General features: G+C 42.3%; 1 protein-coding gene across 8 annotated transcripts; it reads right to left on the reverse strand.

Annotated features, from left to right (window-relative positions):
• Positions 1 to 18,397: 18,397 nt before the first annotated feature.
• On the reverse strand, positions 18,398 to 56,116 carry LOC132205976 (neuropeptides B/W receptor type 1-like). Of its 8 annotated transcripts, none has more exons than XR_009445768.1 (3): positions 55,286 to 55,901; positions 47,464 to 47,566; positions 18,404 to 19,165 (listed from the first exon to the last, which is right to left on the reverse strand). XR_009445768.1 is itself a non-coding variant. In XM_048529649.2 (3 exons), the coding sequence occupies exon 3, from the start codon at positions 54,590 to 54,592 to the stop codon at positions 53,591 to 53,593; it is 1,002 nt and encodes a 333-aa protein (XP_048385606.1). In that variant the 5' UTR covers positions 54,593 to 55,092; positions 55,286 to 55,419; positions 56,006 to 56,116; the 3' UTR covers positions 53,104 to 53,590. The 8 variants fall into 8 exon arrangements, 3 of the variants coding, with proteins under 3 accessions (XP_048385606.1, XP_059502037.1, XP_059502036.1); XR_009445767.1 differs by having other exon boundaries at positions 18,405 to 19,169; positions 55,290 to 55,901; XR_009445765.1 differs by having other exon boundaries at positions 18,405 to 19,169.
• Between the last annotated feature and the right edge of the window lie 71,701 nt (positions 56,117 to 127,817).

A 127,817-nucleotide genomic window follows, 5' to 3' on the forward strand; every position in this document is an offset into this window, starting at 1 on the left:
CTTAGCATCGAAGCTATATATTTTAGAACTTCCCAGCTCAGTCAGTAGTGCGGCTGCAGAGCCACTTTCGATGGTGGTCATTGAAGTCCCCCAACCAGAGTACATTCTGTACTCTTGCCAAACTCAGTGTTTCTTCCAACTGTTATTCAACATGGAAGAGTATGGGCTTATCAGCCGATTCAAGTCTGGTAAAATGGCGGTGAAGTAGGGTTTCTGAGCCTGGGATTCGTCTGCTCCATCTGCTTTTCTTGTTTTTTCCTTCCTACCTTTTCTGTTTTTTTAAATTTTTTCCTATTTTGTTTCACTTACCTCTTGTTGAAGAGCTCTGTTGTGGCGATGGCATTGGCGACAGAGAGTAAGCCCAGTGCAGACTCGATTGAATCCAATATGGACTCAAATGAACCCAGCAAAGACTTGAGTGGGTCCAGCATAAACTCATCACAGTAGTGCCAGCGGTAAGTTTGGGTTCCTGGTGATCCTGGTGGACCACCTGCACTCCAAGGTCTCTGTTTGGCAACACATTCCAGGACCTTACCATTAAGTAAATGTACATCCTGCCCTGATTTGTATAACCAAATGCAGCACCTTACACTTACCTAAATTAGACTCTATCTGTCACTCTTCAGTTCATTGGCCCATCTGATCAAGAGCCCGCTGTACTCTGAGGTAACCTTCTTGGCTGTCCACTGCACTACCAATTTTGGTGTCAATCTCTCACTGAAATTATACTAGGCAACTGGGAGAACCCATGTGAAAATATGACAACTACACATCCATGATGAGAAACAGAAGAAGCATTCTAAAGCCAAGAGTCTTATGCAGCAAAAGCAGAACAGGCTATTCCTGTCACCCAGGTAGTACTGTCCAGGTCTACAACACACAGAGACAAATTGCCCATTAAATTAAACGCAGATTGTCAGGAAAAAATTACAACTGAACTTGCAGCCTAGTGCAAACTATGATACTGAAACAAATTAGTACGTGCAAATATTCTTTAAGCAATAATGACGTGTTCTAAACAAAAACATTCCTGTAAATATTGTAAGAAATTTCATAGAAAATCATAATTTCTTTTCCATAAAGGTCACTGAAGGCACAACACATCAATAATCTTGTTATAAATGTCTTTTCTCTACATAAATTACAAAAACAAAACTGGTAAAAATAGCCTAAAGTAATAGCCCATGAACTTAAAAACCTGAGTGAGCTCCTGAATAAAATCATTGTTATTACTTCCTCCATCACCTGTACATCTAATATCATGGCTATATTGCATTATACCACACAATGCAAACAGAAGGCAACTCCCCTCCTTTACCTGCTGTGGTCTAAATATCAGAACTGTCAGAAGTATTTTTTTTTATTTTATTAGGAGTTGGAAACAGAGGAGAATAGATTAATGTAAAGGAAAACTGTGATGTATGTTTTATGGTAGCCTTGTACTTGGAGGATGATCTAGAACATCATATCAGCTATGTGGCTAAAAAATAGTTAAGCAGAGGCTAAGTATCCAGCATGTATTTCATCTTCTGATTCCTTGAACCAAGTGTTTAGTGGAAAATTTACAAGTTATCTTGATCAATACAACTGCTATGACCCATTTGCCTGTATGGTTCAGCCCTCTTGATTGGCAGCCTATTACTGGGCAATAAACCTCCTCAAGCCACCAACACCCTTTGGCTACAGCATGTATCTACTGGGGCTTTACAGTAATTCACCTAATCTAACTCAACAGCACATTAGCAGAAGCTCCAATTTCTACAGTCTGTACTATTAAGGTGTGAAAGCAACTGAACTTCATAATTCCTCTTCACGTAAGCCACCACCAACTAGAAGATTAATGTGAGGATTTAATTTAGTATTGTTCATGCCATGAGCTACAACTCACTCTAGAATCACTAACCGACCACTAAAATAAAATGGGAAAAAGGGCTGACTTTTCCTGTACCTTTGCTAAGAGTCAGTATCAGAGAGATTCATGGAGGGTTTCCTTCTGTGACCCCTTCCAACTTTTGTTTCTCAATTTTTCACTGCTCATCTTATTAGTTATGTTTCCTGTCTCCAAGGTGCCACTTGTAGGCAATTTTATGCTCACCCCATTTCCCTAAACTGCAAACCTTTTTTCACGACCTTTCTTGACAGTAAATGGTCAAACTCCCTAACTACCCCAGCCCCCTTTGGCTTGACAACAGACCAATCCCCTTAGATTTTCAACCATACCCATTTGGTTGAAGCACATGCAGTGTGTTTGCTACATTAGATGCTGCCATATTGGTAAAGTATGATCCATACACCAACATGTGTTCCTCCTTGACTGTTCACTACTGGCAAGCATGAAAAACTGCCAGTTGTCTGTCTACTTTAAAAGGCAAGGCCAGACAGAGATGCTGTGAAAATCCCAGTAAGTGCAAAGTGAGTGAATGCAAAGAAAGCAAGTTAAAAGCCCTGAGATACACACTGTTCTATTTATGGAATGGATGACAGAGTGATCTGACCGGAACCTTGCAATGAAACGTGTCAGTAAGCTTCAAAGTGTAGCGATAAGGTGTTGAACAATTCTGTGAGTTAATCTAAGATGTGCAATCATGATGTGATGAAACAGATGCAATTTACATGGATGGAGGGAGCAGCTGGTGACTACCCATAGGCCATACTCTGAAGTTTTGGGGAATGCTGGCCCAGAAAATATATTGCTGAGTGGCAGCCGTTAAGTAATCACTCTGACTTTCAAGTTGTGAAATGGCGCCATCTAGATTCTCAAAATCACCGGTGATATGGCATACAATTGAGCCAGAAACAGATGTTCATGAACTATTAGTTCATAAAATAAGGCCTTTGCCTCTTTCTGGTGTGATTCTCATCTAGCCATTCAGCCTGAAGGGGAAAATTGGACTCTATTTTCTCAATGTTGAGAATTTCTTTTTGCTATGTTTTCCCAATCTTGTTCCCATTACTTCAGATGTTGGGAAGATCCCAGGCAAATTTTTTGCAGTTTCAATTTATTTTACAACTGTAATAGTAAAGAATGACAAAATATTCCAGAACATGTAATTGTGGTATCAGCAAAATTACAAAAGATCACCTGCCACTGTATTTCCTTCCATGCTTGTGCATCCCCCTGTTGCATTTCCACTTTATTGACATTTTGCATCCTTACTGAAGATACGTTGTCAGTCTTATGGTTGAATTTAAGTTAATTGGGGAATCCTATTAAATTATGTGAATTTACTGTTCCTTTAACATATTGACCTAAATTTTACTTTGTCAATGAAGGAATGTCTTTTGCCAATCATTTTAAGTGCAGTTAACCATAGATGTTTTGTCAAATTATTCAGCCCAGATATTGCCTAACCCATCAGCTGTTTCATGGTGGCACCCTCTGTATTTATTTGAGTCATGTGGTAGTCTCAGTAGATTACGGAGCAGCATGATTCTTCAACCATTCTGATTAAAGTATCTACATTAAGATACAAAGACTACACACCAGGATGTAATAAAGGTCAAAATGAAACTTGCTGTTTAACTAATTGCACAGGAATAAAATAAATGTTGGGCTAAGCATTTGGGATGAATGGATAGAAATAAAAGAGATTGCAATACGAAAATATAATCTTCAAGATTAATTTTGTCTGAATGGAAAGACTCCAAATTATTAAAATTCATTTTTGAAGGATATAGAGATTATTCATCAGCAATTATAATTTACTACACTGTTAAAAACCCATTGTCCACAAAATGAAGGATAAATCCAATTCAGCCAATTGCTAGTTTATCAGCCTGTTCTCAATTATGAGCAAAATGATGCGAAATGTTATTGATGTATTTCTAAGTGAGACATACATTACATCAGCCTGTTCACTGATACCTATTTTGAGCTCTGCCAGGACCCCTTGCTTCTCACCTCATTACAATATTAGTCTAAGGCATAGCAACATGAACAAAACATTTGAATTCCACAGATGAGATGAGAGTGATTGCCGTTGATATCAAGGCAGCGATCGACACAGTGTGGCACTAAAGATCTGTAGAATTTGTTGAATTAACTAAAGTCAAAGGAAACATTTTCTACTAGTTGGAGCTATACCTCAAAGAAAGAAAGATAGTTGTGGTTGTTGAAAGTCAATCATTTCAGCCCTATCAAGACATCATTGGAGGATCTTTCCAATTTTATTAGCCCATTCTGTTTTCAGTATCCTCACCACTGCATGTACACCAAAATGTGACCAATTTCTGATGATGTATTATCCCTATGACTGGAAACTAATGTTCTGAGTAAGAAGTGAGGTGGTGCCATCAAGTTTAAATATTTCCAACTGCATAAAGATGCACTCTTTTTCCTTATCCCTATTTTCATGCACAACTTTCAGCTATATATGCCATGTATGTTTTTCCAACTTTTTTCTCACACTTTAACATATCCTCAAGTTTGGTTGTATTTAACAAATGTACTACTTCCTTCATTCATACTAAGTATTTATATAGGTATAAAATGAGCATCTTTAGTAAAGACCTTTGTGGAAAGTTACTTAAAACATCATCTCCTTTGGAGTTGTGTGACTAATGCACTGATAGACATGCCCATGCAGGTTTCCCACTTATGAAGAACTTACTCCTAACAATATCTCAGACACATTTCCTAGAAAAACAGTCTTTTCTTTGAAAAATTCACCATTTTTTAAATTTCCCACTTGTGATTTGCAGCAATGAAAAGAACTTTAATCATTTGTATTCACACTTAAGCATCTATTACATTTCTTGAAAGTTTACTGCAACATAATGATCAGTATTATTGGATAGATGGTGTCAGGATATTATTTAATGATTTTCTACCATTTAAAAAAGAAAGCTTCAAAAAAGAGAAACATTCAGTGTGATACATATTCACTTGTTTGTGAGGAAGTAATCAATAGGATAAACAAACTGTATGTGATTGCAATTTATACACATAGTCAATCATGCTTTCTCTTTGTCCCTTGATGAATTATTTTAGGGCATAAAATATTGCAGCTGAAATTAAGATTATTATGAATATTCATATCTGGATTTGATAAGCAGTTAAATAGTAACAATATAATGTTCTTTTTGTAACCGGATACAGATATTTCTTTTAGATATACATTTATGGGCGACTTCATCGTGAATCTTAAGATTTTTTAGTTAGATTTCCACTGTTTTAACCCTTGAGCTCATAAGGCTCTGTTACAGTTCCTCTCAATTCAACAAGAGAATGAGGTGAAGGTAACAAATACTGTGCCAAAAGGTTCCCAGTGAGTAGGATTAAAATTTAGTTGTTCCTTGTTTCAACCAATGAAATATACACTGTAATTAATCCTTTGTAAATTTCCTTTGTAACTATCCACATTGATTGCTTACACTGTTACTTTCATCCTTAATGAACTTGAAAGCCATTAGTGATGTGCTAAACTAAGTGTATGTGTTAGAATTGGAAACAATCCTGGAGTAACAATCGAACATTCGATTCAGATAAACTAGATGATAGGTAAAATATAAAATAATGAGTCGAAACGTTTGTGGTAGTCTTTTTTTAAAAAGCTGCAGAAACCTACATACCATCATGGCTTTTTTATTCCTGAAAATGCCAGGATTTTTATGAATTAGTTTATGCTGTAATGCAGCAGTGAAATACATGTATTGATTTTTACCTCCAGCCTGAAATTAAAAGCTTTTGATAAATTATGTGTTAAATTGTATCTCAACTTCTGCAGCTGCCTAAAACTGTGGTTGTACATGTTTCTAAGGTGACATTGATTAAAAAATAAAACAGTCTCGGTTAGGGTTACGTAATGTCTCACAAAATAGAACAGATAAAAATCAAGGTTTCTACCAAAGAAAAACAAAAGAAAATCAAGTCTTAACCATTTGTGGCAAATATTATCAGAATGGAGATGATGGCCCCATGATTTTTAATTGCAAAGGTGAGCCTATCATTTGCCACATTCAATTCTAACAAACCATTACAAAATGATGGGAAATAAAACAGATTAAAAGAATCAATTATAGGAAGAAAATTATTACAAACTGAACAGATTTTTCAGAGAGTAGAATGGTTATAATGTACCACAATCATGGCAGGTTCTAAGATTCTATGTTGAAGAGTAATCTTAATTGCTATTTTTCCAATTAGGAATAAAAAATATAAACTAACTAAGAAAAGTCTAACAATTGATAATTAAATCACCCAAGGTATTGTATGTCTGATCCATATGGTAATATATAAGATTAATCAATTGTCAGATTGATGGAGGATTATTTTTATACTGCGTAATAAAAGTTTTTGTGATTTAGATTTAGCTTTAGAATTTGAATTTCAAACTAATGACACATGGGGGTCATTTTTTTGTGAAGGGATTTAAAAATTAACTAGGTCAGTTCTTTCAGAATTATTATTTTAAACCAGTACGTGACTCTTGAAATGTTAATGGAAGCTTGTATAACTTGTGAGTTTTATTACATGAAAGAGAAAGCATTGTAAGATATTAGTTTGCTTTTTAGATGATCAAAGATTAATTTTAGCTTAGAAGAAAATGAGAAATTGGAAAGATTTCATGTAGTTTGAAGGATAACTATCTGGGGTGAGTTGAAGGAATAGATTCTTCCAGAAATGATATTATTCAGAACATTTAAGGGAAAAAATATCCGAGGGAGGGGGTTTAGGTTGTGAAACTTTCAGATCAGGAGTGTTTGGTTAGAAGTTCACTGAATGTTGAATAACTGAAGGAGTCTAAGCTCAGTTGTTTGAGTGGTCAAAGGAAAATGGCCTCACAGCTCATGGGATTGGAAATGAAAGTAAGTAGTTGGGTCAAACCTACCAAGTTGAAAGGTAAAAGATACATCTCTGGTTTTTGTGCAGATGAAAGATGATGGGGAGTAAAAGAAATTTTGTTTTGCCATGTTCTTTAAAATTCTACAAACTGTGTTATATCTTGATACGTTAGTTTGAATTATTTTAGTTAATTATTCCTCCTTTTTTGTAATAACTGTTTATTAACATCAAACATGAAATGCCATCTTTGAGAATGGTATTGTGATGACTGAGTCCCACGCAATCAGCATTCTGGGATTTTCCATCAGCCAAAAATTGAATTAGACTCGCAATATGAATATCGAGACTACAAGAGCAAGTCAGAGACCAAGAAACCTACTGCAAGTAGCTCACCCCCGACTCTTGAAATCCTACCCACAACCTACAAAGCATAATTCAAACATGTGATAGAATGCTCTGCACTCATCTTGATGAGTGGAGCTCAAACAATACAAAAGATGCTCAACATAGAGTCATACAGCATGGAAACAGACCCTTTGGCCCAATTTATCCATGCCAACCAACTTTCCTAAACTGAACTAGTCCCACTTGCCTATGTTTGGCGTATATCCCTCCAAATCTATCCAATTCATGTGTCTATCCAAATGTCTTTTAAATGTTGTAACTGTACCTGCATCTATCACTTTCTCTGGCAGTTCATTCACATACATATCACCCTCTGTGTGAAAAAGATACCCTCAGGTCCCTTTTAAATCTTTCTCCCCTCACCGTCTTCTCAGCTAAAACAGGATTTGTTAGATCTGTATTAGGTCAATCACTAAAATGTTCTTTTTAACAGAAAAACATTCCAATTCTATTCACCATCAATACAAAAGCCTTCTATTAGGGATTAACATCTTTACAACCTCTACAATGTCTCCATATCTTCCTTTTAATATGCTGACTTGCTTTACACACTAACTAGTGGAAGTGAAGTCCATCTTAAGATTCAAATCAACTTTGACATTTTTATCTGAAGATTTAAACATTTCTGCTTCTTTTGTTTCAGTTATGGTCAGGTTGACCAGCATCATCATTGCTGTTTTTGTACTTACAGAGAGCTCTTTGCTCTTCTACCCCCTTTTAGAGTGGGAGGAGCAGAATAAAAATGACACTAGTGGCAGGGACAAAGTGCAAGTGAAAGCATTATAAAGTGAGACCCATGTGATGTCAGCCTATTCTTACTCCTTTTAACACTTTACCATTCAATAAGATCATGGCTCACCTGTTGTAGATTCAACTCCACTTTCTTCTTTACCCTGCAAACCCTGGATTCATTGCCGAAAAATGTCTGAATTTATTTAAGCCTAGGTTGGAAAACAACCCAGTCTTCAATACTTTCCAGGGGAGGGAATTCCCTAAGATTATAATCAGATAAATACAGGTGGCAAAGCAACTGGTGAGAATGATATAAAGAAACTACGGAAAGAGTACACATTAAGGGAGTGGCCATAAAATTGAGAAGAATCAAAAATTTCAATCAGAGTCCCTGCAATTTCCAGCCCTGCCTCCCACATCATCCTGGGATGCAATTCTATTAAAGGCGACTTTAATCTTCATATTGGTTAAGTTAATCAAATTGAAAAGGCTAACTATGACAACAAATTCATATAGTGCACTGGGATATTTTCCTAGAGCAATATCTAATGAAGCCAGCCTGGACCATGTTATTTTGGATCTGTAAATGGGTAATAAGGCAGGTATAATAAATGTCCTCAGAGAAAAAAAGATCCCTGAAGAATTACTGATCATGATTTATTAGTTAGTTTAAGTGTAAGAAGCCTGACCCAGAAACAACTGACACCGAACAGCAGTCAGATTCATTACTCAAGGCTGTCATTTTGATCACTTGTAAGAAATTTATATAGAAGATAGGAGCAGGAGGAGGCCATTCAGCCCTTTGAATCCTGCTCCACCATTATTCACGATTATGGCTGATCATCCAATTCGATAGCCTCATCCTCCCCAGAAGCTCTGATCCCATTCACCCCACGTGTTAAATCTAGTCACCTCTTGAATACTTTCAATGTTTTTACATCAACTATTTCCTGTGGTAATGAATTCCACAGACTCATCACTCTTTGATGAAAAAATGTCTCCTCATCTTCATCCTAAATAACCTCCCCTGAATCCTCATTCTGTGACTGCTGGCTCTGGACACACTCACCATCAGGCACATTCTCCCTGCATGTACCCTATCCAATCTTGTTAGAATTTTAAAAGTCTTATTAAAAGAATTATTTACTTCTTCACTGCTTAATTATTGCTATCTACATGTAGCTTCTCTTTCTCTGCAGTGATGGTGGAAACCCTGCCACAATTCCCTGCTTGTGACATTTTTAGTTAACAAGTTGGCCTGACTCCTGATGATGAACATATGCATCTTTCAAAGAGTAGTTCAAAGCCATATGTAAAATTCTCCAAAGCAAATTTTATGATAAAAGAACCTGTGCAAAACTTTAAAAGAAACAGCAGGCAGAATAAAAAGAGGTGCTGGTAAATTAATAGTGGATAGTCATGAATATGATTAAATTAAACTTATTCTAAAAGTATAATTTAAATTGAAGAAACGTAAAGGTATATTCACTCAATCTTGCCACAGGAATAGAGGGTGGCACCATGGAAATCAGATGCAGTCTGTGTGGCACCAACTGGTATTGGTGCAGGTGGACATTCTGGGATGGTATTGTGGGAAGTTTGAAGTCAGTTTTTTTCTCAGACCATTTCCATCCATCATCCAGGACAAAGCAGCCCATTTGATTAGCACCACAACCACAAAGATATACTTCCTCCACCACCAATGCTCAGTACCAGCAGTGTGTCCCATTTACAAGATTGACTACAAAAAAATCCAAGGCTGTTCAAACAGCACTTTCTAAATTGATGATCACTATCCTCAAAAAGGCCAGAAGCCACATGTTGATCTTCTCTCAGTGTTGCCACATCAAAATCACAGAACTACCTCATAACAGGGCAATGGACGTACCTACGCAAAATGATTGCAGTGGTTCAAGATGTCACCTTCTAAAGGGCACCTTGAGAGGACCAATAAACACTGACCTAGCCAATTACGCCAACATCCCATAAACTAATAATCCCAAATTATGTTCAATTTCATGGAAGATTAGCACATTAAATTGAAAGTAGGAAAATATGATCTAACAAGGCAGGCTTCATTCTGTGATCAGACTTGTCCAGAAGTAACAGCTGGGACCATAACAAGCAGAAGCTCTTGCCACAATCTTATTTTGTTGAATTTAAGAGAGGTATCAGTTCACTGAATTTAAGATGGGTCAGTGTCTCCTTTGGGGGAGTGGATATATGGAGGTGCTAGACATGAAATTGTTGTTTTCTGGTGAAGTTTATTGCACAGATTTTGAAAATGGCTTTGAACGTTGCTAAGAATTTTCTGGGAGGAGAAGATCTAACTTTTTTAAAATCTGTGGCTACAGCTAAACTGATAAATTTATCAGATAAATTGGAAGTAGAACTATAATTAAGATCTTGTAAGGAGGAGTTGTTTAGTGAGATCATCTAGTATTTAGAATTAGAAGAACAACAATAAATAATTGTAATGCCACAGCTGGAACTAAGTAGGATACGTTTAAAAATGAAAAGATTTGTTAAAAGAAAAAGGGAGGATAATGAGAAGCAGAGAAAAATGGAGAGTAAGGAGAGAGAAAACAGGTGATAATGGAAAAAGAGAAGGGATTTGAAAGCCTGAATTTCAAATGGTTTGGGAAATTATACATCATGACATAGAGTCAGAGAGATAAAAGGTACAGAAACAGACCCTTTGGTCCCCTTGGCCACACTGATCAGATATCTTATGTAAATCTAGTCCCATTTGCCACTATTTCGCCCATATCCATCTAAACCCGTCCTATTCATTTACCCAACTAGATGGCTTTTAAATGATGAAATTGTACCAGCCTCCACCACTTCCTCTGGCAGCTCATTCCATACATACACCGCCCTCCAAATGAAAAGTAGGTCCCTTTTAAATCTTTCCCCACTCACTTTAAACTTATGCACTCTAGTTTTGGACTCCATGACCCCAAGGAAATGACCTTGCCTATTTGCCCTTTCCATGCCCCTCATGATTTAAAAACCTCTATAACGTCACCCCTCAGCCTCAGATACTTCAGGTAAGGTAGCCTCAGTCTAATCAGCCTTTTCCCTATAGCTCAAAACTTCTGACCCTGGCATTATCCTTGTAAATCTTTTCTGAACCCTTTCAAGTTTCACAACATCCTTCCCTTAGCAGGAAGAGCGGAATTGCACACAGTATTCCAATAGTGGCCTCACCAATGTCCTGTACAATCATGACTTGACCTCCCAACTCCTATGTTCAATGCACTGAGCTACAAAGGCAAGCATACCAAGCATCTTCTTAACTATCCTATCTCTCAGTGACTCCACTTTCAAGGAACTATGATCCTGCATTTCAAGGTCTCTTTGTTCATCAGCACTGTCCAGGACCTTACTATTAAGTGTATAAGTCCTGCTCTGATTTGCCTTTCCAGAGCACAAGACTTTACATCTGTTTAAATTAAACTCCATCTGCCACTCCTTGGCCCATTGGCCCATCTGATCGAGATCTCATTGTACTCTGAGGTAACGTTCTTTGCTGTCTTCTGCACCTCCAATTTTGGTGTCATCTGTAGACTTACTAACCATACCTCCTATGTGTGCATCCAAATCATTTATATAAATGCTGAAAACCTATGGGCCCAGCACAGTTCCTGTGACATACCACTGGTCACAGGCCTCCAATCTGAAAAGCAACCCCCCACAACTATCCTCTGTCTTCTACCTTTGAGCCAGTTCTGTATCCAAATAACTAGTTCTCCCTCTCTCCCTTGTGATCTTGCCTTGCTAACCAGTTTACCGTAAGGAACCTTGTCGAAAGCCTTACTGAAATCTGTATAGATTATGTCTATTGCTTTGCCCTCATCAATCCTCTTCGGTACTTCTTCAAAAAACTCAATCAAATTAGTGAGACACGACTTCCCACGCACAAAGCCATATTGACTACTTCTAATCAGTCCTTGCCTTTCCAAAAGCTTGTAAATCCTATCCCTCAGGATTCCCTCCAGCAATTTGCCCGTCACTGATGTCAAGCTCACTGATCTGTAGTCCCCTGGCTTTTCCTTACCACCTTTCTTAAATAGTGGCACCAGTATTAGCCAATCTCCAGTGTTCTGGCACCTCACCTGTGGCTAACAATGAAAAAAGTATCTCAGCAAGGAATCTAGCAATCATTTCCCTAGCTTCTCATGTTAGCGTACTCCTGATCAGGTCCCAGGGATTTATCCACATTTATGTGTTTTAAGACGTCCAGCACCACCACCTCTGTGATATGGACATTTTTCAAGATACTATTATTTATTTCCCAACGTTCTATTGCATACAGTTCTGGTCATCCTGCTTTTGGAAGGATATTATTACCTTGGAAAGAGTGCAGAAAAGGTTTATAAGTATATGACCAGGACTGGAGAGTTTGAGTTATGAGATGCTGGGATTCTTTTCTTGGAGCATAGGAGGTTGAGGTTTATAGAGGTTTATAAAATCGTGAGGGGCATTGATAACATAAGTGGCAAAGGTGTTTTTCATGGGGTAAGGGAGTTCAGAACTAGACAGCATAATTTAAAGGTGAGGAGGGAAAGATTTAAAAGGAACATGATGAACAACTTTTTCACACAGAGGGTGGTGTGTATATGGAATGAACTGCCGGAGGAAGTTGAATCATAGAATCATTACAGTGTGGAAGCAGGCCATTCAGCCCACTGAGACCACAGATTATCCTACCCTCTGTCCCCATAATCCTGCATTTTTCCAATGACTAACCCATAATGGAATAGTGTAGGTTAGATGCGCTTCAGATTGGTTTCACAGGTCAGCACAACATCGAGGGCCAAAGGGCCTGTACTGCACTGTAATGTTCTATGTTCTATGTTCTCCATTTTCCAAATCCTTCTCTGACGTAAACACTATTGCAAAGTATTAATTTAGTATCTTCCCCATCTCCTGAGCTTCCACACATAGGTAGCCTTGCTGATCCTTATTGGCTGAATAAAAGGCTTAGAATGAAGAAGGAAAAAAGAGATAATAGCTTAGAGGATAATGTTGATACCGATGAGGGGTCTGCTGTAACTAAGAACCTCTACTTAGTTTCTAAATTTGCTATGGATAAAGTCAAAGTATATTTTACCTAATTTGAGAAGTCAACTAGACAGATTCAGTGGCCCAAAGATGTTTGGATTTTGATGTTACAAAGTGTTTTCAGAGGCATAGGTGTGACTGGGTATGTCAGTTTATCGGAAGAACAATCTGCAGTTTATGGAATGGTTACAAAAGAAACATTCTATGCTCAGGAAATTATCCCAGAAGCTGGTCAATTAAAATTTAGGACCACAAGCGATACACCTTATGAGGCATTTCGTAGAATTTCCAAGAGGAAAAAAAATGTTGCGTTAACTAGTTTCAGTTTCAATCACTAGAATTATGGAAAAGAATTGGGAATGTAGGAGAAATTATGACTATGAATGAATTCAGAAATAACATTCCTGCAAACTTGAAAACGTCATTAGATAAGAGTCAAAGATCAAAGAAGTAAAATGTGAGGCTGGATGAACACAGCAGGCCAAGCAGCATCTCAGGAGCACAAAAGCTGACGTTTCGGGCCTAGACCCTTCATCAGAGCTTTTGTGCTCCTGAGATGCTGCTTGGCCTGCTGTGTTCATCCAGCCTCACATTTTATTATCTCTGATGAAGGGTCTAGGCCCGGAACATCAGCTTTTGTACTCCTGAGATGCTGCTTGGCCTGCTGTGTTCATCCAGCCTCACATTTTATTATCTTGGAATTCTCCAGCATCTGCAGTTCCCATTATCTCCAAGATCAAAGAAGTAGTAGTTTTGTCAGGTATCTATGACATCTCCCAATGACAGATGGAGCAATGGACATATGGGAAAGAAATTGGGAAATAGGACATCCAAAGTTACTGGCTTTAGGGGGCAAGGGGAAAGAGGTCAATATAATAAATGATAAAGGCTGGAGACAAAAAGTAATTTTATCTACATCATATGCTTCAATTGTAATAAGACTAGAGACACTAAATCCAACTGCTGTAACTTAAATGGGAGACCAATTGTGGGAGCAGAATTCTGGAAGGAATCCTCAGAAAACAGGGCTTTGGAAAAAGGAAATATGCATTGAAACTGTAACGGTAGTACATAGAAACATTGCTATTGAATGGCAAACTGGATTCTTTGAGCAAAATGGCCTTCTTCATAGAATCCTTACAGTGAGCAAACAGACCTTGCGCCGAATAAGTCCACACCAACTCTCAGAGCATCCCACCCAGACCCAGCCCTATAACCCACACAACCCTGAGCACTATGAGCAATTTAGCATGGCCAATCCACCTAGTTTGCATGTCTTTGTACTGTGGGAGGAAACCAGAACACTCAGAGGAAACCCACACAGACACAGGGACAATGTGCAAACTCCACACAGGTAGTTTGCCCAACGGTAGTATTGAAACCGGGTCCCTGGTGCTGTGAGGCAGCAGTGCTAACAACTGAGCCACCGTGCTGCCCAAAATATATATACCTCTGCTGGTATATCTTATGTTCTTATGTTTCTTCAGAATAGTAAGAAGGGAGTCACATCTTAACATAATCATGAAAATTGTTTTTCACATACTAACAAAAAAAATCAGGTTATTGGGCCCTCTCAGCAGCAGAGGTGGAATGCTGGTAATGCCGCTGGATAAATAATATAAAAGCCCAGCCTAATGTGCTGAGGATATGCATTTGAATCCTACCATGGCTGAGGCAAAATTTTCATTCAATAAATCTAGAATAAAAAGCTAATAGAAAGAATGGTGACCATGCAACCATTGTGAATTGTCATAAAATCTGTTTGGCTCACTCATGTCCTTTTGGGAAATCTGCCACCTTACCTGGTCTGGCCAACATAGGACTCCAGACCAATCTGGTTGACTCTTAACTGCCTTCCTGGAAATTAGGGATGAACATTAAATGCTGCCCTAGCCCAAAAAAATTGATCTGATAAGGAGAGGTACTGCTTTATGCTACAAATCAAACAAGTAAAGCAATAGAGCTTTTGGGAGATTAAAAACAAAGAACAGAAATTGCTACAGCAATTCAGCAGGTCTGGCAGCATTGTGGAGAGATAACAAAGTTAAAGTTTTAAGCCCAGTGGCCCTTCTTCAGAACTGCCAGTTCTCTAATTATTTACTTTTATTTCAAATTTCTAGCATCTGCAGTTCTTTGTCTTTTGTTCTTTCTTTCTTTTCTTTGGGTGGCACGGTGGCTCAGTGGTTTGCACTGCAGCCTCACAGCGCCAGGGACCTGGGTTCAATTCCAGCCTCGGGTAACTGTCTGTGTGGAGTTTGCACATTCTCCCTGTGTCTGTGTGGGTTTCCTCCGGGTGCTCTGGTTTCCTCCCACAGTCCAAAGATGTGCAGGCTAGGTGGATCGGCCATGCTAAATTGCCCATAGTGTTCAGGGGTGTGTAGGGTATATGGGGATGGGCCTGGGTGGGATGCTCCAAGAAGCAGTGTGGACTTGTTGGGCTGAGGGGCCTGTTTCCACACTGTAGGAACCTAATCTTGATTTTGTGATATTAGGAGATATTGAAAACTGTCAGTTACTGATGCCCCCTATCACTCAATAGTTTTTAGTCACTTGAGACTTTAACTAAAAGACTGGCACTGGAGAAATATTTTTTTTCCTGAAGCAATTAGACTTCTGAAATTATTTATACCCAGATCAAACAACCTTTTTAGTGTTTTATACTAACACTTCTGGCCTGGGACCAGCACTAATACATTAGCCCAAGGTAACCTAGTTTCATTATATCTTTCTTTTCTCAGGAGCACTGGTCTATACAGTTAGCTTCATCAAAGAACTTCACTGGGACATCCAAAATTCAAAGAAAGACAAATAAACTGTTCTATCTAAGATAAGTGTGTTTCTCCTAAGTTAAAAAAACAAGTTCCAATAATGTCTAACAAACCTTGAGGCCCCATTATTTACCTTGTTAGGTACCAAACAATCTGCAGTAAATTAATATCTATTAGTGGTGCTTAAAAACAATCATTAATTTTAAAGCTAGGCCTCAAAAGCTGTTTTAAAAGTAATCATCCTGGTTACATAAGTACTTGCAAGTTAATTATTAATTTCAGAAACACAGGAAAAAGTTCAGAGAAGGTTTACTACATTAAATCCAGAGATGGAAGGCCTATTTTATGAGTAGGGATTGAGCAATTTAAACATTTCCTCTATAGAGTTTATAAGAATGAGAAGAGATCTTATTTAAGTATATAAAATGCTAAAAGGGATTAACAAGTAGATGTAGAGTGGATATTTCCCTTTGTAAGGCATTGAGAAATCATAGTTTTAGGCTACGGAGTGGCAGATTTAAGACAGAAATCAGGAGAGGTTACTTCTTTAAAAAGATCAAGATTTCATAGAATTCACTACACCAGGGTGCAGTGGACACTGGAACACTGAATAATAAGAAATAAGAGGCAATGGACAGATTTTTTAAATTAGTAATTTGTTAAAGGATTACAGGGAATGGGCAAAAATGTAAATTGAGACCAAGATGAGACCAACCATAATCATATTAAACAGCAAAGCAGGCTTGAGGGCTGGTTTTTCTACTTTTGCTCCTACTTCTTGTTCTAGTGTTCTAAAATCCCCTTGTTACAAACTCAGAAAAGCCAACTTTACAACTGATATTAAAACATATGTATAAATTGCAGTCTGAATCATAGGGTGCATTGGATGACATCACATCTTAAAGAACATGATTAGAGTTTATTGTCAAGAATATCTGAATGATTGGGATAGAGGAATTCCCTTGTTACTGTTTGTCATCAGGGATGCTCCTCGTAAATCCACAGGATTCAGTCCTTTTGAACTTACATGAGGGCTTGAACTTGGAGGACCTCCTAAATTGATCAAAGAAACATCAATAAATCAAAACTCATAGACTATGCTTCCAGTCTATGTTTTGAGTTTCATAGTGAAGCTAGTAAAAGCATTCAAGTTGGCCAAGAGGCTTTTGAAGAGTTTTCAACAATGAAAACCATAACAGTTAAAAGGGCAAAGTTTGAAATTTTATTGCTTGAGGCAAGGTTTCCAGTTTTGTTGTCTGTCTCAGGTGAATCATTAAGCACAAGATTTACTGGAATTTATTTAATCAAAAAGAAACTTAATGATGTAACTAGTGTAGCGAATATTTCTGATAAGAGGAAAATCAGCCAATGTGGCTTAATATATTGAAACATTTTGACAGCAACAATAGTCAGGAGGAAAGTGTATATGCTGTGGTGAAAGAAATAGGGAATGACAAAAAACATCAGAATTCTTGGACAAATGAATGAGAAATTCAAAAGTTGATCCTCCAACAAACAGATTAATAATATGGAGGTACTTAAAAGGTTAGGTAGCATAATATTTTGTCTTTCAGAGAGCTATTAAATTGTCATACAAAGGTGATTACAAGTCCAGACGTTGAATTGAGAGAATAGACCAGGGGAAAAAAAAAGTCCTTAGTCATTCATGTTATTAATGTAGTGGAGGGATGCATTGCCTACAAAATAACATTCTTATTGATTTGATTCAGAAAAATTAGCTTGGGCAAGAGAAGAGATTTTGCTCAAAGTGCCATCATCTCTATATTACTGTTAATTGTCGCTGGAACTCACTCATGATATTGGTGCTGAAACCAGGTGGGTCGTAAGGATTCTATATTTATTCTCACAAAGCCAATGTGCTAATGAAAATGGCCTCATTACATATTCCACAAGTGAGGGACAACATTAAAAGATTTGGACTCATACAACTTGCCACTAACATTGACAAGTTCAAGACCAGAGAAATATTCACTTCTGCATCACCACATGGACTGTATTAATGCAGAGTCAAGCAGTTCAGAATGCAACATTCCAATGAATGCTCAATAAAGTCTTTGAAGAACTAGCAACTGCTTGGTTTACTTAGCTAATTAAATCGTTTTTTTTTACCCAAACTTGGGAAGAACATTTATGGGACTTGAATAAACTATTTGATTGGTGACAAAGAGTCAACACATTGTTATAAATCTAGCTAAAAATCAACATTCCAAAGAAAAGAGTGACTTATTTGGGATGTACAGTGGTTCATGTAGCACCAAGAAAATTGAGGAAAAAAATGTGAAATCTTGTCATATGTTGGCAACATTCAATTTCAATGCAAATTCATGCTGAAGTTGAGCCTGTTATTATTCCCTGAATTTGTTGAAGAAAGGCAGAATGTTTGAACAGGCATAAGACAAGTTGAATGTTGTGCTGAGAATGGCATCAGTTTTAGCAGTGCCTTATTATGAGAAGCCGCTGACATTGATATTGGTATGGAGACAGTAGGAATTGCCGATGTTGGAGAATCTGAGATAACAAGGTGTTGAGCTGGATGAACGCAGCAGGCCAAGCAGCTTCAGAGGAGCAGCTTTCCTTCTCCTCTGATGCTGCTTGGCCTGCTGTGTTCATCCAGCACTACATCTTGTTATCTGACATTGATATTGGTATTGTTTTAATGCAAGATGGCAAGGCAGGGTTCAAACAGCTTATCAGCTACATTTGATTTATCGTAGTGGCATGTACCTAAGTACAATGAAAAGGATTTTTTATGAGCAGTACAGGCAGAGTAATGCAAGCCAGGACATACACATCATAGGGTGCTTAGAGAGAGTGAGTCATACAGGTTACACTGCACAAGACGTACGCAAAACAAGGTCAACATTATTTGAAGATAGAGAAGTCTATTCAACCATCTAATCATGGCAGCTGTTCATGAATCTGTTGGTGCATGTGTTCAAGCTTCTATATCTTCTGCCTGATGGAAGAGGTTGTAGGAGAGTATTACTAAGGTAGGAGGTGTCTTTGATGATATTGGCAGCCTTTAAGCAGCAGCACAAAGTTTAAATGGAGTCCAAGGATGGAAGGTTGGCTTCCATGATGGTCTGGGCAGTGCACACAACCTTCTATAATTTTTTATGTTCCTGGGCAGAGCAGTTGCCATACTAGGTCATTATGTACCAGATAGAATGCTTTCAACGGTGCATCTGTAAAAGCTGATGTGGGTCCTTATGGACATGCTGAATTTCTAAAGCCCCCTCAAGAAGAAGAGACATTGTTGTGCCTTCTTGACTATCGCATCTGTGTGGGAAGACTGGTTGTCGGTTGTCATCACTCACAGGAACTCGATGCACTCAACACTCTCAATCTCCACTCCATTAATGTAAATAGAGGCATAGTCTCCTCCTTTCTTTCTGAAATCAATGATAAGCTTATTAGTTTTGCCGACATTCAGAGAGAGATTGTTATCATTGCAACATAACACCAAGTACTCTGTCTCCTTCGAACTCATCATTGTTTGATATCAGTCCTATCACGCAAATTTGTAGATGGCATTCATTCAGAATTTGGCTACACAGTCATAGGTGTACTGGAAATACAGCAGGGGGCTGAGAATGCATCTTTGTGGACTCCAGTGTTGAGGGCTATTGTGGAGGAGGTGCAGTTGCCTATCTTCACTTTAATTTACAGAAATGTTTAGTGGAGGAAAAGAAGACTTTGAGTTGAATTTTACAGCATTCTGAGTGATGGGGTTTTGGTGAGATGTTTGGCAGAATTGGCGACAGGACCAATGAGGTGCATTTCGAAGAGAACTTAGCTAGCGCATTCAGGGGCCCAGTTACCAGGTTGGACAGATTGCATCTCAGGGCTTCTCTCTATCTCACTCAGCACTTGCTCACTTAGCGCCAGTCTGCATACTTACAACATCAATGCAGTGCCATCTTTGTTAGCCCATTACTGCTTCTGCTTGAGGCAAAGGCAGTCATTATTGCAACATTGAGGTATTCTTTACTACGGACACAAATACAGGCTGCTTACGAATAGGATTCTGGCATAGGGTGCTGGACATCATGATGAGCTGGATAGTAAGACCTTGACCTAACACCTAAAGCATCTGTCAGATGCCTGCATGGCATACAAGCTACATGCTCATTCATTGGACATGTCAAAATTTGGAGGGGGCTTATCTACAGTCCAGTCAAGGGGTCCTGATACAGTCAGTTGTGGCAGACACAATTCACACACATGCAGGCTTCAAAACAATTAGTTATTCGCCATGTTCATAGTTAGGGGAACTGATCCGGTACAGTACAGGAATTGATCAATAGTCAGTCCTATAAGGCCAACACAAGTCATCAGGTGAATTGTGGATCATTAGTCGGTGAGCTACAAAGACAGTGGTCAGTGTTTGACCAGTCATGCCTTGGGCTGTTCATCAAAGTTGGTTGCAGGCCTAAGGCAAGTATAATCTTGGGTGTTTATCTTTCAGGGGCTCTGTAGTGGCAGAAGAGTCTGGGGGAGTCATAGCTGGGAGGAGAAAACAGATGCATTTGTAGAAGTGGAAATATATTCAGTGACAGCTGGAAACTCAAAGTGAATAAGGGGTTATGTGGAAACAGCATAAGAGGTTATGACAAGCCACGGGAGGGAAGTTATTGACATCAACTATGACCACAGCTGCAACGAGAAAGCATAGAGGAGAGAGGAATGGACACCTTTGAGTGTAAGGCCAGGGTTCAGTGAATAGTGAGGACAGTTGGAGGTGAAATTCAACGAGGTGGGTCTCTATATGGTCAGGAATGGGTTGAAATGGGCTATTGGGGTAGTGCAATGTAATAGGAGACACAGAGGCTTGGGGAGTGCTTGATCAACGTATGGTGCCCAATGCTGATGATGTCCAATGCAAGCTGTATTCCTTGCTATTATTTATAATTTTTGAAGAGTGATGAGCTGTTAGAAAATGGAAAAGACAGCACCAATTTTGTCCAGTAGTAACATAGCTGAGGTCAGAACAGCTGTCTTCATCTTTTGCAACAAACACTGTTTCATATTCACACTTTCCTTTGCAGCGGTAGCTAGAACCCACTCCATGATCTTCGTGGTAAAGTCTTTAGTTTAATCAGCCTGTTGAAATGCAATCAGCCTTTTACCTTGCTATCTTGCCAGCGCTCTGCTGGATACAACAGCAGTTTGTAGAAAATCAACTACTGTGGCTCGTTATTTGATATCTTTGAAAGAATTTTTTTCTGTAACCGCTCAGATAATTAGCGTTTCCTTCATTTTTGTTCATCTCTAAACCTAGTTATCTGACAACTACTGTTTATTCTTTTTGATTACTAGTTTAAAATGATATGGTTCATGAATATTATTAATTCCACTCGACTGACTTGCCAGCAGGTAATTTCTATTTGGTGTATCAAATGATAAAGAGAAGAGAAAATGGAAGATAATTGACTAAACAACTAAGACTGGTGATGGAAAGATTTTTTTTCACACAGTGAGCTTGATGATTTGCCTGAAAGGTCAGCGGAAGTGAATTCAATAGTAAATTCTGAATGAGAATTGGGAAAAATACTTGAAAAGGAAAAAGAATATGCAGGTCTATTGGGAGAAAAGAAAGCATTGAGACAAATTTGATAGCTCTGGGCAGTAATTAGTTCTTACAAATCTGCCTTTTGCATTACTATTTCCTTTCAAAAATGTATCTTGCATTTATCATAACTTCTATAACTTACATAGCCAGAAGTATTGTCTTGATTATTCAAAGCTTTATATTTTGGTAGGGTGACATTAACCACTTCATTTCCTTTAACCCATTCTAATGTGTGTCTCTCTGAACTTGCTGAATTTTATTCTCTCAATTTTGCTATCAAATCTGCTAATAAGAGTATTGCTGTTGACTTCTAATGTATTAACCTCCACTTTGCAACAGTTGAGTAACAACACTCAGACACTTCTTTCTATCTTTGCCATTGATAGCACAATGCTGCCATTGGAGATTAAATCATTGTGCTGAGGACTTACTTCTTCCCTTCTTTTTCTTCCTTTGTTGAGTCTCTGCCAAACTACATTTGTGAGTTTTCTGACATGTCATATCAACAATTTCTCATTTCCTGGCACTGACAGCCTCCTCTTTGCTATAAATGTCTAACCCCTGTACACCTTCCTTTTGAACCTGGATGGCCTGTAGCAGTCTGATTTTCCCTTGAGACCTGAATGCTCTCCACCTACCATCATCCTTCTTTTCCTCATAGAGGAGGCTACATCAGGAGCAGCAGATGCAATAGACCACATTGACGGATGTGCAGGTGAACCTCTGTCTGATGTGAAAGCAGATAAAGGGGGCCACAGTGGTGCACTGACCTCTACTTAGCCAAGGCCAAGTGCCAACTCTAACACCTCTTCCTACCATCCCCTCAATCATGACCCTACCCCTGACCATCAAAACATCATCTCTCAAACCACTCATAATCTCATCACCTCAGGTGACCTCTGCCCACAGCCTCCAACCTCATCGTTCCCCAACCCCGCACAGCCCATTTCTATCTCCTTCCCAAAATCCAGAAACCTGACTGCCCTAACCGATCCATTGTCTCTGCCTGCTGCTGCCCCACTGAACTTACTTCCATTTTCCTTGACTCTGTTTTCTCCTCCCTTGTCCAAGAAATCCCCACCTACGTCCGGGACACCACCCACGCCCTCCAACTTCTCCAAGACTTTCAATTCCTTGGCCCCCAACACCTCATCTTAACTATGGAAATCCAAACCCTGTACACTTGCATTATCCATGTGGGTGACCTAAAAACCCGCCGCTTCCTCCTCTCCCACAGGCCCAACCAGTTCCCCTCCACTGACACCCTCATCTGCTTAACTAAACTCGCCCTTATCCTTAACGACTTCTCCTTCAACTCCTCCCACTTCTTACAGACTAAGGGGGTGGCCATGGGCACCCAAATTGTCCCAAGCTATGCCTGCCTCTTCGTAGGATACATGGAACAGTCCTTCTTCTGCAGCTATACTGACGCTATCCCCCACCTCTTCCTCCATGATATTGATTACTGTAACAGCACTGCCTCGTGCTCCTATGATGAGCTTGAATAGTTCATCAACTTTATTAACACCTTTCACCCCAACCTCAAGTTCACCTAGACCATCTCTGATACCTCTCTCTCTTCCTGGACCTCTATGTCTTCATCTCTGGTAACCACCTGGAAACTGATATCTATTTCAAACCCACTGACTCCCACAGCTACTTAGACTACACCACCTCTCACGCATCTTCCTGCAAGAATGTGATCCACTACTTTCAATTCCTCTGCCTCCACCACATCTGCTCCCAAGATGGGGAATTCCACTTCCAAATATCCCAGTTGTCCTGTTATTTCAAGGGCCGCAACATCCCCCCTTCAGTGGGTCAAAAATGCTCTCGACAGCATCTCTTGCATTTCCCGCACCTCTGCCCTCACATCACCTCCCCCCAACAAAAACAAAGACAGAATCCCCCTTGTCATCTCACATCACCCCATTTGCCTCCATATCCAACCTACCATTCTCTGCCACTTTGTCACCTGCAATCCAACCCCACAACCAGGATATATTTCCCTCCCAACCCTTATCTACCTTCCGGAGGGATCACAGTCTCCGTGACTCCCTCATCCGCTCCATACCCCCCCCTAGCATCACCATCCCCAGGACCTTTCCCTGCAACTGCAGGAAGTGCTACACCTTCCCCTACATCTCCCTCCTCATCTCCATTCAAGGCACAAAACAAATCTTTCACATCAGATGAGGTTCATGCACATCTGTCAATGTGGTCTATTGCATCCGCTGCTCCTGATGTGGCCTCCTCTACATCAGTGAGAACAAACGGAGGCTCAGGGACTGCTTTGTAGAGCAGCTGCGCTCTGTTCATGACAAAAAACACCTTCCAGTTGTGAACCATTTAAACACCCCCTCCAGCTCCCTGGACATGTTCATCCTGGGCCTCCTCCAGCATCACAATGACACTACCCGATAACTGGAGGAGCAGCACCTCATATTCCACCTTGGGAGCCTACAGTCCAAAGGCCTAAATGTGGACTGTACCAGTTTCAAAATCTCCCCACCCCTGGCCTCATCCCATGACCAACCCTCCCTCTCATCCCCACCAGCTTGACCTGATGCAACCTGTCCATGTTCTCTCCCACCTATCCACTCCTCCCACCTTACTGACCAATCCCCACCAATGCCTACCTGCACTCACCTATCACCATCCCACCCTCCTTCCCCAGCCCCACCCCTCCTCTCTCTATTTTTTTCTGAGCTCCCTATCCCCTCCCCCATTTCTGAACAAGGATCCCAATCCAAAACGTCAACTTTCCTACTCCTCTGATGCTGCCTGGCCTTTCATCTTCCTCCAGCTCTACATTGCATTATCACTGACTCCAGCATTGACAGTTCTTACTATCTCTATTTCTCATCTCATTGGATTTCCATTTCAATCTTTTTTCTTGTCCACTATCATTAATTTTGCTGTCACTCGCGGTGTTTGACAATTTATTTGTTGAATCACTTCCTCAGTTACTGCCTGTAGCTCAGATTCACTCCACGTGGATTCCAACTCAAGTTTCATCCTTTACATTTTGAATCTACTCAGGATCATATCTATCTCTGTAACATTCAATGTTCTGCAAATAGGTGTTCCTGAAGCATCCTGAAATCCACACTCCCTGCCATGCACCATCATATGCACATTCTCGATTTCTCTCTTCAACAGTACTGCCTCACGCTGGCTCAGAGCCTCACTGCTCCCAATTCCACTTCTTCCTCTGCCTCATTTGATATGCTAACAAGAAAAATTTTCATTTTCTTTCAGGCATCAAGGAGCATAAGATGTAACAACTCAGAGATACCCATGGCTCTCTGGAACATTCCACCCCTCCCCTTCCCTCTGACCCCATCCCCTCTCCCAATCGCAGATCCTATCGTGTCTTTACTTCCCCTCCTGACCTTCCGAGCTCCGATATCAAGTGTTCAGTACTCAGCAAAGGTTTCAGTTTTATCCTTCTGTGACCCATGTTAATGAAATTTGAACATAACATGACATTTAACTCTTCCTCCATTGCCTTTGCCATTGTGTCCATTTCTTTGGACAAGTGTCCTGGCACCATACCACAGACCAGCCCCCACCTCTGTCCAATACCAACACTTTCCCTCCATCTGGACCCCTCTCTCTGGCATTTTACCTGCATTTAAGTCGTTCATTCAGAATTGTCGACATAATATAGATCTCTTCAATTTCTCTGTCCTTTCCCTTTCCCATTCCAGCCGATTTCTCTGTGAACTGATGGCAATACATGCTGTCAGATTCAACCCTGATATTGTAATTAAGCCTGCTGACAAGAGTGGTAGTGTTGTTGTCTGGCAGACTGACCTTTACATTAGAGAGGCTGAGCGCCAGCTATCACATACCTCCCCCTATGTGCCCCGGACCACGACCCCGCCATGGAAATCAGGCAATTGTGTCCACTATGGTCATTAACCTCATTCCATTTGGTGATCTCCCACCCCCCACTGCCTTAAAGGTCAAATTCTCCCAACCCCACTCAGCTCACTTCTACCTCTTTCCCAAATTCGACAAATAGGACTGCCCAGCTATTGTTTCTGCCTGCTCCTGCCCTACAGAACTCATCTCTTCCTACCTTGACTCCCTTTATTTCTCCCCTTGTCCAGTCCCTTCCCACTAACAATCATGGTTCTTTTGATGCTTTATGTTAGTTATAGGATTTTCAGTTTGCAGACTCCAGACAGCTTCGGTTTACCATGGACATGCAAGTCCTTTACACCTCCATCCTCCAACAGTGGTCTCAAAGCTCTACATTTCTTCCTGGAAAAAGGCATGAGCTGTCCACATGCACCACTACCAACCCCATCCACCAGGCTGAGCTTGTTCCCACCCTGAACAACTTCTCTTTTAACTCCCCTCACTTTCTTCAAGTCAGAGGGTAGCGACATAAGACCCTGCATGGTGCCCAGTTTTGGCTGCCTCTTTGTGGAGTATATGGAACATTCCTTTCTCCAGTCCTATTCCGAATTCTTTCTCCGGTATAACAATAATATCATCGGCACTACTCTCTCTCATCCAGAATTGGAAAAGTTTATCAATTTTGCTTCCAACTTTCAACTCACTCTCACCTTCATCCAGTCCATCTCCAGCCCCTCCCTTCCCTTCCTTGACATCCTTGTTTCCATTTCTGGGCATAGATTGGCCACCAATATCTATTACATACCCATAGACTGCCACAATTACCTAGACTATGCATCCTCACACCCTGCTTCCAGTAAAGACTCTACTCCATTCTTCCATCTCCTCTGTCTTAGTCGCATCTGTTCTGATGATGCCAGCTTTAACAAGGGAGGCCTCTGAAATGGCCACCTTCTTCCTCCTCCTGAGGATTTTTCAGCAATGTATTTGGCGGGGCCCTCAGCCAGGTCAGAACCATCTCCCCCACTTCAGCATTCACCCCCTTTCTTTCCTCCCACAACAGTGACAGGGTTCCCTTTGTCTTCATCTGCTATTCCACCAGCATCCACATATAGTGGATCATTAGCTGCCTATTACACATTTGTGTAGAGTAACCATGAATTGGAAGGCAGGAAGTTAGAATTTCTTTGTTAAAAAAATGATAAGGGAGAAGAGTGCATGGCTCCTTTAAGAGGTAAAGTGATTTTCTAAGCTTAAAGATTTATACAAGGAAGTGTCTGTGTATAGCTGAAGATGTGCAGCCAGTTCTGAAATTGAAACGTGTATCAATTGGCAGTGTGATTGGAAACCTTTGGCTTGTTTTGATGTTTTGGAAACCAGCTGGAATCAGTCAATTAATTTAAATCAAGAACTTAGAGACTGAAAGCCAATTGAATTTTAATCTGTTGATGTTGACAGCCTTGGGCCAATGCTATTGTAAGAAAAGTGATGTATCATCAAAGGCATATAAAGACAGGGTTTTGAAAATCTGTGTGAGTGTGAACTGCCATCTGAGAAATAAGTATTTAGCTCTCACAAGAAATTGTTAAGCTCCCTAAGAAAGCATCATCTATCCATAAAAAGTACCATGGCACTTCTGGCTAACTGCCCTCACAGGCAGCATGGTGGCTCAGTGATTAGCTCTGCTGCCTCACAGTGCCAGGGACCCAGGTTTGATTCCACCCTTAGGCAAATGTCTGTGTGGAGTTTGCACATTCTCCCTGTGTCTCTGCGGGTTTGCGCGGGTTTGCTCCAGTTTCCTCCCACAGTCCAAAGATGTGCAGGGTAGATGGATTGGCTATGCCAAATTGCCCATAGTGTTCAGGGATGTGTAGATTAGGTAGGTTGTAGGGGAATGGGTCTGGGTGGGTGCTGCAAAGGTCAGTGTGGACTTGTTGGGCTAAAGGGCCTGCTCCACACTGTAGAAATTCTATGATTCTCAGCCTTCACAGAGAAAACAGCCAGATCAGCAGAAGAAAGATGTTTATGACTTGAGAACAGCAGAAGAAAGGCATGTAAACTTTGAAAGGCTAAGTTTTAATTTATTTTCCCATTACTTGGGTTTATATAAGTGGGAATCGTGTTAATTAGAACAACATACCAGTAGAATTTAGTTCAGTTAGGGAATAGGTAGTAGTTAAAGGGGTATTGCTCTGTCTGTTAGTAATTTGTTTATTGTTAAGGTTATGTCTGTGAGTAACAGCTGAAACTGCCAGTACAGAAAGCCTTAAAAAAAAATGAATGGCTGAACCCATCCTGCCCCGATAATTAAACAATTTGTAACCTGCTTTGTGCACACAGATGCTCCTAGACCTGCTGAAATTTCTCCAGCCATTTCTGTTTTTATTTCTGATTTCCAGAATCCATAGTTCTTTTGTTTTTTTTTGTTGAGTGAATGCTTTGCAGAACAACTTTGCTCAATCCATGATCATGATCTTGACATTCTAATCCAATGCTATTTCATTACTCCATCTTGGTCTCACGATTTCATTTCCAACCTGAGCATGTTGCAATGTTCCAGTGAAGCTCAGCACAAGCTGGAGGAACAGCATTTTATTTTCTGCTTAGGCACTTTACAGTTTTCTGGACTCAACAACTTTAGACCATGAACTCTGTTGCATATTTTGAGATTTTACATTTCACCATTTTCTGTTTCTTGTTTTCATACTTTTGCTTCCAGCCAGAGCTAACCTATATTCTACTATTATCACCTAGTCTGGACCAATGTGTTATTCTTCTCTATTACCTGTTGTAGCCTACTTTGCCTTTGTTCCATGACACCCTTGATCTTTAATCTCCATAGCCCTCTGCCGCTCTTTTTGTCCCACATCATGATATAGAGAAGTCTAAACAATAATATTGCTATTACTGAAATGGAAGAAAGAACCATAGAATCAGAAAAATGTTAAAGCACAGAAGATGGATACTCAGCCCATCATATCTGTGTTGCCTGAATCTCCCTAGTCACCTAAGCCCCTCTTTTCAGCATATGGTCTTGCTGGTTACAGCACTTCAGTTTACTTTTCAATGAGTTGAATGTTTCCACCTAAGTGATTAAACTGAGCAATGAATTCTCTCTGAGGGTCGTGTAGGCATGTGTCTGGATGGTGTCTGTGGGTTGTGTGGTGTCTAGAAAAAGTGTAGTTGGTATTGTGTGTTGTATGTATGGGTCTGTTTAAAAGTTAGTTAGCCATTCTACTTTATACTTAACAGTCTCATATCTCCTAAACAACGATTTTATTACATCTCATCACAGCCATCCAAAGTCTCCAATTTTATGAAGACTTTCAGAGGGTTCAAGGGTAGAGGAATTAGAGGGTTTGGCCCTTGGTCTACCTTTTGAAACTGATAACAAAATTCTGCTTAAGAAAATGATGAGCCTGAGATTCTGCAACCAGACTGACCATACTTGATGTAATGTGTTACCCTGCACATTCAAGAGCAAGCTAACTGGTTTTTACAATTATGATTGACCTTATATAGCCTCATATTTCCTCTCCATAAAGTTGACACATCTGCTGTTACTCAGATATAATCATATTGGCTATGATTACATTACACAATGAAGAAAAGACAAGGCAATTTGCCCTCAAGTAAAATGATTGTCAGCGAATGTCATACTTCTTCAGAATCAATCTTAAACGTTCTGCCAGTCTAGGCTTTCTGCTACTAACTTCCGTTTGTACTATATAATAAGAAGAAAATGTGAAAAAGTTTTAAGTATGTATTCATTCAATGGATCCATGGTTGCATTTCATTGATTTTAACTGGTCTACATCTTTCAACTGTTACCTTGAGGTAGATTAGACCTTGTATTTTATACATGCCTGCTATCACTGCTATTGAATAGTGTGCTTGAAAGGAAATTCCTCTATGAAATGTTAAATGAATGTCCAAAAACATCCTTTAAATGAAAATTTGATTTTTCTTTAAAAGCAAATGGAACATTGCAATTTGTGATGAACAAGCACAAAGCCCTATTCAGTTCTTTTCTTCCAGTTTAATTCAAAGAAAGTACTGAAATTATCTTCATAAATTCACAGATATGTGGTTTTCACAAAAACGCTGGAAATACTCAACAAAGTAGGCAATATTTGGCATGATAGAGTTAAACAGTTTCATCTGAGATTTGGGTACTGGGGATCAGGAAATTTTCCAGTTCAGTTTTCCCACATTGGAAAAAAGTATGTGAAAGACAGTGAGAAGAGGTTTGGGTGGGAATTAACGTAAGTAGGGCCTACTATAACCAGAAAAGCTACAGAGACAGATGTAGGGGTTTCTAGGGACCGAGGTGATTTGTTTAAAGAGCTCACATTAGTGTTAAGACCATTATAAATAGGAACAGAAGTAAGCTATTCATTCCCTTAAGACTACTGCTGATTAAGATTGCTGAGCAAGGTAAGGGCCCATGGTGTTCGACGTGAGCAACTGGCTTGGATTGAGGATTGGCTGTCTGACAGAAAGCAGAGAGTTGGGATAAAAGGCTCTTTTTCGGAATGGCAACTGGTGACGAGTGGTGTCCCGCAAGGTTCAGTGTTGGGGCTGCAGCTGTTCACCTTGTAAATTAATGATCTGGATGAAGGGACCGGGGGCATTCTGGCAAAGTTTGCTGATGATATGAAGATAGGTGGGACAGACAGGTAGTACTGAGGAGGTGGGGAAGCTGCAGAAAGATTTAGACAGTTTAGGTCTAGGAAATGGCTGATGAAATTCAATGTGAGTAAATGTGAGGTTTTGCGCTTTGGAAAAAAGAATACAGGCATGGGCTATTTTCTAAATGGTGAGAAAATTCGTAAAGCAGAAGTACAAAGGGATCTGGGAGTGTTGGTCCAGGGTTCTCTAAAGGTTAACTTACAGGTAGAGTCCGTGATTAAGAAAGCGAATGCAAGTTGCCGTTTATCTCAAGGGGGTCGGAATATGAAAGCAGCGATGTGCTTCTGAGGCTTTATAAAGCTCTAGTTAGGCCCCATTTAGAATACTGTGTCCAATTTTGGGCCCCACACATCAGGAAGGACATACTAGCCCTGGAGCGTGTCCAGCAGAGATTCACATGGATGATCCCTGGAATGGTAGGTTTAACGTATGTTGAACGGCTAAGGATCCTGAGATTGTATTCATTAGAGTTTACAAGGTTGAGGGGAGATCTAATAGAAACTTACAAGATAATGTATGGCTTAGAAAGGGTGGACACTGTGAAGTTGTTTCTGTTAGGCGGGGAGACTAGGTACCATGGGCACAGCCTTAGAATTAGAGGGGGTAAATTTAAAACTGAAATGAGCTGACATTTCTTCAGCCAGAGAGTGGTGGGCTTGTGGAATTCATTGCCACGGAGTGCAGTGGAGGCCGAGACGTTGGATGCCCTCAAGGCAGAGATCGACACATTCTTGATCTCAGAAGGAATCAAGGGCTGTGGGGGGAATGCAGGCAAGTGAAGTTGAAATGCCCATCAACCATGATTTAAATGGCGGGGTGGACTTGATGGGCCAAATGGCCTTACTTACACTCCTATGTCTTATGGTCTTATTACAGCATAGGATCATGACTGATCTGAATAGCAGCTTTCTGCAGTTTTTCGCCATTTGACTAATACTCTCTTCTTTTCTTCTCCATTCCAAAATGAACAGCTTCACATTTTGCAAATATTTTGTCCATTTACTTAATCTATCAATATTTCTCCATAACCTATTTGTAGCCCTCTCACAACCTGCCTTTCCATCTATTGTTTGTATCATCTGCAAATTTGGCTACCGTATGCTTGCTTCCTTCCTCCAAGTCATTAGGCTATGTTGTAAACACTTATGGTCCCAGTACTAATTCCAGTGAAACACCAGCAGTGACAGGCCACTAGCCTGAAAAAGAATACTTTATCAGAGGTTGTTGATTTGCTTGGTGAGCTGTCTTGTCTTCATTCAGACGTTTCATCACCATGCTAGGTGACATCATTAGTGGAGCCTCCAATGAAGCAACATAGAACATTACAGCACAGTACAGGCCCTTCGACCCTCGATGTTGTGCCAACCTGTCATACCAATCTGAAGCCCATCTAACCTACACTATTCCATGTATGTCCATATGCTTGTCCAATGACGACTTAAATGTACCTAAAGTTGGTGAATCTACTACCGTTGTAGGCAAAGCGCTCCATAACCTTACTACTCTCTGAGTAAAAAAACTACATCTGACATCTGTCCTATATCTTTCACCCCTCAATTTAAAGCCATGCCCCCTCGTGCTCGCCATCACCATCCTAGGAAAAAGGCTCTCCCTATCTACCCTATCTAACCCTCTGATTATCTTATATGTCTCAATTAAGTCACCTCTCAACATTCTTCTCTCTAACGAAGACAGCCTCAAGTCCCTCAGCCTTTCCTCGTAAGACTTTCCTTCCATACCAGGCAACATCCTAGTAAATCTCCTCTGCACCCTTTCCAAAGCTTCCACATCCTTCTTATAATGCGGTGACCAGAACTGTATGCAATACTCCAAGTGCGGCTGCACCAGAGTTTTGTACAGCTGCAGCATAACCTCTTGGTTCCGGAACTCGATCTCTCTAATAAAAGCTAAAACACTGTATGCCTTCTTAACAGCCCTGTCAACCTGGGTGGCAACTTTCAAGGATCTGTGTACATGGACACCGAGATCTCTCTGCTCATCTACACTACTAAGAATCTTACCATTAGCCCAGTACTTTGCATTCCGGTTACTCCTACCAAAGTGCATCACCTCACACTTGTCTGCATTAAACTCCATTTGCCACCTCTCAGCCCAGCTCTGCAGCTTATCTATGTCTCTCTGTAACCTACAGCATCCTTCGTCACTATCCACAACTCCACCAACTTTAGTGACGTCTGCAAATTTACTAACCCATCCTTCTATGCCCTCATCCAGGTCGTTTATAAAAATGACAAACAGCAGTGGATCCAACACCGACCTTTGCGGTACACCATTAGTAACTGGTCTCCAGGATGAACATTCCCCATCAACCACCACCCTCTGTCTTCTTTCAGCAAGCCAATTTCTGATCCAAACTGCTATATCTCCCACAATCCCACTCCTCCGCATTTTGTACAATAGCCTACTGTGTGGGGAACCTTCTCAAAAGCCTTGCTGAAATCCATATACACCACATTAACCGGTTTACTCTCATCTACCTTCTCAAAGTCACCTTCTCAAAGAACTCAGTAAGGTTTGTGAGGCATGACTTACCCTTCACAAAACCGTGCTGACTATCCCTAATCAAATTATTCTTTTCTAGATGATTATAAACCCTATCTCTTATAATCTTTTCCAACACTTTACCAACAACTGAAGTAAAACATTATTTTACTCTGCTTGGAATTTATACTGTCTGGCCCATTATGGTGAGTCGTGTCATTTCCGCTTTTGATCTGTATGGGTTTGTATATGTGGTCCAATTCTATGTTTGTTGATTGCATTATGGGTGGACAACCATGGCTGTAGGAATTCCCGTGGGCTACTATGGCTACCTTGTCCCAGTTAAACTATAGGCCTTCATTGTCTGAGTGTACTAATATTAGGGAGAGTTTGTTGTGCTGTTTTGCTGCTAGCTGATGTTCATGTATTCTGATGCCTAGTTTCCTTCCTGTCTGTCCAAAGTAATGTCTGTGGCAGGTGTTACACGGTATTTTATAAACCATGTTGGTCCTGCATGTTGTGGGAATGGGTTATTTAATCCTTGCAAGTGTTTGTCGTAGGGGCTACCATGATTCCTGGTGGCCTTAGGAGTCTTGTTGTCAGTCTTATTTGTACTTGATTTAGGGCAGTGTGGCCAGTGTGTTAGGGTGTAATGTGTCCTCCTGTTATTGTCTGTTTAGTAGGCACCTGCAGATGAAGTTGTGAGGATATCCATTCATAACGAGGATTTTGTATAGGTGCTCTTCCTTTTTCCTGTGTAGTTTCAGAGTGTTGCAGTGTGTCCTGGCTCATTTAAATAGCGTCCTATTGTAGCTTTGTTTGTGGGCATTAGGGTGGTTGCTGTGGAAGTCGAGGATTGGATCAGTGTGAGTTGCTATTCTATATACTGAGGTTTGGAACTTCCTATTGGTCATAGACTCAACTTTGGCATCCAGAAACAGAAGTTGATTGTTGTTTTCTTTTTCCCTTGTGAATGTATTCCCTGCGAATACGCTGTTGATGAAGTGGTGGATCTCTTCTAATTTATTGTGTTTGATAATGACAAATGTGCCATCTACGTACCAGATCTACCATTTAAGTTGAATGCGGGGGAGAATGGTGTGTTCTAGTCTTTGCATGACTGCTTCTGCAATGATTCCTGAGCTGGGTGATCCCACTGTATGCCGTCGATCTACTTGTACAGTTGACCGTTAAAGACAAAGTGTGTGGCAAGGCATAGGCTTAGTAATTTAAGTACGTTGTCTTGCCAATTGACCATCGAACCTGCATTACGACACTATTTAAATGGGCCAGGACACACTGCAACACTGGAACTATGCAGGAAAGAGGAAGAACACCTATACAAAATGCTTGCTATAAATGGAATTCCCCACAACTTCATTCGCAGGTGCCTACTAAACAGTCAACAACAGGAGGTCACAGTACACCCTAACACACTGGCCACACTGCCATACATCAAGATCATATTGGAACTGACAACAAGACTCTTAAGACCACTAGGAATCATGGTGGCCCACAAACCCACAGCCGCTCTATGACAAATGCTCACAAGAATTAAAGACGCCCTTTCCAAAACATGCAGAACCAACATGGTTTACAAAATACCATGCAATGACTGCCACGAACATTACATCGGACAGACAGGAAGTAAACTAACAATCAGAATACACAAACATCAGCTGGCAGCAAAACAGCAGGATGAATTCTCCTTAATTTAACAATGAAGGCCATCAGTTTAACTGGGACAAGGTAACCATAGTACTCCAAGCCAAGCACAGAAATGCACAGGAATTCCTAGAGGCATGGTTCTCCACCCACAAACATGTAGAATTGGACTCCATATACAAACCCATTAGGTATTTGCTTATGATCCACACCACCCCAAAACGTATCTCTTGCTAATGAAAATTGAGGCATCCAGAAATTGTGCTATGAATCATGAAACCAGGTACTGATACAGTTTATAAATGCCCACTGAGTTTTTATAACTCTGTGATAATCTTGTCAAAAGTTTCAGACTCACAACCTTTCATTAGAAGTGGGATCGCTTTAAGATTCATTAATTTTTAACGAAGGCGTTGGAAGAGGGCGAAAGAACAAGAGGAATGGTTTGTGTTGGGATGGAAGACAGAAGAGTTAAATGACAAAAGACAAATGAAGTTATAATGAGACACTTAAAGTAGCAAAAAGATTGGCCTAGCAGGGATATGAATTTGAAAAATAAAATTACCAACCAAAGAAAGGAGAAACAAAGATAATAATCTGAAATTACTGAATGTTGAGTTCAGAAGGCTATAATGTGCCTGGTCATAAATAAGGTACTGCTCCTCTAGGCTATTTTGATGATCATTGAACAGTAAAGATGAAGAGGTCAGAGTGGGAATGAAGCAGAAAATTGAAATAATAGACAACCAAAAGCTCAGTGTCATGTTAGTCAACTGAATACCAAACGGTTATTCAATCAATGTTTGGTCTCCATAATATTAAAAAAAAACCACATAGTAAGGACTGAATTGTGACTTAAGCTGAAAGATGTACAAGTAAATTATGATTGTAGGGGTGAAATGTATCTGTTTACATGAAGATAGCCCATGTTTGAAAGACACAAAATGGCCAACAAGGGTTAAAACAAAATGAGACAGCCTGCTCAAACATTTAAATGAAACACACTGGTGCCTTTGAACTAAACTACTCCAAGATTAGCAAAAGAGCTTTATCACCAACCATGTGAGACAGTTTTGATAAGAGAATGCCTAGGAACAGACAAATGATTAATTCCAGCCTCATTAATGAAAGGATGAGTTTCCCAGTAAATGTATATTACCAGGTGCAGGTCTCAGCCCATGAACCAGCCAAGATTAATTCCCTAAACAGCTGCAAAGACAACAACTAAAGTAACTTTGTAGTAAATAGTTGCTTCTTTGAGATTACCTGCAATATTAAATCGATTCTACTTAAAAATTCCTAAATCATAGAATTATTTTTAACATATAACCAAGTATAATACAGGCATTAGGGCGAAGGCACTTAAACCTGGGTGTGAAAGTTTCATAGTCTTAGGAAACACTTTACCTTATGCCCAATGAATAATAGAATTCACACTCTCCTTAGAGATAAGCAGCCTGAGGGAGATCCAAAGGAGTTTAGCGAATGCTAATGAATAGGATATGTAGAAAGGTCCCAAGGCCGAGAGTTTACAATGTCTGATAAATGCCACAAGACTATGGGAATCTGGAACTATCCATAGGAATTCCCATCACCGATTAGGTGTCCCACAGGAATGGGTGAATGGATTAAAAGGAAAGGACAGTGACTAGGCTGTATTTGATTATTGTAACAGAAAATGTATAAAATGTGGCATTTTCACTGTAAAGGTCAGAGTGAGTCATCAATATCTCTTCAGATATGTGGCAAAGATTAAGGGAGAAATTGATTTCTCAAGTCAAGGCCATATTCAAGGTAGGTCCTTTGGCCCTCTCCCTGCATTATCCGGTGTCTGCTAGAATAAAAATCTTTCACATGCCTGAATCCTGCCTGTCTCCTGAGTTTTGTCTCCAGCCATTAGGCAGGGTATGCTCCTATAACTATGCAGAGTTTTATGGAGATGACAAAGCTAAGCCACTGGCTGGAAAGTGGGCAACACCTTTGCATTATCATATTTCAAGATATCCTCTTACATTTTGTACTTGACAGCCAGAGGTAAGCTTTACTCTGGGTTTGAATATCTTGGAGTCTTGATTCCCAAAGGTTGAGCTGTCCAGCTAATCAGAGGCCAATAATCCTTCTTCTCTCAATCCTACAATGTTTCCTGTTTATCGCATTATATGTTATTTAATGAAACTCGAAACACATTTCAAGAACAGCATTCCATCTTTCTATTAAGGCCTTTGAGGCCACTTGCCCTTATTATTTATCTCATTCAATAGCTTACACTACATAGAATGATAGAGAATTCCCAGCATATCTCAATTGGATGGTCCTATATTGTGCTTCAGAGGATGAACTATACATTTCAAGACAATAAGTCCATAAAATGTTGGAACAAAAGTCCATTACATTTGTATGTGCCATTCAATGAGATCATAGCTTATCTCATAAAGCTCACCTCCACTTTTCTGCCTTTCCCCACAACTCTTGATTGCCCCCATATCAGCCCTTGACTACATTTAATCACCCAGCTTCAACAGTCCTCTGGGTAAAGTATTTCACAGATTTTCACCTCAGTGACAAAATGCCTCCTCATATCTGTCTTCAATGTGTATCACCTTATTCTGAGATTATACCCTCCGGTCCTGGATTCTCTCACAAAGAGAAACAACCTTTTTGCATCCAGTCTGTCAAACTCCTTAAAAATCTTCCATGTTCCAAATAGGTCACATTTCGTTTTTCTAAATTTCAATGAATTTAGGCCTAATCTACTCAACCTCTCTTCATAAGACAGTCCTTCCATTCCTGTCAGTGGCCTAGTAAACTTTCTCTGGACTGCCAGCATATCTTTCCACAAGTAAGGGGTCAGCAGACTCTTTTTGTCATCTTCACCACTTGCATTCCCATCTATTCTTGTGTTATCCATAAAGGTTGTCTATAATACATTCACTTTCTTCAACCACATCATGAATATATGTTGTAAATAATTGTGACCCAGTTTGGATTCCCGTGGCCTCTCGCTATTGCAGATTGTCACCCTGAAAATGTCCACCTTATCCCAGCTTTCTGTCTTCTATAAGTTAGCCAATCCACTATTCATGGTAATACATGATCTCCCAACAGACTCTTAAGCTAAGATGATAAAATGTGAGGCTGGATGAACACAGCAGGCCAAGCAGCATCTCATGAGATGCTGCTTGGCCTGCTGTGTTCATCCAGCCTCACATTTTATCATCTTGGAATCTCCAGCATCTGCAGTTCCCATTATCTCTGACTCTTAAGCTACTTAAGTCGCCTCCATTTCTTATTCAATTTACATATTCTTGTGTACTTTTCTCCCATACATAAATATTTGGCTCTTTTTGGGGAGGCCAGGTTCATGACATCTCTGTTCTGTGTCACAGTTACCATGGTGCAGTTTTTGCTGATACCTGCAACTGCGCATGTATAAAATACACTCCTCTTGAGATGCTGGGGTAGTGTCTCCACCTCTGAGCCAAGTCCCACTTGCTCCATATGTATATAATAATATCTCTGAATATGTCGTTTTAGAAAATATCAAGCTTGTTCGTAAAAAGATCTATGTAATTCTCATAAAATGAAATTCCATATTCTAAAGACTGTTAGGACAATAAGTTTTTTCTGATTTCTTTTTAAGATTTATTAATTACATGATAGTAAAATGTAGGGTATGCTGGGTAGTTTGATCTTAGAGTAGGATAATAGGACGGCTCAATTTTGTGGGCCAAAGGGCCTGTACTGTGCTGTTCTATGTTCTACTATTTTACATCTAGGAACCCTAGGTTTGGAATTAACCACAAGTGGAAACATCCTTTCTATCCTATTAAACCATTTCATAAATGTAAAGATTTGTCTTCTTTCCTCTAGAGGAAGAATATCCAACCTTGTCTTTAACCAGTACAACCGTTTTCTTGCCGAGAATAGTTGTTTGTAAATAAGGATTGAGTGTGCCAACTGTTCTAGGAGTAGGCAAGGTAGAAGACTTACTAGGTGGCCTCCTTACTGACACCCTCACCACAGGGGTTTTGCAGTGTAAGTGTTCACCTGTGTTTTTTCTATTACAAAATTTTGGATTTCAGATGCCTGCTCTATTTTGCCAGACTTACATATCGCCATAGGACCATTACGACCTGCAAGATTATCTCCAACTCACTCACTGTTTTGACTTGGAAATATGCCACCATTCCTTCACTGTTGCTGGATCAAAATCCTGAAACTCTTGTCCATCACAACATTGTAGGTGATGTAACAAAATCAGTTGGACAATATAGGCTCAAGAATGCAGCTCACCACTTTCTCAAGGGCAATTAGGAGTGATGGAGCCATTGAATAAAAGAAGAAATGTAGCTAACAAGCTTAAACCATTCAGATGTTTCCTGAGCTTGTACATCTTTCCTGTCTTTAATTTCTCTTGATTTTCCTCCTTTTGTCTTTATCATTTCCTTTGTTGAACCAGCTCCTGTTTTTATTATAGAATCCCTAGAGTGTGGAAACAGGCCCTTTGGCTCAACTAGTCCACGCCAACACTCAGAGCATCTCCTTATAATCCACCAAATCTACACATCTCTGAACATGATGGGCAATTTAGCACGGCCAATCAACCTAACCTGCACACCTTTGGACTGTGGGAAGAAACTGGAGCATCCGAAGACGGGGAGAATGTGCAGACTCCACATAGACAGTCGTCTGCGGGTGGGATCAAACCCGAGTCCCTGGCGCTGTGAGGCAACAGTACTAACCACTGAGCACCATGCCATCCCAAAAGTGGCACATTTGCCTGTGTGCAATTTAGACAGATCTCACCCACGCAACTTTCTCAGCCCAACAAAGCACAGCACAACTGGCAGTGGTGGGATTCTCATATGTTTGTTTTTGTGTAAGTAAACCCCCATCCTGCTTCCTCCCCTTGACCCTTCTAAACTGTTCACCTTCAGTATCTTCCAGTTTTAGGAAAAGATCTACCTGAGACAATAATATTTTTCCTTTCTTTAAAGATGCTACCTGACTCAGGGTAAATACAGCATTTTACAGAACTAAATCATCATTTTTTTCATTCGCATCACTATAAATTTATTAGACTCCCCTGACTCCCACCCCACGACCCCCCACCCCCACCCCGGTTGTTTCACCAGAACCTTATCTCAAATTTGAAAAACGAGGTTCCTAAATTCACATTAAATAGTCTGCAGTAATAAATTAACATACAACTAACAAAATCTGATAATTTAACAATAATTGCTGCTAAAGTGCTCCCCCACGTGGAAATTAATAGAAAATAATTTTTTTTACTGCAAGTTAATAAGATGATATGCGGCGAAAAACAAAGAATAATAAAACAAAAATTCTTACATTTCCCGCATGTCTGCCCTCAAATCCCCTCCACCCAAAATGGTACTGACATACCACCCCATCAATCTCCGCATCCAGCACATCATCTTTCGCCACTTCGACCACCTACAATCCAACACCATGATCAAAGATATATTTCCCTCCACAGCCCTATCTGCCTTTCATGGGGACCACTCACTCTATGACTCCCTCGTCTGCTCCGCACTACCCATTAGCCCCACCACAGCCGGCACCTTTCCCTGCAACTATGAGAATTGTTACGCTGCCCCCTAACCTCGCCCCTCACCTCCATCCAAGGCACAAAGTAAACTTTCCATATGTGACAGGCACATACCCGACCCGTACATCCTCCAACCTGGCCTACTGTATCCATTGCTCCCGATGTGGCCTCCGCCATATTGGTGAGACGAAGTGCAGACGTGGGTCTGTTTCAAGGAGCATCTGCATTCTGTACGCAATAATTGACAACAAATTTGGGTTGCCAACCATTTTAACTGCCCTTCCTACTCCCTGGGTGACATGTCCATCCTGGGCTTCTCCAGTGCCACAAAGACACCACATGCAAACCGGAGGAGCCACACCTCAGATTCCGCCTTGGGAGCCTATGATCTAATGGCCTGGACACAGAATTCACCAGTTTTACAATCTTCCCACCCCTGGCCTCATCCCATTTCCAAACATCCCCATCCTTGACCTGACACAACGTGCCCATATTCTTCTCCACCTATCCATTCCACCCTTTCCATCGACCAATCCCCACCACTTCCTACCTGCATCCAGCCTATCAGCACCCCACCTACCTTTCCCCAGCCCCATCCCTCCTTAACCTGATACAGCCCTGACATCTTCTCGCCCACCTATCTGCCCCACCCTTCCCATTGACCAATCTCCACTATCCCCTACCTGCATCTACCTATCACAATCCTACCTACCTTCCCCTCAGCCCCATCCCTCCTCCTACTAATTATTTCCTAGCTCTCTTCTCCCTACCCAGTTCTGAAGAATGGTCCTGAACTGAAATGTCAACTTTCCTACTCCTCTGATGCAGTCTGAGCTGCTGTGTTCCTCCAGCTCCACACTGTGTTGCCTCCACTCTGGATTGGGCCAGATGTCTGCATTTTCTTCCTTTCAAATGTTATTAACTCCATACTTGTGCATATTTTGCATGCTATTCCATCTCTTAATTTAATGCATCTTCAGTTTTCCTTAGATCTTATCCCTTCTAATACATTTTTGGTTGGCTTGCCATCATCCGTCTGACCACTCAATTTCTAACCCTAAATAGTCTATTTTCAGCAGAGACTTCAATGAGTGAATATACAAATTAGGAGCATGAATAGGCTATTTGGCCTTTTGTGACTTTGCCATCACTTGATAAGATAATAATCTTGCAAACCCTACTTATTAAGAATCTATCTATCGCTGCCTTAAAAATATTTAAAGACTTTCCTTCCATTCCTTTTAACGGAGAGTTCCAAAACCTGCATAACCCTCTGTGAGAAAAAATAATGCCCTCTTTTCTGTCTTAAATGGTTCATCCCATACTTCTGGATTCTCCCCAAAATAGGAAACCTTCCACATCCATCTTATCAAAAATTCTTAGGATATTACATTTCACTCATGTTGCCTCTTACTTTTCCAAATGCCAGTGAATTAAAGCCTAGCCTACCCAATCTTTACTCATATGGCAGTCACCACAGTCAGTTGTTAATCTGGTAAACCTTCTCTGAACTGTTTCTAAAGCATTTCTACCCTTCCATTGAGAAGACCAATACTATACAATGTACCCCAGATGAGATAATTTATAATTATTGTCCCTCTGTATCCCAGCATTCTGCCTCCAAATCTTAGGATTAGCTTTTCCCAATTTCATTACCAGAACAATGCCGTTTATAATTCCCCTGAAGTTTCAATGAGCTGAACTACAGGATTGAGAGTAGAAAGATTGTAGTTTATAGAGCTGCGGTGTGCCATAAGCAGTCAATTGACCATGTCTAAACCCCTGGACTGATATTGGACATACTTTGTTGGGTCCTTTAAGACCAACTCCCTTGGTCTGATTGAGGGCTATTCTGAATGAGAGATGAAGAAAGATTGAGCAGTTGAGGCGTACACTGTATTTTACATGTACATATATGTTAAGAATGAGAGTAATTTCAATTGATATATAAAAGATACATAAAGGGATTGACAAAGCAGACATAGAGGCAATGTTTCCTCTTGTGGGGCAATCTAGATTAACAGGTCATAGTTTTAGGATAAAGGGTGCTAAATTTAAAGAAGAGAGAGGAGAATGTGCTTCTCAAAAGATTATGAATGTGTGGAATTCACTAATCAGAATCAGTTCATGCAGGGATATTGAGTAAATATAAGCAGGGATAGACAGATGTTTAATTAGTAATGGTTTTGAATGGTTACAGAGAGCAGGCAGGAGAGTGAAGTTGAGATTGAGATTAGATCAGCCATGGTTGTATTGAATGGTATATCATGCTTGAGGGGCTGAATTGATAACTCCTGCTTCTAGTCCTTATGTTCTTTGTTCCTTTAACCTTTGAAACATTGCCATTTGGTTGAAGCACATGTAAGATGTTTGCCTTATACTCTGGCATGTGCTGCGGGTGTGAAATTGATGTAATTATAACTATAAAGATGTTTTTTACATAAGGTAAAAAGGACTTTCCTTATTAAAGATGATTTGGCCAAACTAAAATATTGCAGGAGTGGAAGAGTTAAATCAATCCAAAATAAAGTAAACAAAGATGTTGTTCCAAATAAGCTATTTTGCAATGTGAATAAACAATCAAATTAGGTTCAATAGTGACATAGCTTAAACAACTGGGATCGGCCAAGGAGAAGAACATATTGGGTGCCTGCATGCTTGCTGGAGTGTCAAGGGGACAGGATGAGGTTAGTAGGTAGGAAAAGGAGGTGCGGCTGGAGGTGGTGGGGGATAGGTGAGAGGAAGAACAGGTTAGGAAGGTGGGGAAGAGCTGGGCTGGTTTTGGGATGCAGTAGGGGAAGGGGAGATTTTGAAGCTGGTGAAATCCATATTGATACCGTTGAGCTGCACGGTTCCCAAGTGGAATATGAATTGCTGTTCCTGCAACCTATGGGTGGCATCATTATGCCACTGCAAGAGGCCCAGGATGGACATGTTGTCTAAGGGATGGGAGGGGGACTTGAAATGGTTCGCAACTGGGAGGTGCAGTTGTTTATTGTGAACCGAGCGTAGGTGTTCTGCAAAGTGGTCCCCAAGCCTCTGCTTGGTTTCCCCAGCGTAGAGGAAGCCACACCGGTTACAGTGGATGCAGTATACCACATTGGCAGATATGCAGGTGAACATCTGCTTGATGTGGAAGGTCATCTTGGGGCCTGGGATGGGGATGAGGGAGGAGGTGTGGGGTCAGGTGTGGCACTTCCTGCGGTTGCAGGTGAAGGTGCCGGGTGTGGTGGGGTTGGAGGGCAGTGTGGAGCGGACAAGGGAGTCGCAGAGAGAGTGGTCTCTCCAGAAGGCAGGCAAGGGTGGGGTTGGAAAAATATCTTGGGTGGTGGGGTTGGATTGTAGATGGCGGAAGTGTTGGAGGATTATGCGGTGTATCCGGAGGTTGGTGGGGTGGTATGTGAGGACTAGGGTGATTCTCTTAGGGCGGTTATTGCGGGGGTAGGGTGTGAGGGATGTTCACCTGCACATCTGCCAATGTTGTATACTGTATCCACTGTACCCGTTGTGGCTTCCTCTACATCGGGGAAACCAAGTGGGAGGCTTGGGGACTGCTTTGCAGAACACCTCAGCGCGGTTTGCAATAAACAACAGCACCTCCCGGTCGCGAACCATTTTAACTTGCCCTCCCATTCCTTACACGACATATCCAACCTGGGCCTCCTGCAGTGCCACAATGATGTCACCCGAAGGTTGCAGGAACAGCAACTCATATTCCATTTGTGAACCCTGCAGCCCAATGGTATCAATGTGGACTTCACCAGCTTCAAAATCTCCCCTTCCCCCACTGCATCCCAAAACCAGCCCAGCTCGACCCCTCCCCACACTGAATCCCAAAAACCAGCCCAGTTCTTCCCCGCCTCCCTAACTGTTCTTCCTCTCACCTATCCCCTCCTCCCACCTCAAGCTGCACCTGCATTTTCCACCTCCTAACCTCATCCCATCTCCTTGACCTGTCCGTTCTCCCCGGACTGACCTATCCCCTCCCCACCTCTACTCTCCTCTCCACCTATCTTCGCCTCTATCCATCTTCAGTCTGCCTCCCCCTCTCTCCCTATTTATTTCAGAACCCTGTCCCCATCCCCCTCTCTGATGAAGGGTCTAGGCCCGAAAAGCCAGCTGTTGTGCTCCTGAGATGCTGCTTGGCCTGCTGTGTTCATCCAGCTTCACACTTTGTTATCTTGGATTCTCCAGCATCTGCAGTTCCCATTATCATTGGCACAGATACTGCTATTTTCATTACTGGTAATAAAATAAAATAAAATCACAAAGTGCTAACAGACGATGGCAAGAATCGACCAGAGATGAATATAATCTATAACAATTGCTGCAAGTGTGGCTTTGTATATCTGATTTATAAAGTTGCCATCGCTACCGTATTATAGGTGTCCCTGCCCGAAATAAATGTTGAAATTTTAAACATGCAAGAACCATCACTGTGCTGATGGTTTCTAACTCTCAAACTACATATTACTGAATAGTAACAAAAAGCAGGAAAGAAAAAACAATAGTTACTTATCAAGATTAGATATTTTTATTCACCCAGCCAAATTCCTAATCACCCCAAGGCTGTTGAATATTACAAATAGAACATTTGTTAGTATAACCACTGTCCAAGGAAAGTACAAATACTTCGCTTTTTTCAGCAACCATATATGCTGCCACTCTTGACAGGAGGTTTTAAACTCCAAGTGAGTAGAGTGTAAAATATGTCCACAATGTTCAGCTGCTCCTTTTCAAGACTCTTAGGGCAATTGGTGAATTATTTTCAATTTTTCTTTGTCATTTTAATTTTATTGCATATGCAGCATTGCATGATCTGCATACAGATCCAATGCTGTTCATTAAAAGGCATGTTTTACAATTTACTGAATTCCCTCAAGCAAAGGCAAGATCTATTTCTGGCTGTGACAGAGATTATGCAGAAGGTAGCAATTATATGGCATTATAAAACAATACATGATCTCCTACTGCATTAATGAGTTGAAGTGAAGTTTCTCAGAGCATACCACCTGTCTCAGGTAATCACATATTTTTGGGTGGGGTGGTTTGCAAATAATTCTGTCATGTACAGGTTTCACAGCTTCAAGGGGTGGATTGAATAGACCAGGAACCTGTCTGTGATCTTGGTTGTTGCAATCATTGTGTCCCTTAGCTGTTGGTCGCTGATCCACACCTTCTCTCCCATTTCCAAAGTGAGCAGATTGTGAAGATAAAAAGCAAAATGCTGTGGGCACTGAAAATTTGTGAGGAAAAATAGAATGCTGGAGGAATTCAGCAAGTCTGGCAGCATCTGTGTCGAGAAATGCGCAGAATTCTGAAGAAGTGTTTTGAAAGGCTGGTCATGGCCCACATCAACTCTGGCTTCCCAACCTGCATCAATCCCATGCAATTTGCCTACCAATGAAGCAGGTCCTCAGCACATGCCATTCCCCTAGCCTTACGCTCCTCCCTGGATCATATGGATAACAAGGACACCTACATAGGCTCATACTCACTGACTAGAGCTCCGCCTTCAACACTACAATCTCAGCCAAACTTATCCCAGAATTCCAAGGCATAATCCTTGGATCCACCCTTTGCAATTGGATCCTCAGTTTCCTGACCCACAGGCCACAATCAGTGAAGATAGACAACAGTACATCCTCCACGATAATCTCCAATACTTGGGCTCCGCAAGGATGCATCCTGAACTCCTACTGTGCTCCCTGTACACTCACGACTGTGTGGACAAATTCGAAATGAATGCCATCTACAAGTTTGCTGATGACACCACTATGGAAGGATGGATAAAAAAACAATGATGAATCAGAATGCAGGAAGGTGATAGAGTGTCTGGTGTTAACGTGCAAACATGCAATGATAACAATCTCTTTCTCAAACTCAGCAAAAAGAAAAACTGATCATTGACTTCAAATAGAAAGGAGGACAACATGTTCTGATCTACGTCAACTGAAGTGAGGTGAAAAGGGCCGAGAGTATCAAGTTCCTAGGAATGATGATAACTGATAATCTGTCCTGGGCACCCCACATAGATATGATGGTCAAGAAGCGCTACAACTTCTTCCTCAAGTGGCTTAGGAAATTTTGCATGTCCATAAGGGCCCTCACCAACTTTTACAGATGCACCATTGAAAGCATCATATCTGAGTGCATAATAGCTTGGTACAGCAGCTGCTCTGCCAAGGACTGTAAGAAACTACAGAAAGTTGTACACACAGCCCACATCATTGTGGAAGCCGACCTCCCATCCATGGACTCCATTTACACTTCTTATTGCTGTGGAAGAGCTGCCGACATCATCAAAGACTTCTCCTGCCCTCAGTAATGATCTCTTCCAATCTCTTCCATCAAGCAGAAGAAACAGAAACTTGAAGACATGGGCCAACAGGTTCAAGAACGCCTTCTCCACTGCTGTTAGTAGACTGCTGAATGGACCTCTCCAGCTTCAAATAATGTTAATTTTGCTAATGTTGATCTTGCTTTGTGCAACTCCTGTGAAGTCTTAACTTTGTGTACCTTGCTCTATCTAAGCATAAATGATCCGCATGTCCTGGTTTGCTATAATCTGCCTGTATTGCTCACAAAACAAAACTTTTTACTGTACTTAGACACAAGTGACAATAATAAATCCAATCAAATCAAAGTTTGAAATGTTAACTCTGTTTCTTGCTTCACAGATGCTGCCAGAGCTGTTGAGATTCTCCAACATCTTCTGTTTTTATTTTGGTCAGGTTATGAATGTACTCCAAGCCCAGATTGTCTTTACCTTTCATATTTTGTTGAACTTGAGATATGGAGAAATCCACATTGGACTGAAAAGGACTGGAAACATCATTACCAAATTATGACTATAGTTGCTCTGGTTATACGCCTCATACAATGTAGCAAGAGTTTTCTGTATGGTACTGATGTATTGAGCTCTGTAACTGAAGTTGGCTCAGCAATAAATGATCAACTCCCTTGTCCTGAAGATATGCCTCTATGATAAGGAGCTTTAGTTATAGTCCATAATTTAGAAAACCAAGGTTGTTCTCCTTAAAGATTGTGAAGATTGAAAAGAGATTTGCTAACAGAATTCAAAATTATAAGAGTAATAGACAGAGAGGAGAGAGAGAGGAGTTGTTCCCATTGCTAAAAAACAGTCCAGAATCAGACGACATCAAATTTAAGTTGATTAACAGAAGAAGCAATTGTGATGTGAAGAAAATTTTTTTTTATACAGTGGGTGGTTGTGTTCTGAAATGGACACTCCAGAAAGTGTGATATTGGCTTTGTCAAGTTAAACCCTCAAAAGAGAACTGGATTACAAAAGGAAGAGAAAAGTAAATTATGTGGCTATAGAGAAAAATAACAGAGATGGTTCTAGAGAATAGATCTTATTGAGGACCCGTATGGACACAATGGGTTGAATGGCCCTCTTCTAAGTTGCAACAATTTAATTTTTATCTAGGTTGGATTTTATGGTAAGATGTGTTTTCTCCCTAAGACTAAAAAGAATGGCTAGGAGCCTGTTCCATCAAAAGTCTAGTTGCTGTTCTATCTTTTTCACACATGGAGGGCCATTTACTGGATCAGTGCAAGAATTCTGTCCATGTCTCTATTAATTGGCCACTTAAGGGCATCAATTGACCAAAGACTGGCTCTGCAGCACTTTCATTGCCCTTCATAGGATGGAAGGCAGATCAGCATCAGTCAAGTAGGTTCTGGCCTTCACACAAATCACTTGGGAGGGGGTGTATGATCCAAATGATCCATGATTCTTCATCCCTTAGCCATTGGAAACAACCTGTCAATGCATGCCCTTCCAAACCTTTACAAATTCCGGTGCATTCTCCTCCATTGCCTTCAGGATGCCATGATTTCCCCTCTACTCCACTTCTGCATATCTCCTGGGAATTGGCTGTTCTCTTCTCCTGATAAAAGAAATGAAAGAGCAAATGACTATTATTTCACCTGTTTATGTTTAGGGCATGGGTGGAATATTTGAGTGAGATGGGATGTGGGGTGCTAGGTCTGCTAACTTCATGAAAATGTCATTGCCATCTATGAAATGTAGAGTTAAGGCTCTGCCTAAACAGACATTCTTATGTATGTTTGCAAAGAGATGGTTTCCCAGGATACATTAGAAAATGCCAGGGTGGAAAGGAAACGATGATTATTATTTCACTCACCTTGTCTAAGAAGTTACCGAAGCATTATGAAGGGTCGGCTGAATGGCCTACCCTTGGTCCTAATTTCTATGGTTCTGCCTGTGCAACTTGGTAAGTTAAGACAATGGCTCTATATCATATCATGTGCCACCTTGGAGCATAATTCCTGAGAATGACAAGACAGTCTCTGAAAAACCTATCAATCCTTAAAATACCTTGGTGCTCTTGTACATCAGAATTTCCCTGAAGACCACACAGCGAAATCCTAATCTGATTCCTCTGTAGGTGAGAGATAGCAGGAACTGTAGATGCTGGAGAATCTGACATAACAAGGTACTGAGCTGGATGAACAAAGCAGGCCAAGCAGCATCAGAGGAGGAGCTACTTGGCCTGCTGTGTTCATTCAGCTCTCACCTTGTTATCTCGCTTTCCTCTGTAGATGAACTCATTTTGTGATCTGAAACCTTAGATAACTAGCACATGAGCTGGACCGGTTGCAGCTCACTCATACCTGGTGACTCAGTGCATAGAGATCTCAACTCTATATGAGATTCTAAAGTTTGTACAATTCCTATATCTGACTTTATGGCTTCATGTTTCAGATCAAACAGTCTCAACTCCAATGTGATGTTGCTCTTGTTTTCTCTCTCTCTCTCTCATGCCATATTTTCATCTGGAAGTTGCTGTTTCTGGCCAGAGATCAATTCTTGCATGACTGAAAGCTAAAAGTAGAAGGGGAGGAAATGTTTAGGATGATGAGCACAATAGTCAGACCATCAACAACTTGCCCTTCATGCAAGATGATGGTGGGCCACATTTTGAAAAAGGGCACAAGGCAAGAACCATCACATTATTATTCTCAATTCCCTCAGTGTATGGTGAATGCAATAGACCCATGACACCATGACACCAACATCACAAGGCTTAGATGATACTGACTTTCTTGAACCTTGCCTAGTTCTGCTGTGCTATTATTGATTGGGTGTGATCTTGTCCTATTAGTGTGAGGGCATGTTGTCTGTGTTTGAATACTAATATGATTCATTGATGTGCTTACCATAGCTGAGTAGCTGAAAACTGCAACAGGTGGTTATGAAGCTAATATGACAGTGATGTGTGAGGTTGGGGCTAATATCTGATTGCAGCACTGAGTCATGGTCAGTTGAGACCACCAATGGGTGAATGATATTGGTGTGGTTTATTGAACAATGACATATTAATGCTCTGTTGTACAGGAGATATCATTGAAAGATGTGAAGCTGAAGCAATTATAACCATCTGTAGGTTGAACTGCTAAGTGGATGATTTAATTCAGCAGACTGCTAAGATCCCCAACATCACAGATGTCAGCTTTCAGATAATTCAATTCACCTCCATGACAGCAAGCGAGAGCTCAAGGCAATGGACACGGGCAACATACAGCTATGGCATTGAAAATGTAAGCTGCTCTGCTCTGACCCTAGCCAAGCTGTTTCAATGCAGCTATGACCCTGCACTTTACCCAGCAATGTGAAAATGTGACAGGTTTGTCCTGTCCATGCTGTGGGAAGATTCAATCCAGCTAATCTCCATCAGCCCATTCTCCATCATGAGCAAAGTGACGTAAATAATTGTCAACAACACATCAAGTGGCACCTACTCATCAATAATCATCTTATTGATGTTAATTGGGGTTATGCCAGGGCATTTGGTTCCAATGCCATCAGCCTTTATTGAACATGGGAAGACAAAGTGAGATGACAGCAATTGTCTCTGACAGTAACACAGGGCTTGACTCAGGACAGTATCAAGGAACCCAGCAAAATTGAGGTTAAATGGGAGAAACCTCTCCGCTGATTGGAGTCATACTCTGTACAAAGAAACACTTGTGGTTTTTGGTAGCTGATTAGCTTAATCCCAGGACATTGCTGCAGGTGTTCCTCAGAGCAGTTTCCGTTTAACTAACCTGTTCAGAGATGTGATAACACACTTCTTCAGCAGGTGCAACTTGATCCCCGTCCTCCTAGCCCAGAGGCAAGAACATTACCACTGCACCACAAGGCCCCTTGTTTTCGAAGCAATCTGTTCAAAGACGTTATTATTTCTGGAGCAGGTGGGACTTGAACACAAGATTCCTGGCTCAGAAATAGGGACACCTTGACTGTGCTATAGCAGCTCCTGCTCCTCACAGCATTGTCTCCTGTCTAACCAATTTCAGCTGCTTTATGCAATGCACTTCCCTCCATCTTAAGTACAGATGTTCATTGTTTGTATAGCATTCAGCACATTCAAAAATCCTCAGATGCTGAAGCAAACCATGCCCACAAGCAACAAGAACTGATCAGTGGCAACTAATATTTGCATAAAAATCTAAGCAATGACTATCTCTAATGAATGGTAATCTAATTGTCTATTCTTGAAATTCACTTGCATTTTGATACATCTGTGAAGTTTATATGATTATAATAATGTGGAACTGTATTTTAAAGTTTGCGTATGAAAAGGAATTATCTGATCAGTTTTGAAGAAACTGTCCAAAAAAAAACTCAGGTAAGCTGAAGTCAGTCACGCAAAGTTACTACTTAGTGAAACAGAAATTTGATGACTCATTGGAAGCTGACAGTAACTTTGGACAATGGCTAAAAGAATTTAAATTCCATAGCTAATGTGATGGGTGATAAACAGGGGTGATAGGGGAGCATTAGTTTTTGTCATTTAATGTGTAAATTTCCTGCAAAAGAAATTATTCAATCAATGGTGATTGTTGTGTAGTCAACAGTGTCAGTAAAATTTCAAGTTTCTAAAACGTGAAATCTTGGTGCAGCAATTTTACAACTTGTAACTGGAAATCCAAAATTGTTTTTTAAAAGTTATCATGCTCTCTGAAGGTCAATTAACACTGTAACAATTAACATTATTAATTCCCCTCCTAACTCAACTCCTGACTCTACAAAGCCTGCATACCATATGTGAGAAACAAGTCAGGAATGTGATAGAATACTCACAACACAAACAATGCTCAACAAACAGGTACTAACAGCAAAATGCACTGTAGTAACTCACGCATGCCTCTTTTAAAGCAATCTTCAAACCCACGACTCTACCATGTAGAAGGGCGAAGTCAACAGACATACGGGAGTGCCTCTAGATGTAATTTCCCCTCCAAACCTTCCACCATCTTGATTTTGAACTATATCACTTTTCCTTTAGTGGTCATGGAGTCAAAAATGTGAAACTCTTTCCCTAGCACTGTGGGTGCATCTTCATCACATGGATTACTATAGTTCAAGAAGATGACTCTCTCATCTCATTCGTAAATGCAATTGTGGCAACAAGTGCTGGCACAGCCAATACTGCCTATATCCTGTCAATTAATAAAAATGAATTCCCTGACATTGAATATCTTTATGATGTTGACGAACATTTTATGACAGTGCTGCCAAGTCCTGGAGACCAGACACCTTACATTCACCTTCTGATCCACTTGCTACTTTTTCCCACTGTACTTTGAAGAATATTAGCTCTGGGAAAACATGACTTTGCTTCTTCAGTTAATCCATGACTGCCATCTTCATTGCTGCCATGTATAAGCCCATACTCCTCTTACATTTCTGCCATTCCTGTTATTTTTTCCTTATTGTAGCCTATCACAGTATTGATGTAAGCAGCAGCTTCCATATGTTCAGTGCTTCTTCCCTCTAAGAGAGACAGACTGCTGGATGCTAGTTGGCAAAACAGGAAAGCTCGACAAGCATGGAAAAATGCAGCCAGCTAGTCATGCAAATGAGAAGACAGTGCAATGTATTTTTGCTACCTCAGTCAACAGAATTAAGACATAGACATATCAAAAATGATAATCGTTATCTTGAAAAATGGGTACAAGATGCATTTTTATTCTTTAGAGAATGAATGAAAGACATCAGTGTGCTATGTTATTTGCATTGATGTATTTAGCTTTTAATAGTCTGTAGCAGGTGTCTCCAAAGAAACACACAACTGCCATATGCCTTATTACTGAATACAATAAAACTGCAAAGATTTCTGGGGTGAATCATACTTTAAAATCTGTAGATAATCTACACAAATATTTCCTCCATATAATGTATAAGAAGGTTGAGGGAGAAGGACTTTCTATATCATAAAACTCCTTAAAACTTTTGGGATATTTTTAATTAACTATAGCACACTTCTCACATAGCTGAATGATAATGACTTGTGCATGGTAACTACAGTATTAATGTAGGAAAAAAACCCTCAAAAGAAAATATTGCTCTGAAATATATATGCATTTTTTGCAGCAAGAATTTTTTTTTGTTGCATCAGGCTTCTCTCCCATTTGAGAATACATGACTGAAGGTAAAGCTTTGATTTCAAGTCTTGTGCAGATTATTGTAGACTATATTATAAAGGCACATACAAAAGGCTAACAGAATAGTGCACTTCTTTTGAGGAAAACTTTCAGATATGGAAAATACTTGCACTGAGGCTCCAGGGAATTTTAGGGCTAAAAAAGAACAAACCGTCAAAACGAAATGTTGCTCTGAAATATATATGCACTTTTGCCACAAGAATTTTTTGTTGCTTCAGCATAACAAGTCAGTAAACTGCAGCTTTCAAGCTTCTCAAATGGTGAGTAAAACAATTGAATGGTTAATTTTGCATTATTTAACACTGTGAGAGTCAACTAGTGTACGAGCTGGTTCACCATACAGAGTGATGCCAACAGTAGGCGTTCAATTCCTGCACTGGCTCAGGTTACTCAACCTCTCCACTTGTCTGAGGCACGGTGACCTTCAGATTAAAATACACCAGTCATCTCTCTCTAATAAGAAAGCAACAAATGGTCTGGTAAGACTGTGGCAATGTTACTTTTTTCAAAAAAACATATCTATTACCAAGTGCTAACGCAGGAATTTTGCATGTGTGTGTCTTCAATTTGAAACTGAAATGCAAATACTAAAAATTCGCTGCCCATCTATTTTATATTTATTAAACAAAATTGTACTAATTTGTAATTACTTTCATTATTTATTAAACATGACTAGGTGAAAAAAATAGTTTCATTATAATGCATTTGTCACCAGTCATTAGAAACTGCAAGAGCAAACTTCTATGGTGATCTCTGAAGAAGCCGATGTCAGATAGAAAATTAAACATGATTGCATTGGCAAGCATCCTATTTTCTGTCAGTGATTCAGAATCTTCTTAGTAGATAGAGAAAACAGCAGTCAAAATGTTGAATAAGAAACATTTACTGAACAGCTTAATGCAAATTAAGTAACTGATATATAATGAAGATTTTGCAGTTACATCATGAAAATTGGTGGTCTTCATGATATTTAACAGGAGCTGTGCACATAATTTTGAACTTAAGATCTGTAATAAAAGTTTTAGGTTGTAAAAAAATGCTAAAGCAAGCAGTGAAAGATTTTTTTCCTGACATTTAAACACTATTGCCATATATTGTGTAAAAGTCTAACAAGTTATCATGCTCTCATTACTCTTACGTAGAATATAATAGAAGTGCAATTCAAACGATGCACATTAACTTTATCCTGGATTTTAAGTTAAACACAATTTTAATAGCATGCATATTTTAATTTTATATCACATCATAGGAGAAATTCCAGACAATCTACTACTTTAATAAATGGGAAACTCAATTTTTAGTCCCCAAACATAATTATCTCATTAAAGGCTTTTGAATATATCAGAGGGCATTTACAGCAGAGTGCAATTGAAGAAGACAGTAATTAAAATAAACGTGCTACATTGAGTAACCAGATGCGTTCATCAAAACTACAAATATCAGGGTGTTGTTCTGCATTCTACCAGTTTCCGAAAGCTCCTTCTGAAGCTATCATCTAGAAAGGCATAGAGGAAAGGATTAAGATAACTATTTGCATAGCTCAGGCTAGTGATAAAGTAGGAGATTCCAATGATGAGCGTGGTCTGTTGAATATGTGTTGTTAAAGCTAATATTGTGCTCACATGGTAAGGTGTCCAACAGAAAAGGCAGACTGCTAGAATAATCACCACCATTAATGTAACCTTTTTCTTCGCTTTGTCCAGAGCTTTGGTGTTGGTGTTCAAACGCATATTTCTCAACCTGAGTAACATCATTGAGTACAGGATGCAAACTGTGGACACTGGAATGGTAAATCCCATTAGGAGAGTATAGATCCGACGAGCTTTCCACCACAGAATCTCAGGAGATGGAAACACGTAGACACATTGTAGCCTGCCTTCACCATCATGGATCTTACCAAAAATTGTGAAGGGCAGAATGATGACAGTGACGAAGAGCCAAACACATAAACAGACTATCTTAGCCGCTCTATAAGTACGATAAGACATTTTCTTGGACCTCGCCGTGGCCAGGACCACCAGGTAACGATTGATGCTCATGACAGTCAAAATGTAAATGCTTGAGAAAGTATTGTATTGGTCAATGGAAATGATTAATTTACACATCAGCTCACCAAAGGGCCACTGAAGCAACAGATAGTCAGCAATGTTTATGGGTAAAACCAAAGTGAAAAGTTCATCGGCGATGGCTAGGTTCAGTATGAACATGTTTGTCACCGTTTTCATTTTTGGAGCTTTGAGTATAACATAAATGACAGCTGTGTTACCCGTTAACCCAACTGCACATATAACGGAATATATGACAGGGATAGCAATGTAAAAATCAGGGTATAGACCTGGCCCTGTCGAATTGGTCCCATTGCCATTTGCAGACAAACAATTCACCTCCTGGTCCATGCAGGAGACGTTCGAAGATACCGGATTCGGAAAGAGATTTTCCATATTTTTATTGCTAGCGTGGTGAAATCGCTCACAGTTTTGCTTATTGTAAACACTACAGCAGAGAGAAAACCGTGCACCTTAGCACACTAGACAGATTTGAGGACTTCATTTAGAAGATACAATACTTGCGTATTTAGCAATTCAACACAGTAACTGGACAAAAAAAAAAGTTTTTTTGGTAAAACGTGCTCAGTGACATAGTACTGCCGGCAATTCTATGAACTCTAGCTGTACTTGGAGGTTAACTGAAAAGATAAATTCCTTTTTGAAAAAAAAATGTTTTTCTTTCCGGAGATAAGTCCTTAATATTCCACAATTACGGAGTGAACCGGCGGTGCGAAATATGATTTTTGTTTATATTTGCTATCCTTCGGACCTCTATTTAAAACTGTAGCTGCAGCCTTTGGTATGCTGTCGGTAATTACATTTTGCAATTTTATTTCAAATTACCACGAAGTCGTTGACATCTCTCTTAGCAATCACCAACAGATGAATGTTTACTAAATAGATCAAGGAAAGAAAAAGCAAGCATTTAGCTCCAAAGGGCTTCCAATGCACTTCAACAAAAAAAAACATGCGATAGGGAAAAAAAGACTAGCAATTACATTTCATCCTACTCTACCTCCGTTCAGGCTGTTTGTTTAACCATATTTAACCATACAGCATGCACATTTAGATTCTAATTAAACTCACATACTGTACCCGTTTAGACGCAACCAGAGCTCGCTGCAGTTAATCCGATGTTTGACTAGACTTGCTTCGCTGCTGTTCAGATGGTACTGGTGGATTAATTGTTCTCCGGATATGACCGGCTACCCGGTGATTCGCTGCGGGTATAAGCACAGACACAATTCAGTGGACACCAAGACCTTTCACCATAGGAACCAGAGATCAGGTCCATTACCGTCTCAGCACATTCAGCCCTTTCATCTCAATGTTTCAGTTTTTGACGCCGAGGGGAGAGGGCTAACTTAATTTCCAAATACAAGCTGGAAAGCTCAAGGACTTTTTTTTGGCATCAACAGCTCAGTTCAATGAAGCGTGACAGATACAATATTGTCATATTTGCGACTTCAGCTTTGCAATTTTGTGGGCGGCCGACTTGAAACCCAAAAGATGGAGCTGAGATGTTCTTCCCTTTGATGTTAATGTGTGTTTAATAGATACACGTTGTGTTGCGGTCTAAATTGATACCAGTTAATAGCTGATGGCTGTGGGCATATAGTGGAATAAATAAAATGCGATTACTCTATCGAAATCAAGCACTAGCTGCTGAAGACAGCCTGATTGTTTAGAATGCCAGGTATAATAAAATCAGCACACGATTAAAATACCGGATGGGTGGAAAGCAGGAGACTCTTAAAAATATTCAGCAAATTAGACAGCGTTCGTGGTGAGAGAAACGGAGCTTACGTTCCAGATCGATGGATTTAGTCCGGCGTGTATATATTTCATACCGCCACAGAAATGCAACCTAGGGACATCTCATTATGTTAATAAAATGTTGCCGGTTCGTTGTGTACTTTGGCAGATGGCACGAAAATAGCGAGGCTTTCGCTCCACAGGACGTTACAGTCAGATTGATCAGATGGGCTGAACAGCGGAAAATGGAATTTAATCCTGAAAAGTGTGAAGTGATGCATTTTCGGGAAGGGAGTACACTTGAATTGCAGGAGGCCCGGAAGTATGGAGGATCAGAAGGACCTTGATGTGCATGTCCATAGATCCTGAACTAGCAGGACAGGTAGATAAGATAGCTAGGAAAACATAAGGGATACTTGCCTCTATTAGTCAAAACGTTGAGTACAAGGTGAAAGAAGTTAACAATGGACTTGCACACCACATTAGTTGGACCACTGCTGGAGTTCTTTGTATCAGTGATAATGGGAACTGCAGATGCTGGAGAATCCAAGATAACAAAGTGTGAAGCTGGATGAACACAGCAGGCCAAACAGCATCTCAGGACCACAAAAACTGACGTTTCAGGCCTAGACCCTTCATCAGAAAGATCTCTCTGATGAAGGGTCTAGGCCGGAAACGTCAGCTTTTGTGCTCTTGAGATGCTGCTTGGCCTGCTGTGTTCATCCAGCTCCACACTTTGTTATGCTGGAGTTCTTTGTGTAGTTTGAGTCACCACAATAGGGAAGGATGTGATTGCATTTCCATAGGGTACAGGTGAAATTCATGAGAATGTTGGCTAGACTGGAGTGATTCAGCTGTGAAGAGAGGCTAGATGTGCTAAGGTTGTTTTCCTTACAGCATAGAAGGCTGAGGAAGGATTTGAATCAGGTAATGAGGGCCATAGACAGGGTAGGTGGAGAAGAACATATCCCTCCAGTAGAGCAGCCAGTAACCAGTTCATCCCCTCCCCCCACTGCACCACACAACCAGCCCAGCTCTTCCCCCCCACCCACTGCATCCCAAAACCAGTCCAACCTGTCTCTGCCTCCCTAACCGGTTCTTCCTCTCACCCATCCCTTCCTCCCACCCCCAGCCGCACCCCCAGCTACCTACTAACCTCATCCCACCTCCTTGACCTGTCCGTCTTCCCTGGACTGACCTATCCCCTCCCTACCTCCCCACCTACACCCTCTCCACCTATCTTCTTTGCTCTCCATCTTCGGTCCGCCTCCCCCTCTCTCCCTATTTATTCCAGTTCCCTCCCCCCATCCCCCTCTCTGATGAAGGGTCTAGGCCCGAAACGTCAGCTTTTGTGCTCCTGAGATGCTGCTTGGCCTGCTGTGTTCATCCAGCCTCACATTTTATTATCTTGGAATCTCCAGCATCTGCAGTTCCCATTATCTCTCAGTAACCAGGGGATACAGGTTTTACATTAAGAAGCTAAAGGCTGAATTTGATATTTTTCCAGCAATTTCTGGTTTTGTTTGAAGTTTTGTTTTCACTTAGAGGTTGAAGGGTATCAGGCTAAACTCACTAGTAGAGGTAGAGGAATCATTAAGATAATTTAAAAAGTATTTAAATGCGGTTATAGTCATACAGTCATAGAGATGTACTACACGGAAAGAGACTGTTCTGTCCAACTCATCCATGATGACCAGGTATGCTAAATTAACCTAGTCTCATTTGCCTGCATTTGGCTCATATCCCTCTAAAAGCATCTTGTAAATCTTTTCTGAATTACTGTAAGTCCAGCAAAATCTTTCCTAAAGCATGGAGACCAAAACTAAACACAGTATTCCTAAAGTGGCCTAACCAATGTCCTATACAGCCACAACATGACCTCCCAACTCCCACACTCAATGTACTTGAAATGCCATACAAGGTTATGGGCCAAGTTGTGGAAAATATGATTAGAATAAATAAATGCTTGACCAGAAATCACACACAATAGCTGGTCATAGTCCAACAGGTTTATTTGAAATCACAAGCTTTCAAACTGATGTTCCTTCATCAGCTGAAGATTTCACCTGATGAAGGAATAGCGCTCCTAAAGCTTGTCATTTAAAATAACCTGTTGGACTATAATCCGGTGTTGAGTGACTTCTGACTTTGCCCCACCAGTCCAACACAGGCACCTTCACATCATAAATGCTTGATGACAGGCATAGATAAGATGAGCCAAAGGTCCTTTTTCCATGCTGTAAAAGCTCTATAACTTTAAAACTCTCTGACTCTAGAATTATGATACAAATTGAAGAATAACATAGCCCAAGCCTGAATTCACTTTGGAATGTTTGTGTTGAGAACTAAAGGGTGCATTCCATTACCAAATGAAGGCAAGCTCATTTATTTCAGTAACATGGACAGTCATTTGCTTATACACCAGACATTCAGATTCCCAGATTTTCCTGGAATTTGCAGTAGTGGTGAATAAAGGTATGTGCTACATGTTATGTCTACACTTGACATCAGACTTTCTATGGGATTTATATTGAAATTCACTGTCATCAAGGAGGCAAAAGTACAGCATTCTATGTGAACAAGATGAAAAATTTGGTCTCCCAACAAATCAGAGTTCACCAATTATTAGTAAAGCAAAGAATGAACCAAGAAATGCAAATTAGAGAATTAATTGAGTGTTAAATTATGTGTATAAAATAAAACAAACAATGAAAGGTAAAGTTCAGTTTTAAAATAGGTTAAAAAAAAGGAAAACATAAAAATCTTCAACAATCACTAGAATCTGTAGAAATAACACCATACACTTGTAAAACGCATTTTTAGAGTCATAAAATAAGATAGTGAAATGGTAATTGAGTCATATTGCAGAATTTAAAAGCTAGTTATGATGGAATGGACAAACCCTAACCTTTATAGTGAGACTAACAGGTACAAAAGGTAAGTGAAGCAATGACACAACATTCTATTTGTATATTGTACAGTCTGATGGCAACATGTCAATATTGTGCAACGTTGAAGAAAGAGGGTATCCTGAACAGGAACTCTTTAATTTCTTCATGTAAATTGCATGTGTGTTTTCAAGATTGCTTTCTAATCTCCATGTGAATAACCACAAAAACTGTTATTTCACCACTTTTTTGTCACAAAATCTAGCCTTTCAAGCTTGTGCAGGTTTCAGCTTATGACTATTGTTTAACTCTATGAGTTTTGAAATGGTAGTTGTGCATGCCAATGGCAATATTTAATGGAGACAATGGGATGTCTCCTGGTGCTGGAGAGGTGACCTCTTTTCAAGAAGGCCCACAACATTAAATGTCAATCAGATATTCAACTGGGAAATGGTATATCCTGTTGATATGCACTCCCATCCCTCCCAGGTGAAGGATTGCAATTGATATGGGACGTATGATAGGGTGTGGGGGAGGAGATTGAGAGGACCAAGGGCAAGACTTGCCTTTCAATGAGACATTGAGTTCCCATTGTTGAAGGAACCCTGAAGACCATTTCAGATTTCCCATGTAGCTGTCTCCCACCTACCAATTGGCTAAATACCATTAATTACCCACTTAAATGTTTCAATTAGTAGTGAGGCAGGAAGGCCATCCAGGTGGTTCTGGGAAATTGACAGGTGACTTTCCCGCCAAGCTGTGTAGTTGCATGCCCATGCAGCCACGCATAAAGTTGTTCAGCTGACCAGATACCCTTAATTAATCTAGTCCCATTTGCCAGCATTTGGCCAAATATCCCACTAAACGCTTACCATTCATGTACCACCCAGAAGCCTTTTAAATTTTGCAATTGTACCAGACTCCTCCTCTTCCTCTGGCAGCTTGAAAAGGTTGGCCATTAGGTCTGTTTTATATCTTTTCCCTTTCACCATAAACTTATTCCGTTAGTTTTGGACTCCCCCACCCTGGGCAGGTAACCTGAGCTATTCACTCTACCCATGCCCTTCATTATTTTATAAACCTCTAATAAGGTCACCCCTCAGCCTTTGATGCTCCAGGGAAAATAGCCCCAGTTTATTTAGCATCTTCCTATAGCCTAAGCCATAAAAACCCAGCAACGTCCCTGTAAATCTTTTCTGCACATTGATAATAGAACATAGATCTGTACAGATGCATGGATTGGGGAATGAGCCCTTTGGCCTAAGATGTTATGTTGAACATGACACCAAATTAAACTAATCACTTCTGCTTGCCCTTGGTCCATATCCCTCCACTCCTTGCATATTCACATGCTTATCGAAAAGTTCCATAGACAGGCAGTGTGCTCAAGACTTCTACCACACTCTGTGTAAAAAACCCGCCCCTCTCGTCTCCTTTGAAGTTTCGCTCTCTAACCTTAAATAAACGTCCTCTAATGTTAGATATTTCGTGTCTGGGAAAAGGATTCTGACCGTTGACCCTATATATGCATTTCATAACTTTGTAGAGTTCTCTCAAGTCTCCCCTCAACCTCCGCCTCTCCAGAGAAAACAACCCAAGTTCTTCTAGCCTCTCCTGGTAGCTCAAACCCTCTAATCTAAGCAGATTCCTGGCAAATCTCTTCTGCACCCTTTCCAAAGCCTCCACAGCTGTCCCGTAACGGATATTTATAGGCCGATTAGCCTAACCTCAGTTATTGGTAAAATTCTAGAATCCATTGTTAAGGATGCGATTTCTAAATTCTTGTAAGTGCGGGGTCAGATTAGAACAAGTCAGCGTGGATTTAGTAAGGGGAGGTTGTGCCTGACAAAACTGTTGGAATTTTTGAAGAATTAACAAGTAGGTTAGACCAGGGAAACCCAGTGGATGTTATCTATCTAGACTTCCAAAATGCCTTTGATAAGTTGCTTCACGAGAGGCTGTTGAGTAAGGTGAGCGCCCATGGTTTTCGAGGTGAGCTCTGGCTTGGATTGAGGAATGGCTGTCTGGCAGAAGGCAGAGAGTTGGGATAAAAGGATCTTTTTTGGAATGGTGACCAGTGATAAGCAGTGTCCTGCAGGGTTCAGTGTTGGGGCTACAGCTGTTCACTTTATATATTAATGAACTGGATGAAGGGACTGGGGGCATTTTGGCGAAGTTTGCTGATGAGACGAAGATAGGTGGACAGGCAGGTAGTACTGAGGAGGTGGGGGAGGCTGCAGAAAGATTTAGACAGTTTAGGAGAGTGGTCCAGGAAATGGCTGATGAAATTCAACGTGAGCAAATGCGAGGTCTTGCACTTTGTAAGAAAGAATACAAGCATGGACTATTTTCTAAGTGGTGAGAAAATTCATAAAACAGAAGTACAAAGGGATCTGGGAGTGTTTGTCCAGGATTCTCTAAAGGTTACCTTGCAGGTAGGGTCGGTGATTAAGAAGGTGAATGTAATATTGTTGTTTATCTCAAGAGGGATGGAATATAAAAGCAGTGATGTGTTTCTGAGACTTTATAAAGCTCTAGTTAGGCCCCATTTAGAATACTGTGTCCAATTTTGGGCTCCACACCTCAGGAAGGACATACTGGCGCTGGAGTGTGTCCAGCGGAGATTCACATGGATGATCCTTGGAATGCTAGGTTTAGCGTACGATGAGGGGCGGGCTCAGTTGCTGGGGCAATGGAGAAGACCAACAACAACTGACATTTATGCGATGCCTAGAAAGCCCTCAGGTGAGAGAAACTTCCCTCAGGGAGGGAGGGAAGGAGAGGGGTTTCAGCAGGCTCTAAATGGAGAAGAAATAGGCACACACAGAGAAGGGGTGGGCGGGTTTAGATAGAATTGTACAGCGGGCAGGCCATTTGGCCCATCCACCCCATACTGGGTTTATTCCTCCATTGGGCCTGCCCTCTCTTACCTCATCTCCATCGATCATTCTGAGGTGATCCTGAAAGATAGGATTTACATGCATTTGGAGAGGCAGGGACCGATGAGGGATAGTCAGCATGGCTTTGATTGATTGAATAATTTATTGTCACGTGTATTCAATGTAAAAGTGCAGTGAGAAGTGTGTACCTTAACCATACCCACATGGCACCATTCACATTAACTTAATAATATGATAAGGGAAAAAGATAACTTAAGAGAGTCCAACTTTCCTTTCCACTGCCGCATTCCCATCAGGGATTTCCAGCCCTCGCCATACCTCCACCAGAGCCCCACTCCCGGCTGCTTCACTGGCCCAATTGGTGGTAGGGTGCACAGTGAAAAAGACTATAAAGATATCTTGATTCATTAGGTCAGGGTAAACCCTAAGGCTTTCTATAGGTATTTAAGGAATAAAAGAATGACAAAAGTAAGAAGTTGTGTGTGGAGTCAGAGGAGATAGGGGAAGCGCTAAGTGAATATTTTTCAACAGTATCCACTCTAGAAAACGACAATGTTGTTGAGGAGAATACTGAGATACAGGCTACCAGACTAGGTGGGATTGAGGTTCACAAGTAAGAGGTATTAGAAATCCTACAGCGTGTGAAGATAGGTAAGTCCCCTGGGCTGGATGGGATTTATCCTAGGATCCTCTGGGAGGCCAGGAAGGAGAATGCCGAGCCTTCGATCTTTAACTCGTCATTGTCTATAGGAATAGTGCCAGAAGACTGGAGGATAGCAAATGTGGTTCCCCTGGTCAAGAAGGGGAGTAGAAACAACCCTGGTAATTATAGACCAGTGAGCCTTACCTCAGTTGTTGGTAAAGTGTTGGAAAAGGTTATAAGGGATAGGATTTATAATCATCAAGAACAGAATAAATTGATTAGGGATAGTCAGCATGGTTTTGTGAAGAGAAGGTCATGCCTCACAAACCTTATTGATTTCTTTGAGAAGGTGACCAAACAGGTAGATGAGAGTAGACCGGTTGATGTGGTGTATATGGATTTCAGCAAGGCATTCGATAAGGTTCCCCACAATAGGTTATTGTACAAAATGCGGAGGAATGGAATTGTGGGAGATATAGCAGTTTGGATCGGAAATTGGCTTGCTGAAAGAAGACAGAGGGTGGTAGTTGATGGGAAATGTTCATCCTGGAGACTAGTTACTAACGGTGTACCGCAAGGGTCAGTGTTGGGTCCACTGCTGTTTGTCATTTTTATAAATGACCTGGATGAGGGCGTAAAAGGATGGGTTAGTAAATTTGCAGACGACACTAAGGTCAGTGGACGAAGGATGCTGTAGGTTGCAGAGAGACATAGATAAGCTGCAGAGCTGGGCTGAGAGGTGGCAAATGGAGTTTAATGCAGACAAGTGTGAGGTGATGCACTTTGGTAGGAGTAACCAGAAGGCAAAGTACAGGGCTAATGGTAAGATTCTTAGTAGTATAGATGAGCAGAGAGATCTCGGCGTCCATGTACACAGATCCTTGAAAGTTGCCACCCAGGTTGACAGGGCTGTTAAGAAGGCATACAGTGTTATAGCTTTCATTAATAGAGGGATAGAGTTCCGGAACCAAGTGGTTATGGTGAAGCTGTACAAAACTTTGGTGCGGCCGCACTTGGAGTATTGTGTACAGTTCTGGTCACCGCATTATAAGAAGGATGTGGAAGCTTTGGAAAGGGTGCAGAGGAGATTTACTAGGATGTTGCCTGGTATGGAGGGAAGGTCTTACAAGGAAAGGCTGAGGGACTTGAGGCTGTTTTCGTTAGTGAGAAGAAGGTTGAGAGGTGACTTAATTGAAACATATAAAATAATCAGAGGGTTAGATAGGGTGGATAGGGAGAGCCTTTTTCCTAGGATGGTGACGGCGAGCACAAGGGGGCATAGCTTTAAATTGAGGGGTGAAAGATACAGGACAGATGTCAGAGGTAGTTTCTTTACTCAGAGAGTAGTAAGGGAATGGAATGCTTTGCCTACAACGGCAGTAGATTCACCAACTTTAGGTACATTTAAGTCGTCATTGGACAAGCATATGGACGTACATGGAACAGTGTAGGTTAGATGGGCTTGAGATCGGTATGACAGGTTGGCACAACATTGAGGGCCGAAGGGCCTGTACTGTGTTGTAATGTTCTATATTCTAGAGGTGGTATTTTGAAACGTTTCCTGCGGTTGCAGGGGAAGGTGCCGGGTGTGGTGGCAGGAAATGCTACACTTGCCCCCACACCACCTCCCTCACCCCTATCCCAGGCCCCAAGATGACATTCCACATTAAGCAGAGGTTCACCTGCACATCTGCCAATGTGGCATACTGCATCCACTGTACCCGGTGTGGCTTCCTCTACATTGGGGAAACCAAGCGGAGGCTTGGAGACCGCTTTGCAGAACACCTACGCTCGGTTCACAATAAACAGCTGCACCTCCCAGTCGCAAACCATTTCCACTCCCCCTCCCATTCTTTAGATGACATGTCCATCATGGGCCTCCTGCAGTGCCACAATGATGCCACCCGAAGGTTGCAGGAACAGCAACTCATATTCCGCCTGGGAACCCTGCAGCCTAATGGTATCAATGTGGACTTCACCAGTTTCAAAATCTCCCCTTCCCCAACTGCATCCCTAAACCAGCCCAGTTCGTCCCCTCCCCCCACTGCACCACACAACCAGCCCAGCTCTACCCCCCCACCCACTGCATCCCAAAACCAGTCCAACCTGTCTCTGCCTCCCTAACCGGTTCTTCCTCTCACCCATCCCTTCCTCCCACACCAAGCCGCACCCCCATCCACCTACTAACCTCATCCCACCTCCTGGACCTGTCCGTCTTCCCTGGACTGACCTATCCCCTCCCTACCTCCCCAACTATACTCTCTCCACCTATCTTCTTTACTCTCCATCTTCGGTCCGCCTTCCCCTCTCTCCCTATTTATTCCAGTTCCCTCTCCCCATCCCCCTCTCTGATGAAGGGTCTAGGCCCGAAACGTCAGCTTTTGTGCTCCTGAGATGCTGCTTGGCCTGCTGTGTTCATCCAGCCTCACGTTTTAATATCTTGGAATTCTCCAGCATCTGCAGTTCCCATTATCTCTTCCACCACTACCCTCTGTCTTCGATGGGTAAGCCAATTCTGAATCCATGTGGCCAGGCCACAGTCGATCCCATGCATCTTAATCTTCTGGATGACCCCATAATGATGGACCTTTTCAAAAGCTTTACTCAAATCCATGTAAACAACATTCACTATTCTACCCTCAGTGATCATCTTTGTCACTTGGTCAAAAAATTCAATCAACTTAGTAGGACATGACTTACTCTGCACAAAGCTACCCCTAATTAGGCCATCCTTTTCCAAATGTGTGTAAATCTAAGAATTATTTCCAATTGCTTCCCTTTCAAGTTTAACAACTTCTTTTGTATAGCAAGCAGACCAGAATTGAAGACAATATTCCAAAAGTGGTCTACCAATGTTCTATACAGCTGTAATGTGACATCACAGCTCCTATAGTCAATGCACTGACCAATAAAAGCCAGTATTCCAAATGCCTTCTTCACTATCCACTTGTGATTCTACCTTCAAGGAATTATGAACCTGCACCCCAAGGCTTTTTTGTTTAACAACACTCTCCAGGACCCAACTCCTAAAATGCAACATGTTACATGTTGGGGAAAGTGCTTGTGGATTAGGAAGAAGGAAGTTAGAAATTGGTGTTTCTAAAATGCTAGGGGTAAAGCAGTACATGTTTCCTTTAAAAGATGATGTCCTTTCTCTGTGCTCAGAGATTCAAAAAAGGATGCCTGTGGGCTGCAGCTTGTGGGTTTGCAGTTGCACAGAATACCTGAACTGAAACATTTATATCAAAAGCATGTATAGTTAGCAGGTCAAGCAACAATTTTGTTTTATTATCAAGGCAATAAGTTTTGAATTTTGCCAATTAATTTGAATCAGGCACTTAGATACCAAAAACCAATTAAATTTAAATTTGATGATTTTGACAACTTAGGGTCATTTCAATTTTACAGAATTGAGATGTCATTAAGGGTATAAAAGATGGGGCAGTTGGGCAAGACAGGAGAGCAAACTGCCATCTACAAGAGTTAACATCTCTCAGCTCACAAGAGAGAATCGCTAGCTCTCATATTCTTCGCTACATTTTAAAGAAAGAACCATCTAAATCAAAGGTATCTGCAGCATAACTAATTAATATTCCTGAGAGAAGAATTAGACAGAGAAGGTGTTCTTGACAGAATATTTGACAGAGAAGATACAGAACATTCTGGAAAATATGTAACCTGGCTGTATTTTCAACAGACTAAATTCTGTTTTTATTAGTTTTGTTTTGAATCATAGAACGCCTGCCGTGTGGAAACAGGCCCTTTGGCCCAACAAATCTACACCAAACCTCAGAGCATCCAGCCAGACTCATCCCCTATTACCCACCTAATCTACACCTCCCTGAACACTATGAGCAATTTAGAATGGCCAATCTAACTAGCCTGCACATCTCTGGACTGTGGGAGGAAATTGAAGCACCCGGAGGAAACACAAGCAGACAGGGGGAGAATGTGCAAACTCCACACAGACAGTCACCCAAGGCTGGAATCAAACCCGGGTCCCTGGCACTGTGAGGCAACAGTGCTAATCACTGTGCCACCATGCCACCCCAATATGTAGGTGTGGCTTGTATTTGTTGGAACAGCGCCATTAGAATCTTGTTTTATTCACGAATAGTTAGGAGTCAGAAGGGATATATTTGCTTTGTTAATAATTTAATTTGTTTGGTGTTAGAGTTAAATAAATAAATTGATGCTTGTTGATTGCAAAGTGAGCATCAGAGGTTTATTTTGTTTAACCACTAGAAGTTGCAGAAAGGCAAATTACACCACTTTCACGCTCCTTATAACACACTATAGGGTGAGACAGTCCTCTTTGGATGATTACATGTTAGTTATCGGCGGTGGGGGGGGGGGGGGGGGGGGGCGGTTCAACATCGACTTTATATAAACACCTCGCACTCACCTAAATTAAACTCGATCTGCCACTCTTGGCCAATTGGCCCATATGATCAAGGTCCTGTTGCACTTGTGATAATCTTCTTCACTGTCTACTACACCACCTATTTTGGTGTCATCTGTAAACTTATTAACCAAGAAATATTCATATCTAGTCACATCCAAACCAATTACACAAATGACAAAATAGCAGTGGACCCAGCCCCAGTCCTTGTGGCACACCACTGGTCACAGGTTTCCAGTCTGAAAAACAATCCTCCACGATCACCCTCTGTCTCTTCCCTTCAAGCTAATTTTGTAACCAATTGGCTAGGTCTCCCTGGATTTCATGTGATCTAACTTACTAACAAGTCTACCATGTGGAACCTTGTCACACACCATCCTGATGTCCATATAGACAATGCTCACAACCCTGCCTTCATCAAAATTTTTGTCACTTCTTTAAAAAACTTAATCAAGTTAGTGAGACATGATCTCCAAAGCACAAATCAATGCTGGCTATCTCTAATCAATCATTGCCTTTCCAAATACATGTACATCCTACCCTCAGGATCCCCTCTAACAATTTACCTATCACTGATGTCAGGCTTACTGGTCTACAGTTCCAAGGTTTCTCCTTACCATCTTCCTTAAATAATGGCATCACATTAGCCACATTCCAGTCTTTCAGCACGTCATCTCTGGCTCTCAATGACAAAAATATCTCAGCAAGGTGCCCCATCAATCACTTCCCTTGCTTCCCACAAAGTTCTGACACTCTGACAGGGTTCATACATGGTGCCTGGTGAAGCCATTCACAACATTGATGTCTAATTTTGAAAGTCACTGCAGGCAAGTGGCTTGTATGCCCATGCAGAAGAAAAAGAATTGTGAGATTAAATCAATGCAAACACTGGTGACTGTGACCCCACCAACCACCTTTCCACCTGACTGAATGCTTGTGCTACCAAACTTGCCACAACAGAGGGTACTGAATTAAATCCCATATAAAAATAATGCACATTTTTACTAAAATTATTTAAATCCTTGCCACACTCTCTGATAGTTTGTGGAATTGCAATTGCTGTAAAAATATATTGCTGTGGTAAACATGTGTTAGAATTGGACTACTGGCGTCATTGCTGCCAAAACAACAAATGTTTAGATTTGTCATCTGTATGCAGTGTACAATATCAATGAGTACAAATTTTATAAGCTCTTGGGAAGAATGTGCCACGTTGTCCTGTTTCTGTATGCGTGGTTATACATTAAGAAACAAATGAAAGGGATCTTCTGGATACATACAGTTCAGACTTTGAGCCTCTTTCTGACAATCCCCAGTAATATTATAACTTTTTAACAGAATCTATCACCAAAATAAGGAAGCTTGACTTTCTCAATCCTCTCCTCTCAGGGACAGACATTATTATCTATAACTACAAGAGCTTGGTTTGAACTTTTGGAGTTTCAAATATTAATATATTTTGATGGATTGTCATAACTTTTTGTTATACCAATTTTATTTTCTTGTAACCAATTCATCACAAAGTGTCAAAAAAGTAATTCAATTAACAAACTGAAAATCATCAAATCACATGTTTCGGAGGTTGATACATGGTCAACATTATGAGCAAATTCAGAGCATGTGTCCTCAATGAGTCAATCTCCGTAAATAGTAATATCATGAGGGACATAGACAATGTGAATAGCAAAGATGGGTGAGCTCAGAGTTACCTAAGTTACCCGATTAACATGGTCACAAAATTATGATCATGCATTTGCAGAGTGTGCTGTTACACATGTCAGTTCCACTTCGGAAATAGTAGGAACTGCAGATGCTGGAGAATCTGAGATAACAAGGTGTAGAGCTGGATGAACTTGAAGGGCCGACACCCGAAATGTCAGCCTTCCTGCTCATCTCATGCTGCTTGGCCTCCTGTATTCATCCAGCTCTGCACCTTATTATCTCAGTTCCACTTCGATCAGTTTCTGGACATGGATTCCATGTTTAGGCTTTAAATAAGTCTCTTAATGGTAATCTTGCTTATTTCCATTGACAATTTTCCTGATATCTGCGCATTTCTAGAATGATATTCTTTCTCTGGAGAGTGTCATTCTTGTGTCAACTGTTGCAGTAGCAACTATTGTCGATGATAAAAGACACATTTTGTCAAAGCTTTTCAATTTGCACTGATCATGACAATTTACAAGAAACAGCAAAGAAAAGGGAAAGTCGTCTTATAGTCGATGAGAAAGAATGCTGATTAATTGGAAGGTAGACACTTATTTGCAGAGGTGTTGCCATGTAGAATGAAACAATTAATGATCACTAGCAGCTAACTGTAAACTTTGTTTAAACAATGGAGGTTGACTGATTGGTCAAGGCATTTCCCTGAAAAATGGATGAAAGAAGGCTTTGTTGTATTGAGAGATAATGGGAACTGCAGATGCTGGAGATTCCAAGATAATAAAATGTGAGGCTGGATGAACACAGCAGGCCAAGCAGCATCTCAGGAGCACAAAAGCTGACGTTTCGGGCCTAGACCCTTCATCAGAGAGGGAGATGGGGGGAGGGAACTGGAATAAATAGGAGAGAGAGGGGGAGGCGGACCGAAGATGGAGAGTAAAGAAGATAGGTGGAGAGAGTGTAGGTGGGGAGGTAGGGAGGGGATAGGTCAGTCCAGGGAAGACGGACAGGTCAAGGAGGTGGGATGAGGTTAGTAGGTAGCTGGGGGTGCGGCTTGGGGTGGGAGGAAGGGATGGGTGAGAGGAAGGACCGGTTAGGGAGGCAGAGACAGGTTGGACTGGTTTTGGGATGCAGTGGGTGGGGGGGAAGAGCTGGGCTGGTTGTGTGGTGCAGTGGGGGGAGGGGATGAACTGGGCTGGTTTAGGGATGCAGTAGGGGAAGGGGAGATTTTGAAACTGGTGAAGTCCACATTGATACCATATGGCTGCAGGGTTCCCAGGCGGAATATGAGTTGCTGTTCCTGCAACCTTCGGGTGGCATCATTGTGGCAGTGCAGGAGGCCCATGATGGACATGTCATCAAGAGAATGGGAGGGGGAGTGGAAATGGTTTGCGACTGGGAGGTGCTGTTGTTTGTTGCGAACTGAGCGGAGGTGTTCTGCAAAACGGTCCCCAAGCCTCCGCTTGGTTTCCCCAATGTAGAGGAAGCCGCACCGTGTACAGTGGATGCAGTATACCACATTGGCAGATATGCAGGTGAACCTCTGCTTAATGTGGAATGTCATCTTGGGGCCTGGGATGGGGGTGAGGGTGGAGGTGCGGGGACAAGTGTAGCATTTCCTGCGGTTGCAGGGGAAGGTGCCGGGTGTGGTGGGGTTGGAGGGCAGTGTGGAGCGAACAAGGGAGTCACGGAGAGAGTGGTCTCTCCGGAAAGCAGACAGGGGAGGGGATGGAAAAATGTCTTGGGTGGTGGGGTCGGATTGTAAATGGCGGAAGTGTCGGAGGATAATGCGTTGTATCCGGAGGTTGGTAGGGTGGTGTGTGAGAACGAGGGGGATCCTCTTGGGGGGGTTGTGGCGGGGGCGGGGTGTGAGGGATGTGTCGCGGGAAATGCGGGAGACGTGGTCAAGGGCGTTCTCGATCACTGTGGGGGGAAAGTTGCGGTCCTTAAAGAACTTGGACATCTGGGATGTGCGGGAGTGGAATGTCTTATCGTGGGAGCAGATGCGGCGGAGGCGGAGGAATTGGGAATAGGGGATGGAATTTTTGCAGGAGGGTGGGTGGGAGGAGGTGTATTCTAGGTAGCTGTGGGAGTCGGTGGGCTTGAAATGGACATCAGTTACAAGCTGGTTGCCTGAGATGGAGACTGAGAGGTCCAGGAAGGTGAGGGATGTGCTGGAGATGGCCCAGGTGAATTTGAGGTTGGGGTGGAAGGTGTTGGTGAAGTGGATGAACTGTTCGAGCTCCTCTGGGGAGCAAGAGGCGGCGCCGATACAGTCATCAATGCACCGGAGGAAGAGGTGGGGTTTGGGGCCTGTGTAGGTGCGGAAGAGGGACTGTTCCACGTAACTTACAAAGAGGCAGGCATAGCTGGGGCCCATGCGGGTGCCCATGGCCACCCCCTTAGTCTGTAGGAAGTGGGAGGAGTCAAAAGAGAAGTTGTTGAGTGTGAGGACGAGTTCAGCTAGGCGGATGAGAGTGTCGGTTCGCAACAAACAACTGCATCTTCTTTACTCTCCATCTTCGGTCCGCCTCCCCCTCTCTCCCTATTTATTCCAGTTCCCTCCCCCCATCCCCCTCTCTGATGAAGGGTCTAGGCCCGAAACGTCAGCTTTTGTGCTCCTGAGATGCTGCTTGGCCTGCTGTGTTCATCCAACCTCACATTTTGTTGTATTGAAGTAGGAGCAGCGTATGTACATGTTCTTCATCTGCAAACAGCAGGGTGCTGCATAATAACTTCTATAGTTTCTATTGCATAAATGTGCACACATAAGAAGGCATGCACACACACAAATACTTTTTTATTGTCAAGCTATAAAAATTGTTTTAAAGCTGTACTCAAACAATAAACAAATTATCATCAACAACTTTGCTGTGCTGCAGTTTCTTTACATTAGCACGTTGCAAACAACACCAATGTCATGCCAACATTGAGGCTGGTGTATGTTTTTAGTACATTCTTCTGATAGGTGAAGGAATCAGATTTGACATTAAGATTGTGGGTGATAGGTGACAGAAATAATTCCACAAAATTGTTTGGGAATGAAGGCATTAATGACCTGCTTCTTTAATTTAGTCAAAGAATGTGGGCTTTGCTGGCTGGGCCAGCATTTATTGCCCATCTCTGGTCGTCCTCAAGGAGGTGGTGGTGAGCTACCATCCTTAACCACTACAGTCCATTTCATTTATGTACACCCACAAAGCAGTTAGGGAGGAAGTTCAAGGATTTTGACTCAACAACACTAAAGGAATAGCGACATGTTTCCACATCAGAATGGTGAGTGACTTGGAGGGAAACTTACAGGTGACAGTGATATCATTCCCATTTATCGCTTGCCCTTCTCCTTCTAGATGGTTTTGGTTATGGGTCTGAAATTAAATAAAAACTGGAATTGAAAGCTTGACCCAGTTATTGTAATGTGGAGTATGAATCCAAAAATTATATCTCCAAGCCAGATCATTAAGGGTTAATTGGACATAGCATAATTGGATATAAGTAATTAATAGGACAGTGGAGTAACACCTGAGAACAAGCTGTTTTGCAGTGAAACCTGGAATTGTTCTTGATCACCAGGCACAGTGTAATGCGTGGGAAAGTACTCTGAAGAGGCAGTTCAGCATGTAACATCAAATCTAGTATTCTATTAATATTGGTGACTTTCACAGTTTGTGGGCCTTCATTATCAGACTTGGTTCATGAATGGCGCCATGAAAGTTGAGATTGAGCTCCAAATGCAAGCTGTCACTGATGGGTTCCCAATGGACAGGTAGATGTGAGGTTGATTTGTTGAATGTGCCTAAAGTGGTTTAAACTAGTAGAGCCATTCGTTAGCTTGCATGTATCTGAAGTAATTTTAGCTAATAATAATTTGTTCCAATATATCTAAAGTAGATGAAGCTAATAAATTTGCTTTATAACAAAGTTTGTCTTCTTGTATTCATTTTGATCAGACCTTAAAGAACCAATTAAACTCTTTAGTCTAATGTTACAGGTAATCACGACGCGGTCATGAATTGTTGTAATAAAAGCCCACCTCATCAGTAATGTAATCAGGTTGCACTGACTGTTGCTGGAATGGTATCTAAAGAAAAACAATCCAATCCAAGTTTTTCTTACTCAGTATTCTGGGGTCATGGAAATGGTGGAATGAGGATTGGCAGAAGGTCAATGGGATGAAATTCCGTCGGTATCCCCTTCCCACCGAGGGCTTTTCAATCAGACACTAATTGCCTTTAAATGTAATTCGAGCAATGATATCTGCTACATTTGCCTATTTGGCCTAAATCTAACTCCTGTTCCAAACCATGTGGTTGATGCCCATCTGTCTTCTGTAATTATTTGACAGGGGTATCAGTTCAAGGGCAATAAAGGGTCATCAACTTACATTGTTTTTACCTATGGTGCTTGCAACGCAGATCAAAAAAATTGCTTACCAGCCACATAAAATGACTAACTCAAGACTCAGAAGTGGAGGATCTTTTAGGTAATAGCTCTATGACCTTATCCAGAATAATATCCAGGATTATTGGGTCCAGTTTAGAAACATCACACTTGGCATGACAACTGTTCAATTTGTAAAAAGAACCAAGGACCCGTATATATTGGTTCATTGTTTCGAAGACACTCAATCACAGGAAGTTGCGACCCAAAATTTGGCCGTCTAACATGAAGCCCAAAGAATAAGCAAAAGAAAACTGTTCCCTTATTGCTGTGCCCTTTTTTAGAAATGTAAGTTTTTTTTACAATTTTACTATCTGTTATCATTAAAAAATTGCAGATCTCAATCTTCAATGCTTGTTACTTACCCGTTCCCACTGCATTCAGCAATTTGCATTGTATAAGCAATACAATAACTAAAGACACTTAATAGGAATGTTATCAAAGAAAATTTGACGCTGATTCACATATAATGACAGTCACTATTCAGGGAAAGGGACAAAACCTTTGTCAAAGAAAAGTTTTTCGAATCTTATTAAGGAGAAAACAGATGTCAACATGTGCAGAGATTTAAAAGGGAATTCCAGATCCTAGGGTTTAGGCACAGAGAAGGACAGATGCCAGAAGGACAGAGTCATGAATTTTAGGGCTGTGCTAGTCAAAATTGGAAAAAAAATAGAGATTTCAAATGGCTCTAGGATCAAAGATAATCACAGAGTAGAAGGACAAAGGTTTGATTGGATGGCAAACAATTCAGCTTAGCCTCAGACAGTTGTTAGTGTAAGGGATAGAATCTACAACAAGGGAATGGACTTTACAGCATTAACAAAACAAAACATAGATTTAAGACTCATTTAAAATAGCACAAAACAGAACAAAAGAGATCCATGTGTAAAGTTCAGGATTAATTAACAAGGGAAGAAAACACCGGCGGGAGTAATCCTTATGGTCCCTAACAAATTCTGTAGGACAGATAATAAATCAGGAAATAAGGAGGGCATGTAAAATAAACAGTACTTTAATCATGAGTCATGGTATTGAGAAAATCAAATTGGCAAAAATAGCCAAGAGGAAGAATGTGGAGAATATATTTGTTGCGGATTGCTGGAGTACTGTGGTGTACATCAAACCATCAATCAGGCTGTTTTGAATCTGATAATGTCAAATCAGGCATGTTTAATTAATAATCTCAGAGTAAAACATCCAGTAGGAAACTGTAATCATACCATGGTAGAATTTGAGAATTATTCAATTTGAGAGAGAGCAACCTTGTTTGGAAACAACTCTGTTAAACTTAAATCAGTAAATAGAGAATGTAGGCAGCGTCAGATAGAATGGATTGAGGTTAAGAAAAAAACACAGAACACCAGGTTATAGTCCAACAGGTTTATTTCAAAACACCAGCTTTCGGAGTCTCACTTTTTCTTCAGGTATTAGTGAGACAGGTGGCATGAGACACAGAATTTAAAAATGTCACCTCCCTCCCTAATACCTGAAGAAGGAATGAGACTCTGAAAGCTTGTGCTTTCAAATAAACCTGTTGGACTATAACCTGGTGTTGTGTGATTTTTGATGTTGTCCACCCCAGTCCAACACTGGCTCCTCCACATCATAGAATGGACTGAGAAAAGAATTTATCAGAGAAGACAGTTGAGAAACAATGGCAGACATTTAAGAAAATAATACAACACAGCAATGTGGTTGATTCTTAATTGGTTTCTGAAATGTTTGAATGGGACACTTGATTTAAGAGCAACGAGGGACGGACAACAATGTCAACAATGTCTATATCATGTACAAGAATTTTTTTTAAAATTCAGGAACTGTTTACAATCTCTGCAGTAAAAGTCACTTTAAGCCTAAAGGAAATTAATTTGTCTTTTCTTCAACATTTTCTGTAAGCTGTGACTTTGAATTGTTGAAACTGAGACCCTGTCATAAGTAAATGAGCAACCGTGAGTCTCTTTTAAACCAATGGAACAATCCAGAGAAGGATTACCAATAAGCAACATTCTGACCAGCACAAAAATCATAAGAATAATCTCGGAAATCACATACCTGCCTCCCTGTCTTTCCCTCTGTCCACAACACATGTGTGAGAGTGTGGAAGGGAGGGGAATACAAAAACTGGTAATTATAATCCAGTTCGCTCAACATCAATCATTGGGTAAATATTAACAGCTCATTATAAAGCATGTAATAAAAGAGTATTAGAAATGCATAATATAATTAAGCAGACTCAACATGGCTTCGTGCGGGAGAAGTTGAGCCTGACCAATTCGGTACAGATCTTTGAGAAGGTAACAATTAAGATAGATAAAGGGGAAGCAGTAAATTTAATGTATTTCAATTTCCAAACGGTTTTTGATAAGCTATCAGACATAAAGCTATTTAACTAAGTAAGAGCCAATAGTGTTAGAGATAGTATATCAACATTGATAGACAATTGGCTAATGAATAGAAGGCAGAGTTGAGATAAAGGGGCATTTTCAGGATGACCTGTAACTAGTGGTGTGACACAGGGATCAGCGTTGGGTCCACAACTACTTACAATATTTATTAATGACATGGACAAAGGAAGTGAATGTTTTGTCACCTACTTTGAGGATGAAAAAAAAGTTGCTGTATGTGTAGAGTCAGCAAAGAGATACAGGTTGGTTGATTGCATGGACAAAAGTTTGGAAGGGGGAATGTAATGTGCAAAAATACTAGGTGGTGTTACATGGAACAGTCCCTCTTCCGCACCTACACAGGCCCCAAACCCCACCTCTTCCTCCGTTACATTGATGACGCTATTGGCGCCGCCTCTTGCTCCCCAGAGGAGCTCGAACAGTTCATCCACTTCACCAACACCTTCCACCCCAACCTTCAGTTCACCTGGGCCATCTCCAGCACATCCCTCACCTTCCTGGACCTCTCAGTCTCCATCTCAGGCAACCAACTTGTAACTGATGTCCATTTCAAGCCCACCGACTCCCACAGCTACCTAGAATATACCTCCTCCCACCCACCCTCCTGCAAAAATTCCATCCCCTATTCCCAACTCCTCCGCCTCCGCCACATCTGCTCCCACGATGAAGCATTCCACTCCCGCACATCCCAGATATCCAAGCTCTTCAAGGGCCGCAACTTTCCCCCCACAGTGGTCGAGAACGCCCTTGACCGCATCTCCCGCATTTCCCGCAACACATCCCTCACACCCCGCCCCCACCACAACCGCCCAAAGAGGATCCCCCTCGTTCTCACACACCACCCCACCAACCTCCGGATACAACGCATCATCCTCCGACACCTCCGCCATCTACAATCCGACCCCACCACCCAAGACATTTTTCCATCCCCACCCTTGTCTGCTTTCCGGAGAGACCACTCTCTCCGTGATTCCCTTGTTCGCTCCACACTGCCCTCCAACCCCACCACACCCGGCACCTTCCCCTGCAACCACAGGAAATGCTACACTTTCCCCCACACCTCCTCCCTCACCTCTATTCCAGGCCCCGAGATGACTTCCCATATTAAGCAGAGGTTCACCTGCACTTTTGCCAATGTGGTGTACTGCATCCATTGTACCCGGTGTGGCTCCTCTACATTGGGGAAACCAAGCGGAGGCTTGGGGACCACTTTGCAGAACACCTCCGCTCGGTTCGCAATAAACAACTGCATCTCCCCGTCGCAAACCATTTCCACTCCCCCTCCCATTCTTTAGATGACATGTCCATCATGGGCCTCCTACAGTGTCACAATGATGCCACCTGAAGTTTGCAGGAACAGCAACTCATATTCCGCTTGGGAATCCTGCAGCCCAATGGTATCAATGTGGACTTCACCAGCTTCAAAATCTCCCCTTCCCCCACCGCATCCCAAAACCAGCCCAGTTCGTCCCCTCCCCCCACTGCACCACACAACCAGCCCAGCTCTTCCCCTCCACCCACTGCATCCCAAAACCAGTTCAACCTGTCTCTGCTTCCCTAACCTGTTCTTCCTCTCACCCATCCCTTCCTCCCACCCTAAGCCGCACCTCCATCTCCTACCTTCTAACCTCATCCCACCTACTTGCCCTGTCCGTCTTCCCTGGACTGACCTATCCCCTCCCTACCTCCCCACCTATACTCTCCTCTCCACCTATCTTCTTTTCTCTCCATCTTCGGTCTGCCTCCCCCTCTCTCCCTATTTATTCCAGAACCCTCACCCCATCCCCCCTCTGATGAAGGGTCTCGGCCGGAAACGTCAGCTTTTGTGCTCCTGAGATGCTGCTGGGCCTGCTGTGTTCATCCAGCCTCCCATTTTATTATATTGCTAGGTAGTGCACTTTGGCAGGAAAATAGAGGGGCTGAATATTATTTAAATGAGAAACGACCGCAGAAAGTTGCAATAGGGTTAGATTGCAGTGTCATAGAGTCATACAGCCTGGCAACAGAGCCTTTAGACCAACCAGCCCATGCCAAAAATAATCCCAAACTAACAAGTCCCATCTGCCTGGTCCTGGTCCATAAACCTCCAAACCTTTCCTAATCATGAACCTATCTAAATTCCTTTTAAGTGCTATAATTGTGCCTATGTCCACGAGGAAGAGCCACCCTCTGTAAAACATTTGCCTCTCATGTCTTTTTTTAAAACTCTCTCCTTTAACATCAAAAAATCCTTGTGAATTACAAAAAGCTCACATCCAAGCTCAGCAGGTAAGTAGAAAAGACAAATGGACTGTTGACTTTTACTTCAATCCAAATTGTATGTGCTGTTTTATGGAGACATGGCTCACTCCTGCCATACCTGACTGTGCCTTGCCAGATAAAGGGTTCTCCATGCATTATAAGGACTGCACAGTGTTCGCAGGTAATGCAAAGGGCAGAGGGGTATGCTTCCTGATCAGCACCTTCTGGTACTCAGACAAGGCAACCCTGGCAAGCCACTGCTCCTCGGATCTAGAATACCTACAGTGAAATGCACTCCCTACTTCCTGCCACACAAGTTCATCCTGACAGCAGTCTATATATCACCACACGTGAGTGGGAAGAATGCCCTGGATGAAACTTACACCACCACAAATGCTCTGGAGAAGAAATTCCCAAGGTTTTACATAATGTGGCCAGCAACGTCAACCTCAAGAGGGTGCTGCTAAAACACCACCAAGGCATCTCCTGCCTCACTAGAGGACGAGACGTCCTGGACCACTGTTACACAACCAAAGATCTCTACTGCTCTATTCCCCATCCAGACCACAGAAAATCAGGTCACAATGCTGTGTTACTCCTCCCAGCTTACAAGCAGAAGTTGAAATGGGAGGATCCTTCACTGAAAGAAATGCAGTGCTGGTCTGAGGCAGCGGAAGAGCATCTCTGGGACTATTTGGAGTCAGTGGTCTGGATCAAATTCAAGAATTCAGCAGACCACCTAGATGAATATGACACCACTGTCACAGGCTTCATTATCAAATGTGTGGAGGACTGTGTGCCAAAGACGTCAATCCAGGAGTTCCCAAACTGGAAAGTTTTGATGAACCAGGAAATCCACTACTAATTGAAGATGAGACTGTAGTATTCAAATTGGATAACCCAGGCCTATCCAGAAAATCCAGATTTCACCTCCGCAAAGCCATTAGAGATGCCAAGAAGCAGTACCGACCAAGTTAGAGGCCAAAACCCACCATACGGACACCTGCCACCTGTGACAAGGCCTACACAACATAATGGGATTCAAACTGAAGTGGAGCACGATAGCAGACAAAAACACATCCCCCAGTGATGCACTCAAAGCTTTCTCTGCTCGGTTTGAGCAGAATGCCTGCTGTGCAGTGTCACCTGCTCTGACAGCCCAGAGGGACCTGGTCCCTCCATCACTGCTGAAGACATCAGGCCAGTCTTTCTGAGAGTCAACTCAACAAAAGCAATGGGCCTGAACAGAGTTCCGGACTGTGCATTTAGATCCCACGTGGACCAGCTGGCAGAAGTATTCATTAACATCTTCAACCTCTTTTTCATACGAGGCAAAGTTCTTACTCTTGCTTCAAAAAGTGCACAATCATCCCAGTACCACACAGTGGCTCTGACCTCCATAACATGAAGTGCTTCAAGAAGCTGGTAATGGCCTACATCAACTCTAGCCTCTCAGCCTGACCCAAGTTCGTGCAATTTGCTTGACACTCCTCCCTGGATAACAAGGACACCTACGTCAGACACCTAATCACCGACTACAGCTCTGCCTTAAACAGCATAAATCCCTCCAGACTGATCTCAAAACTCCAAGACCTAGGTCTTGGTTCTGCCTTCTGCAACTGGATCCTTAGCTTCCTGATTGAAAGACTGCAATCGGTGACTATAGACAACTCCACCTCCTCTATGATACTCCCCAACACTGGAGCCTCCCAAGAATGTGTTCTCAGCCCCCTACTGTACTCCCTGTATACCCACAACTGTGTAGTCAAATTCTGAACAAATGCCATCTATAGGTTTGCTGATGGCACCACCGTGGCAGGACTGATATCAAACAATGATGAGTCAGAATACAGAAAGGAGATAGAGAGCTTGGCGTTGTGTTGCAATGTCAGCAAAATGAAAGAACTGATTATTGACTTCAGGAAGAATGGAGCAGCACATGCCGCTATTTACATCAACTTTGCTCCAGCCTGTCTTTGTAGCTGAAATGCTCCATCCCAGGCAACATCCTGGTGAATCTCCTCTGCACCCGCTCCAGTGTAATCACGTCCTTCTTATAGTGTGGGGACCTGAACTGCGCACAGTGCTCCAGCTGTGGCCTCACCAAAGTGCTGTACAATCCTGTTCGTTGCCTGTACAGGTGTGACGGGTATCCAGGACTTTGTGCATATTAGGATATCAGCACCTGTGCTTATAAATATATAAACAAGAAACGATTAAGTAAATTTGCCCCTCGAGCCTATTCTGCCTATTAATCAGATTGTTACCACAAAACCCAACGTTCAACCAGCCTGATAACTTTTCGTCCCCATGCTTACCACAGATATAGGTGAGATCCGAAATGAATGAATGGAAGGAGTAACAGGAATGCAGAGTACTGGGCTAATGGTAAGATTCTTGGTAGTGTGGATGAGCAGAAAGATCTTAGTGCCCATGTACATAGATCCCTGAAAGTTGCCACCCAAGTTGATAGGGTTGTTAGGAAGGCATACAGTGTGTTAGGTTTTATTGGTAGAGGGATTGTGTTTTGGAGCCATGAGATCATGTTGAAGCTGTACAAATCTCTGGTGCAGCCACACTTGGAGTATTGTGTACAGTTCTGGTCTGCCGCATTAAGGAAGAATATGGAAGCATTGGAAAGGGTGCAGAGGAGATTTACCAGGATGTTGCCTGGTATGGAGGGAAGGCCTTATGAGGAAAGGCTGAGGGACTTGAGGCTGTTTTCATTAGACAGAAGAAGGTTAAGAGGTGATTTAATAGAGACATACAAGATGATCAGAGGATTAGATAGGATGGACAGTGAGAGCCTTTTTCCTCGGATAGTGATGGCTAGCACGAGGAGACATAGCTTTAAATTGAGGGGTGATAGATATAGGACAGAAGTCAGAGGTAAATTCTTGACTCAGAGAGTAGTAAGAGCATGGAATGCCCTGCCTGCAACAGTAGTAGACTTGCCAAGTTTCAGGGCATTTAAATGGTCATTGGATAAACAAATGGGTGCTAACAGAATAGTGTAGGTTAGATGGGCTTCAGGTTAGTTTCACAGGTCGGTGCAACATCGAGGGCTGAAGGGCCTGTATTGCGCTGTAGTGTTCTATGTTCTATGTTCTAATGGAGCAGAGGTAGGGAGAATTGAGAGCATCCTGTTCCTAGGAGTGACAATAACTGATAACCTGTCCTGGACTTCCAACATAGATGCGATGGTCAAGAAGGTACAACAACATCCCTTTTTCCTCGGGTGACTTAGGAAATTCAGCATGTCCATAAGGACCCCTTCCAACTTTTACAGAAGCATCATAGAAAGCATTCTATTGGGTACATAACAGCCTGGTAAGGCAGAGATAGCAGGAACTGCAGGTGCAGGAGTCAGAGATAACACAGTGTGGAGCTGGAAGAACACAGCAGGCCAGGCAGCATCAGAGGAATAGGAAAGTTGATGTTTTGGGTCAGGATCCTTCTTACTGCTTTGTCCGGAACTGTAAGAAACTACAGCCCAGAACATCATGGAAGCCAACCTCCTATCCATGGACTCCATCTATACTTTCCACTGCCTCAGAAAGGCTACCAACATCATCAAAAACTCCTCCCACCTCTGTAATGCTCTCCTACAACTTCTTCCATCAGGCAGAAGATACCGAAACTTGAACACAGTACCAACAGACTCGAAAACAGCTCCTTCCCTGTCATTTATTAGACTGACGAATGAACCCTCTAACTTCAAATAATGTTGACCTTTTTAATATTGATTTTACTTTGTGCCTATCCTGTGTGGTGCAACATGTATGCCTCGCTCTGTCAAAGCATACTTTGATCTCCATATTCTTGTTTGCTACGATCTGCCTGTACTACTTCCAAAATACAAATCTTTTCACTGTATACAGGTATATGTGGCTACAATAAATCAAATCAAATCAAATCACAATCATAGGGAGGTCTTGATAAAACAGCTAGTCTACTGTGATCAGAGATAAAGGGAACTGCAGATGCTGGAGAATCCGAGATAACAAAGTGTGGAGCTGAATGAGCACAGCAGGCCAAGCAGCATCTTAGGAGCACAAAAGCTGATGTTTCAGGCCTCTTATGAGGAGAAGCTGAGTAGGTTTGGTTTGTACTTATTGATACTTAGAGGAATGAGAGGAGATCTTAGTGAGACATATAAGATTCTTAGTGGAACTGACAAGGTAGATGCATGGAGGTTGTTTCCTCTTTGATATTGTCTGAAATAAAAGGGCATATTCTCAGAGGAAGGGATTGCACATTTAAGACTGAGATAAGGAGGAATTTCTTCTCTCATATTGTGGTAAATCTGTGGATTTTTTTTACCGCAGAAGTCAGTCAAGGCTGTGGTATTAAATATATTCAAAACTGAGATAAAGGAATCAAAAGTTGCTGTGTGAAAGGGGAAAATAGACAGTATAGTCAATTGAAGGGAAAATAGGCAGTACAGGTTTTCCAGTATCACAACTCTGTATCAACAGTTAGAAGATGTGAACATGTAATGATATGATTTATAACACAGACGTAGGTATTCATTTGAATACGGTTGCATACATATGTACTGATTTGGAATGCAACTTTGCAAACATGGTTCGATTGAAATATGAATGAGTAAATGTACAAACTTTTACATGAGATTTATTATCTATAGAAGTAATTGATTTGAAGCTTGTCATTTCTAAAAAAATAGAATAAAACCTTGTTCTTGTGGCTTCAGTTTAAACTTGGGCAAAGAAACCGCTTGCTGATTTCCACGGACCATCCTCCCTCAGCTGATGAATCAATACTCCTCCAAATTGAACAACACTTACAGGAAGCGTTGATGATGGCAAGGCCACAAAATATACTTTGGATGGGGATTACAATGCTCACTGCCAAGAGTGGCTCAGCAACAGTACTACTGATCGAGCTGGTCGGCTCCTAAAGGACATAACTGCGAGACTGGGTCTGCAACAGGTGGTAGGTAATCAACAAGAGAGAAACTTCATACTTACCAATCTGCCAGCTGCAGATGCACCTGTCTATGACAGCATTGGTAAAAGTGACCACCACACAGTCCTTGTGGAGACAAAGTTCTGCTTTCACATTGAGAATAACCTACATCATGTTGTGTTTCACTATCGCTGTGCTAAATGGGACAGACTTTTAAAACATCTACCAACTCAAGACCAGGCATCCAAGAGGTAGTGTGGGCCGTCAACAGCAGCAGAATTGTATTCCAGCACAATTTGCAATCTCATTGCCTGGTATGTCTCCTACTCAACCATTATCATCAAGACAGGGGATCAGCCCTGGTGTCAATGAAGGGTGAAGGAGGGCAAGTCAGGAGCAGCATCAGACATATCTGAAGATGATGTGTCAACCTGATGAAGCCGCCAAAGAGGCTTACTTGCTGCCAAACAGCATACGCAGTAAGTGATAGACAAAGCTAAGCAATCTCACAACCAATGGATCAGATCTAAGCTCTGGAGTCGTGCCACACCAGTTGTGATTGGTGGTGGACGATTAAACAACGCATTGGAGGAGAAGGCTCCACAAATGATAGAAGAGCCCAGAATATCAATGCAAAAGAAAAGAAAAGGCTGAAGCTTTCACAGAATTCTTCAGCTAGAAGTGCAAAGTGAATGATCCATCTTGGCCTTCTCCAGTGGTCCCCAGCATTACAGATACCTGTCTTTGGCGAATTCTATACATTCCACCTGATATCAATAAATGGTTGATGACACTGGCAAAGGATGCAGGCATGACAAAATTCCGGCAATTGTACTGAAGACCTGTGCTCCAGAACTTGCCACAAACCTAGCCAAGCTGTTCCAGTACAGTTATGACGCTGGCATCTACCTGACAAGGCGGAAAATTGTCCAGGTATGCCCTGTACCTAAAAAACAGACAAATTCAATCCCGAAAATTGCCACCCCATTACTCTACTCTTGATAATCAGCAAAGTGATGGAAGGTGTCATCAATAATGCTAACAAGCAGCAACTACTCAGCGAAAATCAGCTCAGTGACACCCAGTTTAAGTTCTGCCAGGACCACTAGCTTCAGACCTCGTTACAGCCTTGGTTCAGACATAAACAAAGGAGCTGAATTCCGGAGATGAGGTGAGAGTGACAGCCCTTGATATCAAGGATGCATTTGACCAAGTGTTGCTTCAAGGAGTCCTGCAAAACTGGAATCAATATGAATCTTGGGGCAAACTCTCCAGTGGTTGGAGTCATACCTAACACATTCGAAGATTGTTGTGGTCATTGGACATCAGTCATCTCAACTCCAGGATATCTCTGCAGAGTTTCTCAGCGTAGTAGTGTCCTAGACCCAACCACCTTCAGTTGCTCATCAAAGACCTTCCCTCCAACATAATGCCAGAAATGGGGACATTTGTTGATGATTGCACAATGTTTAGCACCATTAACAACTCTGGAGATACTGACACAGTCCGTGGCCAAATGCAACAAGATCTGAAAATTATGTAGGCTTGGGCTCAGAACTGGCAAGTAACATTCATAACACACAGGCAAAGGCCATTTCCGACAAGACGCAATTTAATCAGTGTCCCTTGACATTCAATGGTGTTACCATCTCTGAATTCCTCACTGTCATCGTCCTGGGGATTATCATTGATCAGAAACTCAACTGGGCTCATCACATAAACACAGTTGCTACAAGAGCAGGTTAGAGGCTAGGAATACTGTGGCAAGTAACAGAATCCCTGAAGCCTATCCACCAATTATAAAGCACAAGTCTGGAATGTGATGGAATACACCTCATTTGTCTGGATGATTGTAGCTCCACCAATGCTCAAGACACTTGCCACTATCCAGGACAATGCAACATGCTTGATTGGCACAACATCCACAAGCGTCCACTCTCCCCATCACTGACTCTCAGTAGCAGCAGCACACACTATCTCCAAGATGCACTGCAGAAAGTCACCAAAGTCCCTCAAACACCTTCCAAACCCATGACCACTTCCACCCAGAAGGACAAGGGCAGCAACCATACCACCAAGTTCAAGTTCCCCTCCAAGTCACTCACTATCCTGACTTGGAAATATATAATATACTGTTGCTGGGTCAAAATCCTGAAATTCCCTCCCTAATAACATTGTGGGTCAGCCCACTGCAGTTGGACTGCAGCAGTTCAAGAAGGCAGCTCACCGCCACCTTATCACGGACAACTTTGGACAAGCAATAAATGTTAGGCAGCCACTGATGCCCACCTCCCACAAAATAATTTTTAAAATCTTGCTGTAAAGATTTGAGCTGTAAACTATTTTTGAATATGTTCCTCTCCCATGTACCAATAAATGTTTAAACAAAAGAACCTGAGTCTCATAAAGGTTAAACTCACCCTTTCAGAAGATAACACAGGAAAGTAGAGTTGAGGATTATCAGATCAACCATGATCTCATTAAGTGTAGAAGCAGGCTTGGAGGGCTCAATGGCTTATTTCTCCTCCTGTGCCCTATGATCGTTTGGTCAAAAGTCGTAGGAATCATATGGGGATGACGATGCTCTCCTGATGACTGGAGAGGTAGTAACTGACTCACATTGCCTCCATTGGGGAAAGCACCTACGCCCTACCTCCCATACCTCCCAAATTGTGAATCATGAACAAATTAGGCATTTGAAGACCCACTGTCAGATGCCCCACAGGAAAGTATCCCAAGGGTAGGAAATCCCATCCATTGAAACAATTGGCCCAATCAGAGATCCACAGTTCTTTTATTCATAACATCACCAGGGAGATGGTGGCTGCTGCCAGAATGACTTGCAATGAGGAACCAGACATGCGGTGCAATCTGGGCCAAAGGTAAGTAAAATTTGGAGGATATCTATGTTGCAGGCATGCTAAGCAGAAGACTTGGAGAACAATTGGCAGCTGTGGTGGGGTATAGTTTTCACTGGGACTCCCCCCCCCCCCCCCCCCGCCACTTAATGCCAGGTTCTCATTCGGGTAATGATTACCTTTGAACAAGGGTACCCACATAAACCAAGCTGCACCGACTGCTGCTTCCCTGTGCTGACCATTGCTCCTGGCGTCACTTCCCCTGCACCAGTGCTGTTCTAGGATTCACCTCTGGGCCTTGCCAGCACCTCCATTCCCCAATGCAGATAAGAGAAAGAAAAGAAGAGGGAGAAGGAAAGAAAAAAACCAAATGGAGCAGAGAAGCTCCAGCTGGAGTGTCTTACTCTGCCGTCACCTTATCCATGAACTTTGCAATAGAAATGAGTTCAGCATGCATTCAGGATGGATTGAAAGTCTCTCCTCACTGCCATTATGGATCAATAAACTTTGTGTAAACAGATAAGCTTGGAAAAACTGTTGGGTCTGCAATACAATTGGTATTATTGATAAATTATAACATACTTCTCATTGATTAGTTGTTTGGTACGGACGTGAATATTGATGTGATAAGGAGAGATGTTTTGTCCAAGCTTTTCATCTTACACTCATCAGGAAAATTTGCAAGAAATACCAATGCATACCTTTATATTGGGATTTCTTGTGAATTATCCTGATAAGTAACAGATGAAAAGCTTCAACAAAATGTCTTCCTTTTAGCAATAATTATTAACCATTTTGCTTAGTAATATAAAATTTTGTGTGTGGCCAAATATGTATTATGTCAGCTCATCCAATAATTTGAGAATAGATGAAAGATGCATACAAAACATTAGTGCTCTGCTGTCCACGTCTAATTTTAACTCAATTCCTCTCCAGGAAATGCTGAAAATCTATTGCTTAGCAAGTTAAATCTTACTTGAAAACATCGTATTTTAATCAAATACAGTAAACGCATTGACCATCAAAAATTCAATCAGATTAGTTAGACTTTCCTTTAGTCAATTGTCCTTTAACAAATCTATGCAAACTATCCTTGATTTATTTGTGCTTTTCTAAATGGTGATTAATGTTGCTCTTTAGTGTGCTATCAAGCAATTTGCTCATCCCTGATGTTAGGGTGACTGACCTATAGATGCTCAGGCTACCTCCTTTCTCCTGATCAAAATAGTGACAAAAAATGCATTATTAATTTTCTCTTCAATTTCACCTTTTACCTTCTATATTACAATGAGGCATTCTACAATATTACATTCTCCATCTCTGAGATAAAAGTTGCTTACATTTTGTCTTTATCAATTTGTATGCTTGTCGACATCCAAAGCATGTTAGATTTGGGAGTCCAATGTCATTAATTAAAAATGACAGCGTATTTGTTCTGACCCCTCGCTACTTCCTCCTTGAATTTCATGGGTATAGTGCAATGATGTCAACTGCTGCTCAAGCCACCAAACTTGGAGCTGCTACAGTTGACAACAATTCCTACACATGTGGTTATTCGGGGAACAAAGAGAATACTGTAGGTCAAATGTTGACACAATGTATGCATTCAGAAGAACTGACGTTATATGTCATGCTTGTATTTAATACTCTAATATCAAAACTTTCCCTCATCTAGACAAACAAAAATTCACCAGGTACTCACCAATCACCTCATGGTCCCTTCCCTTTAACCTCTCAGTTTATTGCGCACTTGCAGGAGCATGCTATTTGTAGCTCTCAAACTGTTGTGCTTTTCTGGCACAAATCTCTCTCAGGCTTACATTTCCTTACCTCTGGGATCATCAGTATATTCCTAGACAAAATGTTCAAAAGAATAAGATATGTTCATACTGTCTTCTGCCCATTACCATGTTGTCTCTTGAACATTTCCCCTCGGCTTCATTGTACACAGGCTGACTGTCTGTTACTGGCTAGTTTTCCTATTTCCTCACACTTCTGTGAACATCTGACTCTTTTAAACATTTTCTTTGGCCTGCATTTGTGCAAGGTTGTTCTCGGATATGAATTTGTCTTGACTAAATCCCTAATATGAACTGCCCATAACTCAATTTCATACAATTAAATTTTTAACTCGTTTTGTTCCACTTTGTTGAAATAACATCACAAGACTTCAATACCAGCAACAAAATTTGACAGCTGAAAATGCATGGTTTAGATTTAGTGTTACAGTAACCATGACTTTTCAACAATATATTTTAATATTGTATCTAAGTTTTTGACAGATATTTCAAAAGGAAGGTTTTTCTGCAGTGGTTACAAGTGAAATGTGAACTTACTGAGAAAATGGGAACCAAACTTGGTCTCCACCTGTTGTGCTCAGAAAAGTGAAAAATGCTGATCTGTTTACAATGGTATTGCATCAAAAATAACCAGTGTGCTACATGATTTAAAATAAAAATGGTATAATGGAAAACTGTGGGTAGATTTCTCACATGAATTGTGGTATCCATCTGTTGCAAATCATGCACTCTTGAATGGGGTAATGCAACAGCTTTTCAACATAACCAGCCACCACATCAAATTTTCGTGTATCGGCGGATATTTGGGTCTGAAGGAAAAGTGAAATAACTCCACAGAGGTTAGCATCCCATCAGAAGCCACCCTTTATTTACGCATGGGAAGTCCTTGATACCAAACCAGTTTCCTCAGCTCTCAGAGTGAACAGGGTATCTGACATAACAAGGAGTAGAACTGGATGAACATAGCAGGCCAAGCAGCATCAGAGGAGAAGGAAAGCTGACGTTTCAGGCCTAAACCCTTAGGTTGTTAGTTCAGATTCTCCAGCATCTGCAGTTGCTACTATCTCTGAAAGAATGTCTGACATTCCCATTTATACCTATCAGCGTGGGTTCCCTGATTGGACCAGATTAACAGCCGCAATCAGCGAATTCATATTCTATGTGGTCCACTTTACTGACCTGTTTACAATCACTTGAGTATGAACACTGGCATGGCTAATGCTTGAAATTTAGTTACCATCTGAAGTTCTGCAGTGCATTTCAGTGCGATTGCTCCAAATTGACACGGCAGTATTTTTAAAAAGTACAAAAATAGTCTCTTACCTAGCTCCAAGGCCGGTTGTAAAGGGCTTGCTGAGTTCAATTTACGACGCGTAAAGGTTTGAGCTAAAATTTTGAACCTTAAATGGTTTTTTTATTTGTCTTCCTCAAATGACTCACTGAATACATTATTTAGAAAATTGTTAGCTGAAATACTTTCCAGTAGGTTTTTCACAATTATTTGAAAGTCAGATGCATTTGAAACTTCAGCGTTCACTCATTTGGAAGTGATTACTCTGAATCATTTTGTAGTTTCAAGCTATATCTGCAATTTTCTGTCTTTTCAGTACTTTCCTTCCAGGCCAGTCATTCATTCATTCAAATCAGTTCATTCAATAATCTGGCTCACTCTGTGAAAACTATTTCCTTAATTCTGGGACTATCACAAAAAAAAATCAACAGCAAGTTAAAATTGCACAGTAATTACATCTGCAAAATCATTATTACAGAATACCAACGTAAGATCAAGTGATAATGGGAACTGCACATGCTGGAGAAACCAAGATAATGAAATGTGAGGCTAGATGAACATAGCAGGCCCAGCAGCATCCCAGGAGCACAAAAGCTGACATTTCGGGCCTAGACCCTTCATCAGAGAGGGGGATGGGGTGAAGGTTCCGGAATAAATAGGGAGAGAGGGGGAGGCGGACCGAAGATGGAGAGAAAAGAAGATAGGTGGAGAGGAGAGTATAGGAGGGGAGGTAGGGAGGGGATAGGTCGGTCCAGGGAAGACGGACAGGTCAAGGAGGTGGGTTGAGGTTAGTAGGTTGGAGATGGAGGTGCGGCTTGGGGTGGGAGGAAGGGATGGGTGAGAGGAAGTATAGGTTAGGGGGGCAGAGACAGGTTGGGCTGGTTTTGGGGTGCAGTGGGTAGAGGGGAAGAGCTGGGCTGGTTGTGTGGTGCAGTGGGGGGAGGGGACGAACTGGGCTGGTTTTGGGATGCGGTGGGGGAAGGGGAGATTTTGAAGCTGGTGAAGTCCACATTGATACCATTGGGCTGCAGGGTTCCCAAGCGGAATATGAGTTGCTGTTCCTGCAAACTTCACGTGGCATCATTGTGGCACTGCAGGAGGCCCAAGATGAACATGTCATCTAAAGAATGGGAGGGGGAGTGGAAATGGTTTGCGACTGGGAGGTGCAGTTGTTTATTGCGAACCGAGCGGAGGTGTTCTGCAAAGCGGTCCCCAAGCCTCCGCTTGGATTCCCCAATGTAGAGGAAGCCACACTGGGTACAGTGGATGCAGTATACCACATTGGCAGATCTGCAGGTGAACCTCTGCTTAATGTGGAAAGTCATCTTGGGGCCTGGGATAGGGGTGAGGGAGGAGGTGTGGGGGCAAGTGTTGCATTTCCTGTGGTTGCTGGGGAAGGTGTCGGGTGTGGTGGTGTTGGAGGGCAGTGTAGAGCAAACAAGGGAGTCACGGAGAGAGCTGTCTCTCCGGAAAGCAGACAGGCTTGGGGATGGAAAAATGTCTTGGGTGGTGGGGTCGGATTGTAGATGGCGGAGGTGTCGGAGGATGATGCGTTGTATCCGGAGGTTGGTGGGGTGGTGTGTGAGAACGAGGGGGATCCTCTTTGGGCGGTTGCGGCGGGGGCGGGGTGTGAGGGATGTGTTGCGGGAAATGCGGGAGACGCGGTCAAGGGCGTTCTCGACCACTGTGGGGGGAAATTTGTGGTCCTGGAAGAACTTGGACATCTGGGATGTGCGGGAGTGGAATGCCTCATTGTGGAAGCAGGTGCGGCGGAAGCGGAGGAATTGGGAATAGGGGATGGAATTTTTGCAGGAGGGTGGGTGGGAGGAGGTGTATTCTAGGTAGCTGTGGGAGTTGGTGGGCTTGAAATGGATATCAGTTACAAGCTGGTTGCCTGAGATGGAGACTGAGAGGTCCAGGAAAGTGAGGGATGTGCTGGAGATGGCCCAGGTGAACTGAAGGTTGAGGTGGAAGGTGTTGGTGAAGTGGATGAGCTGTTCGAGCTCCTCTGGGGAGCAAGAGGCGGCGCCGATAGAGTCATCAATGTACCGGAGGAAGAGGTGGAGTTTGGTGCCTGTGTAGGTGCGGAAGGGGGACTGTTCCACGTAACCTACAAAGAGGCAGGCATAGCTCGGGCCCATGCGGCTGCCCCTGGCCACCCCCTTAGTCTGTAGGAAGTGGGAGGAATCAAAAGAGAAGTTGTTGTGTGTGAGGACGAGTTCGGCTAGGCGGATGAGGGTGTCGGTGAAGGGGACTGGTCGGGCCTGCAGGACAGGAAGAAGCGGAGGGCCTTGAGGCCATCTGCATGCAGAATACAGATGTATAGGGACTGGACGTCCATGGTGAAAATGAGGTGTTGGAGGCCAGGGAATTGGAAGTCCTGGAGGAGGTGGAGGGCGTGGGTGGTGTCACAGACTTCGGTAGGGAGTTCTTGGACCAAAGGGGAGAAAATGGAGTCCAGATAGGTGGAGATGAGTTCGGTGGGGCAGGAGCAGGCTGAGACGATGGGTCGACCAGGGCAGACAGGTTTATGGATTTTGGGAAGGAGATAGAAACGGGCCGTGCGGGGTTGGGGAGCAATGAGGTTGGAGACTGTGGGTGGGAGGTCCCCTGAGGTGATGAGGTAATGAATGGTGTTGGAGATGATGGTTTGGTGCTCGGGTGTGGGGTCATGATCGAGGGGGCGGTAGGAGGTGGTGTCGGAGAGTTGGCGTTTGGCCTCGGCGATGTAGAGGTCAGTGCGCCATACTACGACTGCGCCACCCTTGTCTGCGGGTTTGATGGTGAGGTTGGGGTTGGAGCGGATGGCTGCCCGTTCTGCAGGGGAGAGGTTGGAGTGGGTGAGAGGAGTGGAGAGGTTGAGGCGGTTAATGTCTCGATGGCTGTTAGAGATGAAGAGGTCCCTCTTCCGCACCTACACAGGCCCCAAACCCCACCTCTTCCTCCGTTACATTGATGACTCTATCGGCGCCGCTTCTTGGTCCCCAGAGGAGCTCGAACAGTTCATCCACTTCACCAACACCTTCCACCCCAAACTTCAGTTCACCTGGGCCATCTCCAGCACATCCCTCACCTTTCGGGACCTCTCAGCCTCCATCTCAGGCAACCAGCTTGGAACTGATGTCCATTTAAAGCCCACCGACTCCCACAGCTACCTAGAATACACCTCCTCCCACCCACCCTCCTGCAAAAATTCCATCCCCTATTCCCAATTCCTCCGCCTCCGCCGCATCTGCTCCCACGATGAAGCATTCCACTCCTGCACATCCCAGATGTCCAAGTTCTTCCAGGACCGCAAAATTCCCCCCACAGTGGTCGAGATTGCCCTTGACCGCGTCTCCCGCATTTCCCGCAACACATCCCTCCCACTCCACCCCCACCACAACCGCCGAAAGAGGATCCCCCTCGTTCTCACACACCACCCCACCAACCTCCGGATACAACGCATCATCCTCCGACACCTCCGCCATCTACAATCCGACCCCACCACCCAAGACATTTTTCCATCCCCACGCCTGTCTGCTTTCGGGAGAGACAACTCTCTCCGTGACTCCCTTGTTTGCTCTACACTGCCCTCCAACCCCACCACACCTGACACCTTCCCTTGCAACCGCAGGAAATGCTAGACTTGCCCCCACACCTCCTCCCTCACCCCTATCCCAGGCCACAAGATGACTTTCCACATTAAGCAGAGGTTCACCTGCAGATCTGCCAATGTGGTATACTGCATCCACTGTACCCGGTGTGGCTTCCTCTACATTGGGGAAACCAAGCGGAGGCTTGGGGACCGCTTTGCAGAACACCTCTGCTCGGTTCGCAATAAACAACTGCACCTCCCAGTCGCAAACCATTTCAACTCCCCCTCCCATTCTTTAGATGGCATGTTCATCATGGGCCTCCTGCAGTGCCACAATGATGCCACCTGAAGTTTGCAGGAACAGCAACTCATATTCCGCTTGGGAACCCTGCAGCCCAATGATATCAATGTGGGCTTCACCAGCTTAAAAATCTCCCCTTCCCCCACTGCATCCCAAAACCAGCCCAGTTCTTCCCCTCCGCCCAATGCATCACAAAACCAGCCCAGCTCTTCCCCTCCACCCACTGCATCCCAAAACCAGCCCAGCCTGTATCTGCTTCCCTAACCTGTTCTTCCTCTCACCCATCCCTTCCTCCCACCTCAAGCCGCACCTCCATTTCTTACCGACCACCTCATCTTGCCTCCTTGACCTGTCCATCTTCCCTGGACTGACCTATCCTCTCCCTACCTCCTCACCTATACTCTTCTCTCCACCTATCTTCTTTTCTCTCCATCTTCAGCCCACCTCCCTCTCTCTCCCTATTTATTCCAGTTCCCTCTAGGCCCGAAACATCAGCTTTTGTGCTCTTGAGATGCTGCTTGGCTTGCTGTGTTCATACAGCTCCACACTTTGTTATCTGGGATAGGATAGGGCTTGGTTCTGGGTAGAATGCTCTTCTGGGGATTGTATCAGACATTTCAACTCTGGGGAGAAAGATTCTGACCATCAACCCTATCTATGCATCTCATAACTTCATAGACTTCTATCAAGTCTCCCTTTAGCCTCTGCCACTCAACAGTTTTTCTAGCCTCTCCTTATAACTTCTCCCCTCTAACCCAGGCAGGATCCTGGTCAACCTCTTCTGCACCCTTTCCAAAGCCTCCACATCCATCCTGTGGTGTGGGAACCGTAATTGAATGCAAAGCTCTAAATGTGGCCTAACCAAAGTATTATAAAGCTCCAACATGACACCCTGATAACCAAGTAATTGTATTCGTATTTTTGACTCAAACTCTTTTCCCAGTGCGCAGATTTGAAAATTCTCTACCTGCTTGACCACTATGTATCTCTTTCATTTTCTTCTGTCTTTGAAGATGTATGTCTTGTGTTTTGCATTGGTTAGGCAATTAGTTGCTGGGCAAGGTCATTCATACTTGTCTTCTGCGCACAGGTTGTGCTGAGGGTGGTAGTCCCTCTTTTTCACTGGTATTCCAAAAAATGCAGCAATGCAAAGCATTGAAAATATCTTGTTTCCTTGCATTTCTGAAGAAGGATCTCAACCAAAAACGTCAAACTTTCCTGCTCCTCTGAGGCTGCCTGGACTGCATACTAGCCTTTATTGGTTGAGGAATTGAGTACAAGAGTCAGAATGTCATGTTGCAGCTTTATAAACTTTGAATAGGTCACACTTAGTGTATAGCATTCAATGCAATAGAGAGTGTGGAAGAGGATTACCAGGATGGTGCCTGGATTAGAGGGTATGAGCTATAAGGAGAGGCTAGAAAATCTCAGGTTGATTTCTCTGGAGAGGTGGAGGCTGAGGGGAGACTTGATAGAAGTGTATAAAATTAAGAGATGCATAGATGGGGTTGACTGTCAGAATCTTTTTCCCAAGTTGAAATGTCTAATACTAGGGACATTTAAGGTGAGAGGCAGAATGATCAAACGAGATGTGAGGGGCATGCTTTTTGACACAGAGTGTGGTATGAGTCTGGAATGCACTGTGAGGGGTGATGATGGAAGCAGATATGATAGGCACCTTTAAAAGACCTTTAGATATGCACTTGAACATGCAAGGGATAGAAAGATATGGACCAAGGGAAGACAGAAGGGATTATGTTTGGCACAACATCATGGGCCGAAGAGTCTGTTCCTGTGCTGTACAGTTTTATGTCCTATTATCTACTGCTCATTTAGCACAAATGTCTTGAAATGGTTTGGTGAATTGTGGCCTATTGTCATACACTATCCATTTCAAGACACCAAATAAACTGAAAATTGCAGACATCATCTCAATGATTGTTGCACTGATTGTTGCTAAGATGCTGAGCAATGGGAAATTTGGAGAATAATCTTACAAGACTGTAATCATCCCTGTGCTTTGTGAATAATTCTGTTGTTATTTTCATCAAGGAGTGGGCGAAACATCATGTGGGTGTATAATCTCTCACTGCTGCTGGAGTTGGTATTTTTATCACGCATTACATGTATTTATGAGTCATTGAATATCATGAACCATATCTAACCAGCACAAAGATTCACATATAGAGATAACAAGATGTAGAACTGAATGAATGCAACAGGACAAGCAGCATCACAAGAGCAGGAATGCTGACGTTTTGGGCCTAGGCCCTTCTTCAGAAAACCCTTCTCCAGCATCTGCAGTTCCTACTATCTCTGAAACAAAGATTCACCTGCTAGCTTTTGTGTATTCAATAATCATATGTTCAGGTGTAACATATACAGGGTATCCTGGCATAATGATTTTAGTACTGGGATCTGTTTGCTTTTAAAATGATTGCCATAAGATATACCAAATTCAGGTCTGTATGGGTAAAAGGAATTAATGTTCTCTGAAGGTTCTTTAATACTCCCAGGCAATCACTGCGTAATCGTTTTTTTGCAACTCATGTATTTGTTCATTGTCGGCTTGTGATGTGCACTTTGGCTCTGGACAAAATGTAATATGTCAACTTTAAGAATGTCTTCAGCTTCAGCTGATTCAATTGTGCCATGTGTGAGTCACTTGTGTGATTGGAGCCTCATGAATTGTGACTATACCAAGATCTGTCCATACTGGTAGTTGGACACTGCTCGATTATTGGCTTCTACCAGGTACAAAATTTTGGGAAGCCAAAATGAGCCGGCATATTATGCTAATCCATGGAATTAATGATCCCTTATATGCTATAAGACAATTCCTGCTGAGATATTTGTTTTTCAGGATTTGTTGTCATAAAATGCTGACTTGATTTGCTTTGATACATTATTGTCACGTCTACCAAGATACGTGAAAAGTATTGTTTGTGTGCTAACCAGACAAATCATACCTTACACATATACATCAGGGTAATAGAACAGAATGTAGAATACAGTATTACAACAACAGGGAAGGTGAAGATAAGGATCAACTCTAATGAAACAAAGGTCTGTTCATAAGTCTGATAACAGCAGAGAAGAAGCTATTCTTAAATATGTTGTTGTTATGTGTTTTCAAACTTTTGTATTTTCTGTCTGATAGATGAAGTTGGAAGAGTGTATACCTGAGATGGGATGGATCTTTGATTATGTTGGCTGCTTTCCCAAGATAGTGGAAAGTGTGTATGGAATCAATTGAAGGAAGGCTAGTTTACATGATGGGTTAGGCTGCAGTCACAACTTTCTGCAATTTCTTGCAGTCTTGGGCAATACCAAGCTGCGATACATCTAGATGGAATGCGTTCTCTTATACATCAATAGAAATTGGTTATAGTCATCGTGGGCATGCCAAAGTTCCTTAGCCTTCTGAAGCAGTTGAGGCATTAGTATACTTTCTTAACAATAGTGTGGATGTGGATGTAGATGGACCAGGATAGATCCGAGGAATTTGAAGCTCTTGACCACCTCCACATCTGCAACATTGATACAGACAGGGGTGTGTCCTGTGCTTCCTGAGGTTGATGATCAGCTCCTTCATTTTTCTGACATTGAAGGCGAGTTTGTTATCTCTATACCATGCACCTAAACTGCTTATCTCCTTCCTGTACTCTGTCTTGGTGTTGATTGAAATCTGGCCAACTACAGTGGTGTCATCAACAAATTTATAAATGGAGTTTGAAATGAATTTGAAAATGCAGTTGTGAGTCAATCAAGAGTATAGTAAGGACTGAGTATACAGCCTTGTAGGGCACCAGTGTTGAGGACTGTTGTGGAGGATGTTGTCACTTATCCTTGCTGACTGAGGTCTGTGGGTCAGGAAGTTGAGCATCCAGCTGCAGAAAGTAGAGCCCAAGATTTCAGAGATTGGAAATGAGTTTTGTTAGAATAAAATGGAGCTATAGTCAATAAATAGGAGTCTGACATAATTGTCCTTATTATCCAGATGTTCCAGGGATGAGTATAGGGGCAGGGAAATGTATCTGCCATGAACCTTTTCTGAATTAGACAAATTGTAGTATATCTTCTATGTCTCAGTCAGTCCCGTATCAGCTCATTGCTGATCCTGTGTGACTTACACCTTTTGCATCAGCCCGTAGGAGGGGTCTTGTGGTGTTGTGAAGCCTGTGTAGACAGCATCTACTACTTTGCCCTCATCAATCATCGTTGCCACCTTCTCTAAAAACTTAATCAAGTTTAAAAGATTCAACCTTCCCTGTACAAAGCAATGCTGCTTATTGCTAATATTCATATTTTCCACATGCCAGTAAATCCTGCCCCTGACATAAGGCTCACCAGACTGTAATTTCCCAGATTATCCCTGTTGTCCTACTCCCGTTCCTAAAGAGGTTACAAAGACTTTGTATAAGGCCCCAGAAATTTCCTCATTTGCCTCCTTCAGCATTCTGAGATAGATCTCATTAGGCGCTAGGGACTTATCTGATTTAATGCTTTTCAAAACTCCCAACACCACCTCCATTTTTATAGTGATGTGGCCTAGAATATGAACACATTCCTCCTGAGACACCATCCATCATGTCTTTCCATTTGTAAATACTGATGCAAAGTATTCATCAAAGACCTCATCCACCTCCTCTGACTCGACCCATAAATTCCTTCCCTTGTCCTTGAGTGTATCTATCTTTCCCTAGTTATCACTTGCTCCTTAATACGTAAAAAAAATAGGATTTTCCTTAATCCTATTTGTCAAAGACAAATGGTACCTTTTAACCCACTGTTTGTGCTTCTGCTCATTCTTTGGGCTTCCTTACTGCTAGTGTTACATTGCACTGAGTTCTGAGGAAGAATCACTCGACCTGAAATGTTAACACTAATTTCTCTTCACAGATACTACTGGACCCGCTGAGATTTTTCAACAGTTTCTGCTTTGGTTTATGTTGTGCTGTCTGGTTGGTCATCTGTGAAGGGTAGTCAGTTGTTGTTCTCTTCTTTTGTGAATTTTATCCCTAGAAGGATGTTGTTTATGTGTTGGTGGGTTTCTTCCAGTTTAGTGTGTTTAATAATCACAAAGGTGTCATCCACATATTGGACCCAAAGTTCGGGCTGTACATTTGGAGGTGCTGTCCATTCTAACCTTTGCATCACTGCTTCTGCAATCAGTCCTGATACTGGGGATATGTTGTCGTTGAAGGTGAAGTGGGTTGTGAGGCACAAATCTACTAGTTTCAAGGTGGTGTCCTAATTGATGTTGCTGGTGTCCTGGGTTGTCAACAACATCACAGGTGGAATATAAAGTGTAAAAGTTGTGAGATTATCCACTTTGATATGAGAAACAGGTGTGCAGAGCTGTGAGAAGTTGGGAAGTGTAAATATACCTAGAGACCTGGATGTGCTTGTTGGTAATTCACTGACGGTTAACATGCAGGTGTAGCAAAATATTAGGAAGGCTACTGTACTGTCAGCTTGTGTTGCAATAGGATTTCAGTACAAAAGTAGAGAAATCTTACTACAATTGTATAGAATCCTTTTTTGTCCCTGTTAGCTCAGGAGATAGAATATGAGATTCCTAATCTCGGGGCCATGGGTTCGAGCCCCATGCTGGACCTCTTTGTTTCTGGATAGCATGGTGACTCAATGGTTAGCACTGCTGCCTCAGAGTGCCAGGAGCCTGGGTTCAATTCCACCCTTGGGTGACTGTCTGTGTGGAGTTTGCACATTCTCCCTATGTCTGTGTTGTTTCCTCTGGGTGTTCCAGTTTCCTTCCACAGTCCAAAGATGTGCAGGTTAGATGGATTGGCTGTGGTAAATTGCCCATAGAGTTCAGGGATGTTTGGATTATGAGCCTGAGTCTGGATGGGGTGTTCTTCTTGGGCCAAAATGCCTGTTTCCACACTGTAGGGATTCTGTGATCTAGACCGCGCCTGGAGTACCGTATGCAGGTTTGGTCTTCTCATCTCAGTAAAGATATTATTGCCATCGGTGGAGTGCAATGAATATTCACCAGACTTGTTCCTGGAATAGTAAGATTATCCTCTGAAGAGACAAATTGTATTCTTTGGTGTTTCGAAAGATGAGCGATGATCTGATTGAAACTTACAAAACACTTTCAAGGATAAACTGGGTAGATGCAGGTAAAATGTTTTCCCTGGTTGGGAACTCTAAAACCAAGGGGATGCCACTTATACCCAGCATAAGGAGAATTTTGTTGTACTAAAAGGGAGGTGAACTTTGGCAGCTCATATTCCGAGTAAGTTCAAGGTAAAGATTAATAGATTTATATTACCATTGGTATAGAAGGTTATTGGGATGAGATAATCAAAAGACCTTGAAGTCTTCAATTTTGCAATCATCATATTGTATGGTGTGGCAGGTTCAGTAGGCTGAAAATCCTACTCCTGATTCTATATTCATAATGTCTGCAGCTCAGATCTAGAGTTAGTGATTTTGGTCAGCTCTGCCATATGGATAAATGCAAAACTGCTAAGTACGCCACATACCCTGTCACCCTTACTGACCATCTGATTAATTTCCCAAACTACTGACTACTCCTAATTATCTGACTAGCCACCTGATTCAATTTGCTTGCCTCCAAACCTAACTCCCAACTATCTGTCTACCCTTTGACCATTTGACAACCTCACTAAAAAGAGCTGATATGTCCTCCGACCACATCTATTCCTAACACCTTCACTTTCTTTTCCTTTACTTGCTGCATTCTCTGTTACCATGTCTTCTTTTACCTCCCGCCCTCCCCCACTCCAGTCTGTTCTTTCCTGTTAAGCATTTTGACGCACCATTGTTCTGCCATTCTCATATTCCAAACACAACTCTACACTCTCTGCAGCCTTGCTCTGTTAGCATTCTACTTTGCTCACCATTGCAGAAATGCTGTCCCCTCCACACTTCACATCAGCTCTGATGAACAGTCATCCAGACTCAGAATGCTAGCTTGCTCTCTCTTCATGGATGCTGCCTAACCTGCTGTGATTTCCAGCATTTTTGTTTTCTCTACTTAACTACTCCATGATCAGACCTGACTATGACCCCCTGGCCTTTCCTGACTATTCCAGTCTCACCTGCCCACTTACTCCACATGCCCACAATATGAACCTATCCACTTACTCAGTTTCATACTGCACCTACTATCTACCCTCCTCATGTACTTGACTGCTTCACCCATCTAACCATCCTCCCATTCTACTACCTATGCATTCACTCATCCATCACTAACTGTGAAAGACTAGGCATTTAAGAACATCATCTGACATTGGAACAGCTACTTTCTAATAAAGGGGAGTGCCCTAATTTTTCCCAGATCTGCTTAGCTTTGACAAATTGTCCGATTTGATGTGGGGCTGAACAGTTTTGGGAAAGCCAGGCTTGCAATGTCCCAAAACAAATTCAAAAGTATTGCCAGGTCAGGGATAATGGCAAGCTGGTGATCATTGCCACTGCTTAGAAGATCTGGGCCAATGTCACTAGCACAGACGTTTGGACGATTAGCCTTCTCACTGTGTCTGTGCCATCAGTGCCACAGGAGGCAAAGATTTCTTGGGATAATTGTTTTTCCCCTGTGAATCAATCTGCTCACAGAGACCATCAAACTGATTATAAATTGTTCCTTCCATTTGCCCTGAGCATATTTCTCCTGGACCCATTTCCAATGAGTGTCTTCTTCTTCTGCCTAGCCTTCAACAGCAGCTCTTTCATGCCACATGGCCCAATTGTATTCACAGCCCAATTCTGCAATCAAAGTAATTCATCCATAACAATTATCATTATGAGTACTTGAATTCTGTTTTTTTCTCCCTGTGACATATTTTACTCTTTGCATCTCTGTTATAATCTCAATTCAAAAATTGCAAATACTACACTAAATGGGATATGACTGACAAATTGTCAGCATTAAAATATATAATTAAAATTTTCATTCTCACTGTTTAACCATTATCTTTGAAGTTAGTCACAAATCAAGCTACTCAATAATATTCAGGTCCACTCAAAACAGCATTACATAATCGTTTTTGTGAATAGTGATTAATTCCACTTAAATTTTTTTTCTTTTGAAACTATGTTGGTGGTGCAATGATGATCATTTTGATTTTTTAAAATGAATTTGTATTATAATGATGGTCCTTCAAACAAGATTAAAACAATAGTTTTGCTTCCATTTTACCAAAAGTTAAGAGGGATGTGTCAATCAAATCCACATAGAAGATAAAGAAGAAGTCTCATTTCTTCAGAAACATTTCCTTGAGTCCACTAAACTCCATTCCTCAGACATACTATGTTAAAACGCGCTGAACAAGGGCAAGTTTTCCTGAAGAACCAATATTCACACCAACTTTTTATATTGTTCTTTCGAACAAGACAGTTGAAGAATTTACTTGAATAAAGGTGAGTTCTTTAATGGAAGTGATATACCATAATAAATGTTGGGCAGACTTGATGGGTTAAATGACCTACACTCGTTCTTATGTATTATTTTTATTCATTCATTGAATGAAGACTTAACTGATAAGGTCAGTATTTTTTACCCATCCCTAAATGCCCAAGAAAAATAAGTCAACCACATAGCTGGGGGGTTTTAGAGTCTCACGTAGGCCAGGCCAGGTAAGGATGTAAGATTTCTGACCTTAGAGTATTAGGGAATCAGTTGGGTTTTTCAGATGATTGGTTGTGCTTTTATGATCTGCATTAAGCAAACTTTTTATTCTAGATTTTCACTGAAATCAATTTTCGCCATCTGCCATGGTGGGATTTGAAACTATGTTGGTCTGCTGATTATTGCAGCACTTTCTATTTGTATTTCCTAATATTAGGCTGGGGCTCCAGATTACTAGTCCGATGGCATTGCTGTTATACTATGGCCACCTCAGAAATAGGTGCGGTTATAAGAGCTGGGAGCAACCATGATCAAAAATGAAGGCATGGAAAAGTCAGATTAAAAACCAGGAAAATAAATTGGGAAAAATGATTGCCAGCTATGAAACAAAATTAAAGATGAAGTAGCAGGAGAGATGTGAGGATGTGGATGCTGTCAAAAAATAAAAAAGAATTGATGAAGGATGATAGAGGGGAAAGGAGAAGACGGATATGGGATGGGGGAGAGTGGGCTGGGAAAACAATGTAGATTGAATAACTTTGTTGTAGAGTTGGTGCCTTTCCCTCAAGAACCAATTTGATGCTTATTGGTAAAGACAAAATATTAGGGAAAATTTCCCTTGCCAGTTTGAGCTCCAATGATCTGTGGCTGTCTTGTCCTCAGAGATATAATTTCAATCTTTTAATTACTTTTGCAGATACAATGGCGTTTGTAAAGCTTAATGCTTTAAAAATGCAATGTAACATACCTTAAACAACTAATTTAGGAAAATAATTTTCTGTGAATTTTATGGCCTTCATTTGTGCCTCTTTGATTGTTTGTAGAATGACAGAATCCCCAGAGGTAGAGAAAAGCCATTTTAGCCCATTGACTGTCCACCCTCCATCCCACTCAGGCCAGTAGCCCCACATTTACCATTTACTCACTTAACTTGCATATACCTGGACACTAGGGGTAATTTAAAGTGGCCAATCAACCCAACCTACACATCTTTGGATTGTGAGAGGAAACAGAAGCACATCTTAGGGACACATACAGGCATGAGGACAATGCCCAGACTCCATATAGACAGTTGCCCAAGGCTGGAATCAAACCCGGGTGCCACTATTCCCCTGTACAAGTAAAGCATAACATTCTTTGCCTTGCTCATTGTACCCTTACTGATAAAGCTTATCTGTATTCTATGCTTAAAACTCTATGCTTTATTTAAAAATTGCCCACTGGTCTACTTGCACCACTGTATCAGCTGATTTATTCAATTCTATGTACACCACATCAATAGCAATGCATTCAGCAACTCTTTGTTACCTATTCAAAACTTACAGCAAGCTCATTGAATCTGACTTTCCCTCACCAAATCCATGCTGACTTTCCGTTATCTGCAATTGTCTCTGTGACAATTAATTTTGTCCTGTATTACTGTTTTTATAAGTTTCCTCATCACCAAAGTTAAACTGACTGGCCTGCAGTTGCTGAGCTTGCCTTTACACCCTTTTTGAATAACAGTGTGATATTTTCAATTCTTCAGAGCTTGAGCATAATTTCTGAACTAAGGAAAATGAAAAAAATATGTCCGGTATCTTGATAGCTTTGACTCTTCTCTCCATCAACGTCATTGGGTATACCTCATCTAGTTCTTGTGTGGTATGAATTATATAGACAGTCCATCCAATACTGGCTTCTTCAATTTTAATGGTTTTTTAATGTATTATTTACCTCCTTTTCACCATAGTTTGGGAATTACCTTCTTCCTTAGTAAGGCCATATACAAAATACTAATTTAATACCTCAGGTATGTTCTCTGCTATCATGCATAAATCTCCTTTTTGGTCTCTGACTGGCCTAAGTCCTCTGGGGATTTGTCATGCAGAGACCTCTGGAGTTCTTTGCCGTAATTTTCTCATCTGAAAAAATAGACATTGACTGAGCCGAGGTAGCTCTTCTGTGAATGTAATCCATTCTTCAAGTAACATTTTTTCTTGCCAACATTTGACTCTAATTTATCTAGCCTATATCCATTCTCATCTCATTGAAATCCACTTTTCCCAATTAAATATTTTTATGCTACTATTTTTCTAAATTCAAGAGCACTTTGCATACACATTTCCTAGCCTGGATATAATAACTGTAAGTGACTTGAATTTTTGTATAATTTGGACCAATCAAGAAAATTGGCAAAGGTGGTTTGAAAGATGAATTTGTAGAATATTTTTGTGACAGTTTCTGTGAATGTTATCTTGTGACACCATCAAAGTATGAGGCTATTTAAAATCTTGTCAACGCTGATGAGTTAGGCCGAAGGGTTTGTTTACTTGCTATATGATTCTATGACTGTAGTATTGTGTAGTGATGAAAGTTTGTTTATCAATCTCACAGTAAACTATCCACTGGGAAATAGCTACTCTTACATAACTATTCCATCATGGATTGTGGGTGTCACTAGCTGGGCCAGCATTTATTGCCTGGAGAGCAGTTAAGAGTCGGTTATATTGCTATGGATCTGGAGACACATGTAGTCCAGATCAATTATGCACAGCAGTTCCCTTCCCTGAAGTGCATCAGTGAACCAGATGAAATGTTCCTTTTCCAATTATTTTGAAGTCATCATTAAACTCTTAATTCCAGATTTTTATTGAATTCAATCGCAATATCTTTCATGATAGGATTTGAAATTGGGTCTCAAGAGCACTGTCTGGGTCTCTGGAATAATGGCTTTGCACTAATGCCATTAAGCCATCACCTCCTGCAAATTTCATTTTCATTTAAAAGTGACATACTCGCACTCTAAACAAGAATATTAAACTTAACAAAAGCTACTCCAATACTTATACAGTGAGTGCAGGCTCAGTTTGATTGGGTGAAAGCTCTAAAGGTAAATAGGGAAGTGGGTGGCGTGGTAAGTTCACTGAACTAGTAGTCTTCGATTGAAATCCCCATCATGACAGCTGTGTGGAATTTAAATCCTGTGGATAAAATCTGGAATTAAATTATCCCAAATGTTATCATGAAAATAAAAATATCATCAATTGTTATTTTTCTAAAAAAAGTCTAGTTCACTCATGTCTTTAGAGAAGGAAAGATCTGTTGACCTTGCGTGACCTGTCTTACAAGACACAAGGCCCGCAGAAATGTGGTTGATTCTTGATTGAGCAAGTTGTTCAGTTCAAAGATAATTCAGGAATAGCACAAATGCTGGCAAGAGGCAACATTCAAAGCATCAATTCAAAATGTTTAACAAAACACATTCCATTACCAAACAAAGATTCAACTAAAAAATCCAACCCAATCTGGGTAATGAATTTAGTTAAGATGTTAGATGAAATAATGTTCCAATTAATAGTAGTTAACATGAAGATTGAGAGTATTTTAGAAACCAACAAAGATCAACAAAATTGTCATAAAACAAAACATGACAGTAAACTGGATAGCAATATGAAACCAGCGGGGCTCAAATTTTCAATTTCCAAATCTTTGAATCAGTTATCTACCTACCCTATCATTTTTCAGACCTTGCATTTGGTCTAGTTTTCAGTATCTGGAACTCTCTGAAGTTTCAGCTTATAGTTGGGTGCCTTTTTATGGGCATCTACAAACTGAAGAATCAAAGTTTACTCATCAGAATTTTAAATTTCCCAGAATGTAATTTTATTGTGACTTCTTAGAGGTCCCAAGAAACATCTGTCACAGTGCATCCAGGCTCCAAATGTCTGATGACCAGGAAGTCAATGCCATTTCAAGAACTTGTATGTGTATATAAAGAGTAGCAAAGCTAATGCTTGGCTTCTGAGAAGCAAAGGCAGGCTAATTTATAATAGGGAGATGTGGAAATCGTACAGATAGTGAACAAATATTTTATGTATAGTTTCACAACACAGGACAATAGTTGCAAAAAAAGGAATAAAGGGTAACTTAGGGGCTAATAAGGTGGAAAATAGGGTAATTAATATGAGCAGAGAAAAAAATCCTGGAGAAATTAAAGAAACTACGACCCAGCAAATTCCTAGGACCTGATGGTCTCCATTCTAAGTTCTAGAGGGATTGCTGCAGAAATGATTGGTGCATGAACAATGATTTTCTGAAGTTCCCTAGATCCTGAAATGATTCTTGCAGGTTGGACTTTAGCAATTGTATTGCTGACATTCAAGAAAGGAGGAAGAGAAAAAAAGAAACAGAGCATGACAGGTCATTAGAAGTTTATTGAAAGCAAAAGTAATTTGTTAAAACCTTGTGTTTTGTTGTATTACTTAGATACATGGAGGGCCAAAAATCTCCATTGCTTTCTCCATAACAATGTGTTTGCTAAGCAGAGTTGATGTCAATCAGTTTTTCCACTAGTATTTTTTTTCTGCAAGGATTTGAAATTTAGCATTATTGTGTTTGTCCTGCTGAATACAAAACGAAAGATTTCAACAAAATATAAACGTTTTTCCTGAATCTGTGGAGGATGTTACAACGGACAGAATGGAGATGGTTTGAAACTCTTACACAATCTGCTACAGGAAAGTTGCAGGAGCAAGAATAATTTGCAGCATCCAAGTCACTAGCACTAATTTTCTCTCTCAACATAATTGCCATGTCTGCTGAGTATTTCTAGCATTTCCAAGATAGTAGGAACTGGTGATGCTGGAGAATCTTTCAAAAAAGAACAAAGATCAAAGAAAACTACAGCACAGGAACAGGCCCTTCAGCCCTCCAAGCCTGCGCTGATTGAGATCCTCTGTCTAACCTGTCATCTATTTTCTAATTTGCTCCCTGCTCATCCATGTACCTGTCCAAATATATCTTAAAAGACGCTAACATGTCTGTGTCTACCACCTCTGCTGGCAACACGTTCCAGGCACCCACCACCCTCTGTGTAAAGAACTTTCCAAAAGAACAAAGAATTTTTTTTCTTTTTTTTTGTCCCCCACCTCTGGGAAAAAGCTTCTTCCTATCCACCCTGTCTATACCCCTCATGATTTTGTAGACCTCAATCAGGTCCCCCCTCAATCTCTGTCTTTCTAATGAAAATAATCCTGATCTACTCAATCTCTCTTCATAGCTAACACCCTCCATACCAGGCAACATCCTGGTGAACCTCCTCTGCACCCTCTCCAAAGCATCCACATCTTTTGGTAATGTGGCGACCAGAACTGTACACAGTACTCCAAATGTGGCCGAACCAAAGTCCTGTACAACTGCAACATGACCTGCCAACTCTTGTACTTAATACCCCATCCAATGAAGGAAAGCATGCCATATGCCTTCTTGACCACCCTATTGATCTGCGTTGTCACCTTCAGGGAACAATGGACCTGAACACCCAGATCTCTCTGTTCATCAATTTTCCCTAGGACTTTTCCATTTACTGTATAGTTCGCCTTTGAATTAGATTTTCCAAAATGCATCACCTTGCATTTGCCCAGATTGAACTCCATCTGCCATTTATCTGCCCAACTCTCCAGCCTATCTATCTAATCTGAGATAACAAGGTGTAGAGCTGGATGAAGACAGCAGGCCAAGCAGGCAAATTTCTGAAGAAGGGTCCAGACCCAAAACGTCAGCTTTCCTGCTCCTCTGATGCTGCTTGGTCTGTTATGTTCATCCAGCTCTATACCTTGTTATCTAGATTTCCTTTGCTTTTATTCAGACCACCAGCATCCTGAGTCTTTTGATCTTTGTCTTATCAACTTTGCCATTGGTCCCCTAGGCGATAACATCAAAAGCTGTTCAGCAACTTCTGATCATCTGTTACTATGTTTGAATTGATTGTTGTCCTTACATATATCCCATTCCAACAGTACTGACTTGTTTAAAGTGTTTGTTCCCTTGTTCAACCTCTGAAACAGTCAATGAGCTTCAAACCATTTTAAGAACATAGAACAGCACAGCACAGTGCAGGCCCTTTGGCCAACAATGTTGTGCTGTGCTACTATCCTACTAAGATCAATCCACCCTGCATACCCTACATTTTACTATCCTCCATGTGCCTATCCAAGAGTCAATTAAAGCCTCTAAAGTATCTGACTCCACTACCACAGCCAGCAGAGCATTCCACGCACCCACCACTCTGTGTGAAGAACCTACCTCTGACATCCCCCCTATACCTTCCTCAAAACACCTTAAAATTATGTCCCCGAGTAATAGTCATTTCTGCCTTGGGAAAAAAAATCCCTGACTATCGACTCTATCTATGCCTCTCATCATCATTGCACACCTCTATCAAATCCCTCCACATCCTTCTTCAATCCAGTGAAAAAAGCCCTACCTCCCTCATTCTTTTCTCACAAGGCCTGCCCTCCAGTCCAGGCAGCATCCTGATAAACCTCCTCTGCACCGTCTCTAAAGCTTCCACATCTTTTCAATAATGAGGTGACCAGAACTGTGCACAATATTCCAAGTGTGGTCTAACCAGAGTTTTATAGAGCTGCAGCATAACCTCAGTGCTCTTAAACTCAATTCCCCTGCCAATGAAAGCCAAGACATCATAAGCCTTTTTTACAACCCTGTCAACTTGGGTAGCAATTTTGAGCGATCTATAAACGTGGACCCCAAGATCCCTCTGTTCTTCCACACTGCCAAGAATCCTGCCATTAACCCTGTATTCTGCATTCAAATTCAACCTTCCAAAATTTTCTATTGTGACCTTGATGAAGAGAACATAAAAACATAGAAATATAAGAACTCGGAGTAGTAGTAGGCAATTCAGCACCTCAAGCCTTTTCTGTATTTAATATGATAATGATTGATCTTATCTTGGCCTTGGCTGCACTTCTTGCACCCATAACTATTTAAACCGGTTCTAATTAAATATCAGTCTATCTCCTCTCTGTTCAGTATCTCATCATCTGCGGAATGCTGGGGTAGTAAATTCTACAGATTCACACCCCTTTAAGAAAAGTAATTCCTCATCATCTTTGTTTTAAATCCATCACCACTTAGCCTATAACTATGACCTTTGATTCTAGATTGCCCCACAAGGGAAAACCTCAACTTAGAATCATAGAATCCCTACAGCGTGGAAACAGGCCTTTTGGCCCAACAAGTCCACACTGGCACTGAAGCCCCACTCAGCCCTATCCCCCTAATCTACACATTCCTGAACAGTACAGGCAATTTAGCATGGCCAATCCACCTACCCTGTACATCTTTGGACTGTGGGAGGAAAGCGGAGCACCCAGAGGAAACCCTTGCAGACGGAGGGAGAATGTGCAAAGGCCACACAAACAGCTGCCTGCAGGTGGAATCAAACTTGGATCCCTGGCGCTGTGAGGCAGCAGTACTAAACACTAAGCCACCGTGCTGGCCCCAATTCTTAGTCAATTCCCTTTAGCATCTTACATGTTTCAGTTGTATCTCCTTTCAATCTTTTAAACTCAAGCAAGTAAAGGTCTGAGCGACTTAATCTTGTCTCATAAGATAAACCTCTCATCTCTAAAATTAATCTTCTTGATAATATCATAACATCTAGAAAATCGAGCTTTGTGATAATAATAATTGTAGAATACATATTGATTAGGATGCCATGGATAATCCCCTCATTTTCCTTCAAAGTAATATGTGAAAAGTCACCACTAGTGTCCCTGCTGACCACATCTGCGGGAAGTGCACCCAACTCCAGCTCCTTGAAAACTGCGTTAGGGAACTGGAGCTGGAGCTGGATGAACTTCGGATCATTCGGGAGGCAGAGGGCGTTATTGAGAGGAGTTACAGGGAGGTAGTCACTCCTCAAGTACAGGAAAAAGGCAGATGGGTTACGGTCAGGGGACGGAAAGGGAACCGGCAGGCAGTGCAGGGATCTCCTGTGGCCATTCCCCTCAACAATAAGTATACCATTTTGGATACTGTTGGGGGGGACGACTTACCGGGGGAAAGCAGTGGGGCACAGATCTCTGGCACAGAGTCTGTCCCTGCTGCTCAAAAGGGAAGGGGGAAGAGGAGCAGAGCATTAGTCATTGGGGACTCCATAGTTAGGGGGACAGATAGGAGGTTCTGTGGGGACGAGAGAGACTCACGTTTGGTGTGTTGCCTCCCAGGTGCCAGGGTGCGTGATGTCTCTGATCGTGTTTTTGGTATCCTTCAGGGGGAGGGGGAGCCACATTGGCACCAACAACATAGGTAGGAAGAGAGATGGGGATTTAAGGCAGAAATTCAGGGAGCTAGGATGGAAGCTGAGAGCTAGGACGAACAGAGTTGTTGTCTCTGGTTTGTTGCCCATGCCACGTGCTAGTGAGGCGAGGAATAGGGAGAGAGAGGAGTTGAACACGTGGCTACAGGGATGGTGCAGGAGGGAGGGTTTTGGATTCTTGGATAATTGGGGCTCTTTCTGGGGTAGGTGGGACCTCGACAAGTAAGATGGTCTTCACCTGAACCAGAGGGGTACTGATATCCTGGGGGGGGAAATTTGCTAAGGCTATTCGGGTGGGTTTAAACTAATTCAGCAGAAGGATGGGCACCAAAATTGTATTTCGACTATAGAAAAGGTTGAGAGTAGGGTGGTCCGAAATAAAGTTTCAGGGAAGCAAGATGGCACCGGCAAGCAAGAAGTTGGTTTGAAGTGTGTCTACTTCAATGCCAGGAGCATCCAGAATAAGGTGGGTGAACTTGCAGCATGGGTTAGTATCTGGGACGTCGATGTTGTGGCCATTTCGGAGGCATGGGTAGAGCAGGGACAGGAATGGTTGTTGCAGGTTCCGGGATTTAGATGTTTCAGTAAGAACAGAGAAGATGGTAAAAGGGGCGGAGGTGTGACATTGTTGGTCAAGGACGGTATTACAGTTGCAGAAAGGATGTTTGGGGACTCGTCAACTGAGGTAGTATGGGCTGAGGTTAGAAACAGGAAAGGAGAGGTCACCCTGTTGGGAGTTTTCTTTAGGCCTCCGAATAGTTCCAGAGATGTAGAGGAAAGGATAGCAAATATGATTCTTGATAGGAGTGAGAGAGACAGGGTAGTTGTCATGGTGGGCTTCAACTTTCCAAATATTGACTGGGAACACTATAGTTCGAGTACTATAGATGGGTCAGTTTTTGTCCAGTGTGTGCAGGAGGTCTTCCTGACACAGTATGTAGATAGGCCAACAAGGGGCGAAGCCACATTAGATTTGGTAGTGGGTAATGAGCCCAGCCAGGTGTTAGATTTGGAAGTAGGTGAGCACCTTAGTGATAGCGATCACAATTCTGTTATGTTTACTTTAGTGATGGAAAGGGATAGGTGTATACCACTGGGCAAGAGTTATAGCTGGGGGAAAGGCAATTACGATGAGATTAGACAAGATTTAGGGAGCATAGAATGGGGAAGGAAACTGCAGGGAGTGGGCACATTAGAAATGTGGAGCTTATTCAAGGAAAAGCTCCTGTGTGTCCTAGATAAATATATACCTGTCAGGCAGGGAGGAAGCTGTAGAGTGCGGGAGCCGTGGTTTACGAAGGAGGTGGAATCTCTGGTCAAGAGGAAGAAGAAGGCTTATGTTAGGATGAGATGTGAAGGCTCAGTTAGGGCACTTGAGAGCTACGAGGTAGCCAGGAAAGACCTAAAGAGAGAGCTCAGAAGAGCCAGGAGGAGACATGAGAAGTTGTTGGTGGGTAGGATCAGGGTAAACCCTAAGGCTTTCTATAGGTATTTAAGGAATAAAAGAATGACGAAAGTAAGATTAGGCCCAATCAAGGATAGTAGTGGTAAGTTGTGTGTGGAGTCAGATGAGATAGGGGAAGTGCTAAATGAGTATTTTTTAGCAGTATTCACTCTAGAAAACGACAATGTTGTCGAGGAGAATACTGCGATACAGGCTACTAGACTAGGTGGGATTGAGGTTCACAAGGAAGAGGCATTAGAAATCCTTCAGAAGGTGAAGACAGATAAGTCCCCTGGGCCGGATGGGATTTATCCTAGGATCCTCTGGGAAGCCAGGGAGGAGATTGCTGAGCCTTTGGCATTGATCTTTAACTCGTCATTGTCTACAGGAAGAGTGCCAGACGACTGGAGGATAGCAAATGTGGTTCCCCTGTTCAAGAAGGGGAGTAGAGACAACCCTGGTAATTATAGACCAGTGAGCCTTACCTCAGTTGTTGGTAAAGTGTTGGAAAAGGTTATAAGGAATAGGATTTATAATCATCTAGAAAAGAATAAGTTGATTAGGGATAGTCAGCACGGTTTTGTGAAGGGAAGGTCGTGCCTCACAAACCTTATTGAGTTCTTTGAGAAGGTGACCAAACAGGCAGATGAGAGTAAACCGGTTGATGTGGTGTATATGGATTTCAGCAAGGCGTTCGATAAGGTTGCCCATAATAGGTTATTGTACAAAATGTGGAGGAATGGAATTGTGGGAGATATAGCAGTTTGGATCAGAAATTGGCTTGCTGAAAGAAGACAGAGGGTGGTGGTTGATGGGAAATGTTCATCCTGGAGACCAGTTACTAGCGGTGTACCGCAAGGGTCGGTGTTGGGTCCACTGCTGTTTGTCATTTTTATAAATGACCTGGATGAGGGCGTAGAAGGATGGGTTAGTAAATTTGCAGACGACACTAAGGTCAGTGGATGAAGGATGCTGTAGGTTGCAGAGAGACATAGATAAGCTGCAGAGCTGGGCTGAGAGGTGGCAAATGGAGTTTAATGCAGACAAGTGTGAGGTGATGCACTTTGGTAGGAGTAAACGGAAGGCTAAGTACAGGGCTAATGGTAAGATTCTTAGCAGTGTAGATGAACAGAAAGATCTTGGTGTCCATGTACACAGATCCTTGAAAGTTGCCACCCAGGTTGACAGGGCTGTTAAGAAGGCATACAGTGTTTTAGCTTTTATTAATAGAGGGATCGAGTTCCGGAACCAAGAGGTTTTGTTGAGGCTGCACAAAACTCTGGTGCAGCCGCACTTGGAGTATTGTGTACAGTTCTGGTCACCGCATTATAATAAGGATGTGGAAGCTTTGGAAAGGGTGCAGAGGAGATTTACTAGGATGTTGCCTGGTATGGAGGGAAGGTCTTACGAGGAAAGGCTGAGGGACTTGAGGCTGTTTTCATTAGAGAGAAGAAGGTTGAGAGGTGACTTAATTGAAACATATAAAATAATCAGAGGGTTAGATAGGGTGAATAGGGAGAGCCTTTTTCCTAGGGTGGTGACGGCGAGCACGAGGGGGCATAGCTTTAAATTGAGGGGTGAAAGATATAGGACAGATGTCAGAGGTAGTTTCTTTACTCAGAGAGTAGTAAGGGAATGGAACGCTTTGCCTGTAATGGTAGTAGATTCGCCAACTTTAGGTACATTTAAGTCGTCATTGGACAAGCATATGGATATACATGGAATAGTGTAGGTTAGATGGGCTTGAGATCGGTACGACAGGTCTGCACAACATCGAGGGCCGACGGACCTGTACTGTGCTGTAATGTTCTATGTAGATATTTTACATGCTGAACGGCTAAATACAGGGCATCAATTTAACCTCTAAATTCAAAAGACAGCAGCTCCAGTACTGCAGTGGAGCATTAACAATTAATATTGTTCCAATGTTCTTTTGTAGGATTTGACACCACAGGCATCTCACTCTGTCTCATGGAGTAACTCATTCTCAGCTGGTTGTTAGGCCTTGAATCTTATAGCAGATTATAAGGTGGGTAAAGGTTGCCTTTGCCATGAATGAGGCATCATATTGAAAAATTCTAATTAAAATGCGCTAAATATGCCATGTAATACTTCATGCCCTCAGCAGGCTCCTGTTTAATTTTATATGTCAGATCTATTTCAGTAACAATTAACTTTAATACTCCATTGGCAAAAGCATTACGGCTTGTAAATTATTTACATTGCACCGTATTCCAAGCATAGAAAGAGTACTTAAGTATGCAGTAGGGCAGTAGATGCATTTATTCATATTCTGCTACTTGTTTCATTTGAAAAAAACACATCTTTAGATCTTAAAATGAGAGCAGTGTATTTTGAAATATATAATTTGTCCAAGCAGAATAAGCATGGCTTATTGATGAAAACATGCTTGACAAATTTTATAGAATTCTATCAGCAGATAACAAATAAGGTAAATAAGGGAAGCAATGTAATGTATTTTGATTTTCAGAAGGCATTTGATAAGGCCCCACACGTTAGAAAATTTAATAAGAGCCCGTGACATTGGATGTAGTACAATAGCATGGTTAGTAGATTGGATAACTAATAAAAGACAAAGTTGGGATAAAGGGGCATTTTCAGGATTACAAACTTTAGCCAGTGGAATGCCACCAGAATTCATGCAGGGGCCGCAGTTACTTACAATGAATGTAAATGACTTAGATGAAAAAAGTGAAAGTACCATTGATAAGTTTGTGGATGATGCATAAATAGGTGAAAAGACAAATTGTGAGGATAATGTGGTGCACAGTGGCTCAGTGGTTAGCACTGCTGCCTCACAGTGCCAATGACCTGACTTCAATTCCAGCCTCGGTGACTGTGTGGAGTTTGCACATTCTCCCGTGTCTGCATGGGTTTCCTCTGGGTGCTCCAGTTTCCTCCCACAGTCCAAAGATGTGCAGGTTAGGTAGATTGGCTATGCTAAATGCCCACAGTGCCTGGGGATAGAGCATAGAACATAGAACACTACAGCGCAGTACAGGCCCTTTGGCCCTCAATGTTGCGGCAACCTGTGAAACCAAACTGAAGCCCATCTAACCTACAGTATTCCATTATTTTCCATATGTTTATCCAATGACCATTTAAATGCCCTTAAACTTGGTGAGTCTACTACTGTTCCCGGTAGGGCATTCCACGCCCTCATCACTTAGGTTTAGGTCAGGTGGATTAGACATGGCAAATTAGGGGAATGGGTCTGGGTGGGATGCCATTTGGAGGGGCGATATAGATCTGTTGGGCTGAATGGCCTGATTCCACACTGCAGGGATTCTGTGATTCTATTCTATGTGAAGATTCTGCAGAGAAGATGCAGACAAATTTAAAAAGTGAGCAAAAACTTGGCAGATGGAATAAAGAAAAGTACAGCACAGTACAGGCCCTTTGGCCCACAGTGTTATGCCGTGGAATAATCCTAATCCAAAAATAAAATAACCTAAACTACATTCCCCTCAATTCACCGCTGTCCATGTGCACGTCCAGCAGTCGCTTAAATGTCACTAATGACTCCACTTCCACGACTACCACTGGTAAGCTATTCCATGCGCTCACAACTCTCTGGGTGAATATATTGGTTGGAATTGTGACATTATGCAGTTTAGTTTTGGATGGTGTGGAGCTAAATATTATTTAAATGGAGAAAGACTGCAGAAAGCCACAGGAGTTGGGAGTTCTCATGAATAGATCACACAAAAAAAAACTAATACCCAGGTTCAGTGAGTAATAGAGAAAGCAAATGAATTAAGACCATAAGACATAGGAATGGAAGTAAGGCCATTTGGCCCATCAAGTCCACTCTGCCATTCAGTCATGGCTGATGGGCATTTCAACTCCACTTACCCGCACTCTCCCCATAGCCCTTAATTCCTTGCGAGATCAAGAAATTATCAATCTCTACCTTGAAGACATTTAACAGCCCGGCCTCCACTGTGCTCCGTGGCAATGAATTCCACAGGCCCACCACTCTCTGGCTGAAGGAATGTCTCCTCATTTCCATTCTAAATTTACCCCTCTAATTCTAAGGCTGTGCCCATGGGTCCTAGTCTTCCTGCCTAATGGAAACAACCTCCCAGCGTCCACCCTTTCTAAGCCATGCATTATCTTGTACGTTTCTATAAGATCTCCCCTCAACCATTCTGAATTCTAATGAGTACAATCCCAGGATCCTCAGCTGTTCATCGTATGTTAGGCCTTTATTCAAAGGAAGTTGAGAATAAAAGTAGGGAGGCTTTGTTAAAACTTTACAAGACACCCATCAGACAACAGCTGGAATACTGCGAACAGTTTTAGGCCACTTATCTAAGTAATGACATTATTATTAGCATTGGAGGCAGACAGAAGATTTATGGGGAGTTCTTGAAAGGATTGGAATTTAGAAGAATAAAAATAATCTTATTGTAACATACAAGATTCTTAGGGGACTTAACAGGGTGGAAGCAGAGATGTTGTTTCCCCTTGTGGAAGAATCTAGTACAAAGGTGCATATACTCAGAATAACTTGTTGTTGATTTAAGAGAGATGAGGATGAATTTCTTCCCTGGGGATAGCAAATCTGTGGAATTCTGTACTGCAGAGGGTTGTAGAGGCTGGGTAATTTAGTAATTTCAAGACCAAGTTAGACAGACAGATATTTCCTCTGTAAAGAAATCGCAGGTTAAGAGGAGGAAGGAAAGTGGAGTTGAGAATGATCAGATCAGCCATGATCTCGTGGAATAACAAAGCAGATCTTTTGGGCTGAATGTTCTGCTCTGCTGCTAGATCTGATAACCTTACAGAACAGGAACATTCCCATGGTTTGTAATCTTTCTCTTTTGTGTAAGAACGAACACAGTAGCAGCTATCATTAATATATCTCCGGCTGTCAGACTGGTGAACGAAAGGATTTTGTACATGTTAACCCTTCAAGATAATGTTATCAAACCCTATAACATGCTGTGATGTGTGCTAAAAATATATCAACTAGAAAATTAAATGCTGTAGAATGTAGTGGAATATGTTAACATACAACTGATTCTTTGCATATTATAAAAGATAAAAGACTAATTACAAAATTGTTTCAGAGGCTTTCCTAGCTTTGAGCATGCTCATGGGCAGTTATGCATTTATTTGGTAGGGCATGCTATCACTCAAAAAAATACATATTTTAACAATTCTTTCAATCCTGTAGAATTATGTGCCTTTAAATGCACATCAAGAAAGGCAAGGAAGAAAGATTTGTTATTTACTTCACATCCAGGAGACATTTTAAAGTGCTTTTCAGCCGAGCAATTTCATTTGAGATATGGTTTTTGTGGTATTAAATGTGACAGCCAATCTGCATACAACAAATGCCACAAATAGCAATATGACAGTGATCGGGTAATCTGTTGGTGTGATGTTGACGATAAAAGAGTAAATACTTAACAAGATACCAGTCATTGCTCCCTGTTTTTCAAAATACTGCCAAGGATCTTTTACATTTACCTGAGATGGCAAACTGAGCCTCAGTTCAAATTCTCATTAATAGAGTATCAGCATTAACTTTCTTACTCAACTCATGAAATGGGACTTGAAGCCGAAACTTTAGGATTTACAGACGTGAATGCTATCAACTGGATAAGGAGAATCACGTCAATAATTCAAATCATCCTACATGCTTGGGGGATTAACTAATCCATGCTATATACATGCCTTTGTGAATCAGTTCAAATTGAATTTCCCCGATGGAGGCAGTGTAGAACACTTCAGCCAGAGCTCGCCTGCTCCATCTGTTCCTTTTTTTCTTCTGTTTTCTCCCTCTTTTTCTCTTCACAGCCTTGAATTGGCTGGCCTCAAAACTCCCACCCTCAGCACAAGCCCAGCATAGCAACCTCCCAACCCAGCATGGCAGTCTCTTAGCCTGGTGTGGCAGTCGGCCAGCCAGCATGGAGTCCTCTCAATCCATGTGGCATCTTCTTGAACTGGCAAGGCCTCAGTGTGGACTTCTATTTCAAAATGATTCCAGAGTGATCTGGCCCTGTGAACCCTGAGGTGAAGCCCAGTGTGTTTTTGCATCAAGGTCCGGTGCAGACCAAAAGGTAGGTGTCAGCATTGTCTGGGTGGGGAGACTGTTATTCTGAACATTTCTTTTCTCCATTTCATAATTTATTCCAAAATCAGCACTGCAGAACATTTTCTCTTCTTTATACAAAATAGCTCATGATACTGTGTGAAAGTATAGGCATCAGAGGACAATAGACAGCTGCAATGCAAACTATTTCACATCCATATACTGATAGATATGACAGGTTTGTCCCAAAACTGTAAGTTTTCACATTTTCACAAATCATAGATTCCTGATTTGAAAGTTCAACCAAAAATAATCTTTTGCTTTTATTACAACTTGTTTGGGTTCGAGAAAAGCACGGAATTAATATTCCATTTTAATATCAAACTCAAACGACAGCTCAAGTAAATCAAAATTTTGGAGGCATATTTCTCTGATGCTTAAAACAACAGTTTTCTGTGCAGCATTTAGAAAATGTGTGTTGTGGCAATTTAGAAGGCAACATTATTCCACAGCAGAGATAGTTGGAGCCCCTGATGCTGGAGAATCTGTGATAACATGGTGTGAAGCTGGATGAACACAGTGGGCCAAGAGGGATCACAGGAGCAGGAAAGCTGATGTTACGGGTTGAGGCTCTTCTTCAGAAATGGTGGGGGGGGGGGGGGAAGGCGATTCTGAAATAAATAGGGAGAGAGGGGGAGGCGGATAGAAGATGGATAAAGGAGAAGATGGGGTGAAGGGAGACAGACAGGTCAAAGAGGCGGGGTTAGAGCCAGTGAAGGTGAATGTAGGTGAGGAGTTAGGGAGAGGATAGGTCAGTCCAGGGAGGACGGACAGGTCAAGGTGGCGGGATGAGGTTAGTGGGTAGGAGATGGTGTGGGGCTTTAGGTGGGAGGAATGGTTAGGGAGGCAGGGACTAGGTGGGCTGGTTTTGGAATGTGGTCGGGGGAGGGGAGATTTTGAAGCTTGTGAAGTCGACATTGATACCCTTGGGCTGCAGAATTCCCAAGCGAAATATGAGATGCTGTTCCTGTATATTTCAGGTGGCATCATCATGGCAATGTAGGAGGCCTAGGATGGACATGACATCCAAGGAGTTGGGGGGGGTAGTTGAAATGGTTCGTGATTGGGAGGTGTAGTTGATTGTTGCAAACTGAGCGTAGGTGTTCCACAAAGCGGCCCCCAAACCTCCGCTTGGTTTCCCCGATTCCTCCCACTTCCTACAGACAAAGTGGGTGGCCATGGGTACCTGCATGGGCCCAAGCTACGCCTGCCTCTTTGTAGGATAAATGGAACAATCCTTTTTCCAAAGCTACACTGGCCCTATCCCCCATCTCTTCCTCCATTACAGTGATGACTGTTTCGACACTGCCTCGGGTCCTCACGAGGTGCTCGAACAGTTCATCCACTTCACTAACACCTGCCACCCCATCCTTAGGTTTACCTGCACCATCTCTGACACCTCTCTCTCCTTCCTGGACCTCTCTGTCTCCATCTCTGGCATCCACCTGGAAACCCGTATCCATTTTAAGCCTACTGTATCCCACAACTACCTAGAATACTCCTCCTCTCACCCACATTCCTGTAAAAAGGCCATCCCCTATTCCCAATTCCTTCGCCTCCACCGCATCTGCTCCCGAGATGAGTCATTCCACTCCTGAACATCCCAGATGTCCTCTTTTTTCAAGGACTGCAATGTCCCTTCCACAGTGATTGAAAATACCCTCAACATCAACACAGGAAATGACATCACCAACCCAAGGAAACCTAAACACATAAATAGAAAGCGGGACATAACACCAGCGCTTCACCGGAGACTCACTGATGATGTTACCTAGAATGGTGACGAAGCGTCTGAAAATGAACCTTCCAGCTCAGCGAGCTAACTTACATCCAGAACCTCAACCTGAGCTACAAATCTTCTCAAAACTTCTTACCCTCAACAGTGTCTCCCACATTTCCCACAACTCATTCCTCACACCCTCTATCCGCAATAATAACCAAATTAGGATCCCCCTTGTCCTCACGTACCACCCCACCAACCTCCAAATCCAATGCATCATTTCCGCCATCTGCAATCTGACCCCATGACCAAAGACATTTTCCCCTCCCCATCCTTATATGCTTTCCGGAGGGACCACTCTTTCTGTGACTCCCTTGTCCGCTCCATACTTCCCTCCAGCCCCACCAGCCCCGGCACTTTTCCCTGCAACCGAAGCAAGTGCTACACCTGCCCCTTAACCTCCCCCCTCACCCCCATCCCAGGCCATAAGAAGACCTTCTACATCAAACAGATGTTCACCTGCACATTTGTTAATGTGAAATACTGTATCCGCTGTTCCTGTTATGGCCTCCTCTACATCGATGCGCTTGAGCAGGACAACTAAGGCAAGGGAAGACTTGATGTCGCCATGCTGTTGGGCTAGTAAGCATCAAGGGTCTGATAGACCTTGATGTGCATATACATCAGTCCCTTAACATGTCAGAATGGGTGGATAAAGTGGTTAAGAAGGTAGTTGGTACACTTAAAATTATAGAATCCCTAAAGTGTGGAAAGAGAAAATTTGGCTCAGAGTCTGCGCCGAATCTCCAAAGAGCATTGTAACCAGACCAATTTGACCATTCTATACCTGGAAGCCAGCATTTATTTTGGCAAACCCACCTATCCTGCATATCCCTACACATTAAGAGGCAATTTATATTGGATTATCCATCTAACCTGCATTTTGGACAGTGAGAGAAAACCAGAGCACCCAGCAGAAACCCATGTAGACACGGGGAGAACATGCAGACTACACACAGTCACCCAAGGCTGGAATTGAACCAAGGTGCCTGGTGCTGTAATGTAGCAATGCTAACCATGGAGTCACCATGTCATCATTACCTTGCCTTCGTTGGTTGAGGCGCAGATATTAGGAGCAGGGACTTGATACTGGAACTGTATAAAATGTTGACAAGGCGACAGGTACAGTGTAGTGTGCAGCTCTGGAATTTGCATTATAGAAGTTATGTGATTGTACCAGAAAGGATGCAGAGAAGATTATTACCAGGATGTTGTCTGAGCTGAAGAGTTCACAAAGAGAGATTGAATAGACTGGAACAGTTGCCCTTACAGCGGAGATTGAGTGGGGACATGGTTGAGATGTATAAAATTGAGAGGCATAGATAGGATAGACAGGAAGAAATTTTCTTCCTTGATGGAGAGATCAGTGACCAAGGAGCATGTAAGGCTTAAGGTATGGGGTAGAAGGTTTAGAAGAGTTATGAAGAAAAGCTTTTACACCCAGAGAGAGGCGGGAATCTGGAACTCACTGCCTGTAAAGGTAGTTAGAGGCAGAAGCATTTATAACATTGAAGAAGTATTTAAAACTATCAAAAGTAGATTGTGGCGGTTATCTACAAGTAAAGGGACAGCTGGAAATGGAAAGCCTCAAAAATGAGATAACCAGAGTCCAGAGCGAGTATGTTTCTGTCAGGGTGAAGGACAAGGACAGTACGTATAGGGAATGCTGGATGTCCGGAGAAATCAAAGTTTGTGGGCTTCAGATCGGTACGACAGGTCGGCACAACATCGAGGGCCGAAGGGCCTGTATTGTGCTGTAATGTTCTATGTTCTATGTTTTGGTCAAGAAAATGAAGAAAGCATATGTCAGGTATAGACAGCAGAGATCGAGTGAATCCTTAGAGTACAATAGCAGTAGGAGTATACTTTAGAGGAAATCAGGAGGGCAGAAAGGAGATATGAGATTGCCTTGGCAAATAGGGTTAAGAAGGGCCATTAGGGATATTATAACTACATTAGGGATGAAAGAGTAACTGGGGAGTAAATAGGGCCCCTTAAAGATCAGCAGGGCCACCTATGTGTGGAATTGCAGGAGATGGGGCAGATACTAAACAAGTACTTTGCATCAGTATAGATTGTGGAGAATTATATGGAAGATATAGAGAAATAGACATTGACATCTTGAAAAAAGTCCACATTATAGAGGAGGAGGTGCTGGATATCTTAAAACACATAAAGGTGGAAAAATCGCCAGAAGTTGATCGTGTGGACCCTGGAAATCTGTGGGAAGCTAGGGAAGTGATTGCTGGGCCCCTTGCTGAGTGATGTATATCATCAATAGCGACAGGTGAGGTGCCATAGGACTGGAAGTTAGCTAGTGTGGTACCGCTGTTTAAGAAAGATGGTAAGGAAAAGGCAGAGAACTATAGACCAGTAAGCTTGAAATCGTTGGTGGGCAAGTTGTTGGAGGGAATCCAGAGCGACAGGATTGACATTTATTTGGAAAGGCGAGGACTGATTATGGATAGTCAACAAGCTTTGTGTGTGGGAAGTCATGTCTCACTAACTTGATTGAGTTTTTTGTAGAAGTAATGAATAGAATTGATGAGAGCAGAGCTGTGGACATGGTCAAAAGGACTTCAATAAGGTGCTTGACAAGGTTCTTCATGGCAGACTGGTTAGCAATGATAGATCACATGGAATACAGGGAGAGCTAATCATTTGGATATAGAACTAGCTTAAAGGTAGAAGACAGGGGATAGTAGTAGAATACCTCCCACCCACAGCCTCCAACCTTATTGTTCCCCAACCCCGCACGGCCCATTTCTACCACCTTCCCAAAATCCACAAACCTGCCTGCCCTGGTCGACCCATTGTCTCAGCCTGTTCCTGCCCCACCGAACTCATCTCCACCTGTCTGGGTTCCATTTACTCCCCTTTGGTCCAGGGACTCCCTACCTACATCAGTGAAACCACCTACGTCCTCCACCTCCTCCAGAACTTCCAATTCCCTGGCCCCCAACACCTCATTTTCACCATGGATGTCCAGTCCCTATACACCTGTATTCCTCATGCAGATGGCCTCCAGGTCCTCCGCTTCTTCCTGTCCCGCAGACCCGACCAGTCCCCCTCCACTGACACACTCATCCACCTAGCCGAACTCGTCCTCACCCTCAACAACTTTTCTTTTGATTCCTCCCACTTCATACTGACAAAGCGGGTGGCCATGGGTACCCACATGGGCCCAAGCTATGCCTGCCTCTTTGTAGGTAACGTGGAACAGTCTCTCTTCCGCACCTACACAGGCCCCAAACCCCACCTCTTCCTCCGGTACATTGATGACTGTATCGGCGCCGCCTCTTGCTCCCCAGAGGAGCTCGAGTAGTTCATCCACTTCACCAACACCTTCCACCCCAACCTCAAGTTCACCTGAGCCACCTCCACCACATCCCTCACTTTCCTGGACCTCTCAGTCTCCATCTCAAGCCCATCAACTCCCATAGCTACCTAGAATACACCTCCTCCCACCCACCCCCCTGCAAAACTTCCATCCCCTATTCCCAATTCTGCCACCTCCGCCGCATCTGCTCCCAAGATGAGGCATTCCACTCCCACACATCCCAGATGTCCACGTTCTTCAAGGACCGCAACTTTCCCCCCGCAGTGGTCAAGAACGCCCTTGACCGTGTCTCCCGCATTTCCCGCAATACATCCCTCACACCCCGCCCCCGCCAGAACAGCCACAAGAGGATCCCCCTCGCTTTGCAGAACACCTCCGCTCGGTTCGCAATAAACAACTGCACCTCCCAGTCGTGAACCATTTTAACTCCCCCTCCCATTCCTCAGACGACATGTCCATCATGGGCCTCCTGCAGTGCCACAATGATGCCACCCGAAGGTTGCAGGAACAGCAACTCATATTCTGCTTGGGAACCCTGCAGCCCAATGGTATCAATGTGGACTTCACAAGCTTCAAAATCTCCCCTTCCCCCACTGCATCCCAAAACCAGCCCAGCTCTTCCCCTCCACCCACTGCATCCCAAAACCAACCCAGCCTGTCCCCGCCTTCCTAACCAGTTCTTCCTCTCACCTATCCTTTCCTCCCACCCCAAGCTGCACCTCCATTTCCTACCTACTAACCTCACCCCGTCTCCTTGACCTGTCCGTCTTCCCTGGACTGACCTATCCCCTCCCCACCTATCCTCTCCTCACCACCTATCTTCTTTTCTCTCCATCTTCGGTCCGCCTCCCCCTGTCTCCCTATTTATTCCAGAACCCTCTCCCCATGCCCCTCTCTGATGAAGGGTCTAGGCCCGAAATGTCAGCTTCTGTGCTCCTGAGATGCTGCTTGGCCTGCTGTGTTCATCCAGCTTCACATTTTGTTTTCTTATGATAGTAGTGGAATGTTGCTTTTCAGACTGGAGGCTTGTGACCAGTGGTGTACCACAAAGATCGGTGCTGGGTACACTGATATTTATCATTTATATCAATGAATTGAATGTGAACACATGGTTAGTAGGTTCGCAGATGATGCCAAAATTGGAGGTTTAGTGGACCGTGAAGAATGTTACTTCAAAGTACAGTGGGATGTTGATGAGATGAGCCAATGGGCCTTGGAGTGGCAGATGGTGTTTAACTTATAAATGTGTGAAGTGCTTCATTTTGGAGAGACAAATCAGGGCAGAACTTATAGACATAATTGTAAGGTCCTGGGGAATGTTGCTGAATACAGAGACCCTGGAGTGCAGGCTCATGGTTCCTTGATAGTGATGAAGGATTTGATATGTTTGTCTTTATTAGACAGTGTATTGAGTGTAGGAATTGGGAGGTCATGTTGTGGCTGGAAGGACATTGGTTAGACCACTTTTGGAATACTGTGTGCAATTCTGGTCAACCTGCCATAGCAATGATGTTTTCAAACTTGAAAGGGCTTAGAAAAGATTTACAAGGATGTTGCCTGAATTGGAGGATTTGAGCTATGAGGAGAGGCTGAATAGGCTGGAGCTATTTTCCCTGGTGTGTTGAATGCTGAGGGGTGGCTTATTGAGGTTTATAAAATCATTACCCGATCCATTGGGGCATGGATAGGATAAATAGATAAGGTCTTTTCCCTGGGGTGATGGGTGTCAAAAACTAGAGGGCACATTAGAGTTTAGGATGAGAGGGGAAGAATTTAAAAAGGACCTGAGGGGTAACTTTTTCACACAGAGGGTGGTACATGTATGGAATAAGCTGCTAGAGGGAGTGGTGGTGGCTGGTACAATTACAATATTTAAAATATGTCTGGATGGGTATATGAATAAGAAGAGTTCAAAGGGATATGGCCCAAATACTGGCAAATGGGACTAGATTTATTTAGGATATCTGATCCACATGGATGAATTGGGCCGAAGGGTCTGTTTCCATGCTGACATCTCTATGACCCTATAACTCAATGTGCACATGTGATGCCAAGACACACAAAGCTATGGACCAAGTGCTGAAAAATAAGATCAGAATAGTTAGGTGTTTATTGTAGACAAGTGTGGACATGATGGGTTGAAATGCCTTTTCTGTGCTGTATATCTCTGACTCTAAAGATGGGGATAAGCAAACGGAGATTATTCATGATGAGCCACAAGGCAGATAATTGTAAGTTCCAGCTAGTGAGTTTGGAATGTTTGAAAATAGGTTGGCAGTGCTAGGACATGACCTAGAGATTTAGAAGAATGAAATAAACAAGGAAGAGTGTTCGGAGTAGGCTCGGCAAAATGCTTCAGCACTGTCCAAACATTGAAAGGTTATTATTGTAAAATATTTATCCAGCTTTTGCTCTTCCAATACTCCCTTTGTTTCCACACACCTTCCATGCACTCATGATATCTAAACGTCACGGACCATAAAATTGGTAGGAATTTTATTGCCAACATGGTGCTGATTCTTGACAACCCATAGTTACACCCACTATACTTTCCCATTCACTGACAATGACAATATCCACCCGTACCCATGTATGCAGGAGAAAAAAAAACAAACCTATTACTTAATGTTCAATGATAACATGGGGTGAAGCTGGATGAACACAGCAGGCCAAGCAGCATCAGAGGAGAGGAAGGTTTGATGTTTCAGACTGAGACCCTGCTTCAGAAAATGAAGAAATTAATGTTCTAAGCTGTGGACTATGTTCAATTGACCAAAGCACTCTTATTGATAAAAACTCATTTTGAAAGTTCTTTACAAGTATGGCATAACTTTGGCAACACGATGACAATCTCAAAGGGTTTATGCACTTTTTAAGTAGAATATTCTCTGTTGTTAACAATCTGAATATATACCTGGGCATCAGGCGACCTGCTACCATGCTCCATTCTCACAAAATCTCTGCAGATTCTAAGTCACTAGATCAAAACCTACTGTCCAGTGACTGATAATAAAATGTGAGGCTGGATGAACACAGCAGGCCCAGCAGCATCTCAGGAGCACAAAAGCTGACGTTTCGGGCCTAGACCCTTCATCAGAGAGGGGGATGGGGTGAGGGTTCTGGAATAAATAGGGAGAGAGGGGGAGGCGGACCGAAGATGGAGAGAAAAGAAGATAGGTGGTGAGGAGAGTATAGGTGGGGAGGTAGGGAGGGGATAGGTCAGTCCAGGGAAGACGGACAGGCCAAGGAGGTGGGATGAGGTTAGTAGGTAGGAGATGGAGGTGTGGCTTGAGGTGGGAGGAAGGGATGGGTGAGAGGAAGTATAGGTTAGGGGGGCAGAGACATGTTGGACTGGTTTTGGGATGCAGTGGGTGGAGGGGAAGAGCTGGGCTGGTTGTGTGGTGCAGTGGGGGGAGGGGACGAACTGGGCTGGTTTTGGGATGCGGTGGGGGAAGGGGAGATTTTGACGCTGGTGAAGTCCACATTGATACCATTGGGCTGCAGGGTTCCCAAGCGGAATATGAGTTGATGTTCCTGCAACGTTCAGGTGGCATCATTGTGGCACTGCAGGAGGCCCATGATGGACATGTTATCTAAAGAATGGGAGGGGGAGTGGAAATGGTTTGCGACTGGGAGGTGCAGTTGTTTATTGTGAACCGAGCGGAGGTGTTCTGCAAAGCGGTCCCCAAGCCTCCGCTTGGTTTCCCCAATGTAGAGGAAGCCACACCGGGTACAGTGGATGCAGTATACCACATTGGCAGATGTGCAGGTGAACGTCTGCTTAATATGGAAAGTCATCTTGTGGCCTGGGATAGGGGTGAGGGAGGAGGTGTGGGGGCAAGTGTAGCATTTCCTGCGGTTGCAGGGGAAGGTGCCTGGTGTGGTGGGGTTGGAGGGCAGTGTGGACCGAACAAGGGAGTCACGGAGAAAGTGGTCTCTCCGGAAAGCAGACAAGGGTGGGGATGGAAAAATGCCTTGGGTGGTGGGGTCGGATTGTAGATGGCGGAAGTGTCAGAGGATGATGCGTTGTATCCCAGTCGCAAACCATTTCCACTCCCCCTCCCATTCTTTGGATGACATGTCCATCATGGGCCTCCTGCAGTGCCACAATGATGCCACCCAAAGTTTGCAGGAACAGCAACTCATATTCTGCTTGGGAACCCTGCAGCCCAATGGTATCAATGTGGACTTCACCAGCTTCAATGTCTCCCCTTCCCCCACCGCATCCCAAAAACAGCCCAGTTCGTCTCCTCCCCCCACTGCACCACACAACCAGCCCAGCTATTCCCCTCCACCCACTGCATCCCAAAACCAGCCCAACCTGACTCTGCCCCCCAAACCTGTTCTTCCTCTCGCCCATCCCTTCATCCCACCCCAAGCCGCACCTCCATCTCCTACCTACTAACCTCATCCCACCTCCTTGACCTGTCCGTCTTCCCTGGACTGACTATCCCCTCCCTACCTCCACACCTGTACTCTCCTCTCCACCTATCTTCTTTTCTCTCCATCTTCGGTCCGCCTCCCCCTCTCTCCGTATTTATTCCAGAACCCTCACTCCATCCCCCTCTCTGATGAAGGGTCTAGGCCCGAAATGTCAGCTTTTGTGCTCCTGAGATGCTGCTGGGCCTGCTGTGTTCATCCAGCCTCACATTTTATTATCTTGGATTCTCCAGCATCTGCAGTTCCCATTATCACTGTCCAGTGACTGACTTGTGTTTGTAAATCTTTCCAAATGATGTCAGTGTGTTGGAATAGGAGTAGATTTTCCTGAATTCTACACTTTAAACTTGAGGCACCAGTGGGGAAAAAAAAATCACTTGTCCAAGTGATATTGCAAAATGTGATACTTGAAGATAAAGCCTTGTAATTATCATCGTTGAATTAGAGAAACATTTATCAGCTATTCTCAGTCATTTTAATAAAAACAGTGAAACTGGACTGTCAATGGACAACTCTCAGATTATTGATTTGAGCCATTCATTGGCAAGCAACTGAGCCAAGATCTGAAGGTATGGTCTGTGAAATATGACTGTTTTGCACTATTTGAATTAATTTTAAGCAATCTACCCAGACATGTGACACACCTCTTGAACACAGACTTCTGAGCTAGAGATAAGGACACTATCCCTGCGGTACAGAGCTCATTATATATTGCTTTACCAGTCCAAATTAAGATCTACTGTTGTAGATACTGTGAATGTGTCCATTCTATAGATGAAGAAGTGGAACAGACCATTTTGGTTGTGGCATTCTACAAAATCACCTCAGCTGTTTTAATAATAGTCCTACACTAGAGATGTTGCGAAATATTGGTAGCTCGGGTAAATTGGTTGGCTGTTGGTTTGTTCATCGAGCTTGGCAAATGAATTGCAAACGTTTCATCTCCAGTCGAGAAGACATCGTCAGTGCATAGGTGGGTGATTCCTCTGGTGCTCGCATTTATATAGGTTGTCTAAGAGTAGTTAATGTTCTCGATTTTGATCGGTAGATATTTTAGTAGTTAATGTTCTCGATTTTGGTTGGCAGATATTATAGTAACCTAAATCAAGTTTGTGTTATGGTTTGTCGAGTCGCCATTTGATTGGCTGTTTGGAGGTTGTTTGAATCGTTTCTGCGTGCCTTGGGTTCGTGGCGTTTGGTCTCTTCCGCGGTTCCCCCGAGTTCGTTGTTCCCTTGTCCGCAACGGTTGGTAGGCTGGATCGATTTCGATGTGCTTGTTTGTTGCTTCTTCGGAGGAGTACCATGCCTCGATAAATTGCCGTTCTTGTTTGGCTTTTCCTTGTGCCAGTGCCTTCATGTTGTTCCAGTCAAACTGGTGTCCCTCTTGGTCCTCATGGACGGATACCAGTGACATTGGGTGGCGCCTCCGGGCGGTGAGCTGGTGTTCATGGATTCTCGTAGACAGCTTTCTTCCGGTTTGACCGACGTAGTGCTTGGTGCAGTTGTTGCATTGAATTTGGTAGATCATGTTGCTTCTTTTCATCAAATCCAGTTTCCCTTTGGGTTTTGATAGTCTGCTCCTGAGTGTATTCGTGGGTCAGTAGGCGATGATTACTCCATGTTGTCAAAATAGTCTTGCTGTCATCTCAGAGATATTCTTGATATATGG

Source organism: Stegostoma tigrinum, chromosome 5 (genome assembly GCF_030684315.1).
Source record: "Stegostoma tigrinum isolate sSteTig4 chromosome 5, sSteTig4.hap1, whole genome shotgun sequence".
In the NCBI taxonomy this organism is placed as follows: Eukaryota; Metazoa; Chordata; class Chondrichthyes; order Orectolobiformes; family Stegostomatidae; genus Stegostoma; species Stegostoma tigrinum.

Excerpts from the sequence above, each read along its gene's own strand:
- LOC132205976 (XM_048529649.2), bottom strand. The coding sequence starts at position 54,592 with ATGGAAAATCTCTTTCCGAATCCGGTATCTTCGAACGTCTCCTGCATG.